The 144,179-nt window shown below is 36.8% G+C and overlaps 6 protein-coding genes, 2 long non-coding RNA genes and 1 other non-coding gene across 12 annotated transcripts; 5 read left to right on the top strand and 4 right to left on the bottom strand.

Moving 5' to 3' along the window:
* Positions 1-56,614: 56,614 nt before the first annotated feature.
* On the bottom strand, positions 56,615-61,618 carry LOC107814052 (DNA-directed RNA polymerases IV and V subunit 4). 2 transcript variants are annotated; one of them, XM_016639381.2, is made up of 11 exons: positions 61,484-61,618; positions 61,209-61,287; positions 59,903-59,971; positions 59,690-59,749; positions 59,416-59,514; positions 58,198-58,309; positions 57,985-58,062; positions 57,843-57,876; positions 57,693-57,761; positions 56,997-57,096; positions 56,615-56,885 (listed from the first exon to the last, which is right to left on the bottom strand). In XM_016639381.2, exons 2-10 carry the CDS (start codon positions 61,273-61,275, stop codon positions 57,022-57,024), a joined length of 663 nt encoding a protein of 220 aa, XP_016494867.1. In that variant the 5' UTR covers positions 61,276-61,287; positions 61,484-61,618; the 3' UTR covers positions 56,615-56,885; positions 56,997-57,021. The 2 variants fall into 2 exon arrangements, with proteins under 2 accessions (XP_016494867.1, XP_075089685.1); XM_075233584.1 differs by having other exon boundaries at positions 56,754-56,869.
* Positions 61,619-67,497: 5,879 nt separating this feature from the next.
* On the bottom strand, positions 67,498-71,857 carry LOC107814041 (protein phosphatase 1 regulatory inhibitor subunit PPP1R8 homolog). The gene is made up of 3 exons (XM_016639371.2): positions 71,653-71,857; positions 69,606-70,206; positions 67,498-68,472 (listed from the first exon to the last, which is right to left on the bottom strand). Exons 2-3 carry the CDS (start codon positions 70,076-70,078, stop codon positions 67,671-67,673), a joined length of 1,275 nt encoding a protein of 424 aa, XP_016494857.2. The 5' UTR covers positions 70,079-70,206; positions 71,653-71,857; the 3' UTR covers positions 67,498-67,670.
* Positions 71,858-79,067: 7,210 nt separating this feature from the next.
* Positions 79,068-85,036, bottom strand: LOC107814033 (C2 and GRAM domain-containing protein At1g03370). Its single transcript, XM_075233583.1, has 9 exons — positions 84,021-85,036; positions 82,181-83,419; positions 81,792-81,974; positions 81,385-81,668; positions 81,157-81,273; positions 80,690-80,952; positions 80,280-80,520; positions 79,747-80,019; positions 79,068-79,661 (listed from the first exon to the last, which is right to left on the bottom strand). The coding sequence occupies exons 1-9, from the start codon at positions 84,367-84,369 to the stop codon at positions 79,452-79,454; spliced, it is 3,159 nt and encodes a 1,052-aa protein (XP_075089684.1). The 5' UTR covers positions 84,370-85,036; the 3' UTR covers positions 79,068-79,451.
* Positions 85,037-92,892: 7,856 nt separating this feature from the next.
* On the top strand, positions 92,893-98,938 carry LOC107816101 (phosphoglycolate phosphatase 2). Its single transcript, XM_016641778.2, has 11 exons — positions 92,893-93,159; positions 93,240-93,307; positions 94,118-94,210; positions 94,298-94,369; positions 95,987-96,058; positions 96,458-96,517; positions 96,604-96,656; positions 96,911-97,008; positions 97,112-97,211; positions 97,404-97,507; positions 98,493-98,938. Exons 1-11 carry the CDS (start codon positions 93,057-93,059, stop codon positions 98,591-98,593), a joined length of 924 nt encoding a protein of 307 aa, XP_016497264.1. The 5' UTR covers positions 92,893-93,056; the 3' UTR covers positions 98,594-98,938.
* A 562-nt stretch (positions 98,939-99,500) lies between these two features.
* LOC107816100 (uncharacterized) lies at positions 99,501-122,046 on the top strand. 3 transcript variants are annotated; one of them, XM_075233582.1, is made up of 2 exons: positions 99,501-100,591; positions 121,929-122,046. In XM_075233582.1, exons 1-2 carry the CDS (start codon positions 100,198-100,200, stop codon positions 121,964-121,966), a joined length of 432 nt encoding a protein of 143 aa, XP_075089683.1. In that variant the 5' UTR covers positions 99,501-100,197; the 3' UTR covers positions 121,967-122,046. The 3 variants fall into 3 exon arrangements, with proteins under 3 accessions (XP_075089683.1, XP_016497262.2, XP_016497263.1); XM_016641776.2 differs by lacking the exon at positions 121,929-122,046 and adding an exon at positions 102,159-102,570 and having other exon boundaries at positions 99,504-100,591; XM_016641777.2 differs by lacking the exon at positions 121,929-122,046 and adding an exon at positions 102,149-102,570 and having other exon boundaries at positions 99,506-100,591.
* LOC142170604 (uncharacterized) lies at positions 109,792-111,202 on the top strand. The gene is made up of 3 exons (XR_012699870.1): positions 109,792-109,943; positions 110,277-110,343; positions 111,110-111,202. It is a non-coding gene; the product is annotated as an uncharacterized LOC142170604 (long non-coding RNA).
* On the top strand, positions 117,291-119,302 carry LOC142170603 (uncharacterized). The gene is made up of 4 exons (XR_012699869.1): positions 117,291-117,360; positions 117,693-117,759; positions 118,382-118,467; positions 118,890-119,302. It is a non-coding gene; the product is annotated as an uncharacterized LOC142170603 (long non-coding RNA).
* A 2,129-nt stretch (positions 122,047-124,175) lies between the features above and the next one.
* LOC142170836 (small nucleolar RNA R71) lies at positions 124,176-124,282 on the bottom strand. Its single transcript, XR_012700449.1, has one exon. It is a non-coding gene; the product is annotated as a small nucleolar RNA R71 (small nucleolar RNA).
* Positions 124,283-131,571: 7,289 nt separating this feature from the next.
* Positions 131,572-132,872, top strand: LOC142170507 (uncharacterized). Its single transcript, XM_075232436.1, has 3 exons — positions 131,572-132,121; positions 132,233-132,386; positions 132,548-132,872. Exons 1-3 carry the CDS (start codon positions 131,572-131,574, stop codon positions 132,870-132,872), a joined length of 1,029 nt encoding a protein of 342 aa, XP_075088537.1.
* The last annotated feature ends 11,307 nt before the right edge of the window (positions 132,873-144,179 follow it).

The following is a 144,179-nucleotide window of genomic DNA, read 5'->3' as shown; positions in this document are numbered from 1 at the left end:
GGAACCGGGATCGAATAATACAAAGGTATCCTTGTGGCAGACTAGAACAATTCCTATAATGACATCATCTGAAGCAATAATATCTGTCCTTCCTCGAATAGCATAAAAACGGGCCCGGCCACCGCCTGATCGACCTTAAATCTTCGTAAGCCATAACTGACTCACCAACACGCCTCAAACTGGAACCAATATAGCACATAACCGTGCAATCAACTTAATTAATAGCAAACTCCCCAACTTGGCTCAAAGCCATAGATCAAAACGCACTCAATAATTCACAACGCATATACTCTATTGCTGCCGTAATACCATAGTGAGATTAAACTCACTCCTTCATAAGCTTGTGGAAACACGAATCATCTAGAATTTTAACTCTTCTGCAATTCTTACATTCACTCACACAACTGTTAAGCCCACTATTTAGGCAGCCCAATTTAGATTTCAATGCATATTCTTCACTTGTAAATGAGATCTTCTAATAGACAACATAAGTATCACACCACCTTAGAACACTCCTCAGGAGATTACCCACCTGTTTCACCTCCAATTAACATTTTTGTATACTTTCCACTATCATACACATTACACGATCACTTAATCTTCCTGAGTCTAAACTCATACCGTAACATGAAATTTAATTCACTCCAAATAGGAGACATGAAAAGATTCTTCACGCACCCATAACTCGGGGCTACACATCTAATCACAATGAAAATCAAACACTTAATAGTTCATCTATCATCCTGCAGCCCTTCCTCGTCACTTCCAAGTCATATAGATACATCTCGCAGTACTGACATACTCATCACATAGCTATCCAACCATCATTCCCACTAATAGGGACAATACCAGACATATAAGTTCAAAACACTTGCTTGCACAATTAGCACCTCGGTGCTCAAGCCATAGGCAAAAGATCCGTCCTCAAGTCCTTCAGACTAGCCCAACATCAACTCACAGAGGTCACATATCTCCCTTCGATCAGGGAATCACAAGCCATCAAGCCATACATCTAATACTGAGCGCTCGTTCGTGCATACGAACACATGGAAGGAATTGTAAGAGTCACTTTTTCAAGCTAAATCAAAGACGCACGATAAGAATTCAAGAATATGAAGTCTTTCCTAAAGGTTCTGCAGCCTCTCGAGGATAAATACAGACGTCTCCGTACCGATCCGCGAGACTCTACTAAACCGGCTCATGACTCGCGAGACCAAGTAACCTAGGCTCTGATACCAACTTGTCACGACCCCAACCCCGGTCATGATGGCGCCCAACACACTGCTAGGCAAGCCCGACCATTCAACAACATTATCCCAAATTCTTATTCAGATTATAGATAAATATCACAGAGAATTTACTAAGTTATTTCATTCAAGTGTATAATTAATAATAAAATCTGCGGAAGTTCAATTAAAATACCACACCATAGCCCAACAGAATCCCGTGTCACGAATATGAGCCTCTAATACAAAATATCCACCTATTACAAGTCTATCTAGGAAAAATACGGAATAAAAGATAGAGATAGAGGGGAGAGATCAAGGCTGCGAACGCCATGCAGCTACCTCAATACTCCCGGATACTGCCTGCTCAGCTAAACAATTCCTCGCTTAGCCTGTGGTGTACCTGGATCTGCACGCAAGGTGCATGGAGTAATGTGAGTACTCTGACCCCGTGAGTAATAAACATAAATAAAGTCCGAGAATAAGAAATCAGGAAAAAAATACAAAGTAAACTATAACTAACAATTTAGAACAACAAATAGTGAAGCAACAAGTCAATTAAGTCAGAGTACCAAATACTAAGACATGTATAGCAGATAAAAAAAACAAATGCATGAGTGCAATGCAATGCATATGATGGTACACTCTAGTACCCACTGCGGCATGCAACCCGAGCCATCCATTTATTTATCGTTGATGGCGCTCACTGGGGGTGTGTGCAGACTCCGGAGGGGCTCCTACAGCCCAAGCGCAATATCAAGCCATCTCATGGCATCAAATCTAGGCCATCGGCTTCATATCAATGTCAGTATAATCACCTAGGCTCTCGGCCTAAATATCAATGTAATCAACCAGGCTCTCGGCCTCAATATCAATGTAATCAACCAGGCTCTCGGCCTCAATATCAATATAACACTGCTGCGGCGCGCAACCTGATCCATGCTCAGTCCAGAAATCATCATAAGCCCCTTGGGCATTTTTAAAACAATAGTTCTCAACCCGAAATATCATTTAGAAATATCATTTAAGTTTTCAAATCTTAGAAAGATGGCTGAGTTTGCAAAACAGTATTTAAAACCTTGGACTTAGGTCAAATGATATGCAAAATATGCGAAAGCAGTGATATCAATCCCTGAATGATTCAAATAATTGGCAAGAAGCCCAAATGTTACAATTAAATCCAAGTAAGGATGATTCTCAATTTAGTTCAAGTAGAAAACACGGTAAAAACATCTTACGGGATGGACCAAGTCACAATCCCCAATGGTGCTCTACCCCACGCCCGTTATCCGGCGTGCAAGTCACCTCAATATAGCGTTACGATGTGAAATTCCGGGGTTTCAAACCCTCAGGACATCATTTACATCAATTACTCACCTCGAACCGACTAATTCTCTAGCTCGCGATGCCTTTGCCCCTTATTGACCTATGAATGCCTCGAATCTAGCCATAACGATTCGATTCAGTTAATAAAAATTATAGGAATTAATTCCATATGGAATTATACATTTTCCATCAAAAATCCGAAATTACACTCAAAATTTGCCTGTGGGGCCCACGTCTCGGAATCTGGCGAAACTTATAAAATCCGACAACCCATTCCGATACGAGTTCAACCATACCAAAATTATCAAATTCCGACAACAACTCGACCTCCAAATCTTACTTTTTTCATTTTTGAAAAGTTTTGCAAAAATTCCAATTTCTTCCATTTAAATCCGAATTAAACGACGAATATAACCATGTATTTATGAAATATAATCACTTTCGGATATAGAACACTTACCCCAAATGTTTCCCTTGAAAAATCTGTTGAAAATCACTTTTCCCAAGCTCTACAATCGTCACAAATGAATAAAAATGGCTAATTCACAAATGAAATGCGACTTGCACTTATTTCCAGCCAAAACAAAAGGCAGTCCCAGCCTTCACTAAATCTGTCATAACTTTCTGTACAAATATCGTAATGATGAATGGTTTAACTTTCTGGAAACTAGAATGCAAGGGCTACAACTTTCTTGTTTTGCGAATTTACAGATTCCTTATGTATTTTGAGATATAAGATTCCGAAATAGGCTCCACGATTGCACAGTTGCTGTCTAAGACAGCTTCTGCAACAGAAAATTCCAGCAATCCTTTTATCTGATTTCCATTCCGCTAAGTAGCCCCCTTGCATCAAACATTTCTGGAAAATTTCAAAACAGCTTTACCAACCCTTATTCAATCGATAATAACTTTCTGTATAAATGTCGGAATAATTAATGGTTTAGCTTTATGGAAACTAGGATGCAAGGGCTACAACTTTTGTTTTATAAATTTACAGATTCCTTATGTATTTTGAGATATAAGCTTTCGAAATAGGCTCCACGATTGCACAATTGCTGTCCAAGACATCTTCTGCAGGAGAAAATTCCAGCAATCCTTTTATCCGATTTCCATTCCGTTAACCTTCTGAAATCCACCCGAGGCCTTCGGGACCTTAACCAATTATACCAGCATGTCCCAAAATACAATACGAACTTAAACGTGTGATCAAATCGCCAAAATAACATCATATACCACGAATTAAGCTTTAAAATCCAAGAATTCCTTCAAATTTCATAAAACATTAAATTTTCAATTTTGAGTCCGAAACACGTCAAACGACGTCCATTTTCAACCAAACTTTACAGAAAGTGCTTAAACCATATTTAAGACCTGTACTGGGCGCCGGAACCAAAATACGGGCCCGATACCATCACTTTCTAATCAAATTTCATTTCCATTTTCCTTAAATATTTTCAGAAAGCAATTTCACTCAAAAATTCATTTCTCGCGCCTGAGACCTCGAAATTCGATGATTTTTGTTCCTATGAGTCACAAATAATAATGAATATAGACCTTCAGTCGAAACTCAATTCGGAGCTCATTTGCTCAGTTCAATACCCATTTCGCTCGTTAAACAATTAACTCATGTTTCGCGTCAAAAACCCAATCAAACCACGTCCGAATGACCTAAACTTTTGAACACATATCCCAAATCACCTAACGAAGCTATATCAACTCTCGGAATTCCATTCCGACTCTCGGATCAAAATCTCACCTATCAACCGGAATTCGCCAAAATACTAACTTCGCCAATTCAAGCCTAATTCTACACCGGACCTCCAATATTACTTTCGATCACACTCCTAAGTCACAAATAATCCCCCAAAGCTAACTAAATCATCGGGATTCAAATCCGAGTCCTCTAACATATAAGTCAATCGTCTGGTTGACTTTTCCAAAACAAACCTTCCTAACGGGGCGGTAACTCACGAGACGACGGGTCGGGTCGTCACAACATTCTAGTCTTATTTCATCACAAGGACCTTCCAATAAAATTCCACTAGCTACTACAACTTCTTGAGTAACTTGTGCTCTATGAACTGAATCAATATCCATCGCTAATGGTAATGAATCAAAATGTGCTCGACCTTCATTATCACTCTCTTTATTTGCCTCTTCAGGGAATGACTCAATATCCATAATTGGTGCCATTGAAATAGATGGTCCTACATCCTCAAACTCCTTATTGCACTGTTCATCTTGTTCCGGTAACTCAACATCTTCCTCTTGTTCATCCTGTTTGTCACCCGATAAATTTGAAAAATCTCTATCAGAATAATTCTCTTCATCATTATAATTTCCTTGTTCATCACTTTCGATATTTCGATGTTCACTGCTTTTGTCATGCTTTTCATTGCTTTCATCTTCATCACTCGACAAGCCATCATGTTTTTTAAATTTTTTAATAAAGTTTAGAACAACATCAAGCTTGTCATTAATAACCTGCAACAATGAGTACAATATATTATTGTACGAAAAAAATCAACAGTAAAATAAATTGCCAAACTAGTTAATTACCTTAACAGAGTTCTTAACATATCTCTTCATCATTTTTTGATTATCTTTAATATTTTTCTTCATCTTTATTTTAAATTTAACATGATCTGCATGTACAATGTCTTCAACTTTGGCAGATACCCTCTGAAAAGAAAAGAAAAATCGTAAGAATTAGAGCATCATAACACATAAATATTCTTATTAAGTGTAAACAGAATTCAACAAGGGAAGAATATAATTTTGTAGAGTAAATTATTAGAACTAAAAAACTTAATGAAATGAAATATATTATACTTGTCCAGTATATTATACTGGACAAAACAACCTACAACTGGCAGTCTTCCAGTATAATATACTGGATGAAATGAATTAGAAGGTGTAACACACAGCAGAATTCCTCTAAAATATACTGTAATAAACAACTCAACAATTATCCCAGTATTACATACTGGAAGACAAACATTGAGAGGATAGACTTCCAGTAAAGACAATCATTCACAGAATAAACTTAATGAAAAGCAAGTTATTAGAACATAAATCTAGTATATGATAGTAGAAATTAATGAAAAGCAAGACTACAATATACTGGTAGTCTTCCAGTAAAATATACTGGATGAAATGAATTAGAAGGTGTAACACACACCAGACTCCCTGTAAAATATACAGGAATAAACAACTTAATAATTATCCTAGTATTACATAATGGAAGACAAACATTGAGAGGACACACTTCCAGTATTACATACTGGAAGACAATCATTCACAGAATAAACTTAATGAAAAGCAAGTTATTAGAACATTAATCTAGTATACGATAGTAGAAATTAATGAAAAGCAAGACTAAATAATATACTGGCAGTCTTCCAGTATAATATACTGGATGAAATGAATTAGAAGGTAACACACACCAGACTTCCTGTAATATATACTGGAATAAACAACTCAACAATTATCCCAATATTACATACTGGAAGACAAACATTGAGAGGACACACTTCCAGTATTACATACTGGAAGACAATCATTCACAGAATAAACTTAATGAAAAGCAAGTTATTAGAACATAAATTTAGTATACGATAGTAGAAATTAATGAAAAGCAAGACTAAACAATATACTGGCAGTCTTCTAGTATAATATACTAAATGAAATGAATTAGAAGGTAACACACACCAGACTTCCTGTAATATATACAGGAATAAACAACTCAACAATTATCCCAGTATTACATACTAGAAGACAAACATTGAGAGGACACACTTCCAGTATTACATACTGGAAGACAATCATTCACAGAATAAACTTAATGAAAAACAAGTTATTACAACATAAATCTAGTATACGATAGTAGAAATTAATGAAAAGCAAGACTAAATAAAATTTAAGAAACAACTACTTACATTGGCAATGTCACTACCATTAACTTTTGATGAAGCTTGGAGAAGATATGATTGATCCACCCTAAAAACCTTGAAGTTCTATTAATTAAACAGAAATATAAATAGTTAGACAAAAACAAAATATACGAGCACAAGTATATATTAAAAATTCACATACTATTAACTTACACTTATTTTCTTAAAGAATTCATCGCAAAGTGTGTCATATTTTAGACATCCAATGCTGGAGTAAGACAACATCCTAATTGGCCCCCGATCCTCATATATTGAATATTGACGAAAATTAGTAAAGACTTTTGTAACGACCCGACCGATCGTTTTGAGATTTTGCGCTTTGATCGCCAGTTCTCGGGCATGACTTGTCCCGTGGTATGTATTATGACTGATGTAGATCGTTGGTTTTGGTTTTCAGGAAAAAAAATCGGAATGAATTTGAAAGAATAGTCTCAGTTGAAAGCTTTGAATTTGAAAGGTTTGACCAAGAGTTGACTTATGTGTAAATGATCTCGGATCAGAATTTTTATTATTTATCTAGCTCCATTAGGTGATTTATGACTTAGGAGTGAGATCGTAATTGGTTTTGGAGGTCCGGTGTGGAACTTGGCTTGAATTGGCGAAAGTAGTATTTTAGCGATTTCCGGTTGATAGGTGAGATTTTGATCTAAGGGTCGGAATGGAATTCCGAGAGTTTCTGTAGCTTCATTATGTGATTTGGGATGTGTGTGCAAAATTTCATGTCATTCGGAGGTGATTTGGTCGGGTTTTTGATCAAATGCATGTTTCGAAAGTTTTTGGAAAACTTAGGCTTGAATTCGATGTGAATTGATGGTTTTGATGTTGTTTGAGGTGTTTTTTTTGATTGTAAAAAGTTTGAATAATGTTATGAGGTGTGTTGGCATGTTTGTCAGGGTCACATGAGGCTCTGATAAGTTTTGGAAGAGTTTTTGGAAGATTTTTGTCGTTTTGAGCATAAGCACGTAATGATCCAAAGATCCATTTTTAGTTCTAAAGATTAAAATTTGATTTTGAGACTTCCGGAATTTTGATAATGAATTATAGGACTGATCTGGAAAGTTTGGTCTAATTTCATCAAGTCGCGATTGGGTTTTTGATGCGAAACATCTGTTAATTGTTTAACGAGCGAAATGGATATCGCACTGAGCAGATGAGCTCCGAATTGAGTTTCGATTGAAGGACTATGTTTGTATCATTATTTGTGACTCATAGGAACAAGAATCATCGAATTCAGAGTTTGTATGGTGGAGTTAGAGCCCTTTAAGTGAAAATAAATATTGTTGGTGCAGAAGGTTCTGGTGTGCACCTTTAGCGACCAGATTTGGCACCTTTAGTGTAACGACCCAAACCGTTGTTTACTGTATTTTCATCCTGTATTCCCCGTTAAATGCTTATTCATGTTTCAATATGTGTACTTGGTGAATTTGAGTCAATTCGGATCGAGTTTGGTATGAAATGGGACAATTAGTCTCTTTAAGGAAGAATTAGTTTGGAAAAGTCAACCGGACGTTGACTTGTGAGTTAGAGGGCTTGGAATTGAATTCCGATGATTCAGTTAGTTTCGGGGGATGATTTAAGGCCTAGGAGCGCAATCAGAATTAATTTTGGAGGTCCGGTGAAGAAATTAGCTCATTTTGGCGAAGTTAGTATTTTGGAGATTTCCGGCTGATAGGTGAAATTTTGATCCGACAGTAGGAATGGAATTCCGAGAATTTTTATAGCTTCGTTATGTCATTTTGGACTTGTGCGCAAAATTTGAAGTCAATCGGACGTGATTTGATAGGTTTCGGCATCGAAAATAGAAGTTGGAAATTCTAAAGTTCATAAAACTTGGATTGGAGGTTGATTCATGATTTTAGCGTTGTTTGATGTGATTTGAGGCCTCGAGCAAGTCTGTAATGTATTTTGGGACTGGTTGGTATTATTGGTCGGGGTCACGGGGGCCTCGGGTGTGTTTCGGATGCCCAACGAGTCATTTTTGGAAGATTTTTGCCGTTTTGAGCATAAATGTAATGATCTAAAGGTTCATTTTTAGTTCTAGAGATCCAAATTTGATTTCGAGACAGAATTTAAATCATGAATTATAGGACTGATCTGGAAATTTTGGTTTAATTTCATCAAGTCGCGATGGGTTTTTGACGTGAAATGTGAGTTAATTGTGTAACGAGCGAAATGGGTATTGAACTGGGCAAACGAGCTCCGAATTGAGTTTCAATTGAAGGATTGTGTTCGTATTATTATTTTTGTGACTCATAGGAACAAGAATCGTCTAATTCTGAGTTCGTATGATGGTGTTAGAGCCATTTTAGTGAAAAATGGCTGGGCTGCAAATTTATTAAAAGCTGCTGTATTTTCTGCAGCAGTGAACAGTACCCGCGCGTGCACAGTAACCGCGCGGGTGAACAGTGAACAGTGACCTCACGCGCATGAACAGTACCAAAATTTTTTGGACAGATTTAATGTCCAACAATCCGAGTTTGGTCATTTGTTTTGACTTCCAAGCTCAGATTTTGGGTGATTTTTAGCAAGAAATCTTGAGGTAAGTCACTTGTGATTATATATACTCCATAATATTGAATTATCATCGAATAATCCGACTAGATTATATGTTTTTGAGGAGTAAATTGAAGATTTAGGCCTAGGGATTTGAAAATAAGATTTGAAGATTTGAGGGGTCATTTGAACTCCGATTTTGGTAAATTTTATATGTACGGACTCGTGGCGAGACGAGGAATCCGGTGATGTGACTTTCGTAATTTTTTGAGAAGTGGGCCCGGGGCTCGGGTTTTGCGAATTTCGTGAATTTCGATATTTTTCGAGTCTTTTCGATTGGGTTATATTCCCTTAGCCTATTGTAATGTATTCGTTGTGGTTTTGACCAGATTCGACGCACGAAGAGGTAAATTCGAGAGGCAAGGGCATAGCGGAGTTGACGTTGGACCGTCTTGAGGTGAGTAATGATTTTAAATGATGCACTGAGGGTTTGAAACCCCAGATTGCACAACATACTGCTATGTTGAGATGAGACACGCGTTGTATGACGAGCGCGGGGTCATTTACTATTGGGGATTGTGACTTGGTCCATCCCAGTTGATATTTTTACCGCGTAATTGATAAAGATTTATTGTTTTTCACTATGATTGGGCTTATTGCCATATTTGGGCTTCGTGCCAATTATCTGAAATATTTTTGTGAATTTACATCACTATTTTCCTCACGAATTGAAATATTATTTGAACTCAGTCCAATTGAATTATATATTTTGTGAACTCAGCTACATTTATACTCAACTCGAGATTTAATGATATTTATAATGTTGTTGAGCTGAGCACTATTGTTTTACTGATGCCCAAGAGGCTTATGATTATTTTCTGGACTGATTGAGGCCGAAGGCCATACGTGAGGATATGTTGAGTGATGTGAGGAGGCTTTCAGGCTTCGAGTGTTATATGAGGAGGCTTTCAGGCCTCGTGTGTGATGTGTGAAGGCTTTCAGGCCTATTGATATTGCGCTTGGGCTGTAGGAGCCCCTCCGGAGTCTGTACACACCCCCAATGAGCGCAGGGTACCCAGGTGAGTTGGGAGTGGGCCCGAGAGGCCGTTGCTTGTGTGTGGTGAGTTGGGAGTGAGCCCGAGGGGCTGATGTTGTGTGCTGGTGAGTTGGGAGTGAGCCCGAGGGGCTGATACTATACTGAGATTTACATATTGAGCCCGAGGGGCAAGCTTTTGATTTCCTTACTGTGGAAATTATTTTCCTTTATTGTTTTAAAAGGAGAATTATCTGATACTCACTATTTTACTGTATAACTGATTTTACTGCTTGGGATAGCGTTATATTGTGTCGTTATGAGATTTCATGATTTCAGTCGTTATTTATTTTTATTACTCACTGGGTTGGAGTACTCACATTACTCCCTGCACCATGTGTGCAGATACAGGCGGAGCTGAGTTCGCTCCTGAGCGCTGATTCTTTCCAGACCAGGCGGTGACTAGGAGTAACGAGGTAGCTGTTGACGTCCGCAGCCCCGTTTTCTCCCTTATCTTTGTTATTTATGATAATTCCCGACTTTGTAAAATATTAGTAAACTCTGTAGTAGCTCATGACTTGTGACACCCCGATTTCGGGCTGAGTTGGGAGGGTTTTCCTTGTTCTATCACGTTTATTTCGCATTTAAGATTATATTGCCCATGATTTAGACTTATTCCTGCTAAGTAATTATAAAGAGATGTACTGTTTTGTTGATTGGTTGGCCTTGTCCTCACGAGAGGCGCCATCACGACCGTGTTGGGATTTTGGGTCGTGACATTTAGCGACCGGAAAGGTCTTTTAGCGACCAGAATTGGCTTTATTAGTACTGTTCTATTTTTTTTAGCTCATTTTCAACTCCATAATATTGAATTATCATCGAATAATTCGACTAGATTACATGTTTTTGAGGAGTAAATTGAGGATTTAGGCCTAGGGATTTGAAAATAAGATTTGAAGATTTGAGGGTCGAGTTGATGTCCGATTTTGATAAATTTTATATGTATAGACTTGTGGCGAGATAAGGAATCCGTTGATGTTAATTTTTCTGAATTTCGAGAAGTGAGCCCGGGGCTCGGGTTTTGCCAAATTTTGAGATTTTGATGTTTTTCTGTTATTTTCGATTGGGTATTGTTCCTACAACATAATGTGATATATTCGTTCTGATTTTGGATAGATTCGACGCACGAATCGAGAGGCAAGGGGATAACGAGCTAGACTCTTGGCCGTTTTGAGGTGAGTAATTGATGTAAATGATGTACTGAGAGTTTGAAACCCCGAAATTTCACATCGTAACGCTATATTTGTGAGCACATGATTTTTGACCAAAGCAAATTATTCCCTGAAATTCAAACAAAATAATTTATTTATTATTTTACAATTTTTGTAAATTTTGGTGTCATTTTCTGCTAATTGTTGCATTTATATGTGCATTTTAATTCATATGAAAAATACAAAATATGCATTTGCATTTAGGATTTAATTTCATATTTTAGTATTAATTAGGGGTTAATTTGTTTTAGAACAAAATATGAAGAAAATAACAAAAATAGTTCACTTTTGCATTTTTAATTGTTTAATTGTGAATTCGTCCCGAAATAGTTTTTTAAATAATTTTAGAAATCAATTAGTGAGATATATTAGGACTTTATTTTAATTGTTGCAATTTTATAAAATCAGAAAAATACAAAAATATACAAAAAAAATATAGATAAAAGAAACAAATGTAAAGGAAAAGAAAACAAAAAGAAATAGAGAAAGGGCTGCCCACGATTTGGGCCATGCCCAATTCATTTCACCCAGGCCCAACAACTTTTTTCTCTTTCTTTCCCTGACCCAGGCCCAAACCCCACCCGGTCCAAACGACCCATCTCCAGAGACGCCAAACGACGTCGTTTCACAGCAAACCAATCCCAGCCCTTCATTCTCCATAATCCAACGGCTGTGGGGTTTCTTATTTACTTAATAAATATGTCCAAAAATTCCCAAACCCTAAAAACATAATTCATCTTCCTCGTACCCCCTGTTACTTTGCCGGAACCCCACCGCCGGCAAACACCACTTATGCCATCGACCACCAAAATAACACCACGAGACCTCCTCTTCCTCGTAACTAGTTGTTTGTTTGATTTTAATATGTTTCAATTTCTGATCTTAGTTCGATTTATAATTTGTTAATTAGTTTTACTAAGTTTTGCTTAAATTAATTTCTGGTATTCCTTTAGTTAATTACTAATTAGTTCAGTTTCAGTTTAATTAGTCATCGTTTGGTAGTTAGTTTGGTCATTAATTCTGAGTTCCATCGATAGATTCAACAAGAGTTTAAATTGGGGTATATTCAGAGCTTAAGAAACTATCTTGGTTATAGGTGTAGTTTTAGCTTAAATTCAGGGGTAGTTTAGAAATTTAGGATTGAGCAGCACATGGTAGTTGAAACTAGTCTTCATCATTTTTCGATTATCTTTAATATTTTTCTTCATCTTTATTTTAAATTTAACATGATCTGCATGTACAATGTCTTCAACTTTGGCAGATACCCTCTGAAAAGAAAAGAAAAATCGTAAGAATTAGAGCATCATAACACATAAATATTCTTATTAAGTGTAAACAGAATTCAACAAGGGAAGAATATAATTTTGTAGAGTAAATTATTAGAACTAAAAAACTTAATGAAATGAAATATATTATACTTATCCAGTATATTATACTGGACAAAACAACCTACAGCTGGCAGTCTTCCAGTATAATATACTGGATGAAATGAATTAGAAGGTGTAACACACAGCAGAATTCCTCTAAAATATACTGTAATAAACAACTCAACAATTATCCCAGTATTACATACTGGAAGACAAACATTGAGAGGACAGACTTCCAGTATTACATACTGGAAGACAATCATTCACAGAATAAACTTAATGAAAAGCAAGTTATTAGAACATAAATCTAGTATATGATAGTAGAAATATATGAAAAGCAAGACTATAATATACTAGCAGTCTTCCAGTAAAATATACTGGATGAAATGAATTAGAAGGTGTAACACACACCAGACTCCCTGTAAAATATACAGGAATAAACAACTTAACAATTATCCCAGTATTACATAATGGAAGACAAACATTGAGAGGACACACTTCCAGTATTACATACTGGAAGACAATCATTCACAGAATAAACTTAATGAAAAGCAAGTTATTAGAACATAAATCTAGTATACGATAGTAGAAATTAATGAAAAGCAAGACTAAATAATATATTGGCAGTCTTCCAGTATAATATACTAGATGAAATGAATTAGAAGATAACACACACCAGACTTCCTGTAATATATACTGGAATAAACAACTCAACAATTATCCCAATATTACATACTGGAAGACAAACATTGAGAGGACACACTTCCAGTATTACATACTGGAAGACAATCATTCACAGAATAAACTTAATGAAAAGCAAGTTATTAGAACATAAATTTAGTATACGATAGTAGAAATTAATGAAAAGCAAGACTAAATAATATACTGGCAGTCTTCCAGTATAATATACTGGAATGAAATGAATTAGAAGGTAACACACACCAGACTTCTTGTAATATATACTGGAATAAACAACTCAACAATTATCCCAGTATTACATACTGGAAAACAAACATTGAGAGGACACACTTCCAGTATTACATACTGGAAGACAATCATTCACAGAATAAACTTAATGAAAAACAAGTTATTACAACATAAATCTAGTATACGATAGTAGAAATTAATGAAAAGCAAGACTAAATAAAATTTAAGAAACAACTACTTACATTGGCAATGTCGCTACCATTAACCTTTGATGATGCTTGGAGAAGATATGATTGATCCACCTAAAAACCTTGAAGTTCTATTAATTAAACAGAAATATAAATAATTAGACAAAAACAAAATATACGAGCACAAGTATATATAAAAAATTCACATACTATTAACTTACACTTATTTTCTTAAAGAATTCATCGCAAAGTGTGTCATATTTTGGATATCCAATGCTGGAGTAAGACAACATCCTAATTGGCCCTCGATCCTCATATATTGAATATTGACAGAAATTAGTAAAGACTTCTGTAACGACCCGACCGGTCGTTTTGAGATTTTGTGCTTTGATCGCCAGTTCTCGGGCATGACTTGTCTCGTGGTATGTATTATAACTGATGTAGATCGTTGGTTTTGGTTTTCAGGAAAAAAATCGGAATGAATTTGAAAGAATAGTCTCAGTTGAAAGCTTTGAATTTGAAAGGTTTGACCAAGAGTTGACTTATGTGTAAATGATCTCGGATAAGAATTTTTATGATTTTTCTAGCTCCATTAGGTGATTTATGACTTAGGAGCGCGATCGTAATTGGTTTTGGAGGTCCGGTGTGGAATTTGGCTTGAATTGGCGAAAGTATTATTTTAGCGATTTCTGGTTGATAGGTGAGATTTTGATCCAAGGTTCTGAATGTAATTTCGAGAGTTTCTATAGCTTCATTATGTGATTTGGGATGTGTGTGCAAAATTTCATGTCATTCGGAGGTGATTTGGTCGGGTTTTTGATCAAATGCGTGTTTCGGAAGTTTTTGGAAAACTTAGGCTTGAATTCGATGTGAATTGATGGTTTTGATGTTGTTTGAGGTGTTTTTTTTATTGTAAAAAGTTTGAATAATGTTATGAGGTGTGTTGGCATGTTTGGTCGGGGTCACATGAGGCTCGGATAAGTTTTGGAAGAGTTTTTGGAAGATTTTTGTCGTTTTGAGCATAAGAACGTAATGATCCAAAGATCCATTTTTAGTTCTAAAGATTAAAATTTGATTTTGAGACTTCTTGAATTTTGATAATGAATTATAGGACTGATCAGGAAAGTTTGGTCTAATTTCATCAAGTCGCGATTGGGTTTTTGACGCGAAACATCTGTTAATTGTTTAACGAGCGAAATGGATATCGCACTGAGCAAATGAGCTCCGAATTGAGTTTCGATTGAAGGAATATGTTCGAATCATTATTTGTGACTCATAGGAACAAGAATCATCGAATTCAGAGTTTGTATGGTGGAGTTAGAGCCTTTTTAGTGAAAATAAATATTGATGGTGCAGAAGGTTCTGGTGTGCACCTTTAGCGACCAGATTTGGCACCTTTAGTGTAACGACCCGAACCATCGTTTACTGTATTTTCGTCCCGTATTCCCCATTAAATGCTTATTCATGTTTCAATATGTGTACTTGGTGAATTTGAGTCAATTCGGATCGAGTTTGATATGAAATGGGACAATTAGTCTCTTTAAGGAAGAATTAGTTTGGAAAAGTCAATCAGACGTTGACTTGTGAGTTAGAGGGCTTGGAATTGAATTCCGATGATTCGGTTAGTTTCGGGGGATGATTTAAGGCCTAGGAGAGCAATCGGAATTAATTTTGGAGGTCCGGTGAAGAAATTAGCTCATTTTGGCGATTTCCGGTTGATAGGTGAAATTTTGATCCGACGGTAGGAATGGAATTCCGAGAATTTTTATAGCTTCGTTATGTCATTTTGGACTTGTGTGCAAAATTTGAAGTCAATCGGACGTGATTTGATAGGTTTCGGCATCGAAAATAGAAGTTGGAAATTCTAAAGTTCATAAAACTTGGATTGGAGGTTGATTCATGATTTTAGCGATGTTTGATGTGATTTGAGGCCTCGAGCAAGTCCGTAATGTATTTTGGGACTGATTGGTATTATTGGTCGGGGTCCCGGGGCCTCGGGTATGTTTCGGATGCCCAACGGGTCATTTTTGGAAGATTTTTGCCGTTTTGAGCATAAATGTAATGATCTAAAGGTTCATTTTTAGTTCTAGAGATCCAAATTTGATTTCGAGACAGAATTTAAATCATGAATTATAGGACTGGTCTGGAAATTTTGGTTTAATTTCATCAAGTCGCGATTGGATTTTTGACGTGAAATGTGAGTTAATTGTGTAACGAGCGAAATGGGTATTGAACTGGGCAAACGAGCTCCGAATTGAGTTTCAATTGAAGGGTTGTGTTCGTTTTATTATTTGTGACTCATAGGAACAAGAATCGTCTAATTCCGAGTTCGTATGATGGTGTTAGAGTCATTTTAGTGAAAAATGGTTGGGCTGCAAATTTCTTAAAAGCTGCTGTATTTCTGCAGCAATGAACAGTAACCGCGCGTGCACAGTAACCGCGCGGGTGAACAGTGAACAGTGACCTCACGCGCATGAACAGTGCCCCGCGTGAACAGTACCAAAAATTTCTGGACAGATTTAATGTCCAGCAGTCCGAGTTTGGTCATTTTTTTTGACTTCCAAGCTCGGATTTGGGAGATTTTTAGCAAGAAATCTTGAGGTAAGTCACTTGTGATTATTTTTACTCCATAATATTGAATTATCATCGAATAATCCGACTAGATTACATGTTTTTGAGGAGTAAATTGAAAATTTAGGCCTAGGGATTTGAATATAAGATTTGAAGATTTGAGGGGTCATTTGAACTCCGATTTTGGTAAATTTTATATGTACGGATTCGTGGCGAGACGTGGAATCCGGTGATGTGACTTTTGTAATTTTTCGAGAAGTGGGCCCGGGGCTCGGGTTTTGCGAATTTCGTGAATTTCGATATTTTTCGAGTCTTTTCGATTGGGTTATATTCCCTTAGCCTATTGTAATGTATTCGTTGTGGTTTTGACCAGATTCGACGCGCGAAGAGGTAAATTCGAGAGGCAAGGGCATAGCGGAGTAGACGTTGGACCGTCTTGAGGTGAGTAATGATTTTAAATGATGCACTGAGGGTTTGAAACCCCAGATTGCACAACATACTGCTATGTTGAGATGAGACACGCGTTGTATGACGAGCGCGGGGTCATTTACTATTGGGGATTGTGACTTGGTCCATCCCAGTTGATATTTTTACCGCGTAATTGATAAAGATTTATTGTTTTTCACTATGATTGGGCTTATTGCCATATTTGGGCTTCGTGCCAATTATCTGAAAATTTTTGTGAATTTACATCACTATTTTCCTCACGAATTGAAATATTATTTGAACTCAGTCCAATTGAATTATATATTTTGTGAACTCAGCTACATTTATACTCAACTCGAGATTTAATGATATTTATAATGTTGTTGAGCTGAGCACTATTGTTTTACTGATGCCCAAGAGGCTTATGATTATTTTCTGGACTGATTGAGGCCGAAGGCCATACGTGAGGATATGTTGAGTGATGTGAGGAGGCTTTCAGGCTTCGAGTGTTATATGAGGAGGCTTTCAGGCCTCGTGTGTGATGTGTGAAGGCTTTCAGGCCTATTGATATTGCGCTTGGGCTGTAGGAGCCCCTCCGGAGTCTGTACACACCCCCAGTGAGCGCAGGGTACCCAGGTGAGTTGGGAGTGGGCCCGAGAGGCCGTTGCTTGTGTGTGGTGAGTTGGGAGTGAGCCCGAGGGGCTGATGTTGTGTGCTAGTGAGTTGGGAGTGAGCCCGAGGAGCTGATACTATACTGAGATTTACATATTGAGCCCGAGGGGCAAGCTTTTGATTTATCCTTACTGTGGAAATTATTTGCCTTTACTGTTTTAAAAGGAGAATTATCTGATACTCACTATTTTACTGTATAACTGATTTTACTGCTTGGGATAGCGCTATATTGTGTCGTAATGAGATTTCATGTTTTCAGTCGTTATTTATTTTTATTACTCACTAGGTCGGAGTACTCACATTACTCCCTGTACCATGTGTGCAGATACAGGTGGAGCTGAGTTCGCTCCTGAGCGCTGATTCTTTCCAGACCAGGCGGTGACTAGGAGTAACGAGGTAGTTGTTGACGTCCGCAACCCCGTTTTCTCCCTTATCTTTGTTATTTATGATAATTCCAGACTTTGTAAAATATTAGTAAACTCTGTAGTAGCTCATGACTTGTGACACCCCGATTTCGGGCTGAGTTGGGAGGGTTTTCCTTATTCTATCACGTTTATTTCGCATATAAGATTATATTGCCCATGATTTAGACTTATTCCTGCTAAGTAATTATAAAGAGATGTACTGTTTTGTTGGTTGGTTGGCCTTGTCCTCATGAGAGGCACCATCACGACCGTGTTGGGATTTTGGGTCGTGACATTTAGCGACCGGAGAGGTCTTTTAGCGACCAGAATGGGCTTTATTAGTGTTGTTCTATTTTTGTTAGCTCATTTTCACATAATATTGAATTATCATTGAATAATTCGACTAGATTACATGTTTTTGAGGAGTAAATTGGGGATTTAGGCCTAGGAATTTGAAAATAAGATTTGAAGATTTGAGGGTCGAGTTGATGTCCGATTTTGATAAATTTTATATGTATAGACTCGTGGAGAGATAAGGAATCCGTTGATATTAATTTTTCTGAATTTCGAGAAATGGGCCCGGGGCTCGGGTTTTGCCAAATTTCGAGATTTTGATGTTTTTCAGTTATTTTCGATTGGGTATTGTTCCTACAGCATAATGTGACATATTCGTTCTGATTTTGGATAGATTCGACGCACAAAGAGGACAATTCGAGAGGCAAGGGGATAACGAGCTAGACTTTTGGTCGTCTTGAGGTGAGTAATTGATGTAAATGATGTCCTGAGGGTTTGAAACCCCAAAATTTCACATCGTAACGCTATATTTGTGAGCACATGATTTTTTACCAAAGCAAATTATTCCCAGAAATTCAAACAAAATAATTTCTTTATTATTTTACAATTTTTGTGAATTTTGGTGTCATTTTCTGCTAATTGTTGCATTTATATGTGCATTTTAATTCATATGAAAAATACAAAATATGCATTTGCATTTAGGATTTAATTTCATATTTTAGTATTAATTAGGGGTTAATTTGTTTTAGAACAAAATATGAAGAAAATAACAAAAATAGTTCACTTTTGCATTTTTAATTGTTTAATTGTGAATTCGTCCCGAAATAGTTTTTAAAATAATTTTAGAAATCAATTAGTGAGATATATTAGGACTTTATTTTAATTGTTGCAATTTTATAAAATCAGAAAAATACAAAAATATACAAAAAAAATATAGATAAAAGAAACAAATGTAAAGGAAAAGAAAACAAAAAGAAATAGAGAAAGGGCTGCCCACGATTTGGGCCATGCCCAATTCATTTCACCCAGGCCCAACAACTTTTTTCTCTTTCTTTCCCCGACCCAGGCCCAAACCCCACCCGGTCCAAACGACTCATCTCCAGAGACGCCAAACGACGTCGTTTCACAGCAAACCAATCCCAGCCCTTCATTCTCCATAATCCAACGGCTGTGGGGTTTCTTATTTACTTAATAAATATGTCCGAAAATTCCCAAACCCTAAAAAACATAATTCATCTTCTTCGTACCCTCTGTTACTTCGCCGGAACCCCACCGCCGGCAAACACCATTTATGCCATCGACCACCAAAATAACACCACGAGACCTCCTCTTCTCCCTCATCATGAATCCACCACCCGTTTCCTTCAAATCCAGCCCTAGCTCGTCGAATCTTCGATAAAAGATTCTCCGGCCAAAACCCAAAGTAACCCAATCACTACCAAATTAACACCATGTGACTGACTGGGCCTCCTCTACCCAACCCACATAGCCCTATCTCTCGAATCTACTTGGAACAGCTCGAATATCAAATCGAAGGTTTTCGACCAAAACCCTAATGCAAAATCTCCATGATTTTGGACCCTAACAACCCTAACCAGGTGTTTTCTTATGGAAACACGTGGTTAGGGATGTTACGGGTGAGAAATTTTGGGGGATTTGGAGAAACAACCATTGGCTGGAGCTCTTTGTTGTTAGTGAGTTCTTATTGGAATTTTCTTTTATTTTCAATTTCTTTTTCCTTTTTTGATTTTCTGCATGTGTGAATTCCATGGTTAATGTCTTGTTAATTTGCGTTTTAATTTTTGTCAATATTGTTCTAATCTTGTGTCCTGATTTGATTAAGTTTAGTTGTTTGTTTGATTTTAATATGTTTCAATTCCTGATCTAAGTTCGATTTATAATTTGTTAATTAGTTTTACTAAGTTTTGCTTAAATTAATTTCTGGTGTTCCTTTAGTTAATTACTAATTAGTTCAGTTTCAGTTTAATTAGTCATCATTTGGTAGTTAGTTTGGTCATTAATTTTGAGTTCCATCGATAGATTCAACAAGAGTTTAAATTGGGGTATATTCAGAACTTAAGAAACTGTCTTGGTTATAGCTGTAGTTTTAGCTTAAATTTAGGGGTAGTTTAGACATTTAGGATTGAAGAGCACATGGTAGTTGAAACTAGAATCTTCTATGGCCTTCTAGAATGGTACTTTGGTGTAAACTTCAATAATTTTAGTGGGATTACTTGGGTAACAAGTTAGAAAATAAGGGACTAATTGAATAATTAGGTAAGGGACTAACATTGAAAAAACCTGAGGGCTGCCCTCAGCTCTGCCTATAAAAGGCATGCCTAAATGCCTTAATGGATGAGGTTTTTTGGATCCCCAATATTCCAAAAAAGACTCTCCCAGTCCAGATCTGAAACTAAAACTTCAGATTCAAATTTTCTCCTAAGTTCTTAGTGTCAAAAGAAAAAATGCAGTAAAAAATCATCAGCAAAAGTACTGTTACATTAAGCTTTTGGCTCAATCTCGAAATTTCAATAGTTTCTCTTGGTCTCATAGCTTGATTCTAATGTGTTGAAGTTCTTCTGAGGTCTATTAGTTCAATTTGGGTTAATTCAAGCTCAATGTCGATTTATTTGGGTGCATTCAATTGATTTGTGGTCGATATCTCATTTTAATCTGGTTTCGAGTTCACTCTGGTCTGTGATTTCATTTTTCTGGGTTGTGCATTTATGTTTGGTTGATCATCCATTGGTTTGTTGCGTTTAAGTTGCTGCTGACTGCCCATTCCTCTGTTCCATTTCATAAAACAGGTACTCACCATGAAACTCAGTACTATGTAGATCACTTGCTGAAAAATGAAATGAAAACTAGAGCTTCAGATATAGATATGTCCTTTGTGAATCTCATTATATTTTAATAGTTTTATGTGATTTGGTTGTTGTACGATACAATCAATTTGAATGTATAACTGAACTAGCAGAACTGTGTTATTGAGACAGTTGGACTGTTAATTTGTAGTTACTTAGATTTAGCTTGTTTAGCTTAGCGATTTTCTGTTTAAAATGCAAAATCATAAACACTTCAAGTTTGTGGTGAAGCTGGAACTGGTATGTTGTCACGTTGAGTTTTATTATAAATGCTAAACATGCGTCCTAAATAATTTCGTAATGCAGTAGCTTTGACAATTATGAGTCAGTAGTCAGAGTTAATAGTTCACTTTAGTCTTAGTTGTTTTCTCGTCAGTTGGTTCATAAATTGGTTTAAAAGTAACACAAATTAGGAGATATAACATTTGTCTTGTAATTGCTAGTGTGAGTAAATTTATTAGTACGTTTATTCATTTTTAAAATCAGGACGACATAATTACTCTCTTGAACGATTTGAGAATCAGTATCTAATTGAGCTAGGTAAGTGCATAGTCATTTCTTTTGTTAGAAGAGTGGAGCTCATTCACGAGAGTTTGGGCTTGATTGATTTGGGCTAACTTCAGGCCCAATGTCCGTGGCTGTGGGAAATTTTGGCCGGTGTAACACTTTCAAATGCTATTTTATTAATACTAATAATTGGCTAGGACCTTTTCTTGATTAGTAGAGACAAATAAAAAAATAAAAATTCTAATAGCTCTAGGTTCTGCCTTTTTAAAATAAAATGAGACGAGCCTCGCTGAACAAAACACATAAACTGCGGGGCCCTCAATAATTAGCTATAATGAAATACTTAGAATTCGGGATGGGCCGTTTAGCGAATTTCACGGCCTTCCCTAAAGATGATAGCGCGTTAGACACTTTGGATACGCTTTTAATCAAATTACTTTCCTAAACTCGGGTGCGCATTGATGCGACCCAAATCCAAATCTCAACGGAGTCGACTGTGTTAACAACCACGGGTGCATTGATTGCGACGTGGTTCGAGACGCATTTCGCGATGTTGCAATTCTTTTAAAATAATAATAAAAGCGGTTTGTGAATAAAAGGCACACATGTATTAAAACAGATAAAATCAAATACAACGATTAAGCGGCCGTGCTAGAACTATGGAACCTGGGAATGCCTAATACCTTCTCCCGGGTTAACAGAATTCCTTATCTGGATTTCTGGTTCATGGATTGTAATACAGAGTCATATTTTTCCTCGGTTCGGGATTAAAACCGGTGACTTGGGACACCTTTAATCTCCCAGGTGGCGACTCTGAATAATAATATTAAATCCCGTTCTGATTGTCTTTTAAATGGAAAAACTCCTTTGTGCCCTTACGGGGTGTAGTGAAAAAGGAGGTGTGACAGCTCTGGCTACTCTGCTGGGGATCGAACCCAGAATCTCTGGTTCAGGGTTCAGAATTCGAGCTTAGATAAATTGTTGTATTTGGTTATATCTGATTTTCCTACATGTTTTGTGCTAAATATGCTAAATGATTATCGCTTTGATATCATTTGAACTGTATATAAACTGTGCTGACACCCTTCTCTCTTCACCTCCGAGGATGTGCTTACTGGTTGAGACTCCCTATTCTGTTAGTGTCATACCCTGAAATAAAAAAAGGCTCGGATAAGTTTCAAAGTCAGACGATCTCGCGGGTCTCCGGTACGCTGCCCCTCCTCGACTCGAGTTGTCCGCTCGAGTGCACTGTTTAGAACACATACCCAGGTTTTGAACCTAGAATAACTTGACTTCATGTTGGATCCCTATTAGGAGCGCTTAATTGCATCATGCTGCATTTGACTTAGGGGACTCAACACAAGGGCTGGGTCCGTCTAGGGCTAGCAACCTGAAATGAAAAGACCATCCTGATGCATCCTACTTGTTCTGGACATATATTTGTTTCGAACCAGCATGTTGACCGGTTTTGAATCTCGAGAATGTTGGAAAATTGAGAAAAAAGGAAAAGAGAAAAAGAGAGGAATAGCAGTTAGGGAGTTAATTGATTATTTTAGAAAAACCAATGACCAAATACTATCGAAAACTCTGCCGTAATTTTGAGAAAATGAAAAAGGAAAATGTTTTATTTTTAATAGTTTGTTTTACTAAAAAGCAAAGAAAAAATAGAAAAAGAGTCTTTTATTTTTGGAAAGTTGTTTGTTGAAAAAGAAAAGAAAAAGAGTCTTTGTTTTAGTTTGGAAAAAATAGGTTATTTATTGTTTATTGAAAATAAAAAAAAAAAGAAAAGGAGAGTCGTTATTTTATCTTGTTTTCAACAATAGAAAAGGAAAAATAGTTTGTCTTGCCATGAAAAATGAAAAGAAAGAGCCTTGTTTTAAAAAATATAGTTAGCTTCTTTGCCCGAACTACGTAGGTTTGATTCTCACCGGATGTGAGATACGTAGGCAACCCTCATCGGGTCCAACCTCCCCTTTGCAAAAATAGCCAAAAATATTTAAGTTTAAATTTTGGCATGAATAAGTCGGGTGATTCCGTTTTCGTCAAAAATAGCCGAACATTCCCGAAATGGACGTCGGAAGGCTGACTTTGCAAAGACGGCCATTTTTGGTCATTTTGATTTTTGACCGGTTGAATCTCACAGCCTGAAAATCTTCGTTCTTGGGAGTGCTGAAAAGCCATGCTCGAGAACCGAGTCTTTCATTTTACATTTGAAAAAACAATATTTGTTTTTGCTTAAATCACTCTAATAAATGTGCAGGATGAGCACGATGCAAAACAAACCTTTCTCAATAATGAATAAAATTCCTTTCGAGTTGCGGCTATGGTGGAACGATTTAGGCAAAGAAGGACAAGAGGAAGTCAAGAAATATCTTAAAGGTCTTACGGGTTTGCTGGAAATCAAGCCTCGGGGTGATATTATAAGAGCGTTGGTCACTTGCTGGGACCCGGCGCACAATGTCTTCCCTTTCTCAGATTTTGAGCTCACCCCAACTTTGGAGGAAATAGCCGGGTACATTGGAAATGCTGAGGTTCCGTAAAGAGAAAAATATCTGGTTGCTCCAAGAGCCATCACGGTGCATCGGTTTTTAGATTCATTAAAGATACCCAGGACAGTCCATAATCCAGATTTGGCAAAAGGCTTCTGTAATCTGCACTTCATATACGACAGGTACGGCCACGTGGGAGGGTTTAACAAGACGGACATCAAGCTATGCAGTAAAAATAACCGTCAAAAATGGTATGAGCACAGACGGGTGGGTTCATGATAACCTTTTTGGGCCTTCTGGTGTTCCCAAGGAAAGACGAGAATATTGATATAAAAGTAGCCGGGGTCGTCAGTACCTTGCTTGCTCAAAATGAAAGCACTCTTGCGCCTATGATCGTGTCTGACATTTTCCGAGCTCTCACTGCCTGCAAAGCCGGAGGCAACTTTTTTGAGGGGTGTAACTTGTTGCTACAAATGTGGATGACCGAGCATCTATGCCACCGTTCCCAGCTCTTGAGTTATGGTTCGTCTGACAAGACATGTATAGGAGAGTTTTACACAAGGATTGACGGGGTTAGTCTGCCTGAAGGAGTAACAGCATGGATATCATACTTTCGTACTCTCAGGGACAGTCAGATACAGTGGACGTTGGGATGGTTGCCTGTTGAAGAAATCATATACATGCCAGCAGCTAGGTCGCATTTTCTTTTGATGGGATTTAAGATCATCCAGCCTTATGCTCCATGTCGGGTTCTGAGACAACTCGGGAGATGCCAAACAGTGCCACGGGAGGAAGATCTTAGTGCTCAAGTAATTGAGATTAGCCCTGACGGATAGTTTCCCGAAGCAAAAGTCTGCAAAATTTGGAATGAATGTCAATATCTACAAGCAGATACTTGTGTGTAGGATCGGGCCAAAGGAGAAATGTCGCCAGAATACCTCGCATGGTATAGAAGAGAACTTGAGCATCAGAGGCCAGCTAAAAGACCCCACATCCAGGATTTCACTGAGTCATCACAAGAGCAATGGGGTTGGCTAGCAAAAGAAGAAGGTTATCAGGCTGAAATCAGCAAGCTGAAACAACAGATTGGAGCTCTGAAATTTGAGAACAGTGTGCAAGTTGCTGCTAATCAGGGAGAAAAGAACAGGTTGGCCCAAGAAAATGAGGCGCTTAGGGCCCAAGTCCAACAAATGAGGATAGCTGCCAATAACCAGCAAAGGAGTCAGTCGGACGAGCGGTTGATAAAAGGGCTGAAAAAGGAAATTAGTGAGTGCCGGGATGAGCTGAAAAAGTGCGAAGTCACCATAGCGGAACTCCGGGCACAGTGGGTAAAAAGAATAGAAGAACGCACCCATTACATGCAACAATTAAAGAAGGATTATGAAAAGACCATCGCTAGGCTGAAAAGGAAAGTGGTCACCCTTGAGGATAAAGCAGCTAAGCAAGCTAAAGCTTTTGAGACTGAAAGTGGACACTGCTATGATTTACTGGCCCGAATGGAAGTAGAAATACAGCAGCTGCAGGATCAGCATCTTCAGGATTCTCATGTGTTGGAGGCTCGCAATAATCAAGTAAGGCGATTGCTTATAGAAAAAGGTCGAACAAGAGACAGGATTGAGACCATTGCCCACGCCATCCTCAGGAGATATCGAGCATGTGAAGACATGACCCGCGCTACCTTCTTCTCGGCAGTGATGATTTACGTCAATCGAACCATGTATGAGCTGGAGCAACTTGAAAGGGATTTGGCACCTAAGCCCGCGGTGAGGCCGAACGATGCCCCGCGGGCACCCACTTTTGAAGCACTAATGTATTCATAAATCGAGTCTGTATTTTCCATTTTTAGAGTTTGTTGTTTGTCAGTTTGTTTTCTTTGGCATCCAAGTATGCTAGTATGTTCGGAGTCTGTATTTGAGTTTAGTTGGAGTCTGTTATTTTCCATTTCAAAATGTTTAGTTTGTAATAGAATGTTGTGGTAATGGAAAATTTGAAAATTCCCAAAATTTGTTCCTTTATTTTAGCACCTATTTTCACAAACTACGCCCGGTCTGATTCGTGTGGGGTCACGATTTGTAGGCAATCTCTGTAGGATTCGACCGTAACCAAGTAAAGAAAAGAAAACAGAGAAAGGAAAAGAAGAAAGGGAAAGGCGGAGAGACGAGGGAAGAATGAATGAAGATAAGAGAAGAGAGAAAGGAAAAGAAAAGAGCGGAAAAACAAGAAAGGAATAGAATAAAGAAAAGAGAAAAGAGAGAAAAGAAAGAGAAAAGAAAACAAAAGAAAAGAGAAAGCTTACAGTCGGAACTAAGGAAATGTCGGGATGACGCATGCGGTCGAACAAGTGCATAATAAAAATGGTTAATTGTATAGGTGCATTCATGCCCAATGTGCGGTTATCCAATCTGTTAAAGCCTAATCGCTAACGAAATTGTTCTCTAAATGTGTGAGTCCAGGTAGGTGGTTAGTTGTTTGGCATTCTGGCAATTCATCCATACAACACCCGGTCTAAGGATAAAATGAACATGACTGGCCTGGAATCTGATACGAGTATTGTTGACCTATCGAAAGAAGTAGAAGAAATGGACGTTCATGCAATGAGGGAGGAAATGTATAAGTTGAAACAACATATGGCTGAAATGTACCAAGCCTGGGCGAAAGGGCATCCACCGCTAGTTTATCCCACTAACCCCGCTTATATCCCACCATTGGCTCAGCCTCAGGAGCCACCCATTGTGAATTCATCTCCAGCATTTTCCCTCTACCAACAATGATAAGGCACCACTTCTTATACATCACAGGCTCCTCCATACAAACAAGTCTCATACCCTCATCCACCAATCACTCCCATTTTTGTAGCACCTCTGCCTGCTACCCTACACCGATCCCCCAGTGAACCTCTGTTCCAGACGCACGACAACCAGTATTATCCCCCTGAGCCTACCTTCAAAGTACCAGAACCCTACTCTTATACCCCTCATCTTGATCTCACGGCAGGCACCGAGAAGCCGCCCAAAAACCCTGAGCAGGAGGAGATGATCAGAAAGGTCAAAAGCCTGGAGCAATCATTCCGAGACATGAGGGGGTTAGGGGGCCAAGTAAGTGTGGCCTATAAAGATTTATGTCTGTTCCCAGATGTTCAGTTACCGGCCGGGTTCAAGATGCCTAAGTTTGATTTGTACGACGGGCATGGCGACCCAGTAGCACATTGAAGGGGATTCTGTAGCAAGATGAGAGGAGAAGGAGGGAGAGATGAATTGCTGATGGCATATTTCAGCCAAAGTTTGAGCGGATCGGCGTTGGAATGGTACACTAGACAAGACCATAGCAGGTGGTACACCTGGGATGACTTGGCCCAAGCCTTCACCTGTCAGTTTCAATACAATCTTGAAATCATCCCAGATCGACTGTCATTGACAAAGATCGAGAAGAAGCCTGGTGAGAGCTTTCGCGAATATGGGTTCCGTTGGAGAGAGCAAGCGGCGAGGGTTGACCCTCTGATGAAAGAGAGTGAAATGGTTGATTATTTCTTGCAGGCTTTGGAGCCCACCTATTTTGGTCATTTGGTGTCAGCGGTGGGCAAGTCCTTTAATGAAGTCGTGAAAATGGGAGGCATGGTTGAGGAGGGACTCAAATCCAATAAAATCATGAGTTATTCAGCAATCAAAGCAACCACCCAAGCCATTCAAAACGGCAGTGGGGGTGTGCTTGGGAAGAAAAAGAAAGAAGGGGTTGCAACTGTCGAATCCGGAGTATGGTCCAGGTCTAGAAGCCCTTCACCCTATTACAACCAACCACGACCCCACCACCCAAATTATCCGTATACCCCATATGGCCCTCCTCAACACTATTATCCACCACCAGAACCACATTTTTCGTCCATCATGCCCAAACTTATACCCAGCCTCCGGCTCACATGCAATGGCGTGCGCCGGCTACCCAAAACACATACCCAACTCAACAAAACACATATCCACACTAGAGGGCTTATAGGCCAGGATCCCGCTTCCGCCCAAACCAGGCTTTCAGAAATAAGAGAATGCAGAAACAGAAAACATTCACTTCGCTGGGAGAATCCTATACCACTCTTTTCCACAAACTGAGACAGGTAGGTCTGTTGAATCCGGTTGAGGCCAAAATGCCAAATCCCCTTCCTAGAAATCTGGACCATTCAGTAAGCTGTGAGTATTGTTCAGGGGCTCCCGGACATGATACTGAGAAATGTTGGAGATTGAAAACTGTTGTGCAAGAGCTTATTGACACAAACAGAATCGAGGTTCAGGCCCCGGAGGCGCCTAATATCAACCAGAACCCGTTGCCAGCGCATCATGAGGCCAACATGATTGAACTGATACATAAGGGAGCAGAGTTTAAGAAACCCTCACAAGCAGTCATGACGATCCGTTCTAGTGAAGCCAAAGTGAATGAAACGTCAGCTAGTGTGAAACCAGCGGTTCAGTTGAAGAGAATAGACAACAAGCCAGTTGTGGTGATGGGGAAAGGATCTTCCGTTGTTGCGAAGAAACCATAGCCGATAAAGGTAGTGGTTTGGGGAGTATCAAGCACACCTGCGGCAGTCGTAAAGGGGGCTCACATAGAACCAGTTGTCATAAAGCCAGTAACCCAGTTACCAGTGACTAACAGTAAAGCCGTTCCGTGGAAGTATGAACAGATAGTTGTGACCTACAAGGGGAAGGAAATCACAGAGGAAGTCTATGAAACACAAGGTTTAACTCGCTCGGGACGTTGTTTTGCCTCTGAAGAGTTGAGAAAGGCTAGGGCTCCCAAGGAAAATCCGACGCCAGTGAAGAAAGCTATTACGGAGGAAGAGGCAGAAGAGTTCTTGAAAAAAATGAAAGTGCAAGATTATTCTATTGTTGAGCAGCTAAGAAAAACGCCAGCCCAAATCTCGTTGCTTTCATTGCTTATCCACTCGGATGAACATCGCCGAGCTCTAATGAAGATATTGAACGAAGCTCATGTCCCCGATAAAATTTTAGTGAATCATTTGGAGAAAATCGCGAACAAAATCTTTGAGGCAAACAGAGTGACATTTTCTGATGATGAATTGCCCGTAGAGGGTACAGAACATAATAAAGCTCTTTATTTAACCGTGAAATGTGAAGATTCGGTAGTCACTCGAGTACTGATTGATAATGGGTCCAGTGCCAATATCTGTCCTTTGTCTACACTGAACAAGTTGAAGGTTGATGATGAAAGAATTCATAAGAATAGCATCTGCATTCGGGGGTTTGATGGTGGTGGTACAGACACAGTGGGTGACATCATACTTGAATTGACAATTGGGTCGGTCGAGTTCACCATGGAGTTTCAGGTGTTAGACGTGGCGGTGTTTTATAATCTTCTGTTGGGGCGACCATGGATCCACGCTGCCAAAGCGGTGCCTTATACACTACATCAGATGGTCAAATTCGAGTGGGATAGACAAGAGATCGTAGTACATGGGGAAGACAACATGAGCATTGTAAGTGATGTCATCGTACCCTTCATAGAGACTGATGATGATAAGGGGCTGTGGGTTTACCAGGTTTTCGATACAGTCTCGGTAGAAAAGGTTCCTAAAGGGAAAAGCGTCCCGGTTCCCAGAATAACAGTCGCAATTGTCATGGTAGCCCCTGAAATGTTGAAAAACGGGTTTGTACCAGGCAAAGGGTTGGGTGCTGATTTACAAGGTATTGTTCAGCCAGTTTATTTGCCCAAAAATCTGGATACCTTTGGGCTAGTTTTCAAGCCTACGGCAGCGGATGTAAGACGAGCCCGCAAGATGAAAAAAAGAAGCTGGGTTCTTCCCAAACCAATTCCACGTCTGTCTAGGTCCTTCGTCAGGCCAAGTATCGGGAAGCAATTATTGGCAAAGGTGTCGGGTCCACTGATTGGTGCAAATGGGAACTTGGAGAGAGGGATTGAGAAGGTATTTGCTGAGGTGAACATGGTTGAGGCCGGGGAAGGGTCGAGCAAAGCAGATATACAGTACATCGGGCCACGTGCTAATATCAACAACTGGGAAGTCACTCCTCTTCCATCTCGGAGGGAGTCGCGGTAGTGGGTTTTGTTTTCCTTTTGTTCACCTGGATTATTCCAGGGTTTGTAATTTAGTTCCTATGTTCCGACCATTTGGATGAGTTAAAACCATGTTATCTTTACATTTAATGAAATGCAATTCCTTTTCTTTCTTAATTCCTAATTTTGTTTCCATTTCTTTTTTTTTCTTTTCTGTACAGTTCTCTTTATGCTGATATCGATGACCTGACATGCATGAGGAATCTTCGGAAAAGCCAATATAATTCAGAAATAATAGTGCAAGAAATCGAGTGTCATGATGAGGTGGAATATGATGATGACAAGGCCTATGAGGAAGTTAGTAAAGAATTAAGTCACTTTGAAGAAAACCCCAAACCTAACCTAAATGACACAGAAGCAGTTAATCTAGGGGACCAGGACAATGTCCGTGAAACTAAAATAAGTGTTCATCTGGAGCCACAGCTCAAGGAGGGGATAATTAAAGCATTGTTCGAGTACAAGGATGTTTTTGCATAGTCGTATGATGACATGCCGGGTCTAAGTACCGATTTAGTGGTTCACAAATTGCCCACTGACCCGGCATTCCCTCTTGTCAAGCAGAAGCTGAGAAAGTTCAAAACGGACATAAGTGTAAAGATCAAAGAAGAAATCACCAAGCAGTTCGATGCGAAGGTCATTCGGGTTACACGGTATCCCACCTGGTTAGCTAATGTTGTGCCTGTGCTGAAGAAAGATGGCAAGACCAGGGTGTGTGTCGATTATCGGGATCTTAACAAGGCAAGTCCAAAAGACAATTTTCCGCTGCCAAACATCCACATATTGATTGATAATTGTGCCAAACATGAGATTGGTTCTTTTGTGGATTGTTACGCGAGTTATCATCAGATTTTAATGGACAAGGAAGATGCAGAAAAGACGGCATTCATCACGCCATGGGGAACATACTGTTATCGGGTCATGCGTTTGGTTTGAAAAATGTTGGGGCAACTTATATGAGGGCAATGACAACAATATTCCATGATATGATACACAAGGAAATCGATGTGTATGTGGACGATGTGATTGTAAAGTCTAGACAGCAATCTGACCATGTCAGGGATCTGAGAAAGTTCTTCCAAAGGCTTTGCAGGTATAATCTCAAGCTTAATCTTGCAAAATGCGCGTTCTGGGTGCCGTCTGGAAAGTTGTTGGGGTTCGTAGTCAGCCGCCGGGGTATTGAACTGGATCCATCAAAAATCAATCCCATCCATGAATTGCCACCTCCGAGGAATAAGACCGAAGTGATGAGTTTGCTGGGAAGATTGAATTATATCAGCAGGTTCATAGCTCAGCTCACGACAACTTGTGAGCCTATCTTTAAGTTGTTAAAGAAAGACGTTGCGGTCAAGTGGACAAACGAATGTCAGGAGGCATTTGATAGGATAAAGGGGTATTTGTCAAATCCACCCATGTTGGTTCCGCCAGAACCAGGGCGACCTTTGATTCTATATTTAACGGTACTGGACAATTCGTTTGGTTGTGTATTGGGTCAGCATGATATCACTGGAAGGAAGGAGCAGGCCATCCATTACCTCAGCAAGAAGTTCACACCCTACGAGGTTAAGTATACTCATCTTGAAAGGACATGTTGCGCCCTAACTTGGGTGGCACAGAAGCTAAAACACTATTTGTCATTTTATACTACTTACCTCATATCTCGTTTGGACCCGTTAAAGTATATCTTTCAGAAACCTATGCCCACAGGGAGGCTTGCAAAGTGGCAGATCCTGCTCATATAGTTTGACATTGTCTACATGACTCGGACTGCGATGAAAACACAGGCCTTGGTGGACCATCTGGCTGAGAATTCGGTTGATAAAAATTATGAACCTTTGAAGACTTATTTCCCTGATGAAGAGGTGATTCATGTTGAAGAATTGGAACAAGTTGAGAAGCCAGGATGGAAACTTTTCTTTGATGGGGCCTCAAACATGAAAGGCATGGGAATAGGAGCGGTGCTTATTTCTGAAAAGGGGCAACATTACCCTGTTACAGCTCAGCTTCGTTTTTATTGTACGAACAACATGGCAGAATATGAGGCATGTATCTTGGGGTTGAGATTAGCTGTAGATATGGGTGTCCAGGAAGTCTTGGTCATGGGTGACTCGGACCTACTGGTACACCAAATTCAAGGAAAATGGGAAACACGGGACTTAAAGCTTATACCGTACCGACAATGTTTGCATGAGCTTTGTCAGTGGTTTCAGTCAATAGAATTCAAGCACATTCCAAGGATTCATAACGAAGTGGCCGATGCGTTGGCTACTCTGGCATCGATGTTACACCATCCGGATAAGGCTTACGTGGACCCTTTGTAGATTCAGGTCCGCGATCAGCACGCTTATTGTAATGTAGTGGAAGAGGAACTTGATGGTGAGCCGTGGTTTCATGACATCAAGGAATATATCAGGATGGGTGTGTATCCGATACAGGCCACAGGTGATCAGAAACGAACAATTCGACGGTTGGAAAGCGGGTTTTTCCTTAGTGGAGGAGTGTTGTACAAAAGAACTCCAGACCTCGGGTTGTTGAGGTGCATGGATGCGAGGCAGGCCACATCTATCATGACTGAGGTACATTCGGGAGTCTGTGGACCGCATATGAGCGGATATGTTTTGGCAAAGAAGATCCTACGGGCAGGTTACTATTGGCTTACTATGGAGCGAGATTGTATCTGTTTCGTACGTAAGTGTCATCAGTGCCAAGTGCATTGAGACTTGATTCATTCTCCACCATCAGAACTACATACGATGTCCACACCATGGCCTTTTGTTTCCTGGGGCATGGATGTTATTAAGCCAATTGATCCAGCAGCGTCAAATAGGCACAAGTTTATTCTGGTAGCTATAGATTATTTTACCAAATGGGTGGAAGCCAAGACGTTCAAGTCTGTAACCAAGAAAGCAGTGGTGGATTTTGTGCATTCGAACATTATTTGTCGGTTTGGGATACCAAAGGTGATTATCACAGACAATGGGGATAATCTTAATAGTCATCTGATGAAGGAGACATGTGAGAAGTTCAAGATTACTCATCGTCATTCTACTCCATACCGCCCTAAGGCAAATGGTGCGGTTGAGGCAGCCAATAAGAATATAAAGAAATATTCCGGAAAATGGTAGAAGGACAGTGGCATGAAAAGATGCCTTTTGCATTGTTGGGATACCGCACCACTGTTCGTACCTCGGTGGGGGCAACTCCTTACTCTTTGGTGTATAGCATGGAAGCAGTAATACCCGCAGAAGTGGAAATCCCGTCTCTCCGAATCATAGTAAAGGCTGAGATCAATGATGATGAATGGGTGAAAAGCCGCCTGGAGCAGTTGAGTTTGATTGACGAGAAGAGATTGGCGTCCGTGTGTCATGGTCAGCTGTACCAGCAAAGAATGGTAAGGGCATACAACAAGAAAGTGCGTCCGAAGAAGTTTGAAATCGGACAGTTAGTGTTGAGACGTATTTTGCCTCATTGGGTTGAACCAAAAGGAAAGTTCGCCCCAAACTGCTAGGGGCCATTTGTTGTAACTAGAGTGTTGTCTAATGGTGCACTATATTTGACAGACATAGAAGGAAAATGTGTAGAAATGGCCATCAATTCCGATGCGGTCAAGAGATACTATGTATGATTTCTTTATTTTGATTGTACTTGCTTGTATTTGGCATATTTTAAAGGTTGAAATGACGAAGGCGTTTTGTTCTGCTATCTAAACACTTTTACCCATTGTCATCCCCTTTGAGCCTTATTTATTCTCTTTCATATCCCTCTTTCGGAATCAATGGCACCATTAAGAAACGCGAGTGCGGAAGAAAAGAAAATGAAAAGAAAAAAAAGTATAAAAAAAATAAGGAAGAAAAGAAGGAAAAGAAAAGAAGAGGCAAATTGAAGGTGAAAAGAAGAAAGAAAAGAAAGGGAAAAGAAAAGAATGGGAAAAGAAAAGAAAATGAAGAAAAGAAAGGAAAAGAAGAGCAGAAAAGAAAAACAACAACGTAGTCTCTATGACGTGAACTACGTTTGACTTGATCCCGAAAGGGTACGTAGGCAGCCTCTCTGAGGTTCAGTCATACCAAAATAAAATTCAAAAGTCCCGAGCAAGAAACTGGGGTAGAAGTCGTGGTTGTTGTGAGAAATCTGATTTCGAAAGTTGTAATTAACCCATTTTGAAATTATTTTGAGACTTTCATACCCTTTCTTTCTAGCCCCGTCCAAAGACCACATTATGGTCCAAAGAAAGACCTTCTGATCAATCTTTCAGAAATGCCAAGTCAAGCAGGTAAATGTAATTCATGTTTGGGGCAACACTCTGGTTCAAGTAAGAAAAGCAAAAAGATAAAAATGAGAGAGTCTTATTGGTGAAAACCTGCACGGGCACCGTAAGGCGACGGGAGTTGAGAGAAAGAATAAAATGAGAGAGTCTTATTGGTGAAAACCCTTGCGGGCACCTCGAGGCGAAAGTGAGTCGAGAAATGATTGATGGAGAAAGGTCCATTGGTGGAAAATTGTTTTGAGGCACCACAGGACGAACAAGGCTAAGGTTTGGATAAAGTAATAAAGTGATGGAAATTCTGGGGCAACAAAGGGTGGCGACCAAGAGTTGGTTAGTTGGACAGATTGGGCCGATTAGTCCGAAATGCATGTCATGACGATTGGTACTGGTTGTTCCGGTCAGATAAGTTTCTTTCCCTTTTCTTTTTAGCAGTCATCCATGTTTTGGATTCTTCTTATCCTTAACTCGTAAACTCATTGCATTTCATTTTCTTTGGGGGTTTTATCTGTCTAAAATGTTTCAATGTTAGCTTTGTTCAAAGCAAGTGGAAAGGGATTTCAAAACTCACTACCAGATTCCGGAAAGTGTAAAGCGCGATGTGGTCAGAGCATGTCAAAAACAATATGATGAAAGGTGCAATACAGGGAATCACCGGAAATGTCATCGGTGGAATGATTGGGAAATGTCGTGGGAAGTGCAAAGGTTCAGAAAAGGGTCAGAGCTGTGAAACAACAACATGGGTATAGAACACTCGGTTTGTCATAGTCAGGGGTTTGAAAGTCAGGATGAAAGGCAAGCGATTCAGGTCCAGTTCGGGAAGCCAGTCGGAACAAAACAATGCAACAGAAATACCTCCAACAAGAATGCCGCTAGCTAACCACCATTTTTGAACTGACAAATTTTCTTTGATTAAAACAGGGGCAGAAAAAGTTTGTTTGTTTCAGAGGAACTCTCTGTGGGGAAAGGCAGTCACCAAAAGTTACCAAACTGGGGCAGAAAATTTTCTTTGTTTTTGTCTATTTTGTGAAGTCAGGATCCCGCCTGGAGAGCAGGGAATACTTTCAAGTTAGCAGTCAGGAGCCCGCCTAGAGAACAAGGGAGTACAATTTAAATTTTAGCTTTCAAATTCTTTGTTTTGTCTATCTTGAAGTCAGGAGCCCGCCTGGAGAGCAGGGAGCATTTTCAAGTTGAAGTCAGGAGTCCGCCTGGAGAATAGAGACATACAGTTCAAGTTTCAGTAATCGGGAGCCCACCCGTACAATAAGGGAATACATTCAAGTTCAGCAATTTGAAGAAAGGAACAACACCTCAGTTTGTAGTTCGCAATGGCAACAAGGGATTTTACCAAGAAAACACAAGACAACAAAGCAACGAGGAAGTACAACAACAAGTTTGAAGAATTTAGATAGGATTTTGTAATTCGTAGGTCATAGTTTAGTTTAACTTCTTTTATTTTGCCAGGGTGTAATAAGGAAGGTCAGCAAGCAGTAGCAGCAGCAATCGCAGTGAAATCATAGCTCCTGGTAGTCTCAGCTACCAGACACTCCTGAACTACACTGACCTGATTCCTGTTTAGCCCGGGATATGTAGGTAACCTTTGAAGCAGGGTGCGATCAAGCTTTTCAAAAATGCTTCTCACGGAATATTCAAACAGGCAAAAATCACTTATTTCCGCTCACTTATCTTTGCACGAAAACTCTTCATGTTTCCGGGAAAAAAGGGGCAGTTGTGAGCACGTGATTTTTGCCCAAAGCAAATTATTCCCAGAAATTCAAACAAAACAATTTCTTTATTATTTTACAATTTTTGTGAATTTTGGTGTCATTTTCTGCTAATTGTTGCATTTATATGTGCATTTTAATTCATATGAAAAATACAAAATATGCATTTGCATTTAGGATTTAATTTCATATTTTAGTATTAGTTAGGGGTTAATTTATTTTAGAACAAAATATGAAGAAAATAACAAAAATAGTTCACTTTTGCATTTTTAATTGTTTAATTGTAAATTCGTCCCAAAATAGTTTTTAAAATAATTTTAGAAATCAAGTAGTGAGATATATTAGGACTTTATTTTAATTGTTGCAATTTTATAAAATCAGAAAAATACAAAAATATAGATAAAAGAAACAAATGAAAAGGAAAAGAAAACAAAAAGAAATAGAGAAAGGGCAGCCCACGATTTGGGCCATGCCCAATTCATTTCACCCAGGCCCAACAACCTTTTTCTCTTTCTTTCCCCGACCCAGGCCCAAACCCCACCCGGTCCAAACGACCCATCTCCAGAGACGCCAAACGACGTCGTTTCACAGCAAACCAATCCCAGCCCTTCATTCTCCATAATCCAACGGCTGTGGGGTTTCTTATTTACTTAATAAATATTTTCGAAAATTCCTAAACCCTAAAAAACATAATTCATCTTCCTCGTACCCCCTGTTACTTTGCCGGAACACCACCGCCGGCAAACACCACTTATGCCATCAACCACCAAAATAACACCACGAGACCTCATCTTCTCCCTCATCATGAATCCACCACCCGTTTCCTTCAAATCCAGCCCTAGCTCGTCGAATCTTCGATCAAAGATTCTCCGGCAAAAACCCAAAGTAACCCAATTAACACCATGTGACCGCCTGGGCCTCCTCTACCCAACCCTCATAGCCCTATCTCTCGAATCTACCTGGAACAGCTCGAATATCAAATCGAAGGTTTCCGACCAAAACCCTAATGCAAAATCTCCATGATTTCGGACCCTAACAACCCTAACCAGGTGTTTTCTTATGGAAACACGTTGTTAGGGATGTTACGGGTCAGAAATTTTGGGGGATTTGGAGAAACAACCATTGGCCGGAGCTCTTTGTTGTCAGTGAGTTCTTATTGGTATTTTCTTTTATTTTCAATTTCTTTTTCCTTTTCTGATTTTCTGCATGTGTGAATTCCATGGTTAATGTCTTGTTAATTTGCGTTTTAATTTTGTCAATATTGTTCTAATCTTGTGTCCTGATTTGATTAAGTTTAGTTGTTTGTTTGATTTTAATATGTTCCAATTCCTGATCTTAGTTCGATTTATAATTTGTTAATTAGTTTTACTAAGTTTTGCTTAAATTAATTTCTGGTGTTCCTTTAGTTAATTACTAATTAGTTCAGTTTCAGTTTAATTAGTCGTCGTTTGGTAGTTAGTTTGGTCATTAATTTTGAGTTCCATTGATAGATTCAACAAGAGTTTAAATTGGGGTATATTCAGAGCTTAAGAAACTTTCTTGGTTATAGCAGTAGTTTTAGCTTAAATTCAGGGGTAGTTTAGACATTTAGGATTGAGCAGCACATGGTAGTTAAAACTAGAATCTTCTAGGGTCTTCTAGAATGGTACTTCGGTGTAAACTTCAATAATTTTAGTGGGATTACTTGGGTAACAAGTTAGAAAATAAGGGACTAATTGAATAAATAGGTAAGGGACTGACATTGAAAAAATCTGAGGGTTGCCCTCAGCTCTGCCTATAAAAGGCATGCCTAAATGTCTTAATGGAGGAGGTTTTTGGAGCCCCAATATTCCAAAAACGACTCTCCTAGTCCAGATCTGAAACTAAAACTTGAGATTCAAATTTTCTCCTAAGTTCTTAGTGTCAAAAGAAAAAATGCAGTAAAAAATCATCAGCAAAAGTACTGTTACATTGAGCTTTTGGCTCAATCTCGAAATTTCAATAGTTGCTCTTGGTCTCATAGCTTGATTCTAATGTGTTGAAGTTCTTCTAAGGTGTATTAGTTCAATTTGGGTTAATTCAAGCTCAATGTCGATTTATTTGGGTGCATTCAGTTGATTTGTGGTCGATATCTCATTTTAATTTGGTTTCGAGTTCACTCTGGGATGTGATTTCATTTTTTTGGGCTGTGCATTTATGTTTGGTTGATCATCCATTGGTTTGCTGCATTTGAGTTGCTACTGACTGACCATTCCTCTGTTCCATTTCATAAAATAGGTACTCACCATGAAACTCAGTACTATGTAGATCACTTGCTGAAAAATGAAATAAAAACTGGAGCTTCAGCTATAGATATGTCGTTTGTGAATCTTATTATATTTTAACAGTTTTCTGTGATTTGGTTGTTGTACGATACAATCAATTTGAATGTATAACTAAACTGGCAGAACTGTGTTATTGAGACCGTTGGACTGTTGATTTGTAGTTACTTAGATTTAGCTTGTTTAGCTTAGCGATTTTCTGTTTAAAATGCAAAATCATAAACAGTTCAAGTTTGCGGTGAAGCTGGAACTGGTATGTTGTCACGTTGAGTTCTATTCTAAATGCTAAACATGCGTCCTAAATAATTTCGTAATGCAGTAGCTTTGACAATTATGAGTCAGTAGTCAGAGTTAATAGTTCACTTTAGTCTTAGTTGTTTTCTCGTCAGTTGGTTCATAAATTGGTTTAAAAGCAACACAAATTAGGAGATATAACATTTATCTTGTAATTGCCAGCGTTAGTAAATTTATTAGTAAGTTTATTCATTTTTAAAATCAGGATGACATAATTACTCTCTTGAACGATTTGAGAATCAGTATCTAATTGAGCTAGGTAAGTGCATAGTCATTTCTTTTGTCAGAAGAGTGGAGCTCATTCACGAGAGTTTGGGCTTGATTGATTTGGGCTAACTTCAGGCCCAATGTCCGTGGCTGTGGGAAATTTCGGCCGGTGTAACACTTTCAAATGCTATTTTATTAATACTAATAATTGGCTAGGACCTTTTCTTGATTAGTAGAGACAAATAAAAAAATAGAAATTCTAATAGCTCTAGGGTCTACCTTTTTAAAATAAAATGAGACGAGCCTCGCTGAACAAAACACATAAACTGCGGGGCCCTCAATAATTAGCTATAATGAAATACTTAGAATTCGGGATGGGCCGTTTAGCGAATTTCACGGCCTTCCCTAAAGATGATAGCACGTTAGACACTTTGGATACGCTTTTAATCAAATTACTTTCCTAAACTCGGGTGCACATTGATGCGACCCAAATCCAAATCTCAACGGAGTCGACTGTGTTAACAACCACGGGTGCATTGATTGTGACGTGGTTCGAGATGCATTTCTCGATGTTGCAATTCTTTTAAAATAATAATAAAAGCGGTTTGTGAATAAAAGGCACACATGTATTAAAACAGATAAAATCAAATACAACGATTAAGCGACCGTGCTAGAACCACGGAACCCGGGAATGCTTAATACCTTCTCCCGGGTTAACAGAATTCTTTATCCGGATTTCTGGTTCACGGACTGTAATACAGAGTCATATTTTTCCTCGGTTCGGGATCAAAACCGGTGACTTGGGACACCTTTAATCTCCCAGGTGGCGACTCTGAATAATAATATTAAATCTCGTTCTGATTGTCCTTTAAGTAGAAAAACTCCTTTGTGCCCTTACGGGGTGTAGTGAAAAAGGAGGTGTGACAATATTGAGGTGACTTGCACGCCGGATAACGGGCGTGGAGTAGAGCACCATTGGGGATTTTGACTTGGTCCGTCCCGAGAGATGTTTTACCGTGTTTTCTACTTGAACTAAATTGAGAATCATCCTTACTTGGATTTAATTGTTACATTTGGGCTTTTTGCCAATTATTTGAATCCTTCAGGGATTGATATCACTGCTTTCGCATATTTTGCATATTATTTGACCTCAGTCCAAGGTTTTAAATATTGTTTTGCAAACTCAGCCATCTTTCTAAGATTTGAAAACTTAAATGATATTTCTAAATGATATTTCGGGCTGAGAACTACTGTTTTACAAATGCTCAAGGGGCTTATGATGATTTCTGGACTGAGCATGGATCGGGTTGCGCGCCGCAACAGTGTTACATTGATATTGAGGCCAAGATCCTGGTTGATTACATTGGTATTGAGGCCGAGAGCCTGGTTGATTACATTGATATTGAAGTCGAGAACCTGGGTGATTATACTGAGATTGATATGAGGCCGAGGGCCTAGATTTGATGCCACGAGATGGCTTGATATTGCGCTTGGGCTGTAGGAGCCCCTCCGGAGTCTGCACACACCCCCAGTGAGCGCCGTCGATGATAAATAAATATGGATGGCTCGGGTTGCACGCCGTAGTGGGTACCAGAGGGTACCGTCATATGCATTGCATTGCACTCATGCATTTATTCCTTATCTGCATTATATGCCATAATAATTATGTGCTCTTATTTCATTGACTGGTTGCTTCATACTGTTCTGAGCCTGGGGGGCTGATATTGTTCTGAGATACTGAGCCCGAGGGCCAGATTTCTACTTATTATTTTGATACTAAGCCCGAGGGGCAGATTTCTAATTATTATTTTGATACTGAGCCCGAGGGGCAGATTTCTACTTATTATTTTGATACTGAGCCTGAGGGGCAGATTTCTAATTATTATTTTGATACTGAGCCCGAGGGGCAGATTTCTACTTGTTATTTTGATACTGAGCCCGAGGGGCAGATTTCTACTTGTTGTTTTGATATTGAGCCCGAGGGGCAGATTTCTACTCGTCATTTTTCTGCCAAATTACCTGTTTTACTGGTTTAAAAGAAATTTCACATGATGTTTCACTGAATTGTTATTTTAAATGATTTCATTGCTTCTGTATAGAATGTTGTGTGCTTTAACGTGTTTTCTTACCTTCAGTCATTATTTATATTTATTACTCACTGGGTCGGAGTACTCACATTACTCCCTGCACCATGTGTGCAGGTACAGGTATTCCTGAGGCATAGAGCAAGTTTTCTGTTGTTCAGTTTTCATCGGAGTTATCGAGGTAGATGCATGGCGTTCGCAGACCCGTTTTCTCCCTTATCTTCTGTTATTTATGATATCTTCAGACTTTGTTCCTAATTCCATACTTTGTAGAATTTTAGTAAACTCTGTAGTAGGTCATGACTTGTGACATCCTGGTTAGGGCTGAGTTGGGTTGGATTTCCGTATTTTATCTATACTTTCCTCTATTGGATATTATTAAACCATGTTTATACTATAATTGTGTTAATTATTTGTCTTAAAAGGATGAATTGGGTTGAATGGCCGGCCTTGTCTTCATGAGAGGCGCCATCACGACCAGGTTTGGGAATTGGGTCGTGACAACTTCCATTATCCATACATTAAACAAAAAGGGGAATCCAAGTGACGTATAAGATGGAAGCCTACCAACTGGTTTCTTTTTCACTGACTCAGTTGATAGAAGATGAGACAAATTATCAATCAACTCTTCAAAGCAGAAACTACCTCATGGAAAAGAAGCACAAAGTTTTGCGTCATCTATGATTTTCATATTACATTCACTTATATTTCTATTAATGTCTTTACCCAAAAGAACAACTTCTAATATATAAATCTCAGCAAGCTTTACAGCATCTTCATCGCAGATCTCGACATCATCACATACATCATCTGTTGCACCATCACGGAGTCGAGAACGCTTTTTTATAAACTGATATAAATTATCTACCTTCAAACCTTTTTTCACATTAGAGAAATACCGTTCCTTCAAACGGTTCTCTCTATCATCGACGAAACTATAATCAGATGCCTCAATCTTCAGCCTGGTAATAGAATGGAAACCATCTTCTATAAATGCTACATCGTTGTCAAAAACTCTAAAAACCATTTTGGTTTTATCCTTGTAAAAAACTTAAGAAAACAACAAACAATGAGTCAACTTTCCAGAGTGACTCACGTCATTCAACTCTAAAAATTTCCCAAATACACCATTCTTTAGTTGATCCATTTGAGTTCCACACATAAACGACGAAATTGTTTTCTTAAATTTTCGATCGCCTCTCCAATAACAATCAGCAGGAAACCACTCATCCAAATTATAAATCTATCTCCCTCCTAAAATCAAAATACAACACACATAAACAACATTTTATATAATTTTAAGATAAAAACTTCAACATTTTAGAAATACGTACCTTCAATATCCTACTTGAAGATTTCATTTCAATAAAATCATGAAAAAAAAACGTATTAGAAATTAGATAAATAAACACAATCAGAATTCAGTATATATATGAGAAATAAATCACAATCACAACAAAGTCTACAAAAAGTAATGACAAATAAAACATAATTTTAGTCTAAACAGAACTCATCCAGTATAATATACTGGAGAATAAGCTTACACACAGCAGACGTCCGTAAAATATACTGGAATGAAATAAAACTCAAACTATATTATAATATTCATCCAGTATAACTTACTGGAAGACAAACATTCACATGACAGACTTCCAGTATAATATACTGGACAAAATTTTAATAAATTTAATAAATAAAAAATATAATAAAAAACCACACAGTATAAAAAAACTGGGATACAAGCCTTCAGAAGACAGATTTCCGTATAAAGATGACACACTTCATTTAAAATATACTGAAATCAAACAAAACTCAAGTATTATATACTAGATCAAAGAGCATAATTAAAAAAAAGACAAATAATCATTCAAAAAAAGTAATGACAAATAAAACATAATTTTAGTCTAAACAGAACTCATCCAGTATAATATACTGGAGAATAAGCTTACACACAGCAGACGTCCCGTAAAATATACTGGAATGAAATAAAACTCAAACTATATTATAATATTCATCCAGTATAACATACTAGAAGACAAACATTCACATGACAGACTTTCAGTATAATATACTGGACAAAATTTTACTAAAATTAATAAACAAAAAATATAATAAAAATGTGTTGCGGCCGCGCCGAGTGGGAGAAAAGTGGGGTTTCTCTGAACTCTTCCAGCGCGGACCGCACTGTTTTGGTGCGCGGCCGCGCTGGCTAACCTGAAACCCTAGCCCTCAGACTTAGCCACGTGGACCGCACAAAAATGCATCGCGGCCGCGCGGCTCCAGCGCGGACCGCGCGGAAATGACCGCGGCCTCGCTGGTGTATGCAACACCTGAACCTGCATTTTCTTAAGTCCAAGACCTCCCGGGCCCCATTCAAAACTCACCCGAGCCCTCGGGGCTCCAAACCAAACATGCACACAACCTTAAAAACATCTTACGGACTTACTCGTGCGATCAAATCGCCAAAATAACATCATATACATAGGATCAAGCCTCAAACACATGATTTTCTTTCTTCAACTTTCATAACTCAAACTCTCCATTTTTAGTCCGAAACACGTCATATGACGTCCGTTTTTAGCCAAACTTTACAGATAGTGCTTAACACATATTTAAGACTTGTACCGGGCGTCAGAACCAAAATACGAGCCCGATACCTATATTTTCTAACTCCTTTTCATTTCAAATTTTCATATCAAATTTCAGAAAAACAATTTCTTTCAAAAATTCATTTCTCGGGCTTGGGACCTCAGAATTTGATTCCGGGCACACGCCAAAGTCCCATATTTTTCTACGAACCCTCCGGGACCGTCGAATCACAAGTCCGGGTCCGTTTACCCAAAATGTTGACCGAAGTCAACATTATGCATATTAATACCAAAATTCATCAAATGTTTCACATAATTCACATATTCTAACATAAAAACTTTCCGGCTACGCGCACGCCAATCGAGGCAACTAAAAGCGAGGTTTTCAAGGCCTCGGGAGCACAGAACAAGGAAGAATTACGGTGATGACCCCCTTGGGTCGTCACATTCTCCACCTCTAAAACAACCGTTCGTCCTCGAACGAACAAAAGAAAGAAGTACCTGAGTCGGGAAATAAATGAGGATAACGGCTCCGCATATCGGAATCGGACTCCCAGGTCGATGCCTCAGGAGGCTGACCTCTCCACTGAACACGCACCGAAGGAAAACTCTTCGACCTCAACTGTCGAACCTGCCGGTCTAGAATAGCCACTGGCTCCTCCTCATATGACAGATCCTTGTCCAATTGGACAGTGCTGAAATCTAACACGTGCGATGGATCTCCGCGATACTTCCGGAGCATAGATACATGAAACACGGGATATACAGCTGACAAGCTAGGTGGCAAGGAAAGTCTATAAGCCACCTCTCCCACACGATCAAGAATCTCAAATGGACCGATAAACCTAGGGCTGAGCTTGCCCTTCTTCCCAAATCTCATCACGCCCTACATAGGCGATACACGGAGCAATACCCGCTCACCGACCATGAAAGCAACATCTCTGACCTTGCGGTCTGCATAACTCTTCTGTCTGGACTGAGCTGTACGAAGTCTATCCTGAATAATCCTGACCTTGTCCAAGGCCTCCTGAACCAGATCCGTACCCAATAATCGAGCCTCTCCCGGCTCAAACCATCCAACTGGAGACCGACATCGCCTACCATACAACGCCTCATACGGAGCCATATAAATGCTGGACTGGTAGCTGTTGTTGCAGGCAAACTCTGCTAAAGGCAAAAACTGGTCCCACGAGCCTCCAAAATCAATGACACAGGCTCGGAGCATGTCCTCAAGAATCTGAATAGTCCTCTTGGACTGACCGTCCGTCTGAGGATGAAATGTTGTACTCAACTCAACCTGGGCGCCTAACTCTCGCTGAACCGCTCTCCAGAAATGCGAGGTAAACTGCGTACCCCGATCCGAAATGATAGATAGCGGCACCCCATGAAGGCGAACAATCTCCCTGATATAAATCTCGGCTAACCTTTCGGACGAATAGGTGGCTGCAAAAGGAACAAAATGCGCTGACTTGGTCAGCCTATCAACAATGACCCAAACTGCATCAAACTTTTTTCGAGTCATCGGGAGTCCAGTAACGAAATCCATCGTAATCCTCTACCACTTCCACTCGGGAAGTGCAATCCTCTGAAATAGACCACCGGGTCTTTGATGCTCGTACTTAACCTGCTGACAATTCAAACACCGAGCCACGTGTGCAACGATGTCTTTCTTCATCATACGCCACCAATAGTGTTGCCTCAGATCCTGATACATCTTCGCGATGCCCGGGTGAATAGAATACTGCGAACTGTGGGCCTCCGCTAAGATCAACTCTTGAATCCCATCAACATTGGGCACACAAACTCGCCCCTGCAATCTCAATACACCATCATCATCTAAGGTTACTTTCTTGGCACCTCCACGCTGCACCGTATCTCTCAAGACACACAAATGGGGATCCTCAAACTGCCGCTCGCGGATACGCTCTAATAGTGAGGAATGAGCAACCGTGCAAGCTAACACTCTGCTAGGCTCAGAAATATCCAACCTCACAAGACGATTGGCCAAGGCCTGAACATCCAAAGCAAGCGATCTCTGGCTGACTAGAATATAAGCAAGACTACCCATGCTGGCGGACTTCCTGCTCAATGCATCGGCCACCACATTGGCCTTCCCCGGGTGGTATAAGATAGTAACATCATAATCCTTTAGCAACTCTAACCACCTCCTCTGCCTCAAATTCAACTCTTTCTGCTTGAACAGATACTGAAGACTCTTGTGATCAGTGTAAACCTCACACGTCACACCATATAAGTAATGCCTCCATATCTTCAAGGCATGAACAATGGCTGCCAACTCGAGATCATGAACTGGATAATTCCTCTCGTGGATCTTCAACTGCCTCGAAGCATAAGCAATGACTTTGCCTTCCTGCATCAACACTGCACCAAGCCCAATACGAGACGCATCACAATAGACCGTATATGGCCCTGAACCTGTGGGCAGAACCAATACCGTTGCCGTAGTCAGAGCCGTCTTGAGCTTCTGGAAACTCACTTCACACTCGTCCGACCACCTGAACTGGGCACCCTTCTGGGTCAATCTGGTCATATATGGATGAAAACCCCTCCACGAACCGACGGTAGTAACCTGCTAACCCCAGGAAACTCCAAATATCCGTAGCTGAAGCTGGTCGAGGCCAGTTCTTGACTACCTCTATCTTCTTCGGGTCTACCTGAATACCTGCTGCTGATACGACATGACCCAGGAATGCGACCGAACTCAACCAAAACTCGCACTTTGAGAACTTAGCATACAACTGACTATCCTTTAGGGTCTGAAGGACCACTCTGAGGTGTTTCTCATGCTCCTCCTGACTGCGGGAGTATATAAGAATATCGTCAATGAAGACTATCACGAACAAGTCCAAATAAGGTCTGAACACTCGGTTCATCAACTCCATGAACGCTGCTGGGGCATTAGTCAATCCAAATGACATGACCAAAAACTCATAGTGCCCATACCGAGTGCGAAATGTTGTCTTAGGGACATCAGACGCCCTAATCCTCAGCTGGTGGTAGCCCGATCTCAAATCTATCTTTGAAAATACCTTCGCACACTAAAGCTGGTCGAATAAATTGTCGATCCTCGGTAGTAGATACTTATTCTTAATTGTAACCTTGTTCAATTGCCGGTAATCGATGCACATTCTCATCGAACCGTCCTTTTTCTTAACAAACAATACCGGCGCACCCCAAGGCGAAACATTGGGTCTAATGAAACCTTTCTCAAGCAAATCCTGCAGTTGTTCCTTTAACTCTTTCAACTCCGGCGGGGCCATACGATATGGCGGAATAGAAATGGGCTATGTGCTCGGGGCCAAATCAGTACAAAAGTCGATATCCCTGTCGGGCGGCATACCCGGCAAGTCTGAAGGGAAAACCTCAGGAAACTCCCGACCAGCGGGCACAGAATCAATAGAAGGGGCCTCCGCGCTAGAATCGCGAACATACGCCAAGTAGGACAAACATCCCTTCTCGACCATACGCCGAGCTTTCCCATACGAGATAACACTGCGGGTACAATGACCAGAAGTCCCTCTCCACTCTAAACAGGGTAAATCCAGCAAGGCTAAGGTCACGGTCTTGGCATGGCAATCCAAGATAGCATGGTACGGGGATAACCAATCCATCCCCAATATAACATCAAAGTCGACCATGTCCAAAAGCAACAAATCAACACGGGTCTCAAGACCCCCAAACACTACGATACAAGAACGATGAACTTGGTCGACCACAATAGAGTCACCCACCGGTGTTGACACATAAACAGGAATACTCAACGAGTCACTAGGCATAACCAAATAGGGTGCAAAATAGGACGACACATATGAATACGTAGATCCGGGATCAAATAGCACAGAAGCATCCCTATCACAGACCAGAATAGTACCTGTAATCACAGCATCTGATGACTCAGCCTCTGGCCTGGCTAGCAAAGTATAACAACGGGGCTGGGCCCCACCTCCCTGAATCATATCCCTGGGACGATCTGCTGCTGGTTGACCCCTACCTCTAGCGGTCTGAGCTCCACCTCTAAAACCTCTACCTCCACCTCTATGTCCTCTACCCCTGCCTCTAGCTGGCTGGGCAGGCTGTGGGGCAACTGGTGCCTGGATCATCAGGCGAGAACCCTGCTGCTGCGAGCTGCTGGAAGCTCGAGGGCAATATCTGGCAATGTGACTCACATCGCCGCAAGTATAACAAGCCCTCGGCTGCTGAGAATAACGAAGTGGTGGTGCACTAATAGGTGCTGATGGTGAACTGAAGAGCCGCTGGTCAAGAATACTGCGGCTGAGAACCACGACCACCTGGTGTACCATGAGAAGCCTAGAGAGCTGACTGAAAGGGCCTCGAAGGATGGCCTCTACCATAAGAATCCCTACCTCCAGACGAGGTACCACTGAATCTACCAGAATGACGGGGCCTCTTATCAGACCCATGACCACCTCCCTGAGCAAGTGTCATCTCTATCCGGCGGGCACCATCTGCCGCCTCCTGAAATGAAATCTCACTACCGGTACTCATGGCCATCTAAACACGGATCGTCTGGGTCAACCCATCAATAAACCTCCGCACCCTCTCTCTATCGGTGGGGAGTATCACAATGGCATGACGAGCAAGATCAATGAACCGGGTCTCATACTGGGTGACCGTCATAGGACCCTGATGGAGACGCTCAAACTGCCTGCGAAGAGCATCTCGCTGAGTAACTGGAAGGAACTTCCCCAGAAATAACTCTGAAAACTGATCCCAGGTCAATGATGGCGACCATGTTGGCCTGGCTAAACAGAAATCCCTCCACCAAGTCTTGGCGGATCCTGCCAGGCAAAAAGTGGCGAAGTCGACCCCATTGGTCTCTACAATTCCCATAGTCCGTAGAACCTCATGACAGCCGAATATGAAATCCTGAGCATCCTCTGAGGGGGTGCCACTATATGTGGTTGTGAAGAGCTTGGTGAAACGATCAAGCCTCCACAAAGCATCCGCGGACATAGCCGCACCATCGTTGGACTGAGCCGCAATACCTGGCTGGGCTGCCACAGCTGGCTGAACTGCCATGGCTGGCTGAACTGCTGGAACCTGAGCTTGAGGAGCTACTGGCTCTGGAGTACGAGTATCGGGAGTCTGAACTCCTCCCCCAGCCTGAGATGTGGCTGGAGATACGGGAAGCAAACCCGCTCTAGAAATGCCCTCCATAAAGCCTACCAGTCGGACTAAAGCATCCTGAAGCACTGGAGTGGCTATAAAACCCTCTGGGACCTGAGCTGGGCCCACCGGAACAACTGGGGCCAGAACCTCCTCCTTAAAATCGACCTGAGGCTCCGTCGCTGGAAATGCTGCTTGGGGCTGAGCTCTGCCCCGGCCTGAGCTCTGCCCCGGCCTCGGCCTCTCCCTCTGCCCCTAATAGGGGTTGCTGTTGGGGGCTCAGGCTGTTGCGCGGTAGAAGAGGAAGCACGTGTCCTCGCCATCTGCGAAAGAACAGAGTGGAAAGACAATCAGTACTTGAGAAACAGAATCGCACGACAAGAATGAACAAGGTGAAGTTTTCCTAACTCAGTAGCCTCTGCGGGATAAATACAGACGTCTCTGTACCGATCCCTCAGACTCTACTGAGCTTGTCCGTGAGTTGTGAGACCTAAGTAACCTAGTGCTCTGATACCAACTTGTCACGACCCGGATTTCCCACCATCGGGTGTCGTGATGGCGCCTACTATCGGAGCTAGGCAAGCCAAATATTTAAAACACCTTTCCTACTTTCTTTCAAACAATATAATAAACGAGACAAAATCTAAGCGGAAGACTTTAAATCTAAAGCAACTGAAAACCAAAAGTGTGGAAGTTTAATACACATCACTACCCAAGGTCTGGTGTCACTAGCTCACGGACTACTACAGAATACTACAAACAATGTCTGAAAGAAAATACATCATGTTTGTCTGATACAAGATGAACAAACGAAAAACATGGAAAGGGACTTCGGCCTGCGAACGCCAGCTAGGCTACCTCGAGAGTCCCTGGACTGAAGATAGCTCCCAGAAGTCCTACTGTTGCGGTCCGTAAGCTGCTCCCTGATCTGTGCACCAAAAATGCACAAAGTGTAGCATCAGCACAACCGACCCCATGTGCTGGTAAGTGCCTGGTCTAACCCCGGCGAAGTAGTGACGAGGCTAGACAGTACCTACCACAATTAACCTGTACAGATATATATACAACAAGTGCAAGAAAACAATAACAAGATAATACAAAGTAAAACTGGGAGGGGACATGCTATCGGGGAGTAACAGATAAAAATGAAATATCGGAAATAAATAGAAGAAACTCCGGTTTCCATGATATATATATATATATATATATATATATAGTGGACGGCGTGCCACACGATCCCATAATATCATATATAAGTGGACGGCGTGCCACACGATCCCATAATATCATATATAAGTGGACGGTGTGCCACACGATCCCATAATATCATATATAAGTGGACGGCGTGCCACACGATCCCATAATATAGATCGTAATATCTGACTTCATATAGTAGACCCCTTCAGGGGAGAATAACAACTCAATACCTTTAACCCGGCAATGGTACAGCTAATAGCCCAAAATATCCCAACAAAGGAGAATATATATATCAGTCTACACATCCCGGCAAGGGAGTATTCACAACACATTCTCCTTTTAAATTATTTTTCCTCAACCGTTCACATTATATGAAACTTATCAAATAAACAAGGAGCTTGTGTCACATTATTCGAATTAAAAGCAATCAAGATTCACGGTCATGCTAGACTCCAGTGCATAGATAACCGTCACCATACCTATACACCGTACTCCACATTAGCAAGTAGCAAATATCATCCTAATCCTATTCCCTCAAGCCAAAGTTAGAACAAACACTTACCTCGAATGCTCCAAACTCAACTCACGCTTCTAGTATAGCTTTACCTCTTGATTCCACCATCAATCCGCTCGAATCTAGTCATAAGTTACTTAATCACATTAATAATTACTAAATGAATCATCCCCAATGCATGAAAATAGATTTTTCAAGGTTTTTCCCAAAAAGGTCAAAAATTACACCTGGACCCACGTGGTCGAAACTCGAGGTTCGGACTAAAATCCGGTTACCCATTCCCCCATAAATCCCAATAGATGATTTGTTTTTAAATCGGACCCCAAATTGAGGTCCAACTTCTCAATTTGTAGAAAACCTAGGTTCTACCCAAAACACCCAATTTTCCCCATGAAAATCTTTGATTTGAAGTTGAAATTATGTTAAAAGATGTTAAGGAATAAAGAAATTAAGTTACAAATCACTTACCAATCGTTTTGGAGAAAAAAAGTTGTTTGGAAAATCGCCTCTTAGGTTTTGGGTTTTTGAAAAGTGAAAAATGACTGAGATTTTCCGAACTTGTATACCTTTCTGAGGACCTGGCGCGGACCGCACAAAAATGTGTTGCGGCCGCGCCGAGTGGGAGAAAAGTGGGGTTTCTCTGAACTCTTCCAGCGCGGACCGCACTGTTTTGGTGCGCGGCCGCGCTGGCTAACCTGAAACCCTAGCCCTCAGACTCAGCCACGTGGACCGCACAAAAATGCATCGCGGCCGCGCGGAAATGACCGCGGCCTCGCTGGTGTCTGCAACACCTGAACCTGCATTTTCTTAAGTCCAAGACCTCCCGGGCCCCATTCAAAACTCACCCGAGCCCTCGGGGCTCCAAACCAAACATGCACACAACCTTAAAAACATCTTACGGACTTATTCGTGCGATCAAATCGCCAAAATAACATCATATACATAGGATCAAGCCTCAAACACATGATTTTCTTTCTTCAACTTTCATAACTCAAACTCTCCATTTTTAGTCCGAAACACGTCATATGACGTCCGTTTTTAGCCAAACTTTACAGATAGTGCTTAACACATATTTAAGACTTGTATCGGGCGTCGGAACCAAAATACGAGCCCGATACCTATATTTTCTAACTCCTTTTCATTTCAAATTTTCATATCAAATTTCAGAAAAACAATTTCTTTCAAAAATTCATTTCTCGGGCTTGGGACCTCAGAATTTGATTCCGGGCACACGCCCAAGTCCCATATTTTTCTACGAACCCTCTGGGACCGTCGAATCACAGGTCCGGGTCCGTTTACCCAAAATGTTGACTGAAGTCAACATTATGCATATTAATACCAAAATTCATCAAATGTTTCACATAATTCACATATTCTAACATAAAAACTTTCCGGCTACGCGCACGCCAATCGAGGCAACTAAAAGTGAGATTTTCAAGGCCTGGGAAGCACGGAACAAGGAAGAATTACGGTGATGACCCCCTTGGGTCGTCACAACTGGACAAAATTTTAATAAATTTAATAAACAAAAAATATAATAAAAAACCACAGAGTATAAAAAAAACTGGGATACAAGCCTTCAGAAGACAGATTTCCGTATAAAGATGGCACACTTCATTTAAAAAATACTGAAATCAAACAAAACTCAAGTATTATATACTGGATCAAAGAGCATAATTAAAAAAAAAGACAAATAATCATTCAAAAAAAGTAATGACAAATAAAACATAATTTTAGTCTAAACAGAACTCATCCAGTATAATATACTGGAGAATAAGCTTACACACAGCAGACGTCCCGTAAAATATACTGGAATGAAATAAAACTCAAACTATATTATAATATTCATCTAGTATAACATATTGGAAGAAAAACATTCAAATGACAGACTTCCAGTATAATATACTGGACAAACTTTTACTAAAATTAATAAACAAAAAATATAATAAAAAACCACACAGTATAAAAAAACTGGGATACAAACCTTCAAAAGACAGATTTCCGTATAAAGATGGCACACTTCATTTAAAAAATACTGAAATCAAACAAAACTCAAGTATTATATACTAGATCAAATAGCATAATTAAAAAAAAAAAAAGACAGATAATCATTCAAAAAAAGTAATGACAAATAAAACATAATTTTAGTCTAAACAGAACTCATCCAGTATAATATACTGGAGAATAAGCTTACACACAGCAGACGTCCCGTAAAATATATTGGAATGAAATAAAACTCAAACTATATTATAATATTCATCCAGTATAACATACTGGAAGACAAACATTCACATGAAAGACTTCCAGTATAATATACTGGACAAAATTTTACTAAAATTAATAAACAAAAAATATAATAAAAAACCACACAGTATAAAAAAAACTGGGATACAAGACTTCAGAAGACAGATTTCCGTATAAAGATGGCACACTTCATTTAAAAAATACTAAAACAAAACTCAAGTATTATATACTCGATCAAAGAGCATAATTAAAAAAAGACAAATAATCATTCATAAAAAGTAATGACAAATAAAACATAATTTTAGTCTAAACAGAACTCATCCGGTATAATATACTGGAGAATAAGCTTACACACAGCAGACGTCCCGTAAAATATACTGAAATGAAATAAAACTCAAAGTTTATTATAATATTCATCCAATATAACATACTGGAAGACAAACATTCACGTGACAGACTTCCAATATAATATACTAGACAAAATTTTACTAAAATTAATAAACAAAAAATATAATAAAAAATCACACAGTATAAAAAAACTGGGATACAAGCCTTCAGAAGACAGATTTCCGTATAAAGATGGCACACTTCATTTAAAAAATACTGAAATCAAACAAAACTCAAGTATTATATACTAGATCAAAGAGAATAATTAAAAAAAAAGACAAATAATCATTCAAAAAAAGTAATGACAAATAAAACATAATTTTAGTCTAGACAGAACTCATCCAATATAATATACTGGAAAATAAGCTTACACACAGCAGACGTCCCGTAAAATATACTGGAATGAAATAAAACTCAAACTATATTATAATATTCATCCAGTATAACATACTGGAAGAAAAACATTTACATGACAGACTTTCAGTATAATATACTGGACAAAATTTTACTAAATTTAATAAACAAAAAACATAATCAAAAATCACACAGTATAAAAAATTGGGAAACAAGCCTTCAAAATAGAGATTTCCCGTATAAAATACTACACCATATTTAATAAGAACTGGAGAAATTACACAACGATTACAACATAAAACTAATAACGGAGTGATAAAATTACCAGAAATAAGTCAAACTAATGAATAGAGAAAAAATCGTAAAAGTTAAAATACAACAAATATTTAAACCCTAACGGTGCGGAAATCAAACTTAAACCTAAAGAACCAACAATAAAAACGAAAATTCAAACATTATCGTAAAAAAAAAACTCACCCATATAATTTTGAAGAAAATAGGACCTAACCTAGACAAAATTCGAAGAAAAGTGCTCTCTCAAGAAAGCGAAATTCGCACATTGCTGTAAAAACAAAGAAAGGCGATAAAAAGTAACTAAACAGTATGTTAAAAAGGTCAAGGGCAATTATATCATTTACCAATATATTTTAACTTAAAATGGCTAAAAATCGATTACATTTAGATCGGTGGCTATTTTTCGATAGCCAACCGTAAAAATGGCTACGCCATGCCATTTTGACCGTCCGAAAACCGAATAGCTCGTACTATTTTGAAAATTTTGCCCAGAGTAGAGAGGCCCAACGGACTTCACATCTACTAAGCCCGTTATAATTTTTATTGCAAAAAGTGATTGTGTGTTGGAATATAACCTAGTAGGCACGTTTTAGCGAAACCAATGGTTTCAGTATAATTTTGAAGAAAATAGGACCTAACCTAGACAAAATTCGAAGAAAAGTGCTCTCTCAAGAAAGCGAAATTCGCACATTGCTGTAAAAACAAAGAAAGGTGATAAAAAGTAACTAAACAGTATGTTAAAAAGGTCAAGGGCAATTATATCATTTACCAATATATTTTAACTTAAAATGGCTAAAAATCGATTACATTTAGATCGGTGGCTATTTTTCGATAGCCAACCGTAAAAATGTCTACGCCATGCCATTTTGACCGTCCGAAAACCGAATAGCTCGTACTATTTTGAAAATTTTGCCCAGAGTAGAGAGGCCCAACGGACTTCACATCTACTAAGCCCGTTATAATTTTTATTGCAAAAAGTGATTGTGTGTTGGAATATAACCTAGTAGGCATGTTTTAGCGAAACCAATGGTTTCAGTATAATTTTGAAGAAAATAGGACCTAACCTAGACAAAATTCGAAGAAAAGTGCTCTCTCAAGAAAGCGAAATTCGCACATTGCTGTAAAAACAAAGAAAGGCGATAAAAAGTAACTAAACAGTATGTTAAAAAGGTCATTTACCAATATATTTTAACTTAAAATGGTAATCGATTACATTTAGATCGGTGGCTATTTTTCGATAGCCAACCGTAAAAATGGCTACGCCATGCCATTTTGACCGTCCGAAAACCGAATAGCTCGTACTATTTTGAAAATTTTGCCCAGAGTAGAGAGGCCCAACGGACTTCACATCTACTAAGCCCGTTATAATTTTTATTACAAAAAGTAATTGTGTGTTGAAATAGAACCTAGTAGGCACGTTTTAGCGAAACCAATGGTTCCTCTCCATTAGGTACAGGACCAATTAAGATCCGGCACCTCAGGGCCCTCGAGCTTGACCCCGGAAATCCATTTGATTTTGTAATGCTAACAACTCATGTAGAGTTGTGACGTGCTCAATTTTGCCGAGTAGAGAGGCCCAACAGACTTCACAACTACTAAGCCCATTATCAACATCCAATTACTTTAATACCCCACTTGGTTACAAGCCCACGTTACAAGGCTCGGCAATTTACATACGTTAGCTAATTATTTTTAAAGTCTAATTAGTCTTGTCCTTTCTCGGTGTGGGAAAATAACAATAAGGTCATGGCTTATGCTGGTGTGCCAAAAAGTTCTCTCAACAAAAAAGGAAGAAAAAAAAGCTCGCAATTTTTTTCATATGTAGTTGGAAAAAAATTAAAAGATGTTTGAGTCACAACTACAGATTATTAAACACTTTTTAACAAAATAAGATTCATACAACTCACTGATTTTTTTATTTTCCTTTTTGTTTGTTATAGCGGCAATTTGAGAACTGAATCCAATTTATAGTTTCACATGTCTTTACAATGGTGCCTATGAAAATTCGACGTTGTCGTAACCTACAAGATAAGGCAAAAAACTTGACTTTACTAAACAAGCAAGAAAGGCCTTTTATATCTTATTAGTCAAGCGCTCTTGCCGCAATCAAAAAAAGCTAACTAAAAATTGAAAGTATTTCGAAGGGCGGCAGCTACCTTTTTACTGAAAGCACAACGAGGTGGTGGCACTCATGAATTACCTATCGTTGGCACGTCGCTCAACTCCTCGGCTCACGATTTAGGACCCTGAAGTGCGATGAGCTTATCATTTTTATGAAGATTCCACGTGATAAAACATACTGAAGAGGTTACAGACAAATTACTGTTGTGGAACGAAGAGAAGAAACGAGAAAATTGTAAAACAAGATAATAGGTGGGAGAAAACTGTGAGACTAGATAAGAAGGGAGCTTTTTTACATAAGTTTAACAATTGAATAGTCTATATTATTTTCCTACTCAAATACAATAAATGTGGAAATATTATTATAACACTTATAATAGGGATTAAACATATATTTGGGGTTATTAAATTCGTGCTTCATTATATGATGATTGATTGAAGGAATTTCGTTTGTCATATTGAATGCATAATCTATGTTTTCAGAGATTATTCTCCATGATTAATTAAATTCTTGCTGAGAAATATTTAGTTAAATTCTCTTTTCGTCGTTCTAACTTATGTTTTAAAATAAATAATCACTTGATCATATTCTCAATTTTCAATTTCTCATATAAACCGATAAAATTGGACAGAATTATTAACTAAGAAAAAAAATCTGACTTTGTAAACTTCTTCATTCTTCAATCATTCATGGCCTCAGATTCAGTTATCTCACCAAAATCTTATGCATTAGCACAACAATATAGCTAAAATCAAGTCTTTTTTGGGGGGGGTTTCTGCATCAAGTTTTGGCAATGTTTTCAATAGCTACTAGGAAACACAACTTTTACTTTTTTCATCCGTTTGTTGTTTCTTGGCAGGAAAGAGTCATTCAATTAGAGGGCATTTTCTTTTGGGAATCAGAAGAGAAGAACGACGCGATCAACAGATTTACACTGCCGCTGGAAATCCTAGCTAATAACCAGAACAAAAGACAGGTAAAATAAGAAAGAAAACTTCTGTTGCTGGTCGCCTAACCGTCGGACATGCCCTTTAGCGATACATGCAGAACCCTCTGTACATATACCTGACCACAAACATACCTGCATTTAGCAACATTAAAGATATAAGAAACTGCCTTAGAATAAAATTGTCTTCTGGCAGTTAAAATTCTCATTTGCACAATATAAATCAAAGTAAAATGATGGCATTACCATATAATGCTCGTTTAGAGCCCCTTTATGCTGGCCTTCTAAGTTTGGCTAGTTCACCCAAGACATTCTCGAGGGGAACTCTCAGCTTGCTCTTTTTAGTCTAGAATATTTAGCAGCAGCATCAGAAAGACCATTTTAATGCAATGCTAACTACGCGAAAAACAAACAAAATGATATAAACAGAGCATAATATGCATACAGTTGCCAAGAACCTCAAAAGAGATAGCAGTCAGTGCTATCGAACACCTACAAATTGGCTGTGCTACCAATGACACAACCATTGTACAAAAAGCTCGACACTGGAAACAGGTTTTGAAACCAAAAGCAATAATTCTTTTTCCTCTTTTGTTCTTTTTTTCGGGGTAAGTGAAACTAACAGTCTTACAGCAGTAATTATCCACTCATATCCTCAGCTCTCTATGTAGAAATAAGCATGATCCATATTACTGTGTGTGCGTGTTTATAGTGTCCTCATCATTTGTTAGTATCAAGATAGAAGGTTCTTTAAGAATCTTATTATAGCAGCAATTGGAAGCAACCTCAACACCCATATGTATTCATTATTATCATCTAACTCCGAAAAAGGAGGAGGATGGAGTCTTGAAATGTCAGATTGGAACTGACAAAGCTTTGGTTAGCATGTCTTTAAAACAAAATCAACATCCAGAATATGATTCAGAATAGTACAGTCCATACCTTAAATGAGGGAACAAGAGCAAATACTTCATCAACAGATTCCACGGCAAAGTTGGCAATCATGCAGAGCTGCATCCATACAACAATTGAAATATGAAAACATTGCCTCACAATAGAAAATCAAATATTAACAGGTGTTGAATTTGATACCTCCCCATCGGAAACACCATGCTCTTTTAGAGGTCTGATCTGAGTTAAATGAAAACCAGCACTAGAAAATTTTCAAGAGACAATTATAACATGCCATACAAGGGTTTTTTTTTCTCTTTTAATAATAAAAGGACAAGGATACTTGAGTATTTGTTTAACAGTCTCGGGATTATCGTAAAGCCTGTTCCTTTGTGCATATGTCAATCCCCTGTCAAATGCACTGGTAGCAAACAAATTCAAACAGTTAGACAGGTAAATTAACGTCTTGTCCTTCCACAAGAAGTAACAGAGAGAAGAAAAGTAGATCTATTTCCTGACAAGAAAAAGGCAGAAGGACAAATATGCACTCCCTTACATAGGTAGTTTTATAGCTGGATCTTCAGACAATACCACCATTTGCTCTTGGATTCCTTGCAAAATATCAGCAGCTTCACAGTCCATCAGACATGTTGTATTGTCCGGAAGTTCTGAATATAAATCAAGAGATTTTTAGAGGGAAAATTAGAATAGGAGTGATACTTAAGTAGTCTACTCAAATCTTAAGCCATTTACTGCTTTAATCAGCAAATGCAACAAACACAGAACTAGCAAAGCAACACTAGAGTCCTTGACTGAGGTCCAAATCTCAACTTGATCTAAAGAAGAATCTCAATATGCTGTGTGGAGCAGTATTTTGCAGATAAGGTATCAGATAGTTGATTCAAGGTCTAATTTTTTATGACGGTGTCCGAGCCAGCCTGTCCACCTGTCGAATATTCCACTGGATATCTGCTACTTCCCATTAGTGCAGATACCGGGTATTGATTCAAAGTCTATTCATTAAAGTTTTATCACGGAATTGCGGGGAAAAAATGAAACACAAGTTTATCCGATATTAAAATCCTTGAAAACTAAGCCAAATAGTTCACCAGAAGTTCATGGAAAACTAGATTATGATGTCCAAAGTGTTGGATAATTAACAAGAGATTTAGCAATCAAATTCAACTGGCTTGCATCAAGCACATCTATTTTTCTTTTGTTTTAATTTTTCTTCGATAAGTACATATTTTCTTTTCCTTCTATATTCTGGATGCATATGACAAACGGATATTCATTCTTCACTGAGAGATCCAAATGGCTATTGAAACTCATGGGCAGTAAACAGCAATTCTTTGGTAAATCCACAAACATTCACATGATACTTTTCTAATAAAATAAGTAGGGTCTCCCTTGCAAATTAATTTTCTGCTTTTGATTTTGTATAATTGTTAACATGAGAGTGGGCACACTACTTTTTCATTCAATAGGGATAGCCAAGAGAGGTTATATAAAATTGAAAGCATAGATCTACTATAACTAAGGGACTAGGCCAAAAATAAGGTGACCTGATTTTGGGTAGATGGAGCAGTGTTAAAAAATTCTGAAGGTTCTGAAGGCAAAGGAGCAAGAGCAAAAAGAATCAGTCTATAATTGGGAAAAGGTAGAAGAAGGACGAAGTGATAAAGGCACCAAATATTTCCATTAACAAGTATCTGACAAGTGAATTATATTTTCATGTTCAAGCTAGAAAAGAGAATCAAAAGTGAAGGAAAACCTTGTTCAACTCTAAGCTCTAAAGGACCAGGTGCTTTTGCTGTTTGACTTTTACTACCACTGCCAACTTTTTCTCCTTTCCCGCCTTTGCCGGAAACACCTAGACAATGGCAATATGAATATCAGGAAGAGAACAATTCCAGCATGTTCCCAACAATAAGGCCAATCACAAAAAGCATGACCAAACTCACAATGATAGGAGTATAATGCAGACAAGAAAATAGCACCATAGTTCACACTTCTATTAATGCATCCCTGGAGAGCATATGTCTAACCTTTGGAAGATGGTTGATCAGCTTTTCCATTCGATTTTGTGAGATTGGTATCCAGTGATCCTATTCAATGATAGACATTGAGCAGCATCAGTAATATTCAAGTAGCAGATTTCCCAGAAAAATGATTGAATAACAAGCATATTCAAAAAAATAATCTTTTTTTTCCTCGGACAGGTGAAGTGAAATCCATAAGACACCAGGAACCAACCTAACCTTCAGGATCAAACTGAACTTTCCTTCCTCTTTTCGATTTTGCTGAGATATCATCCTTCCCTTTGGATGCTACAGAAAAAAAGACAAAGACGTGTGTGCTTCAAAACCAAAGAGGCCAAAAATGCACTGAGAGATTAAAAATGTAAGGATTTTCAAAGTCGTACCAAGTTAAATATAAACGAAGCACAGATCTTTCAACTGCACTCAGACTGTTTCACTAAGGAATTAGAATGATAAGTGTAACTAGTGTTCTTCTTTCTTTTGCTAACAAATTGTAGTGAGTACGTCTTCTCATCCATATCTTGTACAAAATCTTTCTACTTAAGTTCTCGATCCATCAAACAGAAAAATTGCACTAATCAGCCAGTGAAACACAAGCATTTGAGAACTATCTGGTGGGTCCTAGAGCATATGATTCTCCAATTACTTTTCCATATATCCAGTGGCGACTGCTACTGCTATCATGTGGATCCTAGAGCTTGATTTTCCATTATCATGTGAGAGATTCGTTTGCCTCCAAAAGTAAGCATCTCATTGGCTATCACAAGTCACATTAGTTTTACTGTTTTAAAGACCTGTTTAACTGTTATGGCCCAAGTAAGCCAAGACTTAGAACTCAACAATCACAATTAGGGGTCTATGTTACACAGAGGCGGGGCCAGGGTTTGAGGTTTGTGGGTTATGAACTTCCTGCTGAACCCATAGCTCATCTTTGTCAATTGGTTCGCATAATTAATACATATTTAATGAATTTCTTAATAGAAATAAGATCTAAGCAAAAGCTACTGGGTAACTGTTACATCGGAAGGCATGTATAATCACCAGAACTGTCGAATATAGTCGTTTATACAACGGATTAAAAAAAATAGCATAAACCTATGGCTTAAACCAATTTTTGAACCCCTTTCACCAATTTACTAGAATTTTTCCTTATGTCAAGGGGTTTCAATCGTCTTTTCCTTTTTTGCTCTATTTGCATAGTGTAATTTTTCAAGGACTTCCTTCAACCTCAATCTGCCCCTAGTGGAGGGCATGTATAATTTATAAATTGAACATGGCGGAGCCAAGATTTCAACTCTATAGGTTCTAGATTTGAGAGCGACAACTTAAGGTGCTAATAATTAGGTTCTAAATTTAATATTTGCACATATTTAATGACTTTTTTAACACAAATACAATGTCTTAGCAAAAGCTATTGGGTTCGGCCGAACCGTAGCCATGCTTCTAGCTCAGCCCTAATAATCACCAGAACCATGAACAAGTCACAGCGAAAAAGAAAAAAGAAGAAAAATGCGAATTGTTTTACCAGGAGATTTGAGGGCAGACTTTCCATTTTTTGGTAGAGAAAACCCTTTTCCTCCTTTTTCCGCCATTCTTAATGTTCACTGTCACAAAACCGTAATAAACACTTAAAACCAAACAACAAATTATACCTTGGATTATCAAATGACATGCAAAGTATATACTACAAAAAAATGTGAATTTATCGTTAAACTAAATGTGTAAAAAAAAGCCAATAAAAGATCAATTTATTCAGCTCTATAGCGAAATTATATGGAAAAAAATTAAAATTAAATTTACCTGGGAGAGAACAGAAGGCAGTGAACTCGGCCGGAGAAAGTGAAACGTTTAAAGGGGAGTGTGAAGGCACGAAAGAGTGGAGCAGCGTGTAGTACAATGAGCATAATTGTATTTGTACCCAAATTTGTAAGCTTTTTATCAATTAATCATGGTTAAGTTTTTGTATTTTCCCTATATCATGGTTTAGTTAACGAAAAATACAGAAAATGACAAAATGGTTCCTTATGTTTGTGGTAGATTTAAAATGATCCCTTAAATATACTCTTGAGTAATTTGGACCTGTAAGTTTGACAAAATGGAGCACTTTTGGTCTCCGTCAAATGTTTAACAAATTCTAACGGTTAGATTACACTAAAATTGTATTAAAAAATAAAAATAAAAAATAAAAAAAGAGCTTTAACACGAATATAATGTTTTATTAATGTATACCTCTGAGTTCTGGTTGTTTCTCTTAGTTGGTCTGCTACCTTATTCTACTGCAAACAAATTGACGTTTTTCTTGATTTAATATTGATGTATCGGTTTGGATTTTTTTTTGAAAACAAATTGTTGTTGGATTTAATTTTGCAAGAATTGCTTTTGTGTAGTTATGGGATTTTTCATTCATATACACTATTGGAAACTTTATTACCCTAAATATTCATGTTTAGTAAATTACCCTACCTACACAAGTTTTGTTTACAAAATATATACATTTCATCTTAAAAGGCTCCCAATCCATTATTAGTGTCTTTAATTAAGGGATAATCACTCATTTTCCTTCCTACCAAACACATCCATAATTATTTTTAGTTTGACAAAAAAAAAATTAATAGAAGCGAGTCCATACGCTCTAACCAAGAAGTTGCATATCTTTCTTTTTTTTCCTTAATTAGTTAATGGGTTAAGCATGCGTTATATACCGTGGCGGAGGCAGAATCTCCACGAAGGAGGTTCAAAATTGTAGCTAGAGGGAATTGACCCTAAATATTCATGTTTAGTAAATTACCCTACCTACACAAGTTTTGTTTACAAAATATATACATTCCACCTTAAAAGGCTCCCAATCCATTATTAGTGCCTTTAATTAAGGGATAATCACTCATTTTCCTTCCTACCAAACACATCCATAATTATTTTTAGTTTGACAAAAAAAAAAATAATAGAAGCGAGTCCATACGCTCTAACCAAGAAGTTGCATATCTTTCTTTTTTTTTCCTTAATTAGTTAATGGGTTAAGCATGCGTTCAAAATTGTAGCTAGAGAGAATTGAACTCATGACCTTATGTAGATTTTGATCCCCCTTGACCACTAAACTACACGTTTGGATTGTGTTAAGGGAGTTCAAAACTTAATATATAGAGGTAAAAAACAGATTTTGCCTTATATATACAGTGTAATTTTCCGGCAAAGGGGATTCAGATAAACCCCCTTGCGCCCCCTAAATCCGCCCCTGGTTATATACGGAGATTTGGAGAAGGACTGTTTGTCTATTAATCCACAATTAAATTATTACACTTATTTCTCGGTGGATGTTTAATTATTTTAATTTTATAGATAGTCTTTACGTCAAGGAGATCATCAAACAAACCCCACGTATGACTCATGAGTTCAAATTCATTTTCATTGGTCAATAAAATGTGTAGAAATAGTACCGAGAAGGCTTAATTTTATTAACATACTCTTTATTGCAGCTCAATTTCACACTTAAAATTAGTCTGTTCAAATCTTCATATTTTCTCTATAAATAAACAAGTCAAAAATCAGTACTAATACACCCTTTTAAAAATTTACAAAAGAAGTTTCAATTTTATAAGAAAATAGATAAAAATAACTTCAGATTCAACCACTTCTCTGTTCTTGACACTATTCCTTATTACACAAATACAATTTTATAAAATATATCTTTTGTATATTTTGTATCTGATTTATACATAGTAAAAATAAATTTCATACAACTAATTATATATTATACAACTTATCTACAACTTTCACACATTATTTCTACCCAGTTAAATACAACTAGAATAACATACAACTTAAATAAAAATTTGTACAATATGTCTTTTGTATATTTTGTATCTGATTTATACATAGTAAAAACAAATTTCATACAACTAATTATATATAATACAACTTATCTACAATTTTCATATATTATTTCTACTCAGTTATATACAACTACAATACCATACAACTTAAATACAAATTTTATACAAACATTATACAATTTGTCTTTTGTATATTTTGTATCTGATTTATACATAGGAATGAAGAAGGACTTACAACTAATTATATATTATACAACTTATCTACAATTTTCATACATTATTTCTACTCAGTTATGTACAACTACAATATCATACAACTTAAATATAATTTTTATATAATGTTGTAAAACTTTCATACAATAGTTAAATGAATAAAAAAAATAAACAACAGAATACAATTTCTCTACAATTTTACTACAATTTCTGCAATATAATGTATGTCATGTCTTCTTCTTCTTCTTCTTCTTCTTCGAATTTCAATCTGAAATTCAGCCAAAACCAAGTCTAATCTTCACCAAAACCTCTCAAAATTGAGATATAAACTCCAAACCATATTCTCAATTATTTGCAACAATACCCAATCCAAACATGAAAACCCAAATTCGAATTCAAAGCTTTTTAATGGATGTCAATGGTGGAATTGCTGCTCTCTTTTCCTTTGCTTTATATTACTGAAATTTGGAATTGAGAGATAGAGAGATAGAGAGAGACGTAGAGAGAATTCTCAATTCTTTGCAACAACTTCCAATCCAAACAAACAATGTCTTTTGAAAATCCAAATTCTAATTCAAAGCTTTTTAATGGTTGTCAATGGTGGATGGGTTACAGATTTTCGCTGGTTTTAGAAGAGGAAATAGTGGGTGATTGAAGAGGAAATCGTGAGGTGTGGTTTGATACGTGGGTGAGGGGGTGGGATTTGGAGAGAGAAACTTGGAGGGGGTGGGAATATATGGTAGAGTTAAATTAGGAGACTAATTAATACCATTAAAACACCTAAAATGTACATAAATGATAATTAGGTATATAAAAGGTAATTATATTAAAAGTTAAGCATTGGGGGTAATATAGTTTACTATATGGCATAGGAATGTAAAAATCCCTTAAAAAGAATGTTTTCTAGCAAACCACTCTCTCATTTGAACGACAAGCCCAAAATCAAGTTTTAATAAGGGAGTTTTATAGCATTTACCCATAAAAACTAAACTAATTACCCTTACCTACCCATTAGTTTTTCTACCCACCATACTAATTACCCTTCCTACCCATTTGCAGCTTTTGTGGGTAATATTATTAGTGAAAGGAGATAGGGGAATCGTGGTTGTGTCTATGCTTTCATAAAGTTAAATAGAAAGTCATAAGAGGCTATTGTTAAACCAACAACAATAACATACCCAGTAAAATTTCACTAGTGGGGTTTGAAAAGAGTAGAGTGTACGCAGACTTTACCCCTACCCTAAAAGGGTAGAGAGGTTGTTTCCGGGATACTCTCAGCTCAACAAAAGAGATAATAATATTAGAAAAGGAAACAAAAGAAAAGGCATGTAACAACAAAAGATACCGGAAAGATATTAACAGTAACGTAAGAGACAACAAATAAGTGAAAGGACAATAACACAAAACTATGCAAAACAACAATGTGAACACAACATAGACCGCTAACAGACTTAGACAAAACTCTATCAGACTACCCGCTACAAAGAGGGAAAAACTCTTGATTACCCCCTAGCCTACAACCCTAATGCTCGGCCTCCACATGTTCCTATCAAGGGTCATGTCCTCGGAAATCTGAAGTCGCACCATGTCCTACCTGATCATTTCGCCTCAATACTTCTTAGGCCGCCATTTAGCTCTTCCCGTACCTGCCAAAGCCAACCTTTCACACCTCCTAATCGGTGCATCTATGGTTCTCCTTCGCACGTGCCCGAACCACCTAAGCCTCGTTTCCCTCATCTTGTCGTCCACGGGAGCAACACCCAGCCTTTCCTGAATATCTTCATTCCTTATCTTATCCAGTTTAATATGCCCGCATATCCATCTCAACATCCACATTTCGGCTACTTTCATATTCTGGATATGTGAATTCTTCACTGACCAACACTCAACCCCATACAACATAGCCGGTCTAACCACCGCTCTATAAAACTTACCTTTGCATTTCGGTGACACTTTCTTATCACACAAGACTTCAGACGTTAACCTCCATTTCATCCACCCCACCCCGATACGAGGCGTGACATCTTCGTCGATCTCCCATCTTCCTGGATGATTGACCCTAGGTACTTGAAACTTTCTCTCTTGGGGATGACTTGTGAGTCGAGCCTCACTACCATGTCCGCTCCCCCCGTCACGCTTCTGAACTTACACTTCAAATATTCCGTCTTAGTCCTACTCAACCTCAAACCTTTGGACTCCAGGGCCTGCCTCAAACCTCCAGTCTCTTATTAACGCTGTCTCGCGTCTCATCAATCAGAACTATATCATCAGCGAACAACATATACCATGGCACCTCCCCTTGAATATAGTGTATCAGGGCGTCCAACGCCAGGGTAAATAAGAACGGGCTAAGTGCAGAAGATTAAATTGCGCCTATAATTTATTCTTGACACATTACATAAGGAGGAGGGAAGCGAGAACCTGAGAAAGTCAACAAGAGGTGAAATCACGGGCTTCTTATAAATGTTAAGTATCAAGAAGAGAGAAATAATTATTATTTTCATCATCTACCTCTAATACAATAAATAACATCTCCATGGTATTCCATCTAACACCTCTTTTAAGAAGAAAAAAATTGTAAAATACATGAGAACTTTTGTTAAAATATTTAAAAGGATCCAGTTAAAAAATTTAAAAATGGAAAATGACCCAATTATAACATCATATTGTATATTATTATAGTAAACTATATAGTATTGAATTATATATTATATATCAAAATAGCATACATTATATGAAAATAATATGTTATGTTCTTTATTCAACGTTATACTTTTATATTAAGATAGTATAATATTATAGTACATTGTATACTATTACAGCATAGTGTTGCAGTATATTACACATTATTACAATATACCGCTATAGTATATTATATACTATAATAGTATACAGTTGCATTATAGCTATATACTCCTACAGTATATTGTATATTGTAATGGTATATTGTTAGGTAACTGTGTTCTTCTTCAATTATTACAGTATACCGTTGCAGTATATTGTATAATATAATAGTATATTGTTGTAATATAGCTATATACTCCTACAACATATTATATAACGTAGCAGTATACTATTAGGTAATTGTGTTCATCTTCGATTTTCAGCTGAAAGATTCGATCTCAATCACCTCAAATCAACTTCAAATGTGATCAAATTTCAGTATGAACTTCCAGAAGTTACTATAAGCGATATTTAATAACACTCACTTTGAATCAAACAAGAAATCTTCAAAAATAAAAATTGAGCTTCAAGCCAATAATGGTGGATATCCAAACACACATAAAAATTCAAATTTTGGAAGCTTACTCGAAGGTATTATAAGCAATATTTTATAGCACCCACATCGAATTAAACAATAAATCTTTAAAATAAAATTTCAAATTCAGGAGCTTCAAGCTCAACAATGGTGAGTCTTCATACACACAAAAAAAAATCATAACGAAAGAAAGTAGAGCAATAGCTTGGGTTGACCCTCTTAATGAAATCGATCTGGTAGAGAAGAAGTAGATCCATTCAAGTCCACTGCAAGATAAGCTTGCAAAAATGAAGCCGAATGTTTTTAACATTATGTACTTCAAATGAGAAGGCAAATAGCTAATGGGTGGGCCGGATAAATAGTTTGGGCTGCATAGGAAGGAAAAGTAAATAGTTTAGGCTTAATGAGTATGAAGTGATATTTTCCCTTTTAATAGTTCCTAATAAATTTTGTATTCACTGATCATACAACAAAAAGCACCACATGGACTTTGGGGCCTATTTTGCACAAAGTGAAAATGGGAAAAGATAACATACACTTTTTTCCATTGATCTCAAGTCACAGATTCAGTGCCTTAACAGGTTAAGACTCAGTTCAAAATTGAATCCTTGGGAAGAATAAGAATAACATAAAGACTATAACATGATTCAATCTACTAGAGACACTTCATGCAGCAATGCATTTACTATCCAAACAAATCATCAGTATCGTCGTCTACATTGCTTGAGATATTTCCCAAGATTCTGCCTAAAGAACCAGGGGAGTCTCCTTTAGCGTCGTTAGTAGAAGCCGTCTGACTGGAATCAGAATATGCCCAAGACCCCACTTTAGCAGGAGCTGATTCTCCATAAAGATCGTCGTAAATTCCACCCTTTGGCGGATTTTTCACCTTGTTCAATACCTGTTTAAGTTTGTCTGTTACACCTGTTTGGGTAACAGTAGCATCCTTTACGGAGGACTGTTCTTTCCCTTTCGGTATCACTGTAGTTTCTACGAGGGACTCATATTTTCCAACAAGACTTCCTTCCTTCACACCCAATGGACCAGGTTCTGTCTCCACATCTGCTCCATCCGAAATACCAACAACTTCAACTAGCTCTCCTCCAACCTGATCTTTAAATGACACACTTGTTCTCCTAATTCTTTTCGCGCGCCTGTCAGATGAATAGTTGACATCCTCCCCACTAGTTGATACTGTTGATTTTGACAATGAATCAGGCCTCATAAGCCCATAGCGGTTTAAAAAGGTGTTATAAGCCAAAACAGCTTCCTCATTTGAAGGATCTGGAGGTGGCGGTAAATCTATTTCTGCAGGTTGTCGGGGAGGAGGGAAGAGAGCATCATTGTTCTTTCTCAAGATGTAAGTCCTTGTTGATGCAGCAAACTTCAAAGATTGTCCGGCCTCAAGTTCGACAGGGGAATCTTTTGTTAGCCTCTCATTTGCAACAAATGTTCCGTGTGCAGATCCTAAATCTATCACGTAAATGCTGCAGAGAAAAAATATAACTAGTTCAACCGGCATGAGCCAAGAAGAGCAGCTTTACATCATAAGGATAGGCTATCATCATGGTTTCCAAAAAGGGGCACATTCTTTGTCTAAAGACGTGCAGTCAATGTAATAAAGGATATAAGCAGGTCAAACTGCCTGAGGTAAGAAGAGCCCCTTCTACATCTAAGGAAAGGCATTCTTGTGCCCAAGAAAGAGCATTTTTCCATGTCTAAAGATGTGCAGGAGATGAAATGAATACCACAAATCATTGTAGTGATAACAGTTCTCACCAAAGACAAGTTACTTTAACAGTATGCAATTAAACTATCATCTTTATTGATTGGTAACTGAGAACGTTTTGCTTAAAAACACACTTGCAGTCAAACTATCACCTTTATTACTGAAATCTAAATGTGTTCAGATGGTCTAATTCATGAGGATTGAATTATCTTGATAGATGATATTTACAGATAAATGACATTCTGGATGCCCCATATTTTACAATTAATACGACTTTACAACAAAATTTGAAATAATCTTGACCAATCTCTAATAAATCCATGGTTTCTCTTTTCTTCTGTTTTTATGGGATAAAATTTGTAAACCTTCAAAACTATGCAACTTTATGCAACTAATAGCCTATATTTGAAGAAGAGCTTAATCTTTTAAAGTACCAATAAACAAAATATCACTTAGATGTAAGAAAGTTAGAAACATCCATTGCCTACAACTCAAGAAAGTTATAATTGCTTCAGTAAGAATGTTTAGCAAGAACAAATTTAAATGTTGAAGTCCACATAAAGACATGACCACACATACACTAGGTGATTTATTGGTAAGGGAACCATGGCCTGATGCCCAAGCTTGCTCAAGTCTTTTACTTACTTACATTGACTCAAGGAAGAAATGCATAAACATGAGCTTACCTTTTCTCAACACACCCAAAAAAAAGAAAAGAGAAATGCATAAACATGAATTGCACAACATTTTCCAAGTACTTTATCATCATAGAGTTAGATTCTTCTTATTTGGTATTTTAATTTAACAATTACTTTCTCCTCCTCTTAGCCACAAAACAAGAAAAGCATATGTTCAAAACTAGATAAGAAAAAGCAGGATTATGTGTCACACCTTCCATTTTTGTGAGGAATCACAGCAGCATGCTGGCGTGAGACTGATTGATGATCAAGGACAAAATCACAAGTATGAAACTGCCGTCCAAAGATATGTCGTCGCTTATCCAAATTAATTCGATCAAGTACCTCACCATCTTTGATCACCTCAAGATAATAAACGCCTGGACGTGGCTCAATAGCCCAATCAGGAGGCTGCCAAGTTGATTGCCCCCCTCCGTGAGTAACATGATGAGTTGGCACTGTGGAAGCGGTTGCATCTGCCGCCACGGATTTCTGCAAAGCAGGTTGTGGATTTACGTATTGACTTTGTTGATGAGATGTTGTGGACTGTGCATATGCTGGAAAAGGATGGGTAACTGCCTTTGTAGTAGGCTGCAATGCTGGTTTAACAGCTGAGTTCGCAGACACCTGAAATGGCTCCAACGACTGAGCTTTCTTAAATCGATCAAGCCCTGATCTACCATACATTCTGTCTCTACCTTCAGCTCAAACAACAAGCTCTTCCTAAGTCAAATAAGATCTCAAGCATGGACCATTCTCAGCATTACATTAGCTCAGAATTCTATGAACTCGGCTTCATCTCAGATTATGTAACACTGCACCCAAAACAAGGGTTCAAGTTTTCAAACCAACATAAAACAAAAAGAAAAGAGAAGAATACCTACGACACTCTTTAGAATCCATCCACAAAAATATGTATGAACTTTTCTATACAAACCATTATAGAAGTTCATAAAATATACAGGAAAATAAGAAGAGAAATACAGTTGTTTTACTTAAAAAATTTATTCAATAAGTGGACGACCTCTAATTCTTTTTTGTTTTGGGGAGAAAATTCTATTATGGTTTTATTCTCTCACTTGTATCTTTCTTCTGATAAGTGCTCCCTATACCTACCTTGGTTTATTATATGTTAAAACTGATGTCACAAGATTCTTTTCCTCTCATATTACTAGAAAGGGAGTTATTACGGTTTCCACAAAAGAATCGGATTCGGGATTTAAACTTTATGGGTTCCGCTTTAACGTTCTTAGACTGAACGAACGTACTTCTGAAATTATGAATTCAAAATTTAATATACGTTGAAATTTAGCGGGTTTTCACATACATATCTGTGTTACGTGTCGACAATACTGGATTAAGTTGAACCCAGCATACAAAGGCTGCATTTGCCTCTATTCCACAACCTTGTGTTGTGTGCAATCTAAAAAGAACTAAAAAGGTGAAATAATTCTTCATTATCTCAGTTGAAGTACTGAGCCTCAGTACTTTAACTAGTCTCCATGTTCCTCGAATGGATCTCTTAGTTGTTGAGAAGGTTGCCCAAAAGCGGTATATAAGGCGTACCCAGTAAAACTTACAAGTAAACCAGATATAAAGATGGCGACTAGGGTTGCTGTTTCATAAAAAAAGTAAAAAAATTAAATGACAGTGGTATCTAGGCCAGCTTCAGTGCACCTCAACTATTCCACTGGGTATTTGCTACTTCTCACTAGCACAAGTACAGAGTAACCTATGCACTAAGAATTAGGCAGATGGAAAGATATCACCTAGTGTTTTTTGCTTCCGCTGGGAATTTTATTTAAGACCTCATAGTTCTCCCTCCACTTCATTGACCACTACGACATACCCTTGAGTGCACAATAACGTAACATAAAACTTTATGTGGAATAAAAAAAATTGTATTTTCCAGCAATTTGTAATATAATTCTGCTAAACACATCTAATAATTCTGCTAAACACATTCAAAAAATTAGTTGTTATAAGATAAAATTGTACCTCAAACCTATAGACCAACCACCGGCAGCAATCGTTAAAGCTCAAACTATGTGCAGAAAAGGGGGAAAAAATCCTACACTACTGTCCTGTACCAATTTTAAGCATTTAATAAAACCAGAATCAAAATATGAGCTAACTATTAGGGCATGGGGATCCATGAATTAACAAAAGGGTGTGATATGAATGTAACTAACAAGGGGTTAGATTTGCAACCGACTAAAAGCAGACAAATGAGATTAGAAGAAAGACGAAGATTAACTAACCTCTTGACAAAAAGAGAATGTTAAGTGTATGAGATTTAGGGTTAATTTTATATAGTTGAAGTTGAAGCTATAGTAGCAGATCGATGGGCGAAGCAAATATGCTGTGTGTTTTTCCTTTATCTGGGAATTTTGGAAGAAAGAATTATGGAGGCGTGTTCTCAAGAAGGAGGGGGAGGGGGAGGGGGGGTTAATACTACCCACCCCCGGTCTTTTCCAATCTTTTTTTTTGGTTTGGGGGTGAGGGTGGGGGTTGGGGGTTTGGTTGTGTGGGGGGGGGGGGGTGGTTGTTATATCAAGATTTAAAAAAAAAATTACTTTAGTGTATTTCTAAGAGGACAAGTCAAAGGACGTTTGGTGAGAAATTATTATTTACTACTTGTACAATGTAATAACAAAAACTAAACAAATCAAATTGACAAATATGTTATAAAATAAAAGTAATTTAGTAATACATGAACAAGAAATAAAAGCAATTTAGTAAAATATGAACAAGAAATAAAGATAGAGAGAAGGAAGAGATTTTCTTCTTCAATTATATGTATTTTCCTATCTATTACAAGGCCTTTATACATGCATAAAAAGTGTAGAAAATATGTCATGGAATATGTCATTGAATATGTCATTAAGCATTTGAGATGAAGATCATGGAAAAAGAGTAGACATCTACCATAATGTGATATTTATCATAACACTTTCCCTTGGATGTCCAAAGATAATGTGCCTCGTTAAAACCTTACTAGAAAAAAACCCTATAAAAAAAAATTCTAGCGAAGGAAAAAGAGTACACATGTTTAGAAATACGCCTTTTGGTTGCCTCGTTAAAACCTTACAAGGAAAACCCAGTGGGACAAAACCTTGTAAGGGAAAAAGAGTACAACGCGTATTAACTCCCCCTGATGAGAGCATCAATTCACATCCTTGATCATTCACATCTCAATCTTGTACACTAGTTTCTTGAAGGTTGACGTCGGTAGATATTTGGTGAACAAATCAGCCATATTATCACTTGAAAGAATCTGTTGCACATTGATATCACCATTCTTTTGAAGATCATGTATAGAAAATAACTTTGGTGAAATGCGATTTGTCCTATCACCTTTTATGAATCCTTCCTTCAATTGGGTTATTCATGATGTATTATCTTCATACAAAATTGTGGGTAGTTTGTAACACTTCAAATTATTTTTGGCTCGAATAAGATGTATTATAAACCTTAACCATACACATTCTCGACTTTCTTCATGAATAGCAATTATCTCAGCATGATTAGATGAAGTAGCCATGATTGATTGCTTAGTGGATCGCCAAGATATGACAATACCTCCACATGTAAACACATAGCATGTTTGAGATCAAGCCTTGTGTGTGTCATATAAATACCCCGCATCGGCATAACCAACATGATCGGAATTGCAAGCATTGCCATAAAATAAGCCCACATCGGTAGTCCTTTTTAGATAACGCAATATGTGTTTGATTCCATTCCAATGTCTCCTTGTAGGAGCAGAGCTATATCTTGCTAAGACATTAACTGAAAAAGTTATGTCACGCCTTGTAGTGTTAGCAAGATACATTACTGCATCAATTGCACTAAGATCTGGTACTTCAGGATCAAGAAGTTCTTCATTATTTTCATGAGGTCGAAATGAACCTTTATTTATATCGAGTGATCAACAATTGGGGTACTCAATGGATGTACTTTATACATATAGAATCGCTTTAAAATATTTTCAGTGTATGTTGATTGATGGACAAAAATTTCATCTTTCATATACTTAATTTGTGGACCAAGATGAAATTTTGTCTTTCTATGATCTTTCATTTCAAATTTTTTCTTTAAATAGTCTACTGCTTTATGAAGCTCCTCGGGAGTTCTAATGATATTTGAATCATCAACGTACACAACGATTATAACAAATTCAAATATGGATCCTTTTACAAGGACAAATTGAATTATTCGTGTACCCTTCTTTCAATAAGTATTTTCTCGGGCGATTATACCACATGTGCCCTGATTGTTTCAATCCGTATAAGGATTATTGAAGCTTTATTTAATAAATCTCTTGGGACCCATAATATGCTTCAGAACAATTTAAATCCTTCACTGATTTCAATTATACGCATATCAAGTTTTTTATATATTGTCAGATTAAAACCTGAAATGACTACATCCACCACAAGAGAACATGCCTCTATATAATCAATGACAGGATATTTACAAATCTTTTTGTGACACAAGTCGTCTGTATGTCTATCGACTTGTCTTTCTTCGCACAAGAGCACATTTATACCCCCATTGGCTTTATACTTTCAGGTATTGGGACTATCCGTCCAACTTCACATTTTTCAGGTGAAATCAATCTTGATTGCATATATTTTATTTTATTTTGGCCAATCATTTATCTGTCCAAATTTCATGACATATTTGAGCTCAAGATCCTCGTCAATATTAATAATATTGAGCGCTACATTATATTAACAATATCGTCGACGATCACTTTATGTCGGTTCCGTTATTACCTAATAAAGACATAACTTATTGATGTTTCTTTATCTCATTATTTTCAGGTACCTGAGCCTCTCCCATGAGGTCTTATGAAGTGTTATGTCGTGGTGCTCTTCTAGAGCATTTGCCTCCTTATTATGACCATTTTAAATATTTGTCTCTCTCCTTCTTCAAGAGTTTTATCTTTGGAACCGATTAGTCTGTTACGTTTCATGTGTAGCATAGACTCTGTCCCTCATGGACTTTATTCTATTTGGAGCATTAGCAGCTGAAATATGACATTTAGCTTTGGGTCAGCAAATGCGTCTGGCAATAATTTGTAAATGAATTATCACTTGAACTTTAAGTTCATATTTTTTTATACGAGCATCTATATGTATTCATAATAATTCATTTCATGTATCACTTCCTCAGCTGCCCATTTTTCCCCCTAATGTTGGATCACCAACACATTCCCAACCTTCTTTGGAAATACATCTTTGTGCATTGTGGTGGAATAATTAAATCATATAGCACATTCATATTTCTATATAGAAATTATTTGGTTCCTGACCTTGAACCGATTGTGATAGGGAGAAATTTTCATAACTTGGCTAGATGCGTACAAGTTCTGTTGTATATTAATAATACATCTCATACGAAATTTCGTTTTTGAGAGTTTTGTTCTCATAACCAATAATTTAGCTATAATTGGAGGCATATAATTTCTGCTAAATCAACTTGGATTTAAACCAGTATCATTAAGATAAATCATAATTTTTATTCTGGAAACTGTGCTCTAATAATTTGAGCAAGTAACCTTGCAAAAACCAAACTGCAAGTTGATAACAAATGCGCATGTGACCATAGAATAGATGCATCTATTAAAATCACATAATAGTAAACGGTCCATATGGCAGGTGACTGGGCCCATATATTTATCACCTTTTATTTGTTCCAGAAATTAAGGGATACGATCCCAACCTTAACTGGTATATCATGAGAATAAGCAGCACAAGAGAATTCTTGAAAAATCTTCTATTCTTCAATATATGCCAATGTAACTCTCAATTAATTTTTTCGCATCATAATAGAACCGGGATGGTCAACCGGTTATGCCAACTAATATTTATTTTAGTAAACCTCTAGTTTACTTGTGGCATATGATTCAAGCATCATGCTTATATTTGTGCAGTACAAATAGAATAAAATCGGGTAACCTTTCATATTTACCCGATATGATTATAGAAAAGATATTCAATTCCTTTTATTTATTGTCTCAATATGACAACCACTTTGACTTATACATTTGAAACTCAAAAAGTTTCTTTTGAGACTTTACAATATCAATGTCATGAACAATTTTATTCATCCCGATAGTAACAAATTAGTTTTTCCGGAGCTCTTAACAATTTTTGTACTGCAAGATCTTTTATCATACCATTCATATGGTAAATGTCTCCTTCACAGAGAAACTTATATCATAATAAATTGTCATGGTCAGAATCATCATAAGCAAAATCATTTATTGCTTTAATTTTGCCTTTAATAACTTTTATAAGGCATGGCAAAATAATATTTGGTGTATCACATGTACGCGACCAATGACATATTCATGTAACCACATTGTAATATTTATTATCTTTATTTCTTTAAACCTCCCTTAGAGGGGAGTTGTGATATTTATCCAACCATGCATAAGCACATTCTTACGCATAATTTTTATCACATATATATTTCAGCATTTATTTTCAGGAATGAGCCTGCATTTACAATGCTTATCACACGTCACATTTTCAACGAATGTACTATAATCATGTGAACGTGTCTCGTATTAACATACCACATTGATACATATTCCTTCACTTTTGAAGGATCATTTTGAGAACCCTTATTGTTCTCCTTTTTACAATTACCATAATGATGACTATTATTATTTAATCTTTGGTACGTCCACGTTCATTGGTCAACCACTTATCTTTATTTAGACTTAATTATGCACCGTTATCACATTCACTTCAAGAATGGAGCAAATCAAGTGGGACAAACTTCATGCTTTTTCATGAAAAATATATTATTTTTCTTTAATCATCATTGTATCATCAATATGGTGCATTGAGACTCAAACCCAATGTCTTACCCATATAAAGGCAGGTTAGGCCGTAATGAGTTGGGACCCAAACCCAACTCTTATCATCATAGTGCGATGGGACTTAAACCCATTGTCTTTACCTCAACCAATGACATCATTATATCTAGTCATCATAAGACTTTAAAATATTACCACGCTCAACAATTATAAGTGAAAAATTGTCTAGTATCTCCATCACCTTATCACATATTTAATTTGATCCAAAAATTGAACTATTTTATCATAAGATATATAAAGTTAATTAACGGATAGTCATACAATCACATATCTCAATCGGGATATTAAAGCTCATCAAATATAATTGCTCCTCAAAGTTATTATTTTAAGGATAATTTTTGAAGAAGCAATCAACTTAGATTGATGATATGTGCATTTAATTAGTTAATGAACAATGATATAACTATTATTATCTTTCATGTGTCTAAAACAAAATATTATTTAGCGTAATATATATTTTGCTGCCAAAATTGAAGTATGTCACTTTTCTAGATTGACCACATAAAAGAATTATAAGTGCACCTAAAAAAAATTTAATATCATAAAATTTATACCTACATAGTATCTTCATGTGTACTAATATTTTGTATGTAAGCTTGTCAAAATAAATAGTTACATGTAGCTAGTGTAGTATATCATGTTATACTGCATAATAATATATAATCATGCATTATGTTAGGTGTACCCAAGTACTTAAATTCAGTAAGAAAATACACTTGAAAACAAAAACAATATCAAGTAACCTCATTATGCCCTAACATGACCGGAATACCTTTTAATATTTCACAAAGATCTTTTAATATCATAACAAATTACTGGTAGCATGATATTATATTTGTATAAGATTAATCTTAGAACTAGAAACAAAATTAGCGGACATACACAACCATACATGCATGAAAACTTAAAATCAAAGCTTACTACTTTCTAACCAAAGCAAATACAAATCTTAAATTTTAACATAAGCTAAATACACAATTTATGGTATAATTAAAAATAATACTCACTGCTGGACAGTAAGAAGCAAACTCAATATTGATATGACATACGAAATGTCCAGGTTTTATTGGCTCAACCAACTTGATTCAAGGTTGTCGGTTATTCATAGTTCCATCATAAAATGACTATCGATCCTTTCAATTTGGTTAGAGCTTCGTGCTGATAACGTGTTATAAAATAAAAGCAATTTAGTAATACATGAACAAGAAATAAAAGCAATTTAGTAAAACATGAACAAGAAATAAAGATAGAGAGAAGGAAGAGATTTTCTTCTTCAATTGTGTGTATTTTCCTATCTATTACAAGACCTTTATATAGACATAAAAAGTGAAGAAAATATGTCATTGAACAGACAAAATAGGTCATTGAATATGTCATTAAGCATTTGAGATGAAGATCATGGAAGAAGGGTTGACATCCACCATAATGTGATATTTATCATAACAAAATATTTGTTTTATTTAATACCAAATATCGTTTTTATTCATCCTCGCGAGCCGAAGGTCTTTCAAAAACAACCTCTCTATCTCTTCAAGGTAGAGGTAAGGTCTACATATATTTTATGCTCTCAGACCTCACTTGTAAAATTTTACTGTGTTTGTTGTTGTAATTGATACCAAATACGAAGATATGATAAGAATAATTTAGGCTTGTATACTATACTTCGTTAAGTCCATTTTAAATTCCGTTTTAGCTAAATAAATTTTAGCCAATATAAGTACTATTATCATTTTAGGAAACCAAGAAAGCACAACATTTTTTTTCAAATCTACCATTATTAACTCCATTAAATGACTTATAGAATTTTCTAAATTAGAAAAGATAAAAGCATAATATAATTAAACAATCCTTTAGATTAATACTATTAAATGATTTTCTTAATAAATATGTCAAAACATTTAAAATGAACCAGAGGCGGTAAGATTTTATTCAAAAGAGGGGAAAAAACATAAAATGTATGATCTATTTTCCTTTTCTTTTGTCAAAAATAAAATAAAAACATGCTACGGTACAAAAAGTTTGTTGATATAATACAGAGCTTGGTAAGATAAGTAGACGATTCATTGAATTTTTAAATATTCAAAATAGAAGTACTAATTGGGGGTCGTTTGGTATATGGGATAAGAATAATAATTCCGGGAAAAAGTTTGGGATTAACTTTATCCCATGTTTGGTTTGGGGTATTAACTAATCCCGGCATAACTTTTACACTAAAATTGTGAGATTAGTATCCCATATAGAAGGTGGAATAACTAATCACATAGAATATCCCACCCCATGAGATATCCCACCAATATACCAAACGACCCTAAAGGTGTACACATTCCAATGGATGGAAGGTTAAATGAGTGCTTAGCCAGACATCACATGACCAAAATAAAAAAAAGACAGTCTGATGTACAAAGTATCTTGCATTCACTTAGGGTTCGGGAAGGACCGTAAGCATTAGCACGAACCTGTGACATACAGGTCATACAAAGACAATTTTACCGTTGCTCTAAGGCTTTCCTTAAGAAAGTAAAATCTTGCCAACCCCCCCCCCCCCCCTGCAACAGGAAAAATAAAAAAGAGGACAGCCATAGGGTCCATCAAAGACCAAAACAACATAAGAAAATACTCATTCCAAGTTAACCTCAGGCAGTTATCTGAAAGAGAATCATGGCATGAATGGTTTTTTACTTGGCCAAATGACAGAATACATTGGACATCCAAAGAACTATCAAATCCTACAATAAGTAGTAGTATTATGTACATAACAAAAAATTTCTCCTCATCGCGGAGTTTGAAGTAATGAAAGTTGTTTAATGTCAAAAAATATTATGGTCACGAAACTACTTTAACGTAAGATGTCATACAATAACTACACCTCAATTCCAAACTAGCTAAGACAGTATCATACTAAAAATTTAAGCATGTATCCAAACGTTGCGACTGGGAGATCACTGTCTTGACCGAGTATTCGTGACATCTTCAACCATACACTGAGCTCCATAGTGTATTTTTTTTTTTTACACATTTTGCTTCTTCCTACCAGTGTTAGTGACTCATGAACTATTATACAACAACATTGCTTCAGCGAAAATTTGGTGGATGAGGATCAACAGGGATTGTGTACATTGGCGATAATTAGTCCTTCCGAGGGTTTGCAAAAGCCAAAGGACCCCTCTAGATCACGACGGGATCAGATTTTGAGAGATATTCCTTCTCAACTCCGCTGAACATGACTAATAGGCGCTCTTGCAGATTAGAAACTATGTTTTTCGTGATCCTTTTTTGATGTCTCGAGCATTTCAACCAAGCAATTCCCAGATGTACCTGAACGTTGCATCTTGTTGATCTTGAGGGGACAACCTCAACCTGGTATCTCAGGTGAAGCTGCAATATACAGACAAGGAGCTCTTAGCCTACTGTGAGCAGATGTTAAATGGAAAGAAAAACGACATATCATAAATGTCCCTACATTGAAAAAATCACCCAGTGGAACTCCGTGAAGAGTCATGACCTCTTCTACGAGCCAACCATTTTTATCAGAAAGGCGAGACTTCTGCTGCGTGCTCGTCACTTCACCTCTATAACGGGATATACACTTGTCAAATTTATAATAAAGTTGCCTCTGATACACATCAGGCTTCTCAGATTCCCAGGGACTAAAAGAATAATTAAGACAACCGACTTTCTCCATGATCTTACGATCAAGTTCATTACCACTGAATAACTCCATGAAAAAGTCCGTCTGCAAACAACCAAAACAAGTTATTGAGCAAGAAATGTAAAACGTAATTAAGAATTCCTATTTCACGTGCTCAGATGCCGGACTATAACTATTGAGCAATTAACAGATAGTCTAACTATAATTGGGGCAGGATTTGACAGAGGTGAGCAATTTAACCACCGCTACATGCAGGCCTGCAATCCCATCTCAACCGAAATCCATCAAATAGATTTAACCCCCAAAATCTCTTGAACAAAAGGAAAGGCAGGGGGGAGACTCACTGGAACTGAAAGTACAGAGGAATAAACAACAGACATATTTATATCCTCCACACCCACGAAAGATCCACTCTCTTCCGATTGAAGGCTTTTGCCTTCAGAGTCATCATCTGCAGCTTGGAAGTCACTGCTTATCGCATCCTCTTCTGCCATTTGAAGGCCTTTAGCTTCCGACTCTTCTTCAACTAACTGCACCTTCTGCTCGGGACTCAAAGCTCTTGCCTTCCACAATGCCATGATAGTCCTAGACACATAATTAAAAGAATTAAATTTCCTTGTTATCACTATAAGCTGCTCAGACGCGAAACCCAGTGTTTTATCTGACAACAGCTTTTTTTTTTCCCCTTGAAGTTTCCTACACGAAATACTAGTTCAAAATAGACAAACCGCTCATAAAAAGGTGACGCACTTACCTGTGAGCCACATTGAAAGAGACAAAAGAGTGGAAATGAAACTTCAGCCTGCCTTGCTCATCTTGAGTCTTGGCACCATGCCTTGCATCAAAACCTTTACCGGGCTTTAAAGTCATGATAACATTCGGGCTACCCATTGACGCCAAAGTAGGAGACTCAACTTGAATGTCTTCAATATCTTCCCAAAGAAGAAAAAATTTGGTCTTATGTCCAAATAGATCAGAATGGAACCCAATTATTCTTGCAGACAAAAATAGTCGGCCCTGAACCAAAAGAAATTACAAATAGGTGCATTAATAAAGAAAGCATCATAGCTCACAAAGTTGGCGGAGACTCATTTACAACTTTGACAAGATAATATTAACAATCCCGACCAACTGATGCAGAAGTACATTAAAGACTAAAGATACTGTTCAAAAGCAAATTCAATGATTTATCAACACAAAGAATCAATAAACATTAGCTACCTGGAGGGGCATCTTGCGTTTCAAGTGACATGCAAAATCATTGATGAGAAATTCCTCAGGTGGAAGCGCAAAAAGCTTTTGGAATGCTGAATTGGTCTGAGGAGATCGTAATTTTATCTACAAAAAAATTCAGACACCGTTCAGCAGGACTCAGAAAGAAAATTAAATCTCCATATTTAACGAGTTCCATCGGCCATATAACATTAAGTGCAGAAATAGATGATCTACCTTCTTCCCGACTTCCTTCTCCATCTTAGACAGATAGTCTTTGACAACATTGGTACCCTTTGTATTATTCAAGAAAACTCTTAAATGCAGCTTAGACTGGCAGGCTTGAGCCAACTTTCCTTGAAGAGGAACCCAAACATCAGACAAATCTGTTATATTAGTTTTGACAAAATTGATTTCAGCATGCCCAAGAGATGTAGCTTCACTAAAAGGTCCATCAAAATCAAACACTTCTACGTCCAGAACAGATGGCGGCTCATCCATTGCATCAAATTCAAATATTTCTGCATGTAACGAGGTTCAAACCACTAATCAAAACCAATGGAAACGATCTTGTATAAATGCTCAAATGACGGCAACTATAGAACTTCAAATAAAGACAATAGAACCCCCAAAAGATAATATACCATTCCACGTGGGATTAGACTTTTGGAACTTGATTGAGCTGGTTCTAGTTTTCCCGTTGCATGTAAACACCACATATGGGTCAGAGAAGCCACTTGAGTCAACAGCTGCCAAATTGTTTCCTTCAATCAAGGCAACAGTCAACAGCCAACCATCTCCTTGTGCTTTGATACCATGGTCGCTTCCTGGTAAAAGTATCGACAATACAACACATCAAAACCTTGGAAAAACAATGTATACCACACATGGTATCCATAGCAAACATGCTGTGACAGCTCAGAATGAGGAACCGAGAGAAAACACCTATTTCTGATGTCTGGATAATATATATTGAATTTTGATGAATTCTTCGTACCATCTTTAACCGAACAGGAAACTAATAATAGTATACCTTTTTGTACCCTAGCTCGCATGAAGCGTGATATCAGCTCCAGCACCCGTTTTCCTTGAAGTACTAGCACTCCACACACAATTACCTCACCAATAGAATCTGGTAAGTCAAGACCAACAAACTCAAGCCCCTGTATTGTGCTAGGCATGGCCAACAAGATGTGCAAAAACACATATATCCCAATGAAAAAGGTTGATATTACAGTAAAATTAGCAAAATACTGGAAAGCCAGCTTCCAATCGGACTGGTGCTCCACTTCTAGAGATGCCAAAACCTGTTCTTTCTCTGAACCTATGTCCTTTGCGTCAACTGGCTTTACATTCTGAGATAATAAATTTGCATACTGCTCAAAGCTCTCCTTAATACCTTGCCGTGCACCATTTTCTATCATGCCTTTCATCATAGTGCTTTGCAAGAAATTCATGCGCCACGACACTACTAACCTCGAAGACTGTTCTCCCGAAGGCAACTCAGGACCAGGAGTAATGTTGTAAAGCAATTCTGTCCTGAAAGTGCTTCCATATGGGGCATCCGGGGTACTCACAATAACTGAAAGAGCAAAAGACTTCCCATCAGCTTTAAGATACGTTTGGTCCTCTGTAGTTTTTAAAGCCTTGACCAATCTACTTGCAGCTTTGGTAAAAGTGACCACTCTTTTTAAACTCTCACCACCATTTTCAAGTTTCCAAGGTCCAATACGCAACTCCGTGGATCCCTGAATATCTGCTAAGGATTTAAAGAAGGTTGAATCCGGTGAAAACAGGAATGAATTCAACTCATGCGGGGCAATAGCATACAATTGATCGACTACTACTCCAGGAAGGTTTGAAACTTCGCTTCCTTGTTCTCTTGCCTCCATGCTTTTAATTAGTTCTTGAAAGTTTCCCGATGTGGACTGTTCCTCTTGCGCATTCTCAGAAGCTGCTGTACTGGCACTTTCAGGTGTCACTGTTATATCTGGAGCTTTCACGTTAGTCGCGGATACTGCATCCCCATTCTTGTTGAAAATTTGGGCAAGCCGACCAGCAAAGGTCTGCGCCTGAGGCTTTTCCTCCTTAGAAGAGGCTGCTTCTTCGGATCTCAGAGGAGAAGATGATCTCAAGGGGCCATTGGAAGACAAAGAAGGAGGTTCAGTTGCCACATCAGACAACCTCTTCGACGGTGGTCCATGATCACCAGCGGACTGCAAGTCCGCCAATGTATTGCTTTGCGAGAAACATATTGTGAGAAGAATCTGACCTATTAGAAAGGAAGAACACAATTAAATCCTCAACTGACCTGTGCAAACCACAAAAGAAATGCCATTTTTCATTGATACATTGAATTCGATCAAAGATCATTCAATAAAGTTGGTATTTCCATCTTTAAGATGCCATGGTACGGGCAGACGCAGCCCAATATATATCTGTAATTTGTAAACATCTCGACTAGTTGAAAGAAGCGTTTGTTGCTAATAACATGCAACGGAAAGTCAGAAATACTTGAAACAACAACAACAACCACACGCCAATCCCAAACAAGTTGAGGTCGGTTATATGAATAAACAAGTTAAGGTCAGCTATGAATTCTCACTGACCATGTTACTCCATTTAAACTCATCTCGAGGCCAATATTATACAAAATACAACTACTAGAAAAGCATAGGACGTAGTGTAAAAGTGCTAACGTGACTAAAACTCACAGTATGCAACCACATAAGCCATCATCAAAAAGATCATATATTCTAAAAAATATAGAAACATTTCTCATCCAAATCAGCTTAAACATTCAAGCCCAAAAAAAAAAATCAAAAAATCATCAATATCAATAATAAAAAGAAAGACAAAAGTAAACAACTTACCACAATCTCTATTTTTGGCCTTCTTATGCCTAGGTTGCAAAGTATACCAAGCAGTACCAAGTGACTTATCATTAGCTTCAAAAACCTGAGAAACTTGAAATTTAATTTGTCCAACAAAATCATCATTGAAATATTTATCTTCGTCCAAAACAGAAATAATTAGCTCCTCTTTCAAATCATCAACTCTAAAGGCAAATTCCTCACACCAAGATGGATTCAAACATTTTTTCACTACTTTACTTCTAAACTTCTGTTTTCCTAATGATAATTTCACATATGGATCACTAAATCCATTTGGGTCCATTGCTGGTATGTTCTTTGCTTCAATTACTCTTACTAAAAGCTTCATATTTTTTCCCAAAAAAAAAAAAAATACAAAATCACATAACCCCACCAACAAAAGTTGAAAATTTTAACAAGAAACTGATTGAAAAATAAGAAAAGATCAAATTTTTATTGAATACAAATGTGTGATCAAGAATGGTATAAGTTCAATTAACCAAAGAAATATGGGTTATCATAAAACATTTGCAAAAGGCTGCAAATTAATAAGAATTGACTTTTCTAGGTCAATGGGTGTTGAGAAGTAACAAATTTTGATATATATTATACTACAAAAAACACCAAAATGGTTGTTATAATTTGTCAAAAAAACTCCAAATTTTCAGAGTAAGAAGAATAAAAACAAGAGAAAAGGACCAAGATTGGATTTTTATATGAAAAGACAATGAAAGGGATCAAATTCAAAAGAAAATATTACAAAGGCAAAATATGGGAATACCCCAGATACAGAAATGGACCAAAGATTGGATTTTTAGATGAAAAAACTCTACAAAAGAAAAAACTGAAGAAAATAAAATATAGCAATGGCTGTTTAATATGAAAGAGACCCTGACCCAGAAATGTTAGATTTTTAGGAGAGATGGAGATTGGAGGGAAGGAAGATGGAAGAGAGGAGAGAGAGAAGGAGAGAGAGAAGGATGACTAAATAATAAAAGAAGAAAAAAAATAATAATAAACTGAGTTTTCTAAAAATGCTATTTTCAAGTTGCAATTGCTCAATCAATGAAGTGAGCGAAAAATTACGAGGTTTTGAGTTCATCTTAATAGAGATTATAAAATTAAGTAATTTTTTAATTATTATATCATATTATTACATTAAATATAATATTTGTTTTAATTATTACTTAAATTTATTGTATCGTATTGTTAAGTCCGTCATTACGTAACACAAAAAGTATTACTTTATGGAACAACCAATTTGGTATGGTCTCATCATTATCTTTTTTTTTTAATCTCATTTTGTCCTTCCGTATTATTAAATAATCTTATTTTATGCTTTTATCCTCTAAATATATTATCTTGCTATTACTTGTTATTGGTAACTCTTTCATATTCTCTGTTGCTATCTTCGATTTAGTTTTTTTAATTATTTGTCTTGTTATTACTTGCTATCAGAGCTTCTTTTACCTTCTTTAGTCGAGAGTCTATCGGAAACAGTCTTTCTGCCCTTCCAGGATAGGGGAAAGGTTGCGTACATCTTACCCTCCCCAGACTCTACTTGTGAGATTAAAGTGGGTGGTTGTTGTTGTTGTTGTTATGTTTTTACCCTATCTTTTTATATAATAATTATATCCCGTACCTTACTTCTTCTTTTTTATAATATTACAAGTTTATTATTCATATTGTCGACACCATGAAACGATTGCAAACAATATAATATATTCAAACAATGTATACACCAAAATAATACAATACAATATAATACTATAGGACACATTATGAAACAATACATAACAATTATCCAAACGAGTTATAAGCTTTGGACAGAATTATTTCATACTTATACTAATGATAAATAGCAAATACATTTTTTTTAAAAAGCCACAAAAGTTGATCCGAATCATCATAATAACAAAAAGGAAAGAGTTGCAATTGCGCGTATGAATTTAGCCTGACTTTTTCTTTTTTCTTTTTTCTTTTTTCTTTTTGTATTTTCCTTAAAATAAACAAAGTATTCCAAAAATATTATAGCTGCTATTAAGATAACCACTTCTTTAATAGCTTGTACGTTATAGTTTAAGCTCTTTTGCCTCATTTAGAGGCTTTCTTCTTTTGCTTTCACTATGAAATTTGGCTGTTTCTTGTGGAGGACTGCGTCCAAAAAGGACGACTTTTTTTGTTTGGACAACAACTTTATCCTTTATCTATTTTGCAGTTATAAGAAAAAAAGGAAAAACTTTTAATGATTAATTCATTTTATTATTAATTCTTTTGTTGGTTTGTGAATATCTCTGTTTGTACTTTGTATTATGTGGTTTAAAAAGAACACTACACTTTCACTTTTATTAAAAAATATCCCACAAAAAGAGGAGTTGAAACATGTTTTTCTCTTTTTTCCAACGGAATTAAAATATATTCACATAGTTAATTTGTTAGTATACTGAAAAAGTTAAGAAAGTCCATGGTTTAAGATGAAATTGCCATAAATAATTGTTCCCATGTTCTTTTGTTCAACATTTCCTAGTTAAAATTCCGTCGATCAGAATTTTGCATTACATATGAGCTATGATAGTGGCGAATTAGAAATTTTTCTCTAAGATAATTTAATATTTAATATATATGAATAAAAAGTAATATTTGACCAATGTATAATATAATTTTTTTTCGTTGAACAAAGATCAAAATTAAATATATATAAATAATATATGATTTTTCGTTAGTGGGTGTTCAACTAAATCATTTTTGGCCGCATTATAGCTTCGCCCCTAATAAGGGGTGGACCTATGAGGTAATTCAGAAATTGTAAAAATATAAATGGGTGGCAAGAAGCAGCAAATGCAAGTCTACATCTTGAGTATTTGTTAATAAAATGGTGGATATTATTTTAATTAATGACGACTTAAAACACAAAGTCAAACAAGAATCTTGATGATGGTAAATATAATAAAAATCATATTAAGTATAAAGCTTCAAGGAACACTTTCCTTTTGCAAACATAGTTGAAGGGGAACTTTCCATGAAAGAACTATATATCATTGCTTGCGTTACTACTAAATTCTTTCTATCTAAAATGTGTTCATTCATCCCATTTGGACATAAAAAAAAATTGTTTTTTATGGAATATGACTAGTTTTTGAAAAAAAAATTAATTTTTTTTCTATCACAAAACTTATTTTTTTTTTAAAAAAAAGTAATATATATATATATATATATATATATATATATATATATATATATATATATATATATATATATCCAAACACAACTTCAACTTCCAAAAATTATTTTTCAACAAAACTTCAATTTTTTTTTTAAGTTTCAACCAAAACTAGGTCCAAAACTAGCTAAATTCTTTCGTATCTAAAATATGTTCATTCAACCCCATTCATACTTTCCTTTTACCTTTTTGTACTTTTATGTAAAAAAGAGGGAAACAACTTCACAAGATGAGGAAAATAGAGACGGAGTTCGAATTGGAAATTTATGGATTATGAACTTATCATTAAATTTATAACTTATTTTAGTTACGTAATAGATTGATTACATTTAAATATTTATATATTTACTAAATTTATAATAAAAATATAAGGTCTAAATAAAGTTACTAAATTTATCCAAACTATTATAGCTTCGTCCCGGAGCAAAAGGAATATCATGGAGAGAATATTCCTTATTTTTATTTTTTAAAAATAATTTATTAATTGGTTAGATGGCAGAAAACGGTCATTTTTACTTGTGAGATTGCTAAAACACAGTTGCCAATGATTTTGGTCTAGTCTAGTAGAGAGAAAAAGTTCCATTAATTTCTTTAAAGTTAGGGTCTAATTAGGATATTGGTCACCTAACACAGAATTCAAGAAGCTTGTACTAAAAATGCAAGGAAATAAATGTGCCGGTCACATTTTTCACCAAATTGAAAACTGGGGTCCTATAAGGAGGTCCACTGCATTGACTTGATCTGATGGTTACTCATAACCCTAACATATAATTAGCCGGGCGCATTAAGTTCTCGCTATGTAATAATCTATTATTTGTTGTTATACCATATATTTTTGTAAGAGGTTATTTTTATGATTTGATCTACGACAAATTATATAAATATTTTTTATATTATAAGAAATTTTGTTATATTATATTTTAATTTCATTTTAAATGATGGTATTTGATTGAAAACAAATATAAAAATAGAATATTTTGAAATTTTTTGATCTAAACAAATCATAATATTTGTATATTAAGTTATGTTATTAAGTTTTAAATTTAATATTATAAAAGTTACATGTAAATGGCTTTGAAGTGACTCGATGATATAAGAATATGAGAAAATGATAATGTATAGCCGCTTTCAAAATAATAGTCAGAAATATATATAATTTTTGTATATATGTATATATATATATATATATATATATAAAGGCCCTTTTTTCTGCCGTCTGCTTAGTCTGCTAAAACGAATAAAAATAATGCATCAAAAAGGGAGATAAAATGTCAATGTTGACCTATCCATTAAATATCCCAGTCAAGAGCTATCAATTGAAAAAAAAAAAAAAAAAAGTTACGCCTTAAATACACATGTAGGATAAACAGAAAGAAAGATATGGAAAAAAGAAGAAGTCATTGTCTGTATATAATTAAAATAAGAAAGCAACTTCTAGATTAATAATGGCCAGTAGAAGAATGTAATAATCTGGATTAAAGATAAACTAATTAAAAGCAGAAGGGATGTTCTTGAAAGGGTATAATAGCTGAATTTGAATATAATGGAAGTGCATAAACTCTAATTAATTCAGTTAAATATATCAAGTAGCAATTACTAATTATAAATAGAGGCAAGTTCAGCTAGACAGTTTCTTTAAGAAAAAGAAAAGAGATCCACAAAAATCTCAGTAATTAAATAATTAAGTTGCATTATGCGCTCTTAGATATAACTAATCCAAACTTTATAAGATAAGATAATATTTTAGAAAAGCATCAAATGGTTCTTTCTCATCCCAGTAGTATTAGTTCTTATTTTCTTGTAATTCTTTTTATTTTTATTTTCATTTTGCGTAATATTATTGCGATATGAGTTTAAATGAAGTGACACGATATATCTTGCGTAATGTTAGTGTGACATGAGTTTAATAAAGTGACACAATATATTTTGCGTAATATTAAGTGTGACATGAATTTAAATGAAGTGTCACGATATATTTATGTAGTCAATCTTAACTTGCTCGAAATGAAGCGTAATTATTAGTATTTCTTTTATTAGTGGATCGTCCTCCTATCAAGAATCTTTTTCTTTTTCCTTTTTTTTTTTTGATAAAAAGAGGAAATAATATCAAAAATCTTTAAAGAATAAGAAAGCAAATCAATTGGAGAATCCCACCTTAAATTGAAGGAAAATGTGGAAATAATTAAGCGTAAATAGAAAGCATACTTCCAACAGATTCCGTCCATAAAAATAAATAAATTTTGTTTAATAAATTTCTAGTATAAAATATGAGATGCTCAGGGAGATTAATAAAAAGAAATAAATTAACAGCAAAAAAGGAACAAACTTTGACTCAATAGCCGTCTTATATGTGTGGTTTATGAACATTTTTTGTTTTCTTGAGACATTGGATTCCCCTATGACTCATATTGTATTCCCATAAATCCAATTTTACCTAGGAGCCGTTTGGACATAATTTTTTTTTTCCAAAGAATATTTTCAAATCAGTGTTTTGTACATTTAACTGAATTTCTGAAAATAAATATCATTTAAAAAAATTATATTCTATAGATATCTTTTAAGGTTTATAGCAAAATATTTAATTTCGATTACCTCTTAGCCCTAAACAACTAAATACGCTAATCAGTTACACTTTTTTCTTTCTCTCTCCACTTTGATACATCCCATTAAAATTTTCGATCTCCTCCTCCTTCCACCGGATTTGTGCAAAGCCCACTTCAGAGCAGGTTCACTTTCTCCATCTCCATTGATCCACCTCACTCAATTTCTCAGTCAATATTTCATATCTTTCTGTACTCTTTCCACGATAAGAAAATGCTTTGCCTTCTTCAATTCTTGATAATTGCATTGAACCTCTTGCCTTCTTGTTCTTCTCCTCGTGTTCTACAACAAGTGTAGTGTTTGGAAGTTTCAATTTTGCTTTCTGGGTAATGGGGTTCAATTGTAGAATTGGTATTCGCATTCTTGGAAAGGCAGCAAACTTCATCTAACCCAAAGCAATGCTCGTTCTCCGCGGGAAACGAGTCACTAAAATACCAAACCAATTACTTTGTTCTGGAAATAAAGTTGGTGTGTTTGTGTTAGCAGCAGAATTACCATGACATATTGATTCTTTCAAAATCCCGATGGCCCAATTTTGATTCTTTCAAAATCCTTAGCTCTTTTAATCCGGTTGGTTTCTCACTACCGGCTTCCGGTGAACGGCGAATTCACCAGAAATTAGGGTTTGTTCTTAAACAAAAACACTATGGAGTTTGAGGCTGAGCAACTTGATGTTCTGTTAATATATTTCAATGTATTTCATTGTATTCATTGTCTTTTTTTCATTGTAATTCAATGTATCTCGTTGTATTCCATGTATTTCATTGTATTCACTGTCTTTTTTTCTCATTGTATTTGAATGTATCCCGCTGTATATTCTATGTATTTCATTATATTCATTATCTCGCTATATGCCATGAATGTATTCATAATTTTTTTTAATTAATATAATTTATGTATTCAGATGTATTATATAATTTCTCTGAAGATTGCTATATTTTTTGGGTATTTTTCGGTTGAAAATCTTTTTTATAACTGGAAATACAAACTCTGTGTGTTATAATTGAGTTTGTTGATTATATTAGGAGTCTATTATGTTAATTGATTCACTTTCCGTTTTAAAAACAGTGTAATCCCTTATTTCATGCCGTGAATACAGTCGAATACAATAATCTGTCCAACTGTAATCATATGTTTCACTTCATGAATACATTTTTGCTACTGTATTCATGAATACAATAGCTTAAATACATCAAATACATCTTATAACCACAAAAAATGTATTTATAATCCGTAATATAGCAAATAGTATCTATAAATGACTAATTACTACTAAAAGATAGTGCTTTATGAAAATTTCTCATGAAAAAAATAGTCATTTCCACAGTCAAATGGGCCAAATTTCTAAAGAGAAGACTGCAAAGTTTGGGGCTAGTTGTTCGTGAAAGCTTAGGCTAGAATACGCAGAGGCTCTTGAACATTATGCTCTTTTATTAATCTACACAAATAGCCGGTTGAATTTACTGTTAATTTTTCTAGTCACTATACATAGATTATACACAATTATACATACATTATTCATAAACTATACATATATTATATATCCGTCGGCTCTTTAAAGTTTAAGTATTAGAATAGGCGACTATTTAAGTTAATTTTCTATTCTTAAATTAAATGATTTTTTTTATATTTGAAAACAAATCCTTAATAACATGTTTTTATAATCACTTATAGCATGTTACTCTTTTCAATCAAACACCATCAGATAAACCGAGACGAAAAAATATATATTAGAAGATAAGGAAAGGGGGAACGAAGGAGATAGTGAACGTGAATTTACGCATAGTATGTGGAAATTCCTATAATACTAACTACGCTATACCAATTTTTTTTATTTTATTTCTGACAATGGCCATATTCGAGTTAATTGTTCATCTTTTGAGTACTTCACCTAGTTTCTGGTATATGTAACCAACATAAGTAATAGGAAACTTTTATTCGTGTATGGAATCACACAATTGAAGCATTCGGGGTTGCCCGGTTAGTTTGGAGGGTGATGTCATCCGTACCTGGATCGAATCCCCGCTCAATGTCTTTTGGGTTGAGTCAAGTCCTGTACGGTTTACATTCCTATGTGGTTTCCAAGCTATTACACATGAGAAAGTTTATCTGTGCGCACAAAGTGCTCACCATAAGTACAGAAGGTGTGGTTGTCGTGAATTTACGCATAGTATGTGGAAATTCCTATAATACTAACTACGCTATACCAATTTTTTTTATTTTATTTCTGACAATGGCCATATTCGAGTTAATTGTTCATCTTTTGAGTACTTCACCTAGTTTCTGGTATATGTAACCAACATAAGTAATAGGAAACTTTTATTCGTGTATGGAATCACACAATTGAAGCATTCGGGGTTGCCCGGTTAGTTTGGAGGGTGATGTCATCCGTACCTGGATCGAATCCCCGCTCAATGTCTTTTGGGTTGAGTCAAGTCCTGTACGGTTTACATTCCTATGTGGTTTCCAAGCTATTACACATGAGAAAGTTTATCAGTGCGCACAAAGTGCTCACCATAAGTACAGAAGGTGTGGTTGTTGTTGTTATTATTGTTGTATGTGGAAATTCCTATAATACTAACTACGCTATACTAATATTTTTTATTTTATTTCTGACACTGGCCATATTCGAGTTAATTTGTTCATCTTTTGAGTACTTCACCTAGTTTCTGGTATATGTAACCAACATAAGTAATAGGAAACTTTTAGTCGTGTATGGAATCACACAATTGAAGCATTCAGGGTTGCCCGGTTAGTTTGGAGGGTTATGTCATCTGTACCTGGATCGAATCCCCGCTCAATATCTTTTGGGTTGAGTCAAGTCCTGTACGGTTTACATTCCTATGTGGTTTCCAGACTATTACACATGAGAAAGTTTATCGGTGCGCATAAAGTGCTCACCATAAGGACGGAAGGTGTGAGAGAAGCTGTAGCGGATGTGTGTTTTCCCTCGGACAAAAAAAAAGAAAAAAGAATCACACAATTGGATGGAGTTAAATGCTGTTACCCACCTTTCAATTTAAAAGTATAAAAACACGAATATTAACCAGACAGCATATTCACCTTTTCTTATTGGCACTATTTTATTCATCTACTGTGTTTCTACACCAATAAAAATATTCTACTACTCCATTTCTGTATTACTGAAATCCTACTAATTAGTTTGTACCAGTGGATTAATTAGCTGAGTTCTGGTTTTCTGATCAAAGACAAGAATGATGAACGGAGAAATCTCAAAATCAAGTTCTCAGCAGCTGTCTATTGAGAATGCTAAAGAACTCGTCAATTCTGTCGATGCCTTTCTCTTCGATTGCGATGGTAATCACTCACCTTATATATTTTATTAGTATGTAAGAGATTATTGTTTTTACAAATTTATTTTTCTTACCCTTTTTTAGGTGTAATTTGGAAAGGCGATAAATTGATTGATGGCGTTCCCCAGACACTTGACATGCTTCGCTCCCTTGTATTTCCAATTCCTTATTATTATTTTCTTCATTTTCCTTTTTTGTGTGAGTATTTTGTGAATTTTTTTATAAAAGGATAGAAGAGGAAGATTAATGGGGACCCGGGGTTTTGTTGGAAATAGGGGCAGATTTAGTGTACAAGTTATGGGTCTACTTGAACTGGTAACTTTAGCTCAAATTAAATAAGTAGAAATAATAGATTTTCAAATCTAGCAAATCAACTGGACTATGGTAGAATTTTGATGTCTAACTCATAAAGTTCAAATCTTGGATGTGCATCTGATTGGGAACACTATAATGAAGGAAACAACAATTTTTAAATCGGCTATTTATGAAACCTCTATCTATTTGGACCCATTTAAGTCTGTAGCGGATGTAGCCTTAGTTCTACGGGTTCAATGGAATCAGTATTTTTGATACAAAACATAGATTTATATGCGACAAAGGGCAAAATTTCAACAAATTTTAGATTCTGAATTTAAAAGCATAGCCGAGAATTTTAAAGGTGGAACTCATTAAGTTTAAATCTTGGAAATGATTCTGGTTTCGTTCCTATACTCAGTAGTTTATCTTTTAAGGCAAACTTCATTGTGCTATAATTAGGTAAAATGCATAGTTAGTTTCTTTCTTGAGAACATGGCTATCCACGTGGGTATGCATAAATGTGAATTGAGATGCAAATGCACAACAACTGTTTTAAGCTTAATGTTTCATGTACTATGTGTGTGTTATGTTGATTTTTGTATTCTCATACAACTGGCTGGGGTATGATGTATATTGCGATTGAGATGTTGTTGGTTAAACTGCAGGGTAAGAAGCTGGTGTTTGTAACAAATAACTCAACAAAATCAAGAAGGAAATATGCTGAGAAATTCCATTCCCTTGGAATTCCTGTTAATGAGGTTTTATATTTCTAGTTTTATTAGAACTACAAATGCCAAAACTGCATTTCGTCAATTTGTAGAAGTAAATTTTCGTTGTTTCTGCAGGATGAGATATTCTCGTCCTCATTTGCTGCAGCAATGTATCTGAAAGTCAATGATTTTCCAATAGAAAAGAAGGTTAGTTATCATGAGTATTCACCTGAGTGTATATGGGTAGATATCTAAATATCTGATCAGAAGGGAACACTTTGAAATTTGATGATCTGATGTATGGAATGTTGAAGGGGAGCCTTGGCGTAACTGGTAAAGTTGCTGCCATGTGACCAGGAGGTCAGAGGTTCGAGCCGTGGAAACAACCTCTTGCAGAAATGCAGGGTAAGCCTGCGTATGATAGACCCTTGTGGTCCGGCCCTTCCCCGAACCCTGCGCATAGTGGGAGCTTAGTGCACCGGGCTGCCGATATATGGAATGTAGCATTCTAGTTGTGCAATGTTAGACCTTGGATGATTTGGATAAAAGTTTTCTGAAATCCACTTTCACTTGCTACACAAATTACATGAAGTACTCTTTAAATCAAAGATTAGTTCCGCTGATGAACTGACGATTCGTATTTATGGTTTTGAATATGTTGCAAAGCATTAATGAGGCTCCAAGTGGCAAAATTGCGCAACTATATTTTTTGCCTCCCACAATTTAGAGACCAGATTCCAAACTAAACATTAGTGTTGTTCCTAATGTTACTGTTGAAGTCTCAATAACCTTTGTTCCATCGGATGGAAAACCTTTGTAATTTCATTCATTTTTTAGTAAAGGTAGTTTTGTTCATCTAAACAAAGTGCAATTAAACCAAAAGAGAAAGAAAAATGTAAGGTACAAAAGTTAGGAATCTAGTAGAACTAGATAAGTGGATAGATTAATTATACATAATAACAAATTTGGATACAAATTTCCAATATTCATGTTAAAAAGAATCTTACCCCTATTGAATTTGGCGAAATATTTAAGAAAGGACAAAAAGGTCGAAATGCACTGATAAAAATGATTTAAAGGATTCATTTACTTGTGCCACCATCTTTATAATTTTATGTATGATGTGATCTTACGTCTTCATAATGATAATTTCTTTATTTACACCAAAATGTTTGGGAAATGAACCCGCAAAGGCATTGTGATTTATGATCTGAAACTTTTTAATGAATTTTAGACTTTGTAAGCCGAATCTCCTAAACTAAACTGGAAGAGTCCAATGGGGTTAGCTAACACCATTAACCTGCTTGTAACATCACCAGTAAGTGGCAAAGTTGAGATCCCAAGCATTATGCACTATTTTGTTGCCGACGTGCTAGTATTTTTCCTTTGTACTCTATCACTTTCTGCACATGTTAGACAACGAGAGTTTCTAAGTTTTGTAGTTCATTGTTGCATAGGAATTCTTGTTGTATCTTGTATAGTGCGTGATTGTGGTCTTGTCATTTCTATCTCAAAGTCCAAAATATTAATTAGTCTGGTTGTTTCTTTTCAAATTTCAATATATTTCCCAATTTTCACATTAACTTCTTTCTTGTAATTGGAGATGCTGGGTTGTGTGCAGCAGAGTTAAAAAGATATCACAAGCTTTGTCATTGCCCATAATTTTATATGCAGATTATCTACATCTTCATTTATTTCCCGAAAAGCATTCCACAATGAGGTCATACCAAAGCATCTTGTCAGAAGCATAGTCTATGTGACTTTGTTATCGTCTAACTCCTCACTAATTGTCCCGGCTCATTAGACCTGAACTTGATTTGGCAGGTTTATGTAATAGGCGAGGAAGGCATACTGGAAGAACTGGAGCTAGCAGGTTTTACAGCACTAGGTGGCCCGGTATGTGATTCTCTGTGCTCTCATATTCTTAGTAAGTAGTGTCATGGTATTGGATAATGTTGGGATTAGAAGAACATCTTGTGGGTTCTTTAAGTGGTGGCGTCATCCCATTACGTTTTGTTGATATCAAATTTTCAATAATAATTTATCCTAATAACGTATCGGAAGTCTGAAACATCTGGTAGTCCCTCTAACTCTCTGTCTCTCTCTCTCTCTCCCCTTCATCCTTTTTTTCATCTGAGCACTTGTGCAGCAATAGCCTCTCTCCCCTTTCTTTAATTTAGTATAATTGAACATCACATATTTTCGGAGTTTTAAAGTGCTGTTATATGTATAGACACCCTTTAGATAGGGAGTATAATTTTTAGGCGTTGCAGCTGAAATCGAACATTCTTGCAGGCAGATGGAAAGAAGAATCCTGAACTGAAATCAAATTGCCTTTTTGAGCATGATAAGAGCGTAAAGTACACCTTTCTAATAACTAATACGGGTTTCTTTTTCCATTATTGTCTACTGAGCACAGACAATGCTATTTCTACCTTCAGGTTGGAGCTGTTGTTGTTGGACTTGACCAATATATCAACTTTTATAAGCTACAGTATGTCTCTTTCTAGGCCTCCCTTTTTGATATACTTGAATTGTAGCTTCTGATTCTTATTTGATGTCTGTGTTATTGAAGGGGTTTGGTAAAGTAAATGTATGAAAAAATGCTATTTCCTAATAATTTTGAAAATTGGAAAATATGTTTTCAAATGAGGTACTTCAAGCAAATCTGAAAGACAAATTCACCTCTGGCATCTTTGCCGTCTGCTAAAGTGATCCTTGAAATGGCATTGTGGTGACTGCATGTAGGTATGGAGCTCTTTGCATCCGTGAGAATCCCGGTTGCCTCTTTATTGCGACCAACCGTGATGCATCGGGACATTTAACTGATCTTCAAGAGTGGCCTGGTGAATTTCATTTTAGTGTCCATCAATAAAGAGTGATTTCAATTCGAGCGTTCTTGCAAAAGCTTGCTACTTTTGTAAAGATCTTTTTGGCTTGTGACTGTAGGTGCGGGATGTATGGTTGCTGCAGTATGCGGAGCAACCCAAAAAGAGCCTATCGTAGTTGGGAAGCCATCGACGTTTCTGATGGACTTTCTATTGCAGAAGTAAGTTTTATGCAGCCTAGTAAATTAACCTATTTGAGAAAGCTAGTTATGAATAGATGGCCTGTGGGTGGTGACACAGATCGTAGTCGAATGATGAGTTTGGAAGAGTACTAGCATTGAGTAGATGTCATGGGAGTTTGAGAGTTGCAAAATTATTTGCATTCTAAATTGGTTCCATTTATCATTCAACAGATATAACATCACTACATCCAGGATGTGTATGGTGGGCGACAGATTGGACACTGATATTCTATTTGGACAGAACGCCGGGTGTAGAACTCTCCTTGTTTTTTCAGGTATATGAACGCTTTCAATTTCCTCAAATTTTTTCAGGAAAAGGCCCAAAATTTACCCCTTTACTATACGAAATTGTTTAATTTTGCTCTTCATACACTTTTGGTCAATTCATAGTTCATACCCTTACCGTTAGCAAATCGTCTCTTATTAGCCCTTGCCATTAACGGAGCTCCAACATGAAAGCCATTAACGGAGCTCCAACATGAAATGAGCAGACTCCACGTGTCCAAATTCTTCGAAAAAAGGGGTCCAAATTTACCCTTCAAATTTTTATTAAGGTTTAAAATTACCCTTAGCTTTGAGCTCCCGTAGGGGTTAGGTGCAAAAACGAGACCTTTTCCTTACGGCAGGGGTAATACTACACCAGAAGTCTTAACGGAGGCGAACCGGCAAAGTTGCTTAATTTCGGATAAAACGGGGCAATTTTGACCTTTTTACCAATTTGTTTTAAAATAATTGGTTCAACTTTCAATAATAGCTTTGTTAAGAAAATTATTGTCTTTGCTGGTGAAAATAGCACGGGCTAGCCAATTTTCGGACTAGTAATTGAAAAATAGCCAGCTGCAAAGTCATTGAAAAATAGTCACTATTTTGCTACAACACGGAAAGTTCCAACATAATATACTAGAGATTGGTGCACCTGTGTATGAATTTTCAGCATAACTCCAGCACACGGAAAGTTCCAGCATAATATACTGGAGATTGGAACACACCTGTGTATGAACTTCCAACATATTATACTGGACCAGTATATTATACTGAAACTCCAGTATCTTATGCTGGAAGTTCACATGTAAAAAATTCGAATTCCAATATATTATGCTGGAATATTTTCCAGATTTTGAACAGTGTTTTCGTTCAGATTTATCTTTACATGAAAATTGGCTAAATTTCGATTACATTTGAAACTGTAGCTATTTTTCAATTACCACTTTAAATCTGGCTATTTTTGAATTTCACCCTTTTTGCTGCTATGATTTGCAGGTGTAGTTAATGAATCAGCTTTTCAAGATTTATCCAAGGAACTCCAAGTCCAACCAGAATTCTATACCAATTCTGTATCTGACATTCTCAAGTATGTCTAGATTGATATTCTAAACTGGTGTCTAGCATTCTTTGCAAACAGCAAAAGCTGCCTGCCCATTGTTGAAACAGAGGAAACCAGCAAATTAAAGGGTAAAAAATTATGTATAAGTTGACTACTGAAGTCTGATTTTTCTTGCACTTTGTTTAATTTGATTGAAAAAAATACTTGGAGTATTCAGGGGAATTGGGCAGCATAAGCCAAAGCTGTAACCAAACTCCTAATAAGGAAAATGAGAGTCAAGTATAGAAGAAGTATACTGACAAGGCAATAAAGAGTTTGGTCATGGTTCTTTATTATTACATGTTGTATCATTCGCGCTCGTTACCATATTACATTGTTGTTACCATTGTTTGCTACTTGGCTGCTTTATCTTATCTCCATAATTCCTTGAGTCGGGGTCTATCGGAAACATCCTCTCTACCTTTATAAGGTAGGGGTAAGGTCTGTGTACACACTACCCTCCCCAAACCCTATTTATAGGATTACACTAGGTTTGTTGTTGCTATTGTTGTATTTCATTACTTAGAATTAGTCCTGATGAAGAAATGGTCAGATGAAAAATCATTAATTGGACTGATTTGGTTATCCTAGAGGGATCAACCCAAATAGCTGTCTTCCCAACCCTTAAACTAAATTTAGTTGGCGAATATATCACATATGTATAATAATCCATGTTTGATATAGTTATAACCTTGTATAACCGATGTATATTTATATATATCGGCTAGAAAAAATAAATAGTGAATCCGGCCAGTTCAAGACCACTGATGCTGAACCTTCAATCCAAGAAGATTTTCTAGCAATAATATTTTCAAGATAAATAGAAGTGTGCTCGAACTTCTGATGCTGAACCTTCAATCCAAGAAGATTTTCTAGCAATAATATTTTCAAGATAAATAGAAGTGTGCTCGAACTTCAGATGACTTTTTAAGGAAATTTTTTCGTGATATCAAGAAGGAATTAACTTCTTTTTTCCAAAGTTTTCCGTGGAGTAAAGAGTATAGGAGTATTTGTTATATTTTTGATGAACAAATTAAGGTTAATATGGTCAATTTTTATTGTTAATTAATGCTAAAAAGTGGATTCCTTAATATGTATGAAAATAACCAAAAATCAATTAAAGTGGACCGGAGGGTAGTATAACTAATTGAAATGTTTGCTCTAAATCCATCTTCAGCCTTATCTTCCTGCCAGAGCAGATTTAAGCAAACAATTTAATAAAAGAAATCTATGGTTAAGCCACATACAATATTTTATTCTTTTAATCTTTTCGATTGATTGATTAGCCAGTTTTTTTCCAAACTATAACGTGCAATAGAAATGTCGATTTTATATTATAGTTACTTGTATCACTCCTTTACGTAAAAAGACCAGACCCTTATTCTAACTTTTGGAGTATTTTTTTCTTCTAACCACGCACTTGTCGAACATAACCACAATCACATTAGGATCAAGACTTGTCAAATTCCATTTTTTTGTTCATTTTTTACACTATAAAACAAAGAACGAAAGCCACAACTTGTCCAAACTTTCTCTCACAAATAGCCTCCTCCTAAGTAAAATACGTGATTATTACACTACTAAAAATCTGCATGAATTAGAATGAAGAACCTCGTAAAGATTGTTCTAGTGCTTTCTATCATTTCTCTCCTCCTAACATCAGCAGTTGCTCCTTCAGGCGGCGGCGGGGGCGGAGGAGGAGGAGGAGGAAGAGGTGGCGGTGGCGGTGGCAGTGGCGGTGGAGGCAAAGGTGGTGGTGGCAGTGGCGGTGGAGGCAAAGGTGGTGGTGGCAGTGGCAGTGGCAGTGGAAAATCTGGTGGCGGTTCCAAAGGTGGTGGTGGCGGAGCAAAGGGAGGTGGTGGCTCAAACAGTAGAGGAACAAGTCCCGGCGGCGGCGGCGGCGGCGGTGACGGTGGAAGAAATATTGGAGGAAACAGTGGGGTTCGGCCGTTACCTGGCGGTTACCCGGCAAGCAGTAGTTCATCTACTTCTTTAGGTTGGTCTTGTATCGCCATGTCTTTATTTGCTTACCTTTCATTTCTTAATGTTTAAAAATTTGAATAAAAAAAAAATTGCGTGTAAAATAGAGTATAGTGTGCAATTAAGAGTTATTCTTTTGTAAAGTAAATAGACAATAAACATTGTGTTCGTGATTATTCATTTGCATTAATATGCAAATCGTGTGAATCGTTTGAAGAATTTTTACACTGTTAATATACTGTTGTAAAAAGTTATGTAGTCAATTAATTTCGTTTATCTCTCAAATAATTTTAAATATTGATCTATAATATAGTTCTTTTTACACCTATTATCGATGGTTATTGCTATATCTTTCAGGTTATTATATCAACTAATATTCCAAGTATTTTACAATTTATTTATTAGATTACAAGGCTGCACGTTAGGGCAAAAATCCACTTCTTCACGATACCTGTGGAAGTAGTTGACTACTCGTAAATAATCTTCAACATACTAATTTTGACAAATAAAATATAATACGATGAGAATGCGATGAGAAATGAAAGTTAATTACCTAAGGGAAAAAAACATCTCTTTTGTTCTAACAATCATGGGCTCATTAATTTAGAGATGAATTTATCTGTCTTTTATCAAGAGGTCAACAAAAATAATGCATGTATGCAGATTAATATTGAGATGCGTAAAAGAAATTTCACTTCTTTTTCGAAAAGTTTTCAACTTTTTTTGAAATAAGCGTTTGGCTAGAAAATTTTTAATTTTCATTTGAAAATGTATTTTGGAATTTTTCAAAAATTTGAAAAATTCCAAAAAACTGTTTTTCAAAATTTTTACTTTAGATCACTCATAAAAATTCAAAAATAACCTAAAATTATATTTATGTTCAAACACAACTCTAATTTTCAAATATCATTTTCACTTAAATTATTCCCCCCTCGAAATTTTACAATTCTTACGCCCAAACGCGCACTTAGTAACAAGAAATAAGACTCAGGTATAAATTATGTTTGAGTTGACTACTGAAGTCTTTTGCTGGCACTTTGTTTGATTTGATTGAAGAAAACTTGGAATGTTCAGGGGAATTGGGCAGCACAAGTTACAACTTGTTTGGATGGTTGTTAACTGTCGTATTGTATCGTATTGTTGCTTTCAATATGATATTAAAAAATTATAATATTTATTTTAATTGTTACTTAAATTTTATTGTATCGTATCGTTAAATTCGTCTTTACGTAACGACGAAAAGTGTTACTTTATGGAACGATGAATTTGGTGTGGTCGCGTCGTTACCTTGTCTTTTTCTCTCAATATCACCCTTCATTATAATTAAATAATTTTATTTTATCATTTATCCTATATTTTCATATAATAATTTTACCCCGTATCATAATTTTTTTTTATAATATTGCAAGTTTATTCTTCATATTGCTGGTATGTGATATCATGAAACGACGTCAAATGATATAATCTATCCAAACATTGTATTCATCAAACACAACCATCCAAACAAGCTGCAGATACATGAATATTTTCATGATAAACTTATCAAAAATAAAAAGGAATGTCTTCATAATAGTATTTTGCAGGAAATAAAAATATCATGATAAAGCAAATAAAGGAATAAAAAGAGAAGCACGAGGCATCATGGCAATAGAAGCACGACGCATCATGGCAATAGAAGCACGACGCATCATGGCAAAAGAACCACGAGGCATCGCGACACCTTATGAGATTTGATTTCTATAAATAAGATGTTTGTGTTGAAAGGGGGAGGAGATCATACATGCTTAATTAGCAACTTTTCTCTAGCTTTGGTCTTTACTTCTCTCTTTATCTATTTCATTTTATCTTGTAATCTTTGAATTTTCCAAGAGTGTTGATAGTATTTTAAGAATTTCTTTCTTTGTGAGATTTAAATACTCCATAATGGAGTAATCTCTTTTGTTGGGATAGTTGATGAAGCTCGATAGCGTTATAATATTAATCTCCATTTTACTACATGCTTGACCTGAAACTTTCTAATTATATTTCTATATTGTGCTGGACTATTAGTTTTAATTAATTATTATCACTTCTATCTATTTATTCTCCAAAGTTAGTTGTATGTCAATTTTGTAATTCTCACGAAGCAAAATTAATATACGATAACTATTGGGTAAAATAATAGAGTGAGAGTAATTCTTTTTAAGCTATCATTCCAAGTCTGTAATCTTGCTTACTTCCATTCTAATTCTCACGGAGGAGTTGTAGTTGGCAAGATTATTGATTTTTAGTAAAAATTAATCGCAAGAGGTTTTTGCTATCTTTTAGCACAATTCAGGCTAGAAAATTATTTCAATTTAATTGTCACGAGTCACATATCAATTGTTTTACATAACCTCGCGGAGTGTTATTAATTGATTATTTCTTAGTGAGCAAAATATAATTGTATTAGCAATAAACAGTTATTCCTAAGAGAAATACATGTAGAAGCTAAAATTTTATTATTATCACGCTATCGAGTGAATTTAATGATTCCTAACTCTTTTTAAATATAAATCTTCCGAAAGTTATTTTGTTTCAACTTAAGCAATTTAAATTTTCAACAAACAAAACTTCATCAATCTGATTCTCTCAAATAGTAGTAAGAATATTGTAAGTTTGTAGCTAGATTCTCCAATCTCTGTGGGACGATATCATAAACTATACTAGAATTTGACAAAGTACGAGTAGCAAAATCTTATACGCATTGGCCTCGTCAAATTTTTGGCGCCGTTGCCGGGGATTGGCACAAGTCTACTTCAGACTAAATATTCTGTTACTAATTTGGGAACTTACTATTAGTATTATTATCTTTGCTATCAATATTTACTAAATATTACTACTATTACTTTTACTATTACAAGTACTAACATGTTATACAAGTGTTATTATCATTTATCCTTCTTATCATCATTATAGCATAGCAATCACTATTATTAATACTAGTACTACTTGTAACTATATTCTATATTAGTATTATATTATTATTCTCCATTGTTAGTTACTGTTACTACTAACTGATTTCGTTTACCATTTTTTTTCATAACATCTATTGCTAATTAGTACTAATATAATTACTATTATCATATACTACTACTATTATTATTATTATTATTATTATTATTATTAATAATAATAATAATAATAATAATAATAATAATAATAATAACAACAACAACAACATTATCATACTACTATTTTTATTTGATCGCTTATTATTTTTGTCATCTTTGTAATCTTTGTTGTCCTTGTTATTCATCACTTTCTTTTAATTATTTTCTTCTAAGTACTACTAGTACTACCACTTTGAGAGTTAAATTTAGTTTGTTTTTTTAGAATTTTGAGTAGTTTATGACCCGCTATTTTATAAAAGAGTTGGTCAATTACGATCCTAAAATTGAAAGATCTCTTCGATTGCGCAGGAAAGGACAAGCATTATCTTCCCAAAGCATAGCTTGTGAAGGTATGGAGAATTAGAAAGTAGAAAATATCAACCCACGCGAAGTACCACCACCAGTACAAATAGAGGATCAATTTGATGAAGTGACGCAAAGGCCAGCAAACAGAATCCTAAGGGATTATGCTAGACCTGACTGCTTCAACTGTGAATCTAGTGTCAGAAAACCTCCAGTGGCAGCCAACAACTTTGAAATCAGGACTGGCCTGATTCAAACAATTCAACAGTCTTGCATCTTCACTGGAGACGCAAGTGAAGATCCACGGAGTCATTTAATTGACTTTTTGGAACTTGTTGAAATAGCCAAGTATAATGGAGTACCTCCTGAAGCTATCAAGTTAAGGCTATTTCCTTTCTCTTTAAAAGGAGATGCCAAGACTTGGTTGCGAAGTTTGCCACAAGGTTCCATTACCACATGGGATCAAATGACTCAGAAAATTTTAAACAAATATTTTTTCCCCTGCTAAAACCACAAAGTTAAGACAAGACATATCTAATTTCTTGCAGACTGACACAGAGTCAGTTTATCAAGCTTGAGAAAGGTTAAAAGCAATGTTAAGAAAATGTCCACACCACGATATTCCTAAACATATGCAATTATATATTTTTTATCACGGGCTAAAATTCTCTTCTAGAAGTTTGATAGATGCAGCTGCAGGAGGTTCAGTAATGGGAAAAATAACAGAAGAAGCGTTGCAATTGTTGAATGAAATTTCTGAGAATGCCATCCAATGGCCATCTGAGCGTATAATTATCAAGAAGGCCGCTACAGTAAATCAGGTTGATGCTTTAAATACACTAACACATCAAATTGTTTCTTTGGCACAAAAGTTTGAAACTTTTCAGGTGAATACACAACAACCAAGCCAATCTGAGGCTTGTGACATGTGTGGAGGAAATCATCAGAACCATGAATGTCAAGCAACCAATCACAATGATGAACATGTCAATGTCATCGGTTACAAGTAGTATCCTTTTGGAAGTCCAATGGCACAGAAACATCCAGGATTTCAATGGAGCAATCCAAATGGTGCAGAGAACTATCAAAGCTTCCAGAAGCAACAAATACAGGGTCCACCCGGATACTAGAATCCAAACCATGGTCAATCGAACTTTAGACCTTATCAACAAGCAGGGCCCAATCAGCAAAGGCCTCAACAAGCTCATTCAAGTCTTGATGATCTTCTGTATAAGTATATTAAGGTCGCTGATGAAAAGATGGAGAGCCAAAATTCATCCCTAAAAAATCTGAAAATACAGTTGAGCCAATTGGCAGCTCTTGTTTCAGAAAAGATTCAAGGTCCCTTACCAAGCAATACAGAGAAAAACCCAAAAGAGCACCTTAAGGCCATCACCTTACGGTCAGGTAAGGAGCTTGATGAACCCTATGCAGACCAGTCAGAACAACAGGTAAACAACGGTAAGAATGTTGAAATACCCTCTGAACCATCTCAAAAGAATGAAGTCAAGAAAAAAGAAGAAAAAAATATTGAAAAATTGATTCCTCTCCCTGTGAATATTCCCTTTCCACAAAAAATGAAATGAGAAAAGCTTGACAACCAATTTGCAAAATTTTTGGAGATTTTAAAACAAATTCACATCAATATTCCTTTTACTGATGCTTTGTTACAAATGCCTTCATATGCCAAATTTTTAAAGGAATTTTTGTCAAGTAAAAGAAATTAGAAGAAGTTTCTGTGGTAATGCTTACGGAAAAATGCAGTGCTATACTTCAAAATAAGCTACCACAAAAATTTGGTGATCCAGGCAGTTTTACAATTCCATGCACTTTGGGAGGAGTATATTTTGAAAAAGCACTTTGTGATTCTGGAGCTTCAATAAATTTAATGCCATTTTCTATCTTTAAAAAGTTAGATCTTGGTGAAATAAAAGACACAAGTGTTTCTCTTCAGTTTGCAGATCAAAGTACTAAGAAACCTAAGAGAATAATTGAAAATGTACTCGTAAGAGTAGATAAGTTTGTTTTCCCTGTAGATTTTATAGTACTTGAAATGAAAGAATGTCCTAATGAACCAATAATTTTAGGTAGACCATTTCTTACTACATGAAGAGCAATTATAGATGTTCATCAAGGACAACTAATTTTAAGAGTTGATGAAGAAAGAGTCATATTTGATATGCAAAAGATACTAAGATATTCAGGAGATGAAACATCATCTTCATGTTTTTCAATTGACATGATTAGTTATCTTACATATGAATTCAAAGATGATCAATTAATTCCAGATTCAATGGAAAGATGCTTGATCAAATCAGGCACCACACAGGACGATGATCCCACCATCAGAAAAGAAGCTGAAATATTTGGCAAAGATTCAGAAGAAGAAGAGATGAAATCCGAAAAGGTTCAATCAAAAATTGAACTCAAAACTCTGCCTTCTCATTTGAAATATGTTTATCTTGAGCAAGAATTATTTCTAGTAATTATTTCATCTTCTCTTACTGCAGAACAAGAAAATAGTTTGATTAAAGTATTGAAAGCACACAAAGGAGCTTGGGGTGGACTGTAGAAGATATTAAAGGAATTAGTCTGGCTATTTGTACACACAGAATTCTCATGGAGGATAGCTACAAGCCAATAGTCCAGCCGCAAAGAAGATTGAATCCAGCAATGCAGGAAGTAGTGAAAAAAGAGATCGTAAAGCTGTTGGCAACAGGTATTATATGCCCCATTTCTGACAGCCCGTGGGTAAGTCCCGTTTAGGTAGTACCAAAGAAAGGAGGTATGACAGTTATAAAAAATGAAAATAATGAGCTCATACCTACCAGGATTGTTACAGGATGGAGAGTCTGTATTGATTACAGACGTCTCAATGATGTCACTAGAAAAGATCATTTTCCTTTGCCATTTATTGATCAAATGTTGGAAAGAATTACAGGATATGGTTTTTACTGTTTTCTTGATGGCTATTCAGGATATAATCAGATACCAATTGCACCAGAAGATCAAGATAAGACAACCTTCACATGCCCTCATGGAACATATGCCTATAGGAGAATGCTATTTTGTCTGTGCAACGCCCCTGCTACATTTCAGCGTTGGATGTCGGCAATTTTTGCTGACATGACTGACCATTTTCTTGAAATTTTTGTGGATAATTTTACACTATTTGGCAAAACATATAAGGATTGTCTTAACCATTTCACCTTAGTTCTTAAAAGATGTGAAGAAACAAACTTAGTTCTTAATTGGGAAAAATGTCATTTTATGGTTACAGAAGGAATTGTTTTAGGATATAAAATAAGTTGATAAGGCAAAAATTAATCTTATAGCAAGATTACCCCCTCCCACAACTGTGAAAGGAATTAGAAGCTTTCTAGGTCATGCAGGTTTTATAGACGATTCATAAAAGACTTCTCAAAGATTTCAAAACCGCTGACTAACCTCTTGATGAAAGACACTAAGTTTGATTTTTCAGGTGACTATGTAAAAACATTTGAAACCCTTAAGGAAAAGTTATCAACTGCACCTGTAGTTGTGTCCTCTGATTGGAACCAACCTTTTGAGGTCATGTGTGATGCTAGTAATACAACAGTTGGAGCTTCTTTAGGCCAAATAAGGGATAAGATTTTTCGTCCCATTTACTATGCTAGTAGGATATTGAGTGAGACACAAGTGAATTATGCCACGATAGAAAAAGAGTTACTAGCAATAGTGTTTGCTTTTGATAAGTTTCGCTCCTATTTGATAGGAACCAAAGTCACTGTTTTTACTAATCATGCAGCTTTAAAATATCTCTTAGCTAAGAAGGATACTCGACCTAGATTATTAAGATGGATTTTACTTCTGCAAGAATTTAACTTGAGATAAAGGACAAAAAGGGACAGAGAACTAAGTAGCTGACCATTTGTCTAGATTAGAAAATCCTCATCTTGAGTTTAATGAGATAAAAGAAGAATTTCCTGATGAACATATTTTTTCAGTTGACACAATTGTGACTCAACCACCCTAGTTTACAGATATCGCGAATTACTTGGTTGGAAAGTGGATACCACAAGATTACTCTTACCAGCAAAGAAAAAAGCTTATATCTGATGCAAAGTATTATCTGTGGGATGAACCTTACTTGTTCAAAAATTGTGCAGATAATATCATTAGAAGGTGTGTACCTAAAGAAGAGATGAATAAAATTCTATATCACTGTCATGATGGAGCAATTGGAGGACATTATGCAACAAATCGAACAACTTTTAAAGTTTTAGAAGTCGGATTCTTCTGGCCCACACTCTTTAAAGATGCCCGAGCATATGTAGCACAATGTGATAGGTGTCAGAGAACAGGTAATATCACCAAGAGATATGAGATGTCTGTAACGACCCGACCGGTCGTTTTGAGCTCCGACGCGTCATTCAACAGTTTGAGGCCATGAGCGGCTTCATCTCAGGTATATTGACTTGTGTGTACGGTCAGAATTAAAATTCAGGAAGTTTGGAGTCAAATCTAAATAGAAATTCTTATTTTGAAAGCTTAAAATTGAAGAAATGAACTAGGATTAGAATTTTGAGTAAACGACCTCGGAATTGAGATCTGAAAGTTCCAGCATGTTCGTATGATGATTTCAGACTTGGGCGTGTGTCCGGATTTGGTTTTGGATAACCCATGAGCATTTCGGCGTATATTGTGGAAGTTAGTATTTTAGAAGAATTTCATAAATTTGGGTTGGAAGGCATTTCAGAGTTATAGATGTGTGTTTGAGATTACGAGTCTAGGAATAGCTCCGTATGGTGATTCTGGAGTTGGGAGCGCGATCGGAAGTGAATTCGGATGTCCAGAGGTCATTTTGAAGTCATTTGGCTAAATATAGAAATTTGAAGGTTTTTGAGAAAATTCGACCGGAAGTGGAAATTTTGATATCGGGGTCGGAATGCGATTCCGAAAGTTGGTGCAAGTCCATAATGTCGAATATGACTTGTGTGCAAAATTTGAAGTCATTCGGACTAGTTTTGGTAAGGTTTGAGACACTTAGTCTCTTTTAAGGAAGTTTAAGTTGGAAAAGTCAACCGGATATTGACTTAAGTGTTAGAGGGCTCGAAATGTGAATTTTATGGTTTGGATAGCTTCGTTAGGTGATTTGGGACTTAGGAGTGTGTCCGGAATATTTTTGTGATGACCGGTGTAGAATTAAGCTTGAATTGGCGAAGTTAGTATTTTGGCGAATTGCGGTTGATAGGTGAGATTTTGATCCGGGAGTCGGAATGGAATTCCGAGAATTGCTGTAGATTTGTTATGTCATTTGTGATGTGTGTGAAAAATTTCAGGTCATTCGGACATCGTTTGGTCGGGTTTTTGATCGAAAGTGTATTTTCGGAAGTTTTTGGAAACTTAGGCTTGAATTCGATGATGATTTGATGTTTTGATGTTATTTTGGGTGTTTAGAAGGTTGGGACAAGTTTGAATGATATTGTGGGACATGTTGATATAATTGGTTAAGGTACCGAGGGCCTCGGGTAGATTTCGGAAGGTTAACGGAATGAAATTCGGACCAAAAAGAAAAGAAAAAGCTGCAGAAATTTCTGGTGCAATTTTCTGATTCGGGGAGCCTACTTTAGAAGTTCATATCTCGGGATATATAAAGAGTTATATGGTGTACAACCTATCAAATTAACGATCTTCGAGTCTAGTTTCTAAATCTTCAATCCGTTTGTCATTTGGATACTTATACAAGACGTTATGGGTGTTTAAACAGAAGGTGTCCGACAAGGAAATTTTTTAATAGGATGTACAACTTGTATAGCACAAGTGCAAGGTACAACTCGACGAAGCACGGGCAGATTCTTTTAAACACGGATTTGGCTTATTTCTTTCATTTCTTTCATTTGGCTTGGATTATTTTGGAGAGAATTTCAAGGGGGATTTCATCAAGCATCAAAGGTGAGTTGTTTCTACTTATTTCCAAGTTAAATACATGGATTAGAGCTGAAAACTCAAGTAAATTATGGACAAAAATGGTGGTTTAGGGCTTGAAACTTAAGAGAATTAAATGGTGATTTGAGGGATCAAATGAACTCCGATTTTTGTGAATTTGGTATGTATAGACTCGTGGCGAGATAAGGGTCGTATTGATGTAAAAATTTCCAAATTTTGAGACGTGAGCCCGGGGCTCGGGGTTTTGCTAATTTCGGGATTTTCGACATTTTTCGAGTCTTTTCGATTGGGTTATATTCCCTTAGCCTATTGTAATGTATTTGTTGTGGTTTTGACTAGATTCGACGCGTGAAGAGGTCGATTCAAGAGGAAAGGGCATTGAGGACTAGTCTACGGCCGGTTAGAGGTGAGTAATAGATGTAAATGCTGTTCTAAGGGTTTGAAACCCCGGACTTTCACATCGTAACGCTATATTGAGGCGTGACACGCACTCCATGGCGAGTGCGGGGTCGGATACTATTGGGGATTGTGACTTGGTCCATCCCGTGTGATGTTTATACTATACTGGTGATTGATACACATACTTCATTGATATTACTGGGCTTGATGCCATGTTTAGGGCCTTGTGCCGATTTGTAAAATCCTTAGAGGATTGATATTACTGCTTAGCATGATTTGCATATCATTTAATTTCAGTCCAAGGTTTTAAATGCTGTTTTGCAAACTCAGCCATAATTCTAAGTGTTGAAAACTTAAATGATATTTTTAAATGTATTCCGGGCTGGGAACTTCTGTTTTGTAAATGCCCAAGGGGCTTATTATATTATTTTCTGGACTGATTATAAAGTGACTTGAAACAGTGGTAATAATGACACTGTGTGATATACTTGAAACAGTGGTAACAATGACACTGTGTGATATACTTGAAACAATGGTAACAATGACACTGTGTGATATACTTGAAACAGTAGTAACAATGACACTGTGTGATATACTTGAAACAGTGGTAACAATGACACTGTGTGATATACTTGAAATAGTGGTAACAATGACACTGGATGATATACTTGAACAGTGGTAACAATGGCACTGTATGATATAAATTGGTCAGGTAACAATGGCTGACCGGTCAGGTAACAATGACTGACCAAGATATTGCGCTTGGGCTGTAGGAGCCCCTCCGGAGTCTGTACACACCCCCAGTGAGCGCCGTCGACGATAAATAAATATGGATGGCTCGGGCTGCACGCTGCAGTGGGTACTGGAATGTACCATCATATGCATTGCATTGCATTCATGCATTTGTTCATTATTTGTCGTTGTGATATTTCTTGAGATATTTATCTACTTTTGCTGGTGCTATCTGATCCTTGAGTGTTGGGGCCCGAGTGGCTGACCAGGAACGAAGATATTGCCCGAGGGGCGGGTTTCTGTGCATAGTGACACCGATGGCTGGAATTATTTTGCAACTGTTAAAAAGATTATTTTCAAAAGAGGTTTAAAACTGAGTCAAATATTTTATAAAGGATTTTCATGGAATTACTGTTTTCAAAAAGGGTTGTACCGTCTTAGATAGCATGATGAAGTGTTCTTACGTGATTTCTTATCGCTCAGTTATTATTTACTCTTATTACCACTGAGTTGGAAGTACTCACTTTACTCCCTGCACCTCGCGTGCAGTTGCAGGTACTGTTCACCCGGTAGCGGGTTATTAGCGGACTGAAGGTATACTATTGTAGTTGAGCAAGGTGACCGTCAGCGTTCACGGCACCGTATTTCTTCATTGATTCTAAATTCCATTCTGTATATTGCTGGTCTTGTATTAGTATTTAGATCTTTAGATGCTCGTGGCTTGTGACACCCCGATTTCGGGCTGAGTCGGGATGGTTTCCATTATTCTATCATGTTTACTTCGCACTTGTGATTATATTATCTGCGAATTAGACTTATTCCTGCTAAGTAATTATAAAGAGATGTATTGTTTTGTTGTTGGCTGGACTTGTCCCCATGAGAGGCGCCATCACGACCGGGTTGGGATTTTGGGTCGTGACAAGTTGGTATCAGAGCCTAGATTACTTGGTCTCACGAGTCATGAGCCGGTTTAGTAGAGTCTCGCGGATCGGTACGGAGACATCTGTACTTATCCTCGGGAGGCTGCAGGACCTTTAGGAATACTTCATATTCTTGAATTCTTATCGTGCGTCTTCGATTCAGCTTGAAAAGAAACTTTTGAAATTCCTTCCGCGTGATCGTATGCACTAACGGGCGCTCAGTATCAGATGTGTCTTGATGGCTTTTGATTCCCCGATCGAGGGGCGATGTGTAATCTCTGTGAGTTTGAAGTTAGACCAGTCAGGAGGACTTGAGGCCAAATCTTTGCCAATGGCTTGAGCACCGAGGTGCTGATTTTGTGAGCAAGTGTTTTGAACTCATATGTTCATTATTGTCCTTGTTAGCCGGAATGGAGGTTGGATATCCACGTGATGAGTATGTTAGTGTTGCGAGGTGTATTTGTACGACTTGGTAGTGGCGAAGAAGCCTACTGGATAGTAGATGAACTGTTAAGTGATTCGTTTCTTATTGTGATTTGTTGAGTAGCCCGAGTTATGGGCGCGTGAAGAATATTTTTCGTGTCTCCTAGTTAGATAAGTCTGGGAGCTGAGATCGCTTCCGTAAATGTATTATGACGAAATCGTTGAGTCAAGGAGACCACCTTGAAGGTCGAAAATATTAAAGGAAGAATATGTTCCTACTTGGTTGAATAGCCCAATAATGGAGGGTTGAAGGGTATTTTCTATGTGTTATGATTCAAATAGGTGCAACGCATGTCCATGTATCAATTTAGATTTATGTAATTGATATGCATTGTGATGCTTTGTCAAGTTGTGGATGTGTTGTTAGTATGGTTTTGGTGATTCTCTGGCAGGTGGATAGGACCAATTACAAAGGAGGCTCTGCCAAATTTTTTAAAAATTTAGGACTTAAAAAAAAAATTGGTCGCCTAGAGAGTGGGCTTAACTGTTGTGTGAGTAAATGCAAGAATTGCAGAAGAGTTAAAATTCCAGATGATTCGTGTTTCCACGAGCTTATGATGGAGTGAGTTTAATCTCACCATGATATTACGACAACAATAGAGTATATGTGTTGTGATCTATACCTTCGAGCCAAGTTGGGGAGCTTGCTGTTGATTAGCTGATTGCACAGTTTAATACCTGCGTGAATTCTGGTTATTGGCGTATTGGTGGGTTATTGCAGCTACGGAAAATGACCATGAGTGGTAATTTGAGTAAATGAATTGTTGGATGCATGCTATGGTTAGCCTTATTGGCTCATGTTCAGACTTGAGGGAAGATTCATGATTTATGCCTCGTATAGGTGCAGGCTTCGAGGGAAGTGATCCCTCTAGGTGCTTTATCGATAGGGTATTCATATGTTATAAAATTCAGTAGAGTTGGTTGCATTCGGGGCCAAGTCAGAGCTGGGTGTCTCTCAATAGCGGTCCTAGTTAATTCAAGAGGTAAAGTGTGGTGCCTAATAATTTTAAGTCTATAAGTACGGTTAAGAGTCAAGCTTTTGAAGCAGCTTATGAAGAAAGGCACAGAATGTTCTAAGATGTTTTGACTTGCGATGTAGCATTTGAGAGACATGGAATGGTCATGGTATTTGAGATAGGATGGTCTCGTGATTTAAGGTCACTCGGGGTGAGTTTGGTTGAAATAAGTTAGGTGTTAAAGGGAGATATTATTATTTCTAAGGCAATCAAGGATAAATTGGAAGGAAGTAGATTGATTAGCAATAGTTGAGTTGGTATACTGGTGTCAGTGATCGGTTCGTTTAGCGTAATCGAGTTATGAATGTGAGGCTTGTCGGCCGCAGTGATTGATGTTATTCTGAAGCATTCTTTTGTTAGGGCCTATTATGAGTAGGCGGATCCCAGAAAGTGTTATGGTGGCTTGGATAACTACTTAGAGATTGGCATATTCGACGATTATGAGGATTCGCCTGTATGCTGCTATAGTTCTCCTGAAGTGAGTTAAATGGAAAGTCTTATGTGATGAAGTATTAGCCTATCGGTGGTTCCATAGTTGTGATGGAAATCACGTCTATCGTATATTGGCACGTGAGGTACAGTGAGTGGTATGAAATTTGAAGTAAGGACCAAGGTTGCAGTTTGGTCAATGACTGTGATGTCACAATCTCAGATGAGCAGTATATGAGTTTCAGTGTTTTGAGTAAGATGGGTATTGACGTCAGTATCACCTGAGGTCGGTGTTCTGTGAGAAAGGCTTTGCATCCTGGTTAGGGATTCTTGATCGCTTTTCAGTGTTAGTGCAGCTGGTGGTTTGGATGTGTAGACCCGTTAATTATTTCGGAAGATGGTGGGAGCTTGTCCCACAGGAATATTGTATAAGTGTGACATGTAGTCACTTGATTAATTAGAAATTTAAACCAAGTATGAGGATTTTGGTAATATCATCCATTTGAGAATTTATGCCTGGAGGGCACTCTGTTTATTGGGTTATGGACCTGTGAAAGATTATTGGCCTAGCTTGGAACGATCAGGATCGACTTGAGGTCGGTTGATAGGTTTAAATGTGGAAGTGAGCCTTACGTCAGGCCAGTTGTGTTTATTTCAGCAATGCGCTCTTTATGGAAGGATAGTCGCGGTCTTATTTCGTGGTCAGTTAATTCATGTAAAGATATATTGCACCATATGAGTTGTGAGACGGCTTGGTAAATTCCTTATGTGTTGAGGTTCCGCTCAACGGTGATGTTATATGAGCAGGATGAGACTTAGATCATGTATCGCACCTCAGTTGTGCTTGAGTTTGTAGCCTATAGCGCTATATGTTTCCTTGGGAATGATATTATGCACCTTAGTGTGTTTATGACCGATATTCGGTATTTTGATGTGATGAGCTATTCAGCTCGACGTATATCTCCTTATGTGAGTTCTATATGTGGATCGGGTGGCACACCGCCATGGGTATGTTGTTTGGATCGGGTTGCACGCCGCAACCGTGTGATGTTCAGTTCAGTGCCCATATTTGCTTTTGTGTGTTCTGTTTCCCTGTTTTCTGAGGAAGTCTATGTTAGTGTGCGAGTTGAGTAGTTCCTTCTAGAGTTCGCCTTCCTTTTGTATCGCGTTCGAATTGATAGCATACTGGCACATTGTGGCGTCTTGTGGGATTTTTGATTATGTCTGAGGTGGCTTATTGCCTGAGCAGTTCGTACTGGGTGAGACGAGGTTACTAGATTTGGGGTCAGTGCAAACTGATTATATGAAGTATATTATAGAGCAAAGATCATTCTTTGGTTTGCGACAAGGTAATTGAACTTGTCAGGAGTGTAGATCCAATGAATTGTTGATTCAGCAGTTGGTTGTGAATTTCGGCACATCTCTTCAGTCGTATCGGTGTTAAAAAAAATATAAAAATATATAAAAATAAAATAAAAATTAGAGCAAGACCTGTGTAGATCATGAGATTCAATGGGAGCATCAGATTCGTGGAATTTCGACCATTATGTTTAAAGAATGTTATTGTGGTTCTATGAGTAAGTGATGCAAAGTGTGAATTCAGCAAAGTTATGCAGTCATGTTTGGGTACAACGTGTGGAGATTGATATGGTGGTCGTATGATGGAAACAGGCTTGGCAGGGAAATTCAGGATGTTGGAATTGGGCCTAATGGCTTATTTGCTTGAATAAATAAGTATATCTACAGAATTATCGAGCTAATGTGCTCAACGGAGTAGTGGTAGCATGGGAAGGTGCATGATGTGTTAAACAAGTGATTTTGGACTACTTCAGTGTAGTTCTCAGCACGTTCGAGGACGAACGTATGTTTAAGTGGGGGAGATTGTAACGACCCGACTAGTCGTTTTGAGCTCCGACGCGTCATTCAATAGTTTGAGGCCATGAGCGGCTTCATCTCAGGTATATTGACTTGTGTGTACGGTCAGAATTAAAATTCAGGAAGTTTGGAGTCAAATCTAAATGGAAATTCTCATTTTGAAAGCTTAAAATTGAAGAAATGAACTAGGATTAGAATTTTGAGTAAACGACCTCGGAATTGAGATCTGAAAGTTCCAGCATGTTCGTATGATAATTTCGGACTTGGGCGTGTGTCCGGATTTGGTTTTGGATAACCCGTGAGCATTTCGGCGTATATTGTGGAAGTTAGTATTTTAGAAGAATTTCATAAATTTGGGTTGGAAGGCATTTCAGAGTTATAGATGTGTGTTTGAGATTACGAGTCTGGGAATAGCTCCGTATGGAGATTCTGGAGTTGGGAGCGCGATCGGAAGTGAATTCGGATGTCCGGAGGTCATTTTGAAGTCATTTGGCTAAATATAGAAATTTGAAGGTTTTTGAGAAAATTCGACCGGAAGTGGAAATTTTGATATCGGGGTCGGAATGCGATTCCGAAAGTTGGTTCAAGTCTGTAATGTCGAATATGACTTGTGTGCAAAATTTGAAGTCATTCGGACTAGTTTGGTAAGGTTTGAGACACTTAGTCTCTTTTAAGGAAGCTTAAGTTGGAAAAATCAACCGGATATTGACTTATGTGTTAGAGGGCTTGAAATGTGAATTTTATGGTTCGGATAGCTTCGTTAGGTGATTTGGGACTTAGGAGTGTGTCCGGAATATTTTTGTGATGACCGGTGTAGAATTAAGCTTGAATTGGCGAAGTTAGTATTTTGGCGAATTGCGGTTGATAGGTGAGATTTTGATCCGGGAGACGGAATGGAATTCCGAGAATTGCTGTAGCTTTATTATGTCATTTGTGATGTGTGTGCAAAATTTCAGGTCATTCGGACATTGTTTGGTCGGGTTTTTGATCGAAAGTGTATTTTCGGAAGTTTTTGGAAACTTAGGCTTGAATTCGATGATGATTTGATGTTTTGATGTTATTTTGGGTGTTTAGAAGGTTGAGACAAGTTTGAATGATATTGTGGGACATATTGATATAATTGGTTAAGGTCCCGAGGGCCTCGGGTGGATTTCGGAAGGTTAACGGAATGAAATTCGGACCAAAAAGAAAAGAAAAAGTTGCAGAAATTTCTGCTGCAATTTTCTGATTCGGGGAGCCTACTTTAGAAGCTCATATCTCGGGATATATAAAGAGTTATATGGTTTACAACCTATCAAATTAACGATCTTCGAGTCTAGTTTCTATATCTTCAATCCGTTTGTCATTTGGATACTTATACAAGACGTTATGGGTGTTTAAACAGAAGGTGTCCGGCAAGGAAAATTTTTAATAGGATGTACAACTTGTATAGCACAAGTGCAAGGTACAACTCGATGAAGCACGGGCAGATTCTTTTAAACACGGATTTGACTTATTTCTTTCATTTCTTTCATTTGGCTTGGATTATTTTGGAGAGAATTTCAAGGGGAATTTCATCAAGCATCAAAGGTGAGTTGTTTCTACTTATTTCCAAGTTAAATACATGGATTAGAGCTGAAAACTCAAGTAAATTATGGACAAAAATGGTGGTTTAGGGCTTGAAACTTAAGAGAATTAAATGGTGATTTGAGGGGTCAAATGAACTCCGATATTTGTGAATTTGGTATGTATAGACTCGTGGCGAGATAAGGGTCGTATTGATGTAAAAATTTCTGAATTTTGAGACGTGGGCCCGGGGCTCGGGTTTTGCTAATTTCGGGATTTTCGACATTTTTCGAGTCTTTTCGATTGGGTTATATTCCCTTAGCCTATTGTAACGTATTTGTTGTGGTTTTGACTAGATTCGACGCGCGAAGAGGTCGATTCAAGAGGAAAGGGTATTGCGGACTAGTCTACGACCGGTTAGAGGTGAGTAATAGATGTAAATGCTGTTCTGAGGGTTTGAAACCCCGGACTTTCATATCGTAATACTATATTGAGGCGTGACACGCACTCCATGGCGAGTGCGGGGTCGGATACTATTGGGGATTGTGACTTGGTCCATCCCGTGTGATGTTTATACTATACTGGTGATTGATACACATACTTCATTGATATTACTGGGCTTGATGCCATGTTTAGGGCCTTGTGCCGATTTGTAAAATCCTTAGAGGATTGATATTACTGCTTAGCATGATTTGCATATCATTTAATTTCAGTCCAAGGTTTTAAATGTTGTTTTGCAAACTCAGCCATAATTCTAAGTGTTGAAAACTTAAATGATATTTTTAAATGTATTCCGGGTTAGGAACTTCTGTTTTGTAAATGCCCAAGGGGCTTATTATATTATTTTCTGGACTGATTATAAAGTGACTTGAAATAGTGGTAACAATGACACTGTGTGATATACTTGAAACAGTGATAACAATGACACTAGATGATATACTTGAACAGTGGTAACAATGGCACTGTATGATATAAATTGGTCAGGTAACAATGGCTGACCGGTCAGGTAACAATGACTGACCAAGATATTGCGCTTGGGCTGTAGGAGCCCCTCCGGAGTCTGTACACACCCCCAGTGAGCGCCGTCGACGATAAATAAATATGGATGGCTCGGGCTGCACGCCGCAGTAGGTACTGGAATGTACTATCATATGCATTGCATTGCATTCATGCATTTGTTCATTATTTGTCGTTGTGATATTTCTGGAGATATTTATCTGCTTTTGCTGGTGCTATCTGATCCTTGAGTGTTGGGGCCCGAGTGGCTGACCAGGAACGAAGATATTGCCCGAGGGGCGGGTTTCTGTGCATAGTGACACCGATGGCTGGAATTATTTTGCAACTGTTAAAAAGATTATTTTAAAAAGAGGTTTAAAACTGAGTCAAATATTTTATAAAGGATTTTCATGGAATTACTGTTTTCAAAAAGGGTTGTACCGTCTTAGATAGCATGATGAAGTGTTCTTACGTGATTTCTTATCGCCCAGTTGTTATTTACTCTTATTACCACTGAGTTGGAAGTACTCACTTTACTCCCTGCACCCCGCGTGCAGTTGCAGGTACTGTTCACCCAGTAGCGGGTTATTAGCGGACTGAAGGTATACTATTGTAGCTGAGCAAGGTGACCGTCAGCGTTCACGGCACCGTATTTTTTCATTGATTCTAAATTCCATTATGTATATTGCTGGTCTTGTATTAGTATTTAGATATGTAGATGCTCCTGGCTTGTGACACCCCGATTTCGGGCTGAGTCGGGATGGTTTCCATTATTCTATCATGTTTACTTCGCACTTGTGATTATATTATCTGTGAATTAGACTTATTCCTGCTAAGTAATTATAAAGAGATGTATTGTTTTGTTGTTGGCTGGCCTTGTCCCCACGAGAGGCGCCATCACGACCGGGTTGGGATTTTGGGTCGTGACAATGTCACTGCAATCAATACAAGTATGTGAAATATTTGATGTTTGGGGAATAGATTTTATATGTCTTTTTCCTTCTTCTCACTTTTTTTTGAATATATCCTTATGGCTGTGGATTACGTGTCAAGATGGGTTGAAGCCATCCCTACAAGAAAGAATGATGCTCGTGTGTAATTTTCTTAAAAAAAATATTTTTACCAGATTTGACACACCGCGAGTCATCATTAGTGACCAAGGAACTCTTTACATCAATAGGCAATTTTCTGCTTTACTCTCAAAATATAATGTGACTCACAAAACAGGAACACCATATCAGGCTCAAACTCAAGGGCAAGTTGAGGTTTCCAACCGCGAGTTAAAAAGAATTCTTGAAAAAACGGTTGGAATCTCAAGAAATGACTGGGCTTTAAAATTAGATGATGCATTATGGGCGTACCGAACGGCTTTCAAAACGTCAATTGGAACATCTCCATATAGATTAGTCTTTGGAAAAACTTGTCATTTGCCCGTAGAATTAGAACATAAAGCTTTTTGGGCATTGAAAGCACTGAACTTTGATTTAACCTCCGCTGGTAAAAAGCGATTTATTCAGGTTAATGAATTGGAAGAACTGAGATTGGGAGCCTATGAAAATGCTAAATTTTTTAAAGAAAAAACAAAAATATGGCATGACAAGTTGATCCGACCAAAGAGTTTCAAAATTGGAGATCAGGTACTTCTTTACAATAGCCGACTTAGGTTATTCCCAGAAAAATTAAAATCCAAGTGGACGGGTCCTTACAATGTTATAGGTGTTACTCCATATGGGGCTATTGAAATTCAGAAAAATGGAGGAGACAAGTTTAAGGTAAATGGTCACAGGCTAAAATTGTACTATGGAAGACATTTTGAACAACATCCATCGGTTACTTCGATAGACTGAAGAATTCTACAATTAATAAGTCGAGCTGACAACGTTAAACTCAGAACTAAGATACAAAACCCGTAACCATTGAGGGAGAAGCAGTGGAGCCTCATAAGCCCGACATAGATTTGGGTAATTAAATGCTTAATCAATTGATCTGGTCAATATCCAGGTTATTGTACAACTAAAACATCTCATGAAGGCATCTACAACAACAGAGTCACCTGTGCAGGAGTAACTCCATGGTGATTGGTATGCCTAAGTAACTGGTTGATTAACCATTTAATGATTCAATTCAAAATGTTGGCACAAGTAAATTTGTTAGTTTATATTTAAACCAGAACCAAATGACTGATAAAGTCTTAAATTAGTCAGTCTATTACATATAAAAATATGTGTTGTCACACACTCTTTCAAGTTTTTTCTTCTCTCTCCCTATATATATATATTCATCTTTTATTTTATTCTTAATTGTTGTTCTAGTACAATATTAAAGTTTCAAAGTAAAAGTTTACATATTTTTCAAACATAATTTTTTTTATTTATGCCATACAACTTCCAAGTTTGTGATTTTATTTTTGTGAAGGCAAGAACGAGTATCTCCAAATTTGAGAAAATGTTGGAATTGAGAAGCATTATGATCTCAACAGGTAGAATCAATAAAATTCTGCTAGAACTTGCCCCAAATGTCTATCAAGGTGAAATTCTAGACAACACTATCTTTAGAATGAAATTAGGCTTTCTTTGACACCTTTTTTTTAGCGTATCTATTTTAACGACAAATATTTATATTTTACCTTTTATCACCCAACTTTGAGCTCCCCCCCCCCCACCAAAAAAAAGAAAAGAAAGAAAAAAAAAGAAAGAGGAATAAACCAACTTTTATTGATACACCATATTAGTTTACCTTACAAAAAGATTGATACTACTCCTTCCGGCTATAGTTGAGCAAGAATGATTATTAAAGCAAGCGAGAAGGAATACTTATGGAGTAAATGTTCTATTTTACTCTTAAAAAAAAAGAAAAAAAAGAGAGGAAAACAAGGTGTATATACCTGTAAAATAAATTATTGGTTCAAGAAGCTTGAATTTAAGAAATCTATTGAGAGAAATGATGAATTAAGTGATGTTAATTATGAAATTGGAGACCAGGACCTTTAGCCCAATCTCTAGAGTTATTTTCTTGTGTTGAGTTGTACATAGTTACTTTGATAAAATAATCGGCTCTCATAATAAAGCTGGATGGAACAAAGTCACTACAAATATATCCTTTTACCTTACCAGCATTAAGCCTATCATTACAAGCCTTAAAAAGTCCTAAAATAATTTTAGAAATTAGTGTTGATTCTACATTAGTGGAGACTGACATGAAGGGCAAGCCTATGGACAAAATTTGAGAAACTCGCAATTGTAATCATAATGTTATCAATCTCAAAAGGTTCATCAAAAAAGGAGTTGAAATTTTTTGGCAAACAAAAGCAGAAGCAGAAACAAGGTATAAATTTGACGACTTAAAAAACTTATAGGTTTTGAATCTTATGTGAAACTTTATTTTTTTACTTTTCTTCTCTACAAGAAACAACAATTATTAATAAAATTACTGCCTCGAGGATGAGCAAGGATTCAAGTGCGGGGGAGTTTGATGACTATAAAATATTCATATATTATATACTTAAAAATAAATTATTTTAAATAATATATATATATATATATATATATATATATATAATATGTCAATTATCTGTATTTTCTAATAGTATTTTGCAGGAAATAAAAATATCTTGATAAAGCAAATAAAGGAATAAAAAGAGAAGCACGAGACATCATGGCAATAGAAGCACGACACATCATGACAATAGAAGCACGACGCATCATGACAAAAGAACCACGAGGCATCGTGGCACCTTATAAGATTTGATTTCTATAAATAGGATGTTTGTGTTGAAAGGGGGAGGAGATCATACATGCTTAATTAGCAACTTTTCTCTAGCTTTGGTCTTTACTTCTCTCTTTATCTATTTCATTTTATCTTGTAATCTTTGAATTTTCCAAGAGTGTTGATAGTATTTTAAGAATTTCTTTCTTTGTGAGATTTAAATACTCCATAATGGAGTAATCTCTTTTGTTGGGATAGTTGATGAAGCTCGATAGCGTTATAATATTAATCTCAATTTTACTACATGCTTGACCTGAAATTTTCTAATTATATTTCTATATTGTGTTGGAATATTAGTTTTAATTAATTATTATCACTTCTATCTATTTATTCTCCAAAGTTAGTTGTATGTCAATTTTGTAATCTTGCTTACTTCCATTCTAATTCTCACGGAGGAGTTATAGTTAGCAAGATTATTGATTTTTAGTAAAAATTAATCGCAAGAGGTTTTTGCTATCTTTTAGCACAATTCAGATAAGAAAATTATTTCAATTTAATCGTCACGAGTCATATATCAATTGATTTACATAACTTCGCGGAGTATTATTAATTGATTATTTTTTAGTGAGCAAAATATAATTGTATTAATAATAAACAGTTACTCCTAAGAGCAATACATGTAGAAGCTAAGATTTTATTAGTATCACGCTATCGAGTGAATTCAATGATTCCCAACTCTTTTTAAATATAAATCTTCCGAAAGTTATTTTGATTCAACTTAAGCAATTTAAATTTTCAACAAATAAAACTTCATCAATCTGATTCTCTCAAATAGTAGTAAGAATATTATAAGTTTGTAGCTAGATTCTCCAATCTCTGTGGGACGATATCATAAACTATACTAGAATTTGACAAAGTACGAGTAACAAAATCTTATACGCATTGGCCTCGTCAAATTTTTGGCGCCGTTGCCGGGGATTAGCACAAGTCTACTTCAGACTAAATATTCTGTTACTAATTTGGGAACTTACTATTAGTATTATTATCTTTGCTATCAATATTTACTAAATATTACTACTATTACTTTTACTATTACAAGTACTAACATGTTATACAAGTGTTATTATCATTTATCCTTCTTATCATCATTATAGCATAGCACTCACTATTATTAATACTAGTACTACTTGTAACTATATTCTATATTAGTATTATATTATTATTCTCCATTGTTAGTTACTGTTACTACTAACTGATTTCGTTTACCATTTTTTTTCATAACATCTATTGCTAATTAGTACTAATATAATTACTATTATCATATACTACTACTACAACAACTATTACTAATAATAATAATAATAATAATAACAACAACAACAACAACAACATTATCATACTACTATTTTTATTTGATCGCTTATTATTTTTGTCATCTTTGTAATCTTTGTTCTCCTTGTTATTCATCACTTTATTTTGATTATTTTCTTCTAAGTACTACTACTACTACCACTTTAGAGGTTAAGTTCAGTTTGTTTTTTTAGAATTTTGAGTAGTTTATGACCCGCTATTCTATAAAAGAGTTGGTCAATTACGATTCTGAAATTGAAAGATCTCTTCGATTGCGCAGAAAAGGACAAGCATTATCTTCCCAAAGCATAGCTTGTGAAGGTATGGAGAATCAGGAAGTAGAAAATATCAACCCACGCGAAGTATCACCACCAGTACAAATAGAGGATCAATTTGATGAAGTGACGCAAAGGCCAGCAAACAGAATCCTAAGGGATTATGCTAGACCTGACCGCTTCAACTGGGAATCTAGTGTCAGAAAACCTCCAGTCGTAGCCAACAACTTTGAAATCAGGACTGGTCTGATTCAAACAATTCAACAGTCTTTCATCTTCACTGGAGACGCAAGTGAAGATCCGTGGAGTCATTTAATTGACTTTTTGGAAATTGTTGAAACAGCTAAGTATAATGGAGTACCTCCTGAAGCTATCAAGTTAAGGCTATTTCCTTTCTCTTTAAAAAGAGATGCCAAGACTTGGTTGCGAAGTTTGCCACAAGGTTCCATTACCACATGGGATCAAATAACTCAGAAATTTTTAAACAAATATTTTTTCCCTGCTAAAACCACAAAGTTAAGACAAGACATATCTAATTTCTTGCAGACTGACACAGAGTCAGTTTATCAAGCTTGGGAAAGGTTAAATGCAATGTTAAGAAAATGTCCACACCACGATATTCCTGAACATATGCAATTGTATATTTTTTATCATGGGCTAAAATCCTCTTCTAGAATGTGATAAATGCAGCTGCAGGAGGTTCAGTAATGGGAAAAACAACAGAAGAAGCGTTGCAATTATTGAATGAAATTTCTGAGAATGCCATCCAATGGCCATCTGAGCGTATAATTATCAAGAAGGCCGCTACAGTAAATCAGGTTGATGCTTTAAATACACTAACACAACAAATTGTTTCTTTGGCACAAAAGTTTGAAACTTTTCAGGTGAATACACAACAACCAAGCCAATCTGAGGCTTGTGACATGTGTGGAGGAAATCATCAGAACCATGAATGTCAAGCAACCAATCACAATGATGAACATGTCAATGTCATCGGTTACAAGTAGTAACCTTTTGGAAGTCCAATGGCACAGAAACATCCAGGATTTCAATGGAGCAATCCAAATGGTGCAGAGAACTCTCAAAGCTTCCAGAAGCAACAAATATAGGGTCCACCCGGATACCAGAATCCAAACCATGGTCAATCGAACTTTAGACCTTATCAACAAGCAGGGCCCAATCAGCAAAGGCCTCAACAAGCTCATTCAAGTCTTGATGATCTTCTGTATAAGTATATTAAGGTCACTGATGAAAAGATGGAGAGCCAAAATTGATCCCTCAAAAATCTGGAAATACAGTTGAGCCAATTGGAAACTCTTGTTTCAGAATAGATTCAAGGTCCCTTAGCAAGCAATACAGAGAAAAACCCAAAAGAGCACCTTAAGGCCATCACCTTACGGTCAGGTAAGGAGCTTGATGAACCCTATGCAGACCAGTCAGAACAACAGGTAAACAATAGTAAGAATGTTGAAATACCTTCTGAACCATCTCAAAAGAATGAAGTCAAGAAAAAAATATTGAAAAATTGACTCCTCTCCCTGTGAATATTCCCTTTCCACAAAAAATGAAAAGAGAAAAGCTTGACAACCAATTTGCAAAATTTTGGAGATTTTAAAACAAATTCACATCAATATTCCTTTTACTGATGCTTTGTTACAAACTCTATTTTAAAAGGCAGAATTAGGACTCGCCCGGGGCTCACCCTAGGGCGGAACACTCGCAAAACTCCCTTGGGCTTATGTGTGGGGCTTAGTTCCGTGAGACTTATGCTTTGGCCATCGTGGCTTACGCCCCGGACATGCCCAACGCCCAGCGTACTAGACTCGCCTAATAGAACTTTATGCAATTGTATGTAACTAACCTTGTGAATCCTCAATTTTTCTTAATAAATCCTTAAGTATTCAAGATTACTTTTTTTTATTACCATAAATCATTAAATTGAGAGTATTTTATGTCATAATTAAAATAAAAATTATTGTACATTATCCACTAAGACTGCTATGATAGTTAGTTTTAAATAAATCTTTCATTTAAAAAAGTATTATTTATTAAGTTTTGTTATGTCTTTAATATATAATAGTCCATAATTTTTTTATAATTATTTTTCAAAATATTTTTTTTCACGTTTACGAGATACAATAATTATTAATTTAATAGCTCAGTATTAGCTAGTAATAATTAGTTATCATAGTATTGTATGGTGAATTATGTGTCACTCTATTAACTTGTTGAAACTTAAAAAATAAATGATGCTAGAGAATCGTATTGAAATTGTGAATTATGTTTTTATATTAATTCTCTTTCTAATAGAAAGCATAATAAATAAAAGGACTATTTTAAGAAAAATATCAAATTATAAAATCGAAATTCTTTCAAGATTCATTACTCCTTAAGAGGTACATATAAGATTTTGTATCGAATACATTACTTTTGATGTTTGATTGTAATGATGTTGCAGCTAATTTGCATATTATGATATATGTCATACTTTTTGTATTATTCATAGTTGAATTATACTTTATTTTAAATAGATTATTTGTTATAATTTTGTGATTTTAATATAATTTTAATAATTATATTTTATTTTATACTATTTTAAAATTCTTGAAACTAGTAAAATTTAAAGATCCGTGGGACTTACGCCCCATGTCTCAGGGCTTACGCTTCGCCTCGTCAGAGGTAAAACGCCTCGCCTCACGCCCCACCTTTTAAAACATTGGTTACAAATGCCTTCATATGCCAAATTTTTAAAGGAAATTTTGTCAAGTAAAAGAAATTAGAAGAAGTTTCTGTGGTAATGCTTACGGAAAAATGCAGTGCTATACTTCAAAATAAGCTACCACAAAAATTTGGTGATCCAGGCAGTTTTACAATTCCATGCACTTTGGGAGGAGTATATTTTGAAAAAGCACTTTGTGATTCTGGAGCTTCAATAAATTTAATGCCATTTTCTATCTTTAAAAAGTTAGATCTTGGTGAAATAAAAGACACAAGTGTTTCTCTTCAGTTTGCAGATCAAAGTACTAAGAAACCTAAGAGAATAATTGAAAATGTACTCGTAAGAGTAGATAAGTTTGTTTTCCCTGTAGATTTTATGTACTTGAAATGAAAGAATGTCCTAATGAACCAATAATTTTAGGTAGACCATTTCTTGCTACAGGAAGAGCAATTATAGATGTTCATCATGGACAATTAATTTTAAGAGTTGATGAAGAAAGAGTCATATTTGATATGCAAAAGATACTAAGATATTCAGGAGATGAAACATCATCTTCATGTTTTTCAATTGACATGATTAGTTATCTTACAGATGAATTCAAAGATGATCAATTAATTCCAGATTCAATGGAAAGATGCTTGATCAAATCAGGCGCCACACAAGACGATGATCCCACCATCAGAAAAGAAGCTGAAATATTTGGCAAAGATTCAGAAGAAGAAGAGATGAAATCCGAAAAGGTTCAATCAAAAATTGAACTCAAAACTCTGCCTTCTCATTTGAAATATGTTTATCTTGAGCAAGAATTATTTCCAGTAATTATTTCATCTTCTCTTACTGCAGAACAAGAAAATAGTTTGATTAAAGTATTGAAAGCACACAAAGGAGCCTTGGGGTGGACTGTAGAAGATATTAAAGGAATTAGTCTGGCTATTTGTACACACAGAATCCTCATGGAGGATAGCTACAAGCCAATAGTCCAGCCGCAAAGAAGATTGAATCCAACAATGCAGGAAGTAGTGAAAAAAGAGATCGTAAAACTGTTGGCAGCTGGTATTATATACCTCATTTCTGACAGCCTGTGGGTAAGTCCCGTTCTGGTAGTACTAAAGAAAGGAGGTATGACAGTTATAAAAAATGAAAATAATGAGCTCATACCTACCAGGATTGTTACAGGATGGAGAGTCTGTATTGATTACAGACGTCTCAATGATGTCACTAGAAAAGATCATTTTCCTTTGCCATTTATTGATCAAATATTGGAAAGAATTGCAGGATATGGTTTTTACTATTTTCTTGATGGCTATTCAGGATATAATCAGATACCAATTACACCAGAAGATCAAGATAAGACAACCTTCACATGCCCTCATGGAACATATGCCTATAAGAGAATGCCATTTGGTCTGTGCAACGCCCCTGCTATATTTCAGCGTTGCATGTCGGCAATTTTTGCTGACATGACTGACAAATTTCTTGAAATTTTTATGGATGATTTTCCACTATTTGGCAAAACATATAAGGATTGTCTTAACCATTTGACATTAGTTCTTAAAAGATGTGAAGAAACAAACTTAGTTCTTAATTGAGAAAAATGTCATTTTATGGTTACAGAAGGAATTGTTTTAGGACATAAAATCACTGCTAAAGGGATAGAAGTTGATAAGACAAAAATTAATCTTATAGCAAGATTACCCCCTCCCACAACTGTGAAAGGAATTAGAAGCTTTCTAGGTCATGCAGGTTTCATAGACGATTCATAAAAGACTTCTCAAAGATTTCAAAACCGCTAACTAACCTCTTGATGAAAGACACTACGTTTGATTTTTCAGGTGACTGTGTAAAAGCATTTGAAACCCTTAAGGAAAAGTTATCAACTGCACCTGTTGAGAAAAGCTTGATATTTAATTAGTGAATGATAGAGAAGCGAGCTCATAATCCATCGAGTTTCAAACCGAAAATTCAAATTTAGGAGAAGTCTACACTTACTAGCAAGGCATCTAGACTGAGATTGGTCTTTTTCATTAAAAATTGTGTTTGAACTATAAAAAAGGGAATTTTATAATAATATGTTTGGAGATTTATTTATCTAGCTCAATAAAGGATAAATTTCTACCACATGAAAGTTCCCAAAGTTTTATAGGAATATCTTGATATTATAATTATTGTTATTTTTGTGCTCTAATACCGAAGACAGATTAATAAATTAGAAAACTTTTGTCATGATACCTTTTCGCCTATGAATCTTACAAAAAAATAGTAATACGTAACAATATAAACTCTAAAAATGACTAATGTTGAGTTAATATTTCACAAGAATTGGCGTTTAAAATTTTCATAGTATGCATAATTCTTATATGGTCAAAAATAAAATAAAAAATAACCAAAGAAAAGGGTTAAAATTATAGGTAGTCAAAAGATGGACTATATTTTAATAACATAAGTATATTTTTCAAGAATATAATTATATAAACTGACACATTTTTCCTTTTAAAGAAAGTGAACATTAAATGAATTTTAAATTGCTTTATTAAATTCACATATGTTCGTGCTTTATTTATTTATAGTTTAATATGTATTGTTAATAATATCAAATCTCTATGCATTTAAAACGGGACAAAGAATTCCATTCAACTAACAAATCTTCCAAAGATTTCTTGAGACAAAATGAACACACAAAAAAAATTAATTAAAGGAATATTTGAAAAAAAGAGCGTGAAAAAATAATTAATTCAATTACAACTTATCTCAAATACTAACGGTGAAACTGGAAACGGACGTGCCTACTTTAGCACGGGCTAGCCAGTTTTCGGACTGGTCATTCAAAAATAGCCAGCGTTTGCAAAGTCATTGAAAAATAACAACTATTTTGCTACAACACGGAAAGTTCCAGCATAATATACTGGATATCGGTGCACCTGTGTATGAACTTCCAGCATATTATGTTGGAACTCCAACACGCGAAAAGTTCCAGTATAATATATTGGAGAATGGAGCACCAGTGCTCCAATCTCCAGTATATTATGTTGAACCGGTATATTATACTGAAGTATATCATACAGAGTATTTTTTCGGATTTTGAACAATATTTTCGTTCAAATTTATCTTTAGATGAAAAGTGACTAAATTTCGATTACTTTTGAAACTGTGACTATTTTGAATGACCACTTGTAAATCTGACTATTTTTGAATTTCTCCCTTTTGTAAGCCTATATACAATAAAAAGAAAAATATTATAACCTAATTATTTGATTTATATAAGATAATATTATAATTAGTTTTAAAGTTCAAAATATTAGTCTTTCTTACCTAGTTCAATAAGGAAAAAATTAATGACCAAAATTTTAGTTGATTTTAAAATCCTAAATATTAGAAAATTAACTTAAATTTCAATTTCATCCAATGTGAAATCTTATTTTAAGGGGTAAAAAAGGCGAACAATATTTAGTTAAGAGTTTTGTGCCTTTAATATAGTACTAGTCTCTATTTCACGTGGCTCGCATGTGAAGCCTTAACAATTGTTGAAAAATTTCTATTTGAAGATAATAACTATTTTAAAAAAATAATTTAACACATTTTATTGGAACTCTTTGGATAATATATATTTTTCTTTATGATTTTACCAATGTAACAGAGATAGAATATAGAAAATGAAAATTCTAAACATTGTTATTTTTGAAAGATATTAAAGTTGAATGAACAAATGACATAAAAAAGGAAAAAAGAGAAAAAGAAAGAAATGTCAGAGAATAATAATCTTTTAATTTGAATGAAACAAGAGAGAGAATGTAGAGAGAGAGGATCTTGCGAAAGTTGAGCACTACAGCTAACCTACGCCGATCACAATGACTCACCGGAATACTCACCGGAATACTCACCTTCCCCTACACAATCACTTCTTCAAGTAGATGATAGGAATTGAATGATTACTCCTGAAACATGTATTCCCCAGAAATCGGCCCCAATTCAACTGTTACATTGGATGCCAGGCATGGGGAGTGCTCCTACTGTAATGCAAGCTCCACCGGAGAGGAAAAAAATTCAAGTAACGGATCCAGGATTGCTGACAGTAGCAAGGAAATTAACCTACTCAGTTGTGTCTCAGAGTACAAAGCAGACCATGACTGAGGTAGTGAAAGAAAACAGAGTACAAACACAAGGTATGTTGCTGAAGTTCTATCCTCTGGTGGTTAAGGACGGAGTGAAAGTGGCCAAGCTGAACCCAAAAGAGATAGAGGAACAGTGTAAGAGATAGAAAATAGGTTCAATTGGATATGTCCTAAGAGGAAACCCTTCGTTCAAGGAAATGCTCAAATTCGTCTATGGAGTGTGGAACTCAGTGACGACACCAGCGGTATTTCTTCATGACGATGGTTATTTCATTTTTCGCTTTGAATCTATGGAGAATAAAATTGAGATTGTTCAAAATGGACCTTATACCTTCAATAATAGACCCATGGTCTTGAAGGATTGGGATCCTGATTTTCAGATTCAAAACGAGTCTATGAGAATTTTTCCTATATGGATTAACCTCCCTAGGCTACCTGTCCAGTGTTGGGCTGAGGAGAACTTAGGTCGAATTGCCAGTCTATTAGGCAAACCTATTTGCACTGATAAGCTTACAGCCCATTGTAAAAGAATTTCATTTGCTAGGATCCTTGTTGAAATGGATATCACACAGCCACTACCAGATGGAGTAACCATTGAGAATCCAGATGGAAGTACCTGGGAGCAAAGAGTGGAATTTGAGTGGAAGCCAAAACTGTGTATGGATTGTAATAAGTTTGGGCATAGTACTGGTAATTGCCAACAAGACATAAAACAGGAGGATGAACTAAAACCACATAAAAGGAAAAGGAAGAAGAAGACAAGAATGGAATGGAAGCCAAAGCCAAATGACAAAGGAAATAATGGAAAGGATGTTCTGCCACAGGAGGATGCTGAACAACAGGAACCTACAATAGAAGTAAAAGTGACTAATCGAGGCAAACAAGCTGTGGTTATTCAAGGTTCAGCTGACAAGAAGACCCATTGAGATATAAACTATGGGGAGCTAACTAGAAGAAATACATTTGCACCCTTGACAATCATGGAAAGACCACCAAACAATAATCAACAAGGAGCATCTTCTAATAATGGTGAAGCTCAAAATGTAGCTGAGGGAACCAGTCCTATTCATCATAACCCTCCATGATCATTGTCTCTTGGAATATAAGAGAACTGAATAAGTTCTACAAGCAACGAGAATTCAAAAAGTTCTTGTTGCTGAATAAAGTAGATTTAATAGCTTGCCTAGAGACTAGAGTTAAACAACAAAGTGCTAAAGAAATTCAGAGGAAGGTTGGTGTAGATTGGAAATTCACAGACAACTATGCCTATGCACCAAATGGAAGAATCTGGATAGGATGGAAAGTGGCAAATGTTAAAGTCACAGTATTGGATTGTTCTAATCAGATGATACACTGTTGTGTCACTGATAATAATTCATCATTTTCCAGTTATATAACATTTGTATATGGATTGCACACTATTCATGATAGAGCCTCACTATGGAGAAGTCTGAGAAACATGCAGACTAATGGGCCTTGGCTTATAATAGGTGATTTCAATAGTGTGCTACATGAGGAAGATAGATTGAATGGGATCCCAGTCCATCAAGCAGATACAACTGACTTTCAAAGGTGTATTGATGACATTGGGGTGGGGCAAATCACTAAGAGAGGCTGCAAATTCTCATGGAGTAACAAGAGGGATGCAGACGTCGGAATATATAGCCATATAGACTAGGCATTTGGGAATGCTGATTGGTTTCAACAATATAATGGTGTGGAAGCTATCTACATGCTGTCAGGCTGCTCAGATCATTCACCTATCATGATAATCACAAAAGTTAACAGGGTAAAAGTGAAAAAAACTTTTAGACTCATGTCTACAGTGATGAAGCTACAAGAATATAAAGAGGTGGTGCAGAATACATGGGGTCAGCAGATCCAAGGTTACACAATGTACTCAATATGGAGGAAGTTAAAACTAGTGGAGATGCAGACTAGGGGCCTTCAACAGGAACACTCTTTAGTTGATAAGAAACTATTTTAACTGAGATAAACACTGAAGGAGGTGCAGGGCAAGATTAATGAAGACCACTTCAACAACTCACTGATTGAAGAGGAAAGAAGGACACTGGGCTTATAAAGAAATGGGAAGCAGTACAGGAACAAATATTGAAACAGAAATCAAGGGCCACATGGATCAAGCTAGGTGGCTGCAATTCCAAATATTCCCATGCTTACATGAGAGCCAGACAAGCAAGGAACAAAGTTATCTGCATCTACAATGACCAACATATTAAAATATCAGAGCCTAAACAGATACAACTGGAATTCACTCAGTTTTTTCAGCACCTACTGGGTACAGCAGCCACTGAATTACCAGGTATTGATATCAGTATAATCTGGAATGGACCATGCCTAACCATGAACCAGCAACAATAACTCTTAAAGCCTGTAACAGCTGAGGAAATAACTCATATTGTGCAAAGCCTCCCGAGTGACAAGGCACCTGGCATAGATGGATATCCTGCTGAGTTTTTTTTAGAGAATTCTGGCCAATTATTGTAAGGAAGTCACAAAAGCAATGCTGAAGTTCTTTGAGACTGGTAAACTGTTGAAAGAAATCAACTGCACAACAGTCACATTGATTCCTAAGGTTCAGAATCCTACTTATGTCAAGGAATTCAGGCCTATAGCCTGTTTCTCTACTCTTTATAAAATCATTGCCAAGGTTCTAACATCTAGGCTTAAATTAGTTGTTGACCTATTGGTAGGGCCTTCACAATCTGCATTCATTGAAGGCAGGAACATTCTTGACAATGTTATAATGGCACATGAGTTGATCAAGGGATACACTCAGAAAGCAGTTTTCCCTAGATGTATGATCAAGGTTGATATCAAGAAAGAATATGACTTAGTAGAATGAAACTTCCTAAAAGCAGTATTACTAGAGTTTGAGATCCCCTATAGACTGGTAACTCTAATCATGGAATGTGTAACAACTGTTAGTTACACATTACTACTTAATGGTGGCTTAACTAATAGGTTTGAAGCAAAAAAAAGAGTTAAGGCAGGGAGATCCCATGTCTCCATACTTGTTTGTGCTGGCAATGGAATATTTGAATAGATCTTTAAGGACACTCATCCAGAATCCTGACTTCAACTTCCACCCTAAGTGTGCAAGGCTACAAGTTCTTCACATCTGTTTTGCTGATGATCTACTAATGTGTTGTAGGGCAGATGAAACTTCTATGAAGCTAATGATGGAAGCATTTGAAAACTTCTCTGCTGTTTCTGGGCTCAAAGCGAACCTGGATAAGAGTTCCTTATACATAGCAGGGGTGCCTTTGGAGTTCAAAGAAAAAATGATAGCTGAACTGCATTTGACTCTAGGTACTCTTCCATTCAAGTACCTTGGAGTTCCTCTATCCACAGGGAAGCTCACAATCCATCAGTGCATGCCATTAGTTGAGAAGATTGTAGATAGAATTAGAAGCTGGACTTCAAAGTTCTTATCATATGCTGGCAGGCTCCAACTCATTAAGAGTGTCTTGTTTGAAATGAAAACCTATTGGGCGCATGTATTTTTAATTCCAAAGAAGGTTATCAAGATAGTTAATAGCATATGCAGAAGTTATCTATGGAGTGGAGTACATGATTCTAATAGAGCTCCAGCTTCCTGGGAAACTCTATGCAAACCAAAAGCTGTTGGGGGTCTAAACATCATCAACTATGAATTGTGGAATAAGGCTGCTTTAACCAAACTCCTATGGGCTATAATGGTAAACTATGGATTAAGTGGATTCATAGTCACTACATAAAACATAATGATGTTGCTACCATAAATACTCCAAAGCAAGCCAGCTGGCTAGTGAGGAAAATATTCACTGCCAGAGAGTGGTGGGCATCTGATCTAGCAGTGATAAACTCCTTTGTAGTTGATGGAAAATACAGTATCAAGAAGGCCTATATACATGCTATGCCAAGTTACCCCAAAGTTCAATGGAAGTCACTCATTCTGTTGCCAGGAATGATGCCTAAACACTAGTTTATACTATGGATGGCAGTGCAACAAAGGTTAGCTACAGTAGACAGGCTCACAAAATGGGGAATTCAGGTGCCCCGATCATGTGTGCTATGCGAAAGAGATATTGAAGAATCACATGGCCACCTATTCTTTGAATGTCAATACTCAAAGAGCATGTGGAAAGGAATGCTGGCATGGCTAAGGTACCAAAGGAACATCACAAACTGGGAATCTGAAGTGCATTGGTTATCAACCAATGTCAATGCCAGAAACCCAAGAAGAACAATCCTGGGAATTATATTTGCAGCAGTGGTGTATCACATCTGGATGGAAAGAAATAGCAGAAGATTTCTAAACTAGAAAATAGAAGCCAAGGACAGAGCTAAAGACATTACAATTCAAGTGCATATAGCATGTCAAGAAAAATGTAAATGGAGACCTATATTGAATACACTGAATAGTTATCCTAGTTGTAGTTTATAGCAAATAGGATAGAGGAAGACCACATTTTCTCAAGTGGGCTTGGATAGGCAACAGGTTGCTTGTATAGTTTTTATTTTGGTTACCTTTCAGACCTGCTACTAGAGTCAAAATAGTGCAGGTGGTGTGTATTGAAAATGGTTGAAAGAAAATTTTCACTTTCGACCAAAAAAAAAGAAAAAGAAAGAAATGTCATTAAAAAATGCACTTTGTAGGCAGAAGGGCTTGCGAGAATACTTATGTTACCATATATTTCTTTAATTTTTATTCGCAAAATATGGCTTTGGACTCGCTTGTTGCGTGTGTACCCCTTGATGAGTATAAAGTTTTAAAATATTTTAGTAAAATAACTCCCAACGATCAAATTAGATTTACCCTTTAATTTTAAATCCCATTACATTGTAATATCTTCCACGTTGGCCTAGGTCAAATCCCAGTGGAATCTATTTTCTTTAAATATTTGATATTTAAGTAGATATTTCTCGATTTTTATTTGCTTCTTTCGAATATTATGGAAAGAAAAAGTTCGTAAAGTACCTAATGACACATTTTATTCAATTCAAATAGAGATTATGTGAAATAATAAAATCGTATTAACTTATATCTAGTTGCGGCCTCATAACATGGCCCAATGTTTTTGGAGGCCAAATTAGCTTGTTCATAATCATCCTAGCGAACTTCATATATTAATAAAAATCTTACAATAGGAAGAAAACAAATTTTATATTGGAGCACAAGATTCAAGATTTAATAAAATTAGTTGAGATATGAAGTGAAAATACTATCTTTCTGCAGATTAATTAATTTTTCTGGAGATTAATTAATTGAAAAGTTGGACCACATGCATAAAGTTGAGAAGGAGATATACGCTTACGGCCTGCAACTTTTCATCATCAGATTAGGAATAGTTTTTGAACGGGATACTTCTGTCCAACAGTCCTACAAAAAGAAATAGGATTAGAAACCTATTGTACTGCAACTTTGAATCGCACTCCAATTCAAGCTTAATGGACTTTAAAATTTCAAACTTCTATTTTCGTTGCTTAAACCTATCAAACCACGTCCGATTGACCTCAAATTTTGCGCACAAGTCATACTTGATATTACAGACCTACTCTAACTTTTGGAATCAGAATCCGACCCCGATATCAAAAAGTCCACTTCCAGTCAAACTCCTCAAAAACCTTCAAATTTCTATCCTTTAGCCAAATGACTCCAAAATGACCTACAGACCTCCGAATTCACTTCCGATCGCGCTCCCAATACCAGAATCACCATACGGAGCTATCCCCAGACTCAGAATCCCAAACGGATATTGATAACACTGAAAGATACTTTAACCCAAACTTATGAAATCCTTCCAAAAATGCAAACTTTCACAATAGGTGCCAAAACGTTCCCGGATCTTCCAAAACCCGATCCGGATATACGCCCAAGTCCGAAATTATCATATGAACCTGCTAGAACCTTCGAATCCCGATTCCGAGGTCGTTTACTCAAAAATTCAATCCTAGTCAATTCTTTCAACTTAAACTTCCGAAATGAGAATTCTCTCTCCAAATCAACTCCAAACTTTTCGGAATTCAATTCGGACCATGCATACAAGTCATAATACCTGAAGTGAAGCTGCTCATAACCTCAAACCGCTGAACGACACGCTAGATCTCAAAACGACCGATCGGGTCGTTACATTCTCTCCCACTTAAACATATGTTCGCCCTCAAACGTGCTAAGAACTGCACTAAAGTTGTTCGAAATCACTGTTTAACACCTCGTGCACCTACCCGTGCTTCTACAACCCAGTTGAGCACATTAGCTCGATCAATTCTGAAGATATTCCCTTTTATTCAAGCAAATAAGCTTAGAGCCCAATTCCAACATCCAGAATTCTCTGTCAGGCCTGCTTCCAATATATGAACACCGAATCATTCACTACATGAGGTACCAGAATATGGCTGCATACCTTTGCTGAATTCTCACCATGAACCACATCATTCACAGGACTATAATAACATTCTCTGATCATAATAACCAACATTCCCCGAATCTGATGCTCACAACGCACCTCATGATATATATAAGTCTTGTTCCAACTCTCACAATACCGCCACGACAGAAGAGATGTGTAGAAATTTATAACCAATTGCCAAGTCAACAAATCATTGAGTCTATACTTATGACAAGAACCATTACCTCATTCTGAATCAAATAATGATCTTTACTCTTTAATATACTTCATATAATCCGACTGCACTGACCCTAGATCCAAAAACTCGTCTTACCTAGTACGAACTGCTCAGGCAATAAGCCATCCCGGTCATGATATAAAGTCCCATATGACGCCGTAACTAGGGGTGTTCATGGTTCAGTTTGGATCGATTTTTCCCTAAAAAGAAACCAAACCAAGTAAGTCGGTTTTTCAAATATTAGAACCAAACCAAACCAATTAAGTCGGTTTTTATCGATTTGGTTTTTGTCGGTTTTTGTCATTTTTTTCGATTATTTATCAGTTCTTTTCTTAAATATGAGACATACATTATCAAACGCATATTCCGGAGACTATATTTTCAACGTAACACTATCAAATCAATTGCTCTTTGAGTAATCTATCAAATCATAAAATAAATTCTTGTACTTAGCAAAAGAAAACTACCAATCAAAGTAGAATGTAAAGGCAAAGAATTAGATGATTATAATAGCAAAGAACTAGACTAAAGATATAAATGACTAATATGTACCATAAAATTTTAGAAACTTGATATAAAAATATACATATATATAGGTGTAATAATAAATTTAAATAGCTACTTTTATAGTCGGTTTGGTTCGGGTTTTTTCGGTTATTTTTTGATTAAAACCAAAACCAAACCAACTTTGATCAGTTTTTAAAATTCAAAACCAAAACCAAACAAAACCTAAAAAGTATCGATTTTTTTGGTCGGTTTGGTTCGGTTCGGTTTTTCGGATTTGTATGAACACCCTTTACCGTAACATGCCAATAGGCTGCAAGCTCGAATGTGATACATAAGGAAAACGAACTCAGGAAGAGACTACTCAACTCACGCGACTAATATGAACTTTCCTCAGAAAATGGGAAACAAAACACACAAAAATAGGTATAGGGAACGGTACTCAACATCACACTATTGCAGCGTGCAACCCGGATCCAAACAACATACCCATGGCGGCGTGCCACCCGATCCACACATAAAATTAATATAAGGAGATACACACTGAGCTAAATTGCTCATTACAATAAAATACCGAATATCGGTCATAAGCACGCTAAGTGCATAATAACCATCCATGGGGAGACATATAGCGCCATAAGCTAACAAACTCAAGCACAACTGAGGTGCGATATATGTTCTAAAACTAAAGAGCCATCCTGCTCACATAACACCATCGCTACACGAAACCTCAACACATAAGAAAATTATCGAGCCGTTCACAACTCACACGGCACAATATAACATTACATGAAATAGACGACGAGGAAATAACATCCAACGTCCGAATACTCCTCCATAAGGAGCGCTATGCTGAAATGAACACATCCAGCCTGATATAGAGCCCATATTCATACTTAAATACATTCACAGCCTCAAGCCGATTCTGATCGTACCGAACTAGGTCAATAATCTTTCCTAGGTCCATAATAACCCCCTTTTTCTCATAACACACGAGAACAACCATCATAACCGGAGTAATCCTCCACAGTCCACAACCCAATAAATCGAGTGCCCTCCAGGCATCAATTCTCAAATTAACGATATCCACAATCTTCATACTCCCTCCGTTTCATATTAAATGAGGTACTTTCCTTTTTAGTCTGTTCCAAAACAAATGACACATTTCTAAATTTGGAAATAATTTAACTTTAAACTCTTTCATTTTACCCATTTACCCTTAATGAGAAGCTTTTATAGCTACACAAATGTCATAGACCCGCAAACTTTTTACCCCTTAAGCTTTTAAGACCACTAGTTTCAAAAGTCTTCTTCTATTTTCTTAAACTCCGTGCCGAGTCAAACTACCTCATATAATATGAAACAGAGGGAGTACTTGGTTTAATTCTTCAATCAATCAAGTGACTACATACCACACTTATACAACATTCCTGTGGGGAACGTTCCCACGAACTTCCGTAACAGATAATAGGTCTGTATATCCATACCACCGGTCGCACTAACGCAGAAAAGCGATCAAGAATCCTTAACAAGGATGCAAAGCCTTTTTCACAAAACACCGATCTTAGGTGACGTTGAAGACAATGCCAGCTTACTCTAAATATTCAAATCCCTTTTCTGCTCATCCGAGCTCGTGACATCTTTGTCAACACCGAACCACAACCTTGATCCTCACTTTCAAATTCCATACCACTCACTGCACCCAACATGCTGTGATGACCCAAAATGTCACCTTTAAATTAAATAACTATCTCGATATTTTAAGACATTGAAAAGTGGTATCAATAATTCCTCGACTTGCGTGCACAGTCCATATAATTTTTCGGAAAGTTTTTATGTGAAAATGGATTAAATTGTGAATTAGAGCTTTAAAACTCAACTGAGTTGACTTTGGTCAATATTTTGAGCAAACGAACCCGGATCCAAGTTCTGACCATTCCGGTAGTTCCGTATCGTGATTTGGGACTTGGTCATATGCCCGAAATCGAATTCGGAGGTCCCTAGCTCAAGTTATCGTCATTTAACGGAATCTAGAAATCTAAGGCTAAAGATTTCTTAAGTTTGACTGGAGATTTGACTTTTGAGCAAACGACCCTGGAATGGAATTTTGATGACTCCAATAGTTTCGTATGGTGTTTTGGGCTTAGGAGCATGTTCGGATTTGGATTTGGAAGTCCGTAGAACAATTTGACGCATTTTGGCGAAAGTTAGAAATTTGAAGGTTTTTGAGAAGTTTCACCGAGAGTTGACTTTTTGATATCAGGGTCGGATTATGATTCCGAAAGTTGGAGTAGGTCCGTAATATCGAATGTGACTTGTGTGCAAAATTTGAAGTCATTCCGAAATAATTTTGGTAAGGTTTGAGATACTAAGTCTCTTTTAAGGAAGCTTAAGTTGGAAAAGTCAACCAGATGTTGACTTATGTGTTAGAGGGCTCGGATATGAGTTCTGATGGTTCGGTTAGCTTCGAAAGGTTATTTATGACTTAGGAGCATGATCGGAAGGAGTTTTGGAGGTTCGTAGTAGATTTAGGCTTGAATTGACAAAGTTGATATTTTGGCGTTTTCCGGTTGATAAGTGAGATTTTGATATAGGGGTCGGAATGGAATTCCGAGAGTTGAAATAGTTCCTTTGTGTCATTTGTGATGTGTGTGCAAGATTTCATGTCATTCGGACGTAGTTTGGTTGGATTTTTGATCAAAAGAGAAATTTAGAAGATTTTGAAATTCTTAGGCTTGAATCCGATGCGAATTTGGTGTTGTGATGTTGTTTTGAACGTTCCGAAGGTTGGAACAAGTTTGAATGATGTTATGGGACATGCTGTCATGTTTGGTTGAGGTCCCAGTGGTCTCGGGTGGTTAAACGGACTATTTCATCTTTGGAAAAGTTGCAGATTTTTTAAGCTTAGGCTGTGCACCAGAAAATTTCTGGTACGAGGAGTCCAGTTTGGAAGCTCATATCATGAAATCTATAAGGAATCAAAAATATTGAAAAACATGAAAGTTGTAGACCTTAAATTCTAGTTTCCAAAACGTTAAACCATTCATAATTTGGATATTTTATCAGAAAGTTATGATGAAGCGAATATGGCCGGTGGATCAGTTTTGACAGAATTTTCTGATGTACTTTAGAAGCTCATATCTCGGAATATATGAAGAGTTATATGGTGTACAACCTATCAAATGAAAGATATTCGAGTCTAGTTTTTAAATATTCAAACCGTTTGTCATTTGTATATTTTCACAAGGAGTTATAGGCATTTTAACAGAAGGTGTGCACCAGGAAAAATGGTAAGAGGATGTACAACTTGCAATGCGCAAGGTACACCTCGATGAAGCCTGGGCAGAATGTTTTTAAGTCCTCTTGTTCGCGATTTGGGTCCATTTTTCAGCCATATTTGATCATTTTGAGAGCTTTTTGAAGGATATTGAAGATGGATTCAAGGAGAAATGTTTGGAGGTAAGTATTTCGAACCTAAAACTCATTTATATTATGAAATCCACCTAGAAAATCATTGAATTCTTGCTAGAAATGGAAGAAATAGGGCTTGGGATTTTGATATTCTAATTAGGTATTTGGAGGACCATTTGGGGTCGGATTTGAGAACTTTTGATATGTATGAACTCGTGGGGGATAAGGAACCCGTTGATGTAAAAATTTCTGAATTTTGAGAAGTGGGCCCAGGCTCGGGTTTTGCTAATTTAGGGATTTTTGATATTTTTTGATTGTTTTCGATTGGGTTTTGTTCCCTTAGCATATTGTGATGTATTCGTTCTGGTTTTGGTCAGATTCGACGCGCGAGGAGGCCGATTTAGGAGGCAAGGGCATAGCGAGCTAGAGCTTTGGCCGGTTTGAGGTGAGTAATGATTTTAAATGATGCACTGAGGGTTTGAAACCCTGGATTTTGCACAACGTAGTGCTATACTGAGATGAGACACACGCTGTGTGATGAGCGTGAGGTTCATTGCTACTGGGGATTGTGACTTGGTCCATCCCAATTGATATTTTCACTACATTTTTACTGAGACTTATGTATTGTCATCATGACTTGAGCTAGTTGCCATGTTTGGGGCCTTGTGCCGACCTGTAGAACTCTTATGGGATTTTTGACTGGTTTTCCTCACTTATTTGCTAAAAATCATATCCTCAGTCATGTTTCTAATTGTTTAAAAATGATATGAACCGGGTTATGAAATGTTAATCATAAATGAAAGAAATATGTGGGCTGAGATCCCTACCTTATATTATTGTGCCCGAGAGGCTGTGATTATAATGAATGAGAGGGGTTGATGACCCAATAGTGAGGATATTATATATGATATTGGATCGGGCTGCACGCCGCAGCAAATACTTATATGGACCGGGCTGCGCGTCGCGACAAATATGTAAATATATATATGGATCGGGCTGCGCGCCGCAACAATATAGCGCTTGGGCTGTAGGAGCCCCTCCGGAGTTTGCACACCCCCAGTGAGCACAGTTGATTATTATTATTAAGGATCGGGCTGTGCGCCACAGTGATATAAGAATCGGGCTGCACGCTGCAGCGGTATATATATATATGTTTTGATTTCGGTTATTGTGAGAAGTATATGAATTGAGTATTGAGGGTAAGAAATAAGTAAATGAACAGAAATGCTCGATGAGCGGATTTATACTGGATTAATGCCTGTCAAACTACCTGTTTTCACCTGGTTCAAAGAGTTTCATTCAATTTTCTTCACTACTTGCTCTTTAAATGGTTTAACTACTTTGATATAGAACTGTTTAGTGCCTTTACGTGATTTCATACCGTCAGCCATTATTTATTGTTATTACTCACTGGGTTGGAGTACTCACATTACTCCATGCACCGTGTGTGTAGGTACAGGTGTCCCTGAGGTATAGAGCGAGCTTTCTTTCCATTCAGTTTTTCATCGGAGTTATCGAGGTAGCTGCATGGCGTCCGCAGAACTGATTTCTCCCTCTATCTTTCTTTACTATTCTACATTTTAGACATATTTCTGCATTAGGCTGTTGAAACCTTGTATTAGAGGCCCAGACTTGTGACACCAGATTATTGGGCATTTGTAGAGATTTCATTATGGCTTTCCGCATATTTCAATCTTTTATTTCAGACTTCTACTTATATTAAATTGGTATCTATTTCTGAAAATTGGTAATGAATTCTAATAAGAAGGGATTGTGAGTGGTAATTGGTCGGGCTTTCCTAGCATCGTGTTGGGCACCATCACGACCGGGATTGGGGTCGTGACAAGTTGGTATCAGAGCCTAGGTTACATAGGTCTTACGAGTCATGAGCAGGTTTAGTAGAGTCTCGCGGATCGATACAGAGACGTCTGTATTTATCCTCGAGAGGCTGCAGAACCTTTAGAAAAATTTCACATTCTTGAATTCTTATCGTGCGTCCTTGATTCAGCTTGAGATGTAACTCTTTGAATTCCTTCCACGCATTCGTGTGCACACATGAGCGCTCAGTATCTACAGTGCATCGACAGCTTGTGATTCCCTGGATGAGGTGCAAGATGTGATTTATGTGTGTGATGTTGGGTCAGTCTGGAGGACTTGAGGAAGGGTTTTGTCTGTAGCTTGAGTACTGAGATTTCGATTGTGTGAGCACGTGCATTTGGGACTTATATGTCTGTTTGTGTCCTTATTAGTTGGATTTGTTACTGGATAACTATGGGGCGAGTATGATATGATTACGAGATGTACTCAGATTGTTCGAATGTGATAAAAAGAGTTTGTTGGAGATGTAGTAAGGACTATTGGGTGTTTGACTTCCATCTTGAGTTGACATATGACCTCGAGCTATGGGTGTGTTGAAGGACCTCTCATGTAGTTTAGTTGTGGAGTGGAGTAGGTATTCATGTTGTGTTATGAGTTAGATTGACTGTTACGAGGGTGAATGCGATATTTGCAAATGGTTTGAGGAATTAGATGGGTTGTGTTGGATGAGCTTATGAAGGATTTAGCTTAATCTCATCCAGTTGGGGCAGTCAACCAGTTATTGCGGCACAAGCCGATGACATGACGCCTTGTCTTTTGAGGCTTTGCTGAGATTGGATAAGTTTACCTAGCTATTTCAAGTCCATTTCAGTGGTACACCTTCTGAGGACCCACATGATTTTCTGAACGGCTGCCATGAAGTATTGCAGAATATAGGAATAGTTGAAAGAAATAGGGGTTGATTTTACTGTGTTTCAGATGCCGGATTCTGCCAAGAGGTGGTAGAAAGATTAGGTATTTACTAGACCCGTTATAGTTCCGTCTGAAGGTGCGGACATATTGAGAAGATCACCCAGTGAATCATGCAGGGGTGCAACGGACCTTGACGTTTGGTTGATTTATATGAGTTAAAAGGTCAACATTGTGGATTATCGGACGTTGTGACCCATGACTTCGTGCAAAATGAGGATGTCCACTATCAATGAATAGATCAAATGGTCATGTGTTATATTAGTTTTGACCTGAAATGTATATATATATATATGGTAATGAAAGGCTCCCCAATAATTTACGCATAATTAAGGCCTGAGACATGCAGGGGAT

Source organism: Nicotiana tabacum, chromosome 16 (assembly GCF_000715075.1).
Source record: "Nicotiana tabacum cultivar K326 chromosome 16, ASM71507v2, whole genome shotgun sequence".
NCBI lineage: Eukaryota > Viridiplantae > Streptophyta > Magnoliopsida > Solanales > Solanaceae > Nicotiana > Nicotiana tabacum.
Note: the sequence above shows the minus strand (reverse complement) of the source record. Positions and strands in the feature narration are given on the sequence as shown.

What these genes read in the sequence shown, in the direction of transcription:
- LOC107814052 (XM_016639381.2), bottom strand. Translation starts at nt 61,275, where the DNA reads ATGGCGGAAAAAGGAGGAAAAGGGTTTTCTCTACCAAAAAATGGAAAG. An exon ending in AGTTCAGTTTGATCCTGAAG is followed by an intron (nt 59,750 to 59,902) that starts GTTAGGTTGGTT and finishes ATCATTGAATAG; the next exon opens with GATCACTGGATACCAATCTC. An exon ending in TGATCAACCATCTTCCAAAG is followed by an intron (nt 59,515 to 59,689) that starts GTTAGACATATG and finishes GCCATTGTCTAG; the next exon opens with GTGTTTCCGGCAAAGGCGGG.
- LOC107814041 (XM_016639371.2), bottom strand. Translation starts at nt 70,078, where the DNA reads ATGTATGGTAGATCAGGGCTTGATCGATTTAAGAAAGCTCAGTCGTTG. An exon ending in ATTCCTCACAAAAATGGAAG is followed by an intron (nt 68,473 to 69,605) that starts GTGTGACACATA and finishes TTTTCTCTGCAG; the next exon opens with CATTTACGTGATAGATTTAG.
- LOC107814033 (XM_075233583.1), bottom strand. Translation starts at nt 84,369, where the DNA reads ATGAAGCTTTTAGTAAGAGTAATTGAAGCAAAGAACATACCAGCAATG. An exon ending in AACGCAAGATGCCCCTCCAG is followed by an intron (nt 80,953 to 81,156) that starts GTAGCTAATGTT and finishes CTTTTGGTTCAG; the next exon opens with GGCCGACTATTTTTGTCTGC. An exon ending in TCTTTCAATGTGGCTCACAG is followed by an intron (nt 80,521 to 80,689) that starts GTAAGTGCGTCA and finishes TTATGTGTCTAG; the next exon opens with GACTATCATGGCATTGTGGA.
- LOC107816101 (XM_016641778.2), top strand. Translation starts at nt 93,057, where the DNA reads ATGATGAACGGAGAAATCTCAAAATCAAGTTCTCAGCAGCTGTCTATT. An exon ending in CTTTCTCTTCGATTGCGATG is followed by an intron (nt 93,160 to 93,239) that starts GTAATCACTCAC and finishes ACCCTTTTTTAG; the next exon opens with GTGTAATTTGGAAAGGCGAT. An exon ending in ATGGACTTTCTATTGCAGAA is followed by an intron (nt 97,212 to 97,403) that starts GTAAGTTTTATG and finishes ATCATTCAACAG; the next exon opens with ATATAACATCACTACATCCA.
- LOC142170507 (XM_075232436.1), top strand. Translation starts at nt 131,572, where the DNA reads ATGATCATTGTCTCTTGGAATATAAGAGAACTGAATAAGTTCTACAAG. An exon ending in AGGCTGCAAATTCTCATGGA is followed by an intron (nt 132,122 to 132,232) that starts GTAACAAGAGGG and finishes ACATGCTGTCAG; the next exon opens with GCTGCTCAGATCATTCACCT. An exon ending in CAGATCCAAGGTTACACAAT is followed by an intron (nt 132,387 to 132,547) that starts GTACTCAATATG and finishes CACTGATTGAAG; the next exon opens with AGGAAAGAAGGACACTGGGC.
- LOC107816100 (XM_075233582.1), top strand. Translation starts at nt 100,198, where the DNA reads ATGAAGAACCTCGTAAAGATTGTTCTAGTGCTTTCTATCATTTCTCTC. An exon ending in TAGTTCATCTACTTCTTTAG is followed by an intron (nt 100,592 to 121,928) that starts GTTGGTCTTGTA and finishes AGTATTTTGCAG; the next exon opens with GAAATAAAAATATCTTGATA.